At 43.0% G+C, this 131,004-nt stretch overlaps 3 protein-coding genes across 4 annotated transcripts; 1 reads left to right on the top strand and 2 right to left on the bottom strand.

The window, feature by feature from the left end:
- Nucleotides 1-42,861: 42,861 nt before the first annotated feature.
- kcnc2 (potassium voltage-gated channel, Shaw-related subfamily, member 2) lies at nt 42,862-118,334 on the bottom strand. Its single transcript, XM_048267632.1, is given in 5 exon segments — nt 42,862-45,632; nt 52,447-52,617; nt 54,708-54,828; nt 54,830-55,648; nt 117,244-118,334. Coding segments are annotated over 5 exon segments (1,707 nt in total). The 5' UTR covers nt 117,802-118,334; the 3' UTR covers nt 42,862-45,594.
- Nucleotides 69,968-74,323, top strand: LOC125310330. Of its 2 annotated transcripts, none has more exons than XM_048267633.1 (9): nt 69,968-69,987; nt 70,834-70,906; nt 70,983-71,168; nt 71,255-71,359; nt 71,441-71,614; nt 71,708-71,808; nt 71,891-71,946; nt 72,171-72,230; nt 72,319-73,380. In XM_048267633.1, the coding sequence occupies exons 4-9, from the start codon at nt 71,262-71,264 to the stop codon at nt 72,436-72,438; spliced, it is 609 nt and encodes a 202-aa protein (XP_048123590.1). In that variant the 5' UTR covers nt 69,968-69,987; nt 70,834-70,906; nt 70,983-71,168; nt 71,255-71,261; the 3' UTR covers nt 72,439-73,380. The 2 variants fall into 2 exon arrangements, 1 of the variants encoding a protein (XP_048123590.1); XR_007196283.1 differs by lacking the exon at nt 69,968-69,987 and adding an exon at nt 74,090-74,323 and having other exon boundaries at nt 72,319-72,976.
- Nucleotides 118,335-120,309: 1,975 nt separating the features above from the next.
- ccdc107 (coiled-coil domain containing 107) lies at nt 120,310-127,028 on the bottom strand. The gene is made up of 6 exons (XM_048268870.1): nt 126,748-127,028; nt 126,080-126,312; nt 125,834-125,906; nt 125,508-125,598; nt 124,903-125,012; nt 120,310-122,720 (listed from the first exon to the last, which is right to left on the bottom strand). Exons 1-6 carry the CDS (start codon nt 126,881-126,883, stop codon nt 122,356-122,358), a joined length of 1,008 nt encoding a protein of 335 aa, XP_048124827.1. The 5' UTR covers nt 126,884-127,028; the 3' UTR covers nt 120,310-122,355.
- Nucleotides 127,029-131,004: the final 3,976 nt, after the last annotated feature.

Raw genomic sequence — 131,004 nt, 5'->3', positions numbered from 1 at the left:
TTTCATTATTAGTCAGATGCATGTCAGATCACATCACCAAAAATGTAAATTTAAAAAAGCACAGGTAGAACCTGCCTCTTCCTCCTTTGTAGCCATTACAGTGAATTGTGTGTGTTTTGTGTGCCATGGAACTTTTGTGCTCTTGTGGTTGTGGTGTGAATGTGGATGGATGTTTGTATTGTATTTATCCTTAGGAGAATGTTCCCACACCTTTGATGAACCAACTCACTGGAGTGTGAAGGTCGCAGAGTATTGCATCGTATCGCTTTTCCCCCCTCCTCCGGTCGCCATGGCGACTCCTAGGGAATGAATAGACGCTGTGCTCATTTGAAGGGCACACTCAAATTGGATAGAAACCTGATAAGAATGACAGTGCTGCCCGGCATCAATGTGACCGACCCTATGGGCATTGAAGCCATTGAATAAGCAGACCATAGCTTTTCTGAATGCTTTTGTGCACCTGAATGATTGTGAGCTTCTAAAGCAGTCCCCTTACCAAACCCTGAAGACTTGAAGGTATTTAAATGATTGAGAACCCTAGTTATACAATGCTAGCCTTTTGCCAACTGTGGTTCACTAAATGCTTCTTTATAGACTTGTCAGGTGGTGAGTTAAAACACACTATGTTGCATTAGTACATCGTTTCCCAACCTTGGGGTCGGGACCCCATGTGGGGTCACTGGAAATCCAAATGGGGTCGGCTGACGTATCTTATAATTGACCAGTTCATTACATAAAATTATACATAAACTAAATAAAAAATATATTAAAAAACCCCATGATATCCAAGTTGAGTAACAGATACTTCATTACAATCTAGCTAAATAAAAATAAACTTAGGCAGACAATCTGTCACGCGTGTGGTGGGGGGCTTCAACCAAAATTAGCTTGGCCGCTCACAAGAGAAGGACATTTCAGCATTAGTCATTGAACTGTGTGTAAAGAAGAAGATTTACAAAAAACAATTATGTGTTCATCTCATATTTACACAGTTATGACAGATGAGTGTCTGATCTTTGGTAATGTACAGGATGTGATGACAAGCCATACTGTATAAGTCATACCACGTACAGTACAGTATTTCAACCTTCGCCCCAATATTGACATACTGTATTTGTAATCTAATAGCAAAGGAAGCCCTTGAACATAGAGAAAGACGGACGGACAGACGGACAGACGGTGATTGGTGTTGCTCTGGCAGCAGAAACAGGTGGTCTGTCGGAGGAGCATGATGCGAGATCTTTTCATTGCATGCCTGTGCCCCTCCCCTCTATAAAAAGATGGCATTGGTTGAGGCACAATGGACAGATAAATAAAAATAAACTTAGACAGCCCGCATGAGATGTTTGATTGATGGAATTAACTTGATCAATGTTCAAAACAAAGTGGTTAAACAACCAGACGTGCAAGGCCATTTGGGAAAAATCAAAGTACCGCTCTCGTCTGGATGTTATCAGACATGAGTTGCGTTCTCTCTCGCTACATGCGAATGATTGGGGTCGCCAACATTTTGTGACATCAAAATTGGGTCACCTGCCAAAAAAGGTTGGGGACCCCAGCGTTAGTAGCTAGGTTTTCCAGCACATTCTCTGTCTGTTGTTTATAGTCTGTTACATTCACAACAGTTTACATCATCCAGTCAGTCAGCTAGGATCACAGAACAGGCTGCCTGCCATACTGGCAGTTAAAATCTGCAGTGTCACCTTGTGTTTCTTCCTCACAAGATGACTTTACTTCTTTTTGGGGGATGTTACCTAAACGGGGAGACAGAGGGCTGGTGTAGATGAACAGGCTCCCTGCACTGTGGAGGAACATCAACAAAGGAGACCACACACACACACTCACACAGGCTAAGTCACAGACACACAGGATAGGAGTTGTTTTTGTCTTTTTTGAGGGACTTTATTCACATTAAGAAAATAAATAGGCACAATGTGTTTGTGTTAGGTAATACATGGTCTGTGTGTGTGTGTGTGTGGCAGTGACAGGTGTGTGCACAACAGCATAAACAGCTTGTTTACTCAACAATGAGCCTCCACCACCTGTTGCCAAACCTTCATATAATCTCTTAATCTTGATAACATCTCTATCTCCTCGACAGAAAAAAACAAAAAAGGCAATCTTACGTAAGACACACAGACGGACATCTTGCTTTTCAAAAGGGCATAGCAGGGGAGATATGGAGCAGAACCAAACAGTGTTCCACAGAAAAGTAAACAGTATGCAAGGTATGCTATCACACTTTTGAAAGTAGACATTTCATTAAATATTGCGCACACAGAAAACTAGACAAGTCTCACAAACATAACCTTTGGACATGAAAAAAGAAATACACACTAGACATTTGTATGCAAACATGCTATAGAAATACAACATTTCAGAGTCACTTATATGCACACGAATTTGAGACGATATGCTACATAGCTCTACTTGCACAGGGGCTTATATATCTCCTGATCACCCTGGACATGTCAAGTCACATTGTTGATAGGATGGCACTCTCTGAGTGACAGTGCCCTCATAGGGGTTCAGATGCACATGTTATTTTCCTATGCTATGCTGGAGTCTCAGTCAGTGCAGTCTGTAACAGTCCTTATCTTGAATATCTTGAGTCATTACTGGTATATAGAGCACACACACAAAAACACACACACACAGACACACAGACAGACAAATACACCATGCATTCTCACAGGCAATACTCAGTTATGCTATCTCATGCATAACACACTCCCATTGTCAGAACCTGTCTGAGCCCTAAGTGTCTAGTTTGACAGTTCATCCCTCTGTCTTTTTCTCCATTCCTTTCCCTCTCCCTATGTCTTCCCCTGCTTCCCTTCTTCCCTCTCTTTAACTCCACCCCTCAGGCCCACTCTCTTTCTTCCTCTTCTTCTCTCTTCCTCTCTTTTGCTCTCTCCTTCATCCACTCCAAGTTTTCTGTCTCCTTTCTTCATTCTTCTCCTACCTCTCCTTTCCTGTCGTGATCTTTGTTCCTTGTTCTCTCGCTCTCCCTGTCCTCTCCTAGTTCTCTGTTTTCCTTTTCATTCCTTTTCTCCCTCTCCCCCCTCTCTCTTTTTCTCTCTCTCTTTCTGTCTTTCTCTCTTCCAAAGAGCAGACGGGATCTCCCTCGGCCTGTTCTGCACTTCCACCCCCACCCCTCCCTCCCCATGGGACGCTCCAGGTTGCCCACCTGCTCTGGTTAAGGGGGATCCATGTCACTCTAATGCACCCTGACACCCCTGACACCCCATCCTGTTCCACAGCTCTGCTGCCACCATGCCAGGGCCCAGGCTTCCCTGAGCAGCAGCAGCATCAGCAGCAGGAGTATCCCCGCAATCCCAGCCCGCTTCATGAGGCAGGCGTCTGAGGAATTCAGCGTCGGGGGCAGGCAGCGCTGCAAGGGAGTAGTGTGATCTAAGTCTTCCCCATGTGGTGGTGCAACTGTTTCACATGGAGCTCAGGCCCAGGCTTGGAGAGTCATCACAGCTAGCGGAGAGCTGTGTCCTCTCTGGGTTGGTTTGTATTTTGGTAGGGTCCATGTGTCAGGCAATCTGTTCACGCGTGTGGTGGGGGGCTTCAACCAAAATTAGCTCGCCCGCTCACAAGAGAAGGACATTTCAGCATTAGTCATTGAACTGTGTGTAAAGAATAAGATTTACAAAAAAACAATTATGTGTTCATCTCATATTTACACAGTTATGACAGATGAGTTTCTGATCTTTGGTAATGTACAGGATGTGATGACAAGCCATACTGTATAAGTCATACCACATACGCCCCAAAATTGACATACTTTATTTGTAATCTAATAGCAAAGGTTAGAAAACAGAGAGAAAGACAGACAGATAGCTAGCTAGATAGCTAGATAGATAGCTAGATAGATAGATAAACTTGCTGATCTGTGGTGATTGGTGTTGCTCTGGCAGCAGAAACAGGTGGTCTGTCGGAGGAGCATGATGCGGGATCTTTTCATCGCATGCCTGTGCCCCTCCCCTCTATAAAAAGATGGCATTGGTTGAGGCACAATGGACAGAGCTCGCCAGGAAACACGATGGCAGATGGCACCTTCAGCAAGCATAGCCTCTCCATATGGCAATCAGGGCTAATGCCTCCCATTACGTTGGCCATTACATCTCGAGAGAAAAAAAAATAGCAGAATAAAGGGTTGCCACTTTCGCCGATGCGATCTCCACTCACTAACCTCCATGGCAATTAGCGGACTTTGGGGAGACCAGGGGGTGGAGGGACACAAGCAGGCACAAAACAAGGACAAAACAATTACACGACTAAAAGCCAAAAAAGTGTCACGGAAATGACGTCAGACAAAAAATCAGGAGCTGAAATGTATGTGAAGATATTTATATTAATAAAAGAGGTTAAAGATGAATTGATCGGTGATGCTTATTTAATCTCCAGGGAAGATCTATTGGTTGCTCTATCGATTTAGTATTGATTTCTCCTGTTCTTATGGTTATGGAGCCATATATTTTCATCACACGACACATATCAGCTTTTCCAGATGTTTCTGACCGGGCAATATCTGAGCTCTGGATGACAAATGAGAGCAATCACTGCAAGGGACTGCAGTGATAAAGCATAGCGGTCCAGTCCAACCTTTTGCCATCACCTGTTGATCTGCTCGGGTCAAACATTGGAACCTCAGATCCATCACCTTCAGTGACAAACGGATAGATGCCTTTCTCCCCAGAATTAAAAATATTTTCCCTGAAGCCCTTTTCCCTATTTTGATGTCAAGTTTTACTGCCAGGGTCATTTATTTCCCTGGCTCGCGTGTCCTTGAAGATGAGCGATTTGAGGGTAGTGAGTTGATATGTACTGTACCTGCTTGGCCAGTTGAAGAAGAGGGCTACTGCTGTTGCTGATACAACTCCTGAGGAAGTTATCTTTACCATATGGACTCCTGAAAGAAACTCTTAAAGAGAGAGAGAGAGAAAAAAAAGTTTTGTAAGGTTTTTGTACGTAGCCCCTTGACAGTTTGTTACTGAACTGCCTCAGACAGTTAACCACGTAATTGTGAAGAAAACTGCTGGAAAAAAAAAAAATCAGAAAGGGCAAGATGTCCAGGAATAAAAGGTCAGTAACATAGGCATGATTTTCTTTCCATATCCAAGCTCTACCTTGTTAGCTGGCCTGAAAGCTGTCGTGGTGAAGCTGAAATCAGGAGGGCCTCTTAGTGAGTCGAGTCCATCTTCAGTCATAGCTTGTCCAGAGGCATGTCTATGCAACATTTATTCTCAAGCCCACGCTCCATATGTGACCGACATCAGTTGTGCATTAAAAAGGTAAGCTGCAGATGTCATCTAAGTATGTTGCTCATATGCACTGATTTTGGAAGGAATTCATTTTATCAGTCAGGTTTGATTTGCTGGTTTAAGTGGGAAATGACATTTCTATTAAATACATTAATTGCTAGGTGAAATGACACATACACGCACACAAACACACAAACAACATTCTGTCATAAAAAACACATCATTAAATCCCATTTAAAATGCATTTCTAAGCACTCTTAAAACTAATGTTTTGTCCCTATCTGGACACAGAGATGTGTTAAAAAACAACGCAAGTTGTGTTGTTTTCAATGCAAGTTGTGTTATTTTCAACACATATTGTGTAACAAATAAAAAAAAGGAAACAACACAAACTGTGTTGTCCCTATCTGGACACAGAGATGTCTTAAAAACAACGCAAGTTGTGTTGTTTTCAATATCCATTTGTTTTAAGAGTACTTTTATCTCTTTGAATTCGCCTGCTTGATTTAAAAAAAATACTGTATACGTTTGGTACAATGTAAGAACAATGTAACCTTCACCGAATAAAACTTTACCCTCTACACAGCAGTCCCAATGACCAGCAAACAAACCAAGAATCATCTACACTATCCCTCGCCTCTGTTAACGGCTGTAAACTGCTTAGTGGCGGTGGCCATGGCTCTGGTAATTGCGTACGTCAAAAGGGTGCAAGCAGGAGACTAATAGGCTACGCACCTTGCCTCACTGAGGCTGCGGCTTCATTGAAAAAAAAGTCGCGGCATGCCGGACCACACCACACCACGCCGCAGCGCTCTCCGTCCCCGATACTGAGCCCGTTTGATCGCGGTTGCACAACCAGGCAATTATTCGGTGAGGGGGCTGGCAAGCACAACTGTGCATGCGTCTCAAAGTCGCGCCTCAGGGCGCCCGGAGCAGTGTTCGACCAGCGGACATCAATAACCCGCGCCGTGATTAACTCTGACAGGGGGGCAAGGTTAAGCTCAGAGGGAAGAGGTCTTGCATTTATCTTACACGACTCGGCGCACGCTGATAATGCTTTAGTGCCGGCCTCAGCGGCTGGTCCGCAGGCTGTCTTGTACAGCTGCATGTGTGAGAAATAAAATGTTGATTTGAGGACAAACTGTCTTTTTCTTTTTCAAAAGTGAAATAGGCCTATGTCTCAGAACATCACATGATTTCACTTCATGTCTCAGAAAGTCGCTTTGTGTTTTTGTCAATAAACAATTCAATACACATTCAAATAGGCAGAATTTGAGGCTGGAGGAATTACAAAAGAAAAATGGGAAACATGTTAACCCAATTCAACACACTGGTACACACATAATCACAGAAGTAGAAGAAAGATCAGCAGACCAAAAAAGCCTGTCTCTAAGATCTACAGTATCACACCAGACTTTGCCTCTTAATCTAAGCAAAAATGTGTGATTTTTGAACATTAAACATACAGTACTACTCAAACAAAAACAGGACATGCTAACTAACACTAACACCAGTAAACGTTATCAACATACATTAAGTGTACAATTTTATGTTGATGCTGACAATGTATTATGATAGATAATGTACATATTAATCCACCAGCACAGGTAACCAAAAGACACTAACTATAAACCGTGTCCTTTCTCCCCTCTCTTACATCATCCTCTATGGCCTTGTGGTGTTCCAGAGTGGGAGTCATGGCGCCTGTCAGTGGCTGTGTGGGCTACGCTACGCCCCATCACTGAAAGGACCCAAGGCTTTCAGAGCTCCTGCTCCTCTTCTCTGGTGGCTTACGTTTTCATTGCCAGCACGTGGCTGTAGTGAACTGAGCCTGTGAATGTGATGCGATGTGATAGTGAGGGAGTGAGAGTGTTCTGCCCTCCGTAGCTCTCTCTCTCTCTCTCTCTCTCTACTTGGGCACAATCGCGTCTGTATTTACCTCCTCTGTCAGCCTGATAGATGTAGCACCCGGCTAGGCCTGTGTAAATACGCCAAAGATGTCTGCTCGAGAATTCTGCCGGAAAGGATGAACAAAAATCTGCAGTCTGGAGAAGAGCAGGCACTAACGCGCACAGCTTATTTTTTTCGCTCTGTCACTATCTTCTCCTCTTTCTCTCCCCCTTCCCTATCCATATGCCATATGCACCTAACTCACTCAGTAACTTACTAACTTACTTACACACAGACACACACACTGAAAACACACACACACATGTACACACACACACACATGTACACACACATTCACATTACTTCACTTACTTACAAATTCACTCATGGAAAAATGTAGGCTACTCTCTTTCTCTCTGACAGAGAGAGAGACACTGTTACTCTTCGCAAAGATAGAGGCCAAATCATTTAAGCAGCTTTATGAAATTCTTATAGGAAGGCCTTCTCCTGAAGTGCTCTCAATATTAAACACAGTCAGAAGGCTTCTCACTCCTATAAAACTCCCCGGTGTATAAGAACAATCTTATTTGCATTATTTTGCATTTGGAACAATATCAGAAGGCTGAAGACTGATCTATTTGAGCAGAGAAAAGTCATCAGGTGAGATGATGACAAAGCAGGGGTAATTGGAAAAAAAAACCATTATATTCTATCAAATCTGGGGAGCTCTTCCTCTTCAGTGTGTCTCTAACATTGTTTCACTTTAATCGCTCTGACGTTCTGCATGTCTGCAGTTCCATGAAACTCATCTCCCATCTCTTCATCTTCATGAACAATTCCTGTAGATTTGTCTGTCCTCAATGAACGATGCATGATGATCGTGGAGATTAATAATTTGGGGGTGGGGGTGAGAGAAATATTGAACCGAACCAGAAAATGTGCTGAAACTTTCATTGAATTGCCTGTTCAAATTGAAGCTAATTACCATCAAGAGAGTGCAGACACTGGTCTCATCACCATCATTCATATTTCCTTTGTGGTTTCTTGTTTTTGTACAGTTTCTTTCTACCTTTTAAAGTTGTGTAGTCATAACGTAACTACCCTGACAAAAGTGAGATGTTATTTATTTACTGTAATCAGTGTTACACAGCAGGTGATGGTTTGAATAAGACAGCTTGAGGAATTGTTGGCACAATGTGACGCAGACTGCTAAAAATGTAACTGTGAGGTATTTGTTTTAATTATTTGTTTTAAACTTCTGTTCATTTGTTTATTTCATAACAGTTACTAATCATCATAGATCATTGATACAACAGATCAGTTGACACAGACGTCACATTTTATTTTCATTTGTAATCATCAATAAGGTCTGTAGAGAAATATCAAAGAAAAATATAATGAAACCAAATCATTTGTTTTTGAATCATGGCTTGGCAGCTTGGGGTATTTTTCACTCTGAAATTAACTAAATTATTATTGCATTTAGTTTTTATCTCTCGGGTATGAAATATTTATGGGTATGAAAATGTATCATATAGCAGCTGCTTCCAGACATTTGTCTTCCCTTCCAGCATTCTCTCCTCAGCGTGTTACTATTGATATGATGATTTTGTTTTAGCTAAGACTCCTTGCTCTGAGGCCATTTTTGACTCCTTGACCTATTTGTGCTGAAAGTGGAATCAACATTCTGAGTCGGAGAATGGCTTCCCCAATGTGGTTCAGACACAGCCATTGTATGTGTACGGCAGCAGACTTTGCTCATGGTAGAGGCGGAATTGGAAACACAGTGTTTTTGCATTGGCTCCAGGGCTTGGATGGGAGAGGGAGATCGCTTGGACCTGGACGCTAACTATTAAGTGATGCCAGTGGAATCGAGAGGTCTGGAGAGCCCAGGGCATTGGCTGTCTGTGATGAAATAAAAGCTGAAACCTATGAGGGGCAAACACACAAATACATATAAATAGGACTGCAGACACACTTTACACTAGCGTAGAAATCTAGAGGCACCCTAGCGGCAGCAAATGTAATTTGCTGCTTGGGCTAGTCTAGCAACTCTCCATTGGCTTGCGAGCTGGAAAAATTAAACTTTGATATGGCCAATCACATTGTGTATAGCGACGTTAGGCGCGCTTAACATAATGATTGATGGCAGAGTTGCAACGGTTCGGCTTGATCTCCCTGCTACTTGAAAAGAAGATGGATGTTGCTGTTGGTGAACAGCGTGACACGAGTTAAGCTTTTTTTAAGTTGGCAAAAGTTTGAACTAGCCAACTAGCTCCACTGGTGGGAAAACACATGGGACTCATGAGTTGTAGCGCTGTCCTATTGTGTGCAGAGGGAATTTGAAAGACAACCGATTATCCCGCCCCTCGGACTGAGCACTGCCTACGGTGAGTCCCCAGACCCTACATTTTAATGTGGGTCTGGCTCGTCAGGCTAACTTTATACAGTACAAGTGCAGTTATGATGTCACAAGGGCTATGTTATTATAATGCTTCTTTGTACATGTTGGATTAGCTTCTAAAAAGGATGATTTTACAGCTATATGAAATAGTTATCACCAGATACATGTTATAGCATTACATATCTTAAATATCAACTACAAAAAAATAACTTAAGACATCCATAACTATCAAAGTATTACATTCATATCACATTCTAATAAATTATTCACCTTCTATAGCATTAAATAAAAGCTTACAAACATTTAACTGGATGACAGGAAGGGGGATAAGGAAAGAAACGGTGAAAGATACTGTATATCTTTGGAGTATAAGGAATTTAAGATGGTTAGTGAGACCTGATGAATAAAAGATCCTTTTGTTTTTTCCCTGAATGAAACTAGCGTGCTGGAATCCTGTTGGGAATAGTGAAGGGTATGAGGCGAGAAAGCGTTCAAAAACACAGCATCAACTGCACAGTGTGCACATGCACATGCACATGGACAAGGCCAGCATGGGAAAGTTTGGCACAAGCTCAGTTTCAGAGGAGACGTTAAGAAGACAATCCCCTCAGAGTTTCCCCGGCATGCTTTAGCACTTACTGACTCCAGGTGTCAAATCCACTAAGAACTCTGTCGGAACGCGCTGGGAACTGGAGAAAGCAGGATTCATTGCGCCATCCATTAGAAAGTGTAGAGAGAGGGAGAGAGAGGGAAAGAGAGGGCACTTCATCCATCTGATCCTGCCGCATCATCGCAAATGGCCTTTGCATGAATCCCCGGCTCAGTCATATTAAGGCCAAATGAATACTATACTATGGGCGACAGATGGGTGATGTTGGACCATTGATCTCAAACAGCGAGTGGATTGGCAGTGGGTCTCAGTGTAATGTGTTTTGAAAATCATCTAAGCTTATCAAGCATTAAAACATTGTTTACCAGGACATGAGTGAAGAGAGGTGAGCCTTGGTTTCAATTGATTATGAAGAGAAAAAAAAAAAAAAAAAAAAAAATGACTACTGTGAGGTGAGCCAGACTCAGATGCGGAGAACAGACTCTTTGCTTAGACAGAATCAGAGGGCAAATCCAGTGGCCAAAATTCAGGTACACAATCCAGGTCATACACGGTTTTACAGGGTTAAGCAAACAATCCAAAATCAAGTCCAAAAGTCGTAGTCAGGTCATGAAACAAGGTCAATAACAATATAGTGTTGTTTATCAAGAATTTCTTCTAACAAGGCTTAGAACATTCAAGCAGAAACAATAGCTCAAGCTGTGGCAAGGGAAACAGAGTCTTTATAAAGCCTGTGGCTAATTAGTTGATAGGAGACCGGAGGTTAGAACTCCGGTGAAGCGAAGCAGGACTGGAGTGGGCATGGTTGACTCAGCCAACGGGACACAGGGTTGTGCTCACTGAATGGGTGTTACATCTACAAAGACATTCATGGTTGTAAGAGAAAATCTCTTGATTCCCTGGCCAGGTAAAAATCCGAGGGCATTCGAAGCCACAGTGTGGGAAAGAAAGCTTCGATTAACCTTTATTGCTTTTGTTTTTGTACTATTTTCAAGAAAGACCATGAAAATGGACAACTTGACATTCCTTCACTCATTTCTCACAAAGATCTCTGCCAGGTCAGTTTTTTGTGACATCCTGAAACCCTATCCCAAGCACACAGTAAGGCACAACAGCATTGATAGTGCTTGAAAAGGGCCCCAATGTATCTAATAAGCTGCTATGATCATCGTTGTCAAAGTGCGACATCAAAGGGGTCCGAAGGGTACCATCTGACAGCTGTGTCCTCTAATGATTGGCTCCAGTCACTGCTCGCAGGGCAAAGACTATAACTGACAGACCAAATGCTTCACTTGCAGTTTGTCTCGGAGCTATGGTGATGCTGTTTTTACACTAGCATTCAAACAAGATAATATGAACAAATGTGGCATGTGTGGATGTAGTATACTGATTTTAAGAGCGGCAACAGAAATGGCTTTGCTCTGTAGTTATATCAGTTATATCAAATTCAGGTCTATAATTAAGAAGAATAAGTTGTAATCGTGCAAACATATAAAGCTTAAGCCGCCAATAGTTGACAAGTTGTAGCATATGTGTCCCTCCTGTTAAATAAAGGGTAGTCTCTGTGACTTGATTGGAACCAGTAAAATTGAAAAATTAGCTCATGAGATGGAATGATAAACCAGATCTCATTATAGGTTCAAGTTCTCATTATGCTGAAATGGACTCAGTGGTTGGGAAGAGACAACAGATAAAATAGAAAATTGACATTTACAATAGGTGTAAGATTTATGGTAATAATATGGACTTGTTGGTAATTACTGCTCGTGAAGGCACATAATCAGTCTGTGATATTTGAAAGTATAACAAATTTGCCAAAAACATTCAACTCCAATAACCAAGACGTATTTGTGAAATACGCACTGTTTTTTCTGCTTCATTGATCTTGATGCACTAAATGAACCCATATAGAAAGTAACTGAATTCCAAAATTAATCTAATTGTTCTAGTTGACATTTAATGAACCAAGACCAGACTATTTTGAACAAACCATTGCCTTGCAGAATAATTCCTTAAAAACTGCCAACATCCTGAGAGATAGATACAGACTCCATCACTTAAGAGATAGATACAGACTCCATCACTTAAGAGATAGATACAGACTCCATCACTTCAGAGATAGATACAGACTCCAACACTTTCACTCCATCACTCCAGCCCAGCTGTTGATGGAGCAGGAGAGGCGACGTTCTTTTGTGTGGGGAGACACAGAGAGTCCAGCACGTTTAATTAGGTGTGGATTTATAAAGTGATAAGGGTAATGAATCCTGACTCTGAAAGAAGGTGAAAGTGTAATTGAAGTAATTACCCCACTACTTTCTGCTCTCAGAGAGAGCAAGGACTCCTGCAGACACTAAGGATGTTTTAATCCATATGACTAAATAGTGAGTGACTGGCCTTTATTCTCACATCACACAGTCTGTTAAAACATGTTTATGTAACATTTTCACTATAGATGAGTCAGAGAATATATAAACATTCAATGTGATTTAAAGATGCTGTAAGCGATTCTGGATGACATCACGTTTGATGATATTTGAACCAAATACCAGGCAAAACACCAGAGGTCGAACTCACCCCTCCCCAAACTCCTGTTCTCTTCTTTCAGTCAAGTCAAGTTTATTTATATAGCGCATTTCATACACAGAGGTCATTCAATGTGCTTTACATAAACAAAAGCAAACAGTAATAAGAAATAAAAGCACAGCAAAGAATAGTTTAAAAGGTAAAGATAATATTAATAATAATAATAATAATAATAATAAAAAAGAAAAAAAGTGATTGGCTGAAACAGTTTTGTTATGGTTTGGGGACAGACTTGCTAGACTTTGTTTGTTTTAGTACATGGAGTCAGGGCTGTGTACGGACACCAGGCTGTTTTTACAGTGTACTCACAGAATGGACAACTAGCAGAGATTGTGAGGAGATATTCACTGAATATGACAACAGTGTTATGGGTTAGAATTGGCCTAGAATCGCTTATAGAAAATATAGACATTTACAGAAAATACTGTGTATATGGCCTATTTTGCTTCAAGCTGTCAACACAGAACAGGGCCCACTTCCCCGAAAGCATCTTAAGCCTAAGAGCGTCGTAAAGTCCCTCTTACGAACGTCTTAAGATTTGCCGACTGTTTCCCGAAACCATCGTAGCTTAAGAGCATCGTGAAAACACTCGAAGATCTACGAGTGCTCCACAGTACTCGTTACCGGCTAAGAGCATCTTAACAGTACTTCTCACTTAGGTCACCAACAGGACATACGAGGAATTACAACTTAGAATACATAATCCAATTTACGTTCCCATTCTTTATTGTGTTTACCTGTGATGAATCAGATTTTAGCGTGCAAAATAGCCTACATTTAATGGTCATAATAATGTGATGAAAAGCGGACAAAAATGCAATCAAGTTATGAAACGAGACGTTGCCAGAATAGTTTGACATTATCTTTGCTAAGTGAATATTTTATTAGGCCTATGAGGTAAAAAGCAGAGAAAGCAACATGTGGTTTAGTCTGTAGCCTACTGCATCAAAATCTAAGCCTACACATTTCCTCTCTTTCTTACTCGACTTCTTTCTTATCTTCAAACGTGTTCTTAAGTGGCACCGCGAAAAATTATTGCATGGTGCAACAATCTAATCTCAAAATAATTACAATTATTTATGTCTCTGTGTGGTATATAACCTACTTGGGATGCTTACATGCAGATGTCAAAGTGTTTCTATTTTCGTATTGATGAATTAATGTGTAGATCCGAAGTTTAAATGGTAGGCCTATAGCTGTGACGTGCAGTCACCTGACATCACCGTCAAATCAGAGGATATTTCAGAACTATTAACGTGGACAGCTCCCCTTAAGAGCATATTAAGAGCAGTGCACGCGCGTTCACGCTACGAGCATGTTCGGGAAACAGTCGGAAAAACCAAACGAACGATCTTAAGATGAATCGTAGAAAACCCTCTTAAGAGCGTGTCTCCGTCGTTATCGGGGAAGTGGGCCCAGGACAATAAATAGTAAATCAGCATAATGTGCAGAAATTGACTTGGCACTTCAGTCACTCTCTTGATGCTGTATTATTTATATGATAATCAAGGCTCTCAGACAGACCTTAATGATTGAATGCTGATACACTTTTGCTAAATCTCACTCTTGTGAATGAAAAAATAGCTATGGTGTGATAAGGCTGTCTTTATTATGCCATGGCAACCATGTTTTTTTTTTTATAACTTGTTTCGTGCTCTGCGTCCAGGCACTGCAGATTTAAGAGCTGAGCTATTGAAATTAATAAGGTGCCAGTGTGGCTGATTTACTGGACCTATTCTCAGTAATGGGAAAGGGCAGCCCTCGAACACTAATTTCTGAAGGGAACATATCACACTGTTCCCTGTTATACGTATTAGCAGCCAAGACATATTAAAGGGCCGTCAAGGATGGAAAATGGTATATTAATCAAACTATATGTTGACAATGGTATGGTACTGTATAAGTTGACAAATCCCCTGGTCCTTCCAACACAGATATCAATAGAACCGGACCTCTCAATGGCACATAATAACATTCAATTCCCATGGGCCAATGTGCCCCTATGGGTAATTCTAGGATCTGTCTGTCAAAGTGAGCATATCCATAGGGGTTAGATGTGGAAATAACAAGGTGATGAAATGAGACCAAAGTCACCTTCATCAAAATCCCATTTCTCAAAACGGGAGACCTTTGACATGTGTCCAAACACAGGATTGCCATGACATCACCCCAGCAACAAAACATTTAGACAAGCTATTATTTATATTGAATGACATAAAGGTGTAACTATATTGTTATACTGTATTGCCCAATTAAAGGATTAATACAAATTAATATGTTAATATCTGTGGATATTAACTGCAGTCCCTCCCACCCAGAGAACATCATTGTCAAATTTGCTGATGGCACAATGGTGGTGGGACTGATTACAGGGGAAAATGAGGCGGCCTACAGAGATGAGGTCCTGAGACTTGGGGAGTGGTGTGTGCATCAAACAACTTGGCACTAAACATCACCAAGACCAAGGACCTCATTCTGGACTTCAGGCGGAACAGAGCCGACCCTGCCCCCCTGTACATCAACGGCGAATGTTTAGAGTGAGTGGAGGAGACTGCAGAGGATGGCAAACACCGCACAAAATGTCATCGGCTGCCCTCTGCTTTCCTTGACTGCCATCTATAACTCCCGTTGTCTCAGCAGGGCCAGAAACATCTTGAAGGACACCACCCACCAATTCCATCTCTTTAACCTGTTGCCCTCTGGCAGGTGCTTCAGGACCATACAGGCCAGAACAAACAGACTCAGGGATAACTTCTTCCCCAAAGCTGTCACCATACTTAACGCACATTTGCACTAATGTAAACTGCACCGACAATATTTGCACTGACCACTGCACCACCAGACATAAACTACCTCTATCGTCAATACTCATTCAGTCGATCTTTGGACTCAAGACTGTGCTCATTATATTCTGTTTCTCTGTGTTTTTTTACTGTGTATTTATATTTTTTATTGAATAGTCTTATATGCTTGTGCTAATTATGTGTGCACTTTTACGGAGATGCTCTTTAAATGTCATTGTACTGTGTATAATGACAATAAAGGCTTTCTGTTCTATTCTGTAAATATGCATGAATTTAAACATTTCACAGACAAATAAATAACAACAATAGCTGTTTATACGTAATCCTAAACTGTAAACATGACATGAGATTAACGTCCTTCAGACATGTCTTCAGCTGGTCTCTGTGGATCAATAGACCTCAATGTCGATGCCACATGTGTGCAGACACCTATCAAATAAAACCTGACGCGGGCGGATGTTCCGGATGGCAGATCATACGTGAACGGCAGGCCTAATGAGTCACCCCGGTCTAGTAAACACACACATTGATTGCCCTGCTCTGCGACCTTATTAAGGATTGCATGGAAGGCTATGGATGGATGCACGTTAATGGATGTGGAAAAAAGAAACAGAGCACATATTAAGGCAATGGCGAAGCAAGGCAATGTTAAAATCCATATAAGGAGACCGGTACACTACCGGTCAAAGTTTGGGGTCACTTATAAATTTCCATTCCACTCCATTATAGACAGAATACCAGCTGAGATCAATTGCATTGCTTTTTTAATCAGTGGAGCAGTTTTCAGATTGCATTATGTGCTTACATAATTGCAAAAGGGCTCTTGACTGTTGTAGAAAGAAATGGCTGATCTTCAATGCAATATCTACTGTACATTGCCCATTATCAGCAACCGTTCATTCAATGTTCCAAAGGCACATTCTGTTTATGAATCTGATATCATTTTAAAAGGCTAACTGAGAAAACATTGGATAACCCTTTTGCAATTACAGTGTATGTAAACACATAGCCTGGTAGAGTACATTTACTACTGTAGGATGTTTACATGAGTAGTGAATACAAATTGCATTATGCGGGAAACTGCAGTGGTTTACTGAGTATGTCATTACTTCAAAAGTTATTTTGTGGCTGGAAAGGTTGTACAGAGCTTTTAGGTTTTTTTTTAATGAATTCAATCCAGTGTTATATTTCTGCGGAGAGTCGTACAGTTTAGAGGCCAGTGGTGTGTTATTCTTCAGATTTATGTGATAGCATTATAGTCACTACTAATAGACCTTTCAAGACATTTGGAGATTGGAGATTTCAAACATTTCAGAAGGAGTTAGTAGTTAAAATAGCTTATGTGAGTTTATGTGAGCTTGGCCTACTGTTAGAATAATATGTAAGCCGGTACAAGTGTGCTGCTGGGCTATATTTACAGATAGGCTTTGCTGCAATCTTTCAAGAACATTCCTAGAATGTTCAAATGCACAAATCATCAGAGTTCTTACGAAATCAAGTGCATCAGTGAGCTATGTTACCGGCAGCTAATGAAATAATAACTGCATTAGATCCAGGTTACTTCATCTCAACCATGTCAAACAGAAAGCGAAGTGGGGGGTGATATGAATGAAATTCTTGAAATGACACAAAATGACAGGAAGAGAAGAGGAAAACCGTTCGGCAGGTGTCTGAAACGACATCACCAAAGACTTAAAGTAGAATGATGGGATCATCAGTGTGCTCTGCACCCCCAACAGCGCCATATTTATTTCTATTATTAGCATTTTTGTTTTCATCCCATTTTCTGTCCTGTCAAAATTGCTATATTGAGACTGCTGTGGTGGATGCACTCTAACACACATTTTATGCATGTTTCAAGGGCAGACTGTGACAACATGCCAGAATGTGTGCCTGAATGTTACTACAGTACTTCACTGAACACAGGGCTGTGCGGGGGGTGGAGGTGATGGGGGTGGAGGTGATGGTGGTGGTGGTGTGGTGGGGTTGGGGATGGGGGAGTTGCACAATTATCTTGTGGGTAACCTTCAGACTTGTTAAATTCACCAGAAGTGGCCATGCCTGAGCGATAAGACATTGATGAATGGCACCCATTAATTTGGCTGGAAGATATGATGCAGTTCATGTAACGCTCCCAAAACAGGAAAGTAGTATTACTATTAGTTTCAGGCAGGGATCATAAACCAAAATGGAAAACTAGACCTTCAAGTCTTAACTTGTGATGAATGAGGAAAGATATTGAGGATTGCGGCGCATGGAGCCTTGGAAACTCATGTGAAGCTGAAATTAAATTAATAATAAGAAGGTGAAACTCCATCTTTATTTATCTTAAGAGTCCCAACCCATATACTGCTCATCAAGCTTTTAAGACTCGGAGAGACGAGGAGAGGGGGTGGAGGGGGGATTGAGTGGAAAAACTGGTGGGGGTGTTGTAACTCGATTTTCACCCATCCTAGAACTCGAAAGAAAAGCAGCTATGAAGCCATCACCACACAACAATTCACCTGTTCACAACACTTTGTGGTAACAAACACAACCTAACAGAGCAGTAAATTGTCCAGTGATTGTTTCATTTTTTCACCACTTCTACCCTTCCATTCCCAAAGCGGTGGATAAATAGCCTATGACAGACTATTGCTACCCCCCCCAAGCTGTGGTCGCTTGTGTGAGGAGGACTCCCCACTGGACTCACACTGTTATTGTCATTACAAAAGAAGCTCAGCAGGTGCACAGTCCTCTGTTATTGTCACTTCCCATTGCTGATTTGTATACACTGTCACCTTCACAGAACGACACATGCATATACACTCCACTGTAATCTCTTCATACAATTGTCCTTTAGATTGCTCAGAAGAATAGTCCGACGCTGTCAGACTATTCTCTGCTCAGCTTGCTTGAGGAAGTAGTCTGCAGACTCTTAATTGGGAACAACTTGATCTGCCAGTTTTTCTGGCGGCCAATCAATAGGCTGCAGGCAGCGGTTTAGGCCATGGCAAAGGATGTGCTGTTTCTGTGCCTGACCTTTGCCTGTTCCACATTTGATTCTACCCGGGCCCTATTGGATTACTTCCCGAATATTCAGTCAGTACAGTAGTTTTTATACATGATGGCCCTTGAAGCCATTCTACTCTTCCTAAAAACAATCCAAGTGCCATAGTGGTCTCACATTACTGTTTTTATACCCCAGCAGTGCAGTAGTAATATCGTGTGTGACTATCTCTCTCTCTGTTTCATTCTCATCTTCTCTTTTTCTTCTCTCTCTCTCTCTCTCTCTCTCTCTCTCTCTGCCATTCACTTTTCCTGTCTCCATGCCATTTGGAGAAGCTCCAGGCTGGTGTCTAAGTGTGCAAGGTTATTGCTGAATTCAGATCATGTTTCATTTTCCAGGAGATGAGAGGCTGAAAGTGTGATCGATGCATCCTCCGAAACGAGCTCCGCTGTCAAAGGGCCGAGGCAAACATCTCTTTCAAATTCCCCATGTGCTTTTTGTCTATAAAGAAGGCTCATATTAGACTAATCTTTTATAATCTTTATACAGGTAAATAGAGATTACAATATACTGTACATATTTTTTAAACCTCTATAGTGTTCAATACAGTACATGTTTATTTTGTCATTTGCCTGTACGTTATTTGCCTGTATGTTGTGAATTTTCTACTGCTAAGTAGTCTGAATCAAATTGACGAAATACATATTTTTTAAGCATTTTTCATCAAGTCAAGTTTTTTCATCAAGTCAAGTTGCATCAAACAACCACACATGCAGGGTCACTTTAAACCCAGCAGCACTGAGTTGGCAACAGATGTGGTGGAAAGCACTCAAAGGTAGCCACATTCACAATCCCATGAAAAGACATTAAGCCCACTTAGTTATGCTCGCTTCCCGCTGACATGATTGCAAGCCTGAGCGATGGAGCGGTCTTAGTTGGTATTCCTGTGGTGGCACGTCCCTCTTGTGTGGTAGCTCTGCTGTAGTCTTGCTCCAATTAATCCTTGCTGGAACCCCCCCCCCACACACACACACACACACACACACACACACACACATATGCATATATATTTTGAACTCAGCTCTGTTTCTTGAAGATTGCTCTAATTGAAATCGCCTCTCATATGGTATATTGGTCACATCTTATTATAGATTGTGTTGCTTTTGTCCTACTCTTGTTTCTGTGTCGCATGGATGTGCACAAGATCAAGCTCTGCAGCTCAAACACTGTACATCAACTTATCAGCTCATTAGGGGCCTTTCTTTTCAAATTCTGTTGGGAGGATAATATTACACTGGTCAGACAATCAATTCTGAAATTTCAGTTGCATTTACCTTTGAGGGGCGATATGGAGGCCCAGCATGGAGCTCAATGTTGATTATTTTTGGTATATGAGGAACTCCACAACCCCCCAACTTTATTTGATCTCACCTTTTCTTTAACCATCAGCAGGTCGTCCATATAAACCATCAACAGGTCATCTATATAAACCATATATATGACATACTCATGACAGATTTCATATTTTGTCATGAGTCAGTAGGGTTGCCACCTATGTCTGATAAAAAACCTGGACATATCGATGACCCGACCAACCGCTTTGCTCACAAGACAAAATTGGCCTTTGTACAGTAAGATTGTGCATAGACCTGAAAATGTTAAACATCTCAAGTATTCTCATACAAGGATACAAGGAAGTTTATTGTCATATGCATATAGTTACTGGATGTAAGAAATGCAGTGAAATTATGTCTGGTGTCAGCCTATTTGTGCATTTATGGGGGGGGGGGGGGTAAAAAGTGCAGTAGAAGAGGGATTTAGTAGATTAAGTGGCAAGGGCTGCATAAGAAAGGAGGTGGGGGAGGATTGTGATTGGGGGCACCAACAAGGAGCACCCAAGAGCAACAGGGGCAAGGAAAAACTCCCTTACTAAGGAAGAAACCTTGGGCAGATCCACGGCTCAAGGGGCTAACCCAACTGCCAGGGGTCTTGATGTGTGTGTTGGGGGCATGACGAGAGATGGGATAGTGTGCGGTATATGTGGGGAGAGGACAGTGTGCAATATGTGTGTTGGAGAAGCTTCCTCATGAGACAATGTGCTGTGTATTGGGGGGCAGTGTGCTGCAAGTATGGTGAAGGGACTTACTATTGCAAGCAGAGTACTGTATGTATGATGTATGTGAGTGATGATAGTGAAAATGTGTGTCATAAGAGGAAACTTATCTTATTTAACTTATCTTAGCTGACCTGATTGCTTAGATACTGTACTTCCAAAGCTACACCAGCATGTTGATTTTCCAACAAGAGGAGATAACATCCTGGACCTGGTCTACACTACACACAAAGGAGCATACAAAGCCACCCCCCTCCCCCACATTGGACTTTCAGACCATATCACTGTTATGCTAATGCCCGCATACAGACAAAGGGTAAAAGCGAACAAACCGGTTCGTAAGCAGGTAAAAGTGTGGCCTGAGGGAGCCTCCGATGCTCTTCAAGACTGCTTTGACACAACAGACTGGGAAATGTTTAAGCAGGCAGCCACCTACAACAACCGGACAGACATAGAGGAGTATACAGACACTGTAACCTCTTACATCACCAAGTGCATCGATGATGTGACCCACACAAAAGACATCATCACTCGGGCTAACTGGAAGCCATGGCTGACAGGGGATGTCCTCAGGCTGCTGAGGGCCAGAGACAAAGCCTACAGAGCTGGGGATGAAGCTGGCATGAAAACAGCGAGAGCTAACCTGTCCCGTGGCATCAAGGAAGCAAAAAGGAATACACTCACAAGATAACCACCCACTTCAAAGACAGCAGGAACTCACAAAGCCTATGGCAGGGCATTCAGGCCCTCACGGACTACAAGCCAGCGCCACAGAGCTGTGAGAGCAACATCCCTCTGCTCAACAACCTGAACCGCTTCTTTGCTCGCTTTGAAGCACAAAACAGCACCTGCCCACAGAAGACCCATCCCCCTCTACATGAGCAGCCCCTGTGCCTCTCTGCCGACAGCGTGAAGAGGACACTTGCTGCTATCAACACCCGTGAAGGCAACAGGTCCAGACAACATCCCAGGTCGATGGCTGAAGGACTGCACTGGGGGAGCTTAAGGATGTCTTCACAGACATCTTTAACACTTCCCTGAAGCAAGCCATCGTCCCATCATGTTTCAAAGCTGCCACCATCATACCTGTGCCGAAGAAAACTGCTCCATCCTGCTTCAATGACTACCGCCCTGTGGCACTGACACCCATCATCATGAAGTGCTTTGAGCGGCTTGTCATGTCACATATCAAAGCCATTCTCCCCCCACCCTGGACCCCTTCCAGTTTGCATACCGAGCCAAGCGGTCTACAGAGGATGCAATCTGCTCTGCCCTCCACCCAGCCCTCACCCACCTGGAAAAAAGAGACTCATATGTGAGATTGCTGTTTATAGACTTCAGTTCTGCATTCAACACCATAATACCACAACAACTCATCTGCAAACTCGACAAACTGGGACTCAGTACCTACCTCTGCAACTGGCTACTGGACTTCCTCTGTCAGAGGCCCCAAGTAGTAATGCGTGTTGGCAACAATACCTCAAGCAGCATCACACTGAGCACAGGGGCCCCAAGGCTGCGTGCTCAGTCCGCTGCTCTTCACCCTGCTGACGCGATGACTGCACTGCAACCTACAGCAACAATCACATAGTGAAATTTGCTGGCGACACAACTCTGGTGGGTCTCATCACCAAGGGCTTATTTAGACTCAATACAGGTTGGAGGTCGACCATCTGACCACGTGGTGCAGGGACAACAACCTCCTGCTGAGCGTCAGCAAGACCAAAGAGATTGTTGTTGACTTCGGAGAGGTCACACCCAACACCTGCCACTGACCATCGACGGTGCTGTGGTGGAGAGAGCGAGCAGCACCAAATTCCTGGGGGTGCACATCAGTGAAGACCTCTCCTGGACCACCAACACTGCATCACTGGCTTAAGAGAGCTCAGCCGCCTGTACTTCCTCGCGGAAACTCAGGGCGAGCAAGTGCTCCACCAGCCATCATGACCACATTCTACCGAGGCACCATTGAGAGCATCCTCTCCAGCTGTATCGCTGTGTGGACATTGAAGCTGCACTGAATACAACAGGAAAGCCCTGCAGCATAGTGAACACAGCTGGAAGGATCATTGGTGCTTCACTCCCCTCCCTGAAGGACATTTACACCACCCACCTCACCCATAGAAGGCGACCAAAATTGTGAGTGATGCAAGTCACCCCGGCCACAATCTGTTTGATCTACTGCCCTCTGGGAAGAGGTACAGAAGCCTGCGCCCCGCACTACCAGACTCACCAACAGCTTCATACACCAAGCTGTAAGGATGCTGAACTCTCTCCCTCCCTCCCCCCTCCACCCTCAGCTACATAACATCCTGGACATTGGACCCACAATGGCGCCTGCACTACTCCACTTGCACACTTGAACACTTGCACACTTGTACACTTTACAACTTGGTGTTGTTGTCCTGAAAACACAACACTTCTGCTGCTCTTACATAACTTGCACCACTATGCCACTTTCTTTATTACTCAGGTCAAACAGAACTACCCAAGCCTCTTATTGGCCTGACTTTGCACTAGTTTTTTTTACTGACTGTCTATGCACAATTTCAACAAAATTTTGCTGCTCTTATTTTTTCATTATTATATGTGACCTCTTATTTACTTATTTACTTACTTTTTTGTTTACTTGAATGTTATGTTTGTCTGTGGACTTAAAATTGGTAAAATATGTCTTGTCTTCACCGTGGGATAGTGAGAAACGTAATTTCGATCTCTTTGTATGTCTGGAACATGTGAAGAAATTGACAATAAAGCTGACTTTGACTTTGACTTTGACTTTGAGATACTGGTGTTTGTGCTTGCTTTTGCTCCCTCTTTGCTAAAGAAATAAGTAGAGGGATGCCATTAGATTATTATGTTGAACGTTTCATTTTCTTTTTTACCTGCTTGTCAGTCTTGTGGACACACTGTCATCTTTGTCTTCCACCTCGCCACCCATATTTACGATATGCTGCTTCTGCCACCTGTAGTAGCTGCCAAGACAGACGCGCTAGATAGGCTACATCACGTCCCTACAGAGTCAGTGGCAGCGCATTCTACACACAAGAAACACCGACCACTCTGTGGACAAAGCATAGGCTATTTCTTTTTTTAGTATATTTTTTTGGGGCTTTTTATGCCTTTAATGATAGGACAGTGGAGAGTGATAGGAAACGAATTGGACAGAGAGTTGGAGTGGGATCCGGTAAGGACCACGGGGCGGGAATCGAACAGGGGTCGCCGGCGTACGGTGCAGGTGCCCCAGCCAGTTACACCACGGCTGGGGCCTGCATAGGCTATTTCAAGTGGACAGAAAATAGTAAATTGAACATACGCATTCACGTAGCCTTTCGAAAACCGGGACATTCTATGTCCCGGGAGAGTGGATACATTTTCCGGGACAGGCTATTAAAAAGATGGACAATCCCGGTAAAACCAAGACAAGTGGCAACCCTATGAGTCAGTCAACAGTCTTTCTTGCCAGGGCTGTCATCACAATTACTGACAATGGGAGGACGCATGACATTGGATACAGACTGTCATAATAACTATTGTTAGGATGTGACATGTTTATGATGAAGTTGTGTTCACTTTACAACAGTCGTTTGAAGTGTTTATACACTTCTATGACGCCACAGTTGCAAGTAAACTTTTGAGATGTTCAAAGACTAAACAAAACATTCACTGCCTGACAAAGCAAAGTTGGCCTGGTAGCCCGGGGTCTTTTTTTACTCCTTTCAGAGCTATCTAACCATCTTCTGAGGCAGCGCTCTTGGCCCTGGCATTGACACAGACAGATAAAATAACCACTGCATAAATTATTCAGGCCGAGGAGGAGGAGGAGGAGGAGGAGCAGGAGCAGGAGGAGGAAGAGCATTGGGAGCGGTGGAGCGACAGGAGTCTTGTGGGTGGAGATGGGGGAGTCTACAGCGATAATTACTGTGTGTTTCCTCAATGCTGTACAGCGTCCAATGGCCATTGAGCACACTGCAATTTTTAATCGGCAGAAGTTCTTGGCCATAATCCACTAAGTAATTAACTACAGTAAAAAAAAATGGATTCCAGAAATGATATATACCCGTTGCCTAATACTCATTTAGTGATTAATTTCATGGCAACTACACTTCTCTCATGTCTGAGTGGTGCATAATGGATTTTAAGTGATGTTGTGAGAATTTGTGAGCTTTATTTAGCAATAATTGGAGATGTCTTAACTGCTGTGTGTTCATATATGTGTGATTTTTATGGAGGTTAATGAGTGGACCACTTAGGGACCACTTTAACCACTTTAAACTTTGAGATCAAAGCACACTTAATATTTCGATGTATGAAATTTAAATTTCAAATATTATGGGATGCAGTGGGTGAGTTTAAGAACAACTAGAAGCAACTTATGTTTTTCATTTCACTGTATGTTCACACTATTATACCATCTTTACATGTTTTACATAATCTCAGCGGCAGGCACTTTGGCATGGCAAATTTGGTGTAACCTGATGTGTGACATTGAATGCAAAGCAGAATTGGTCTTAGGCAGGAAATATTGTATGCATGCATGTGTATGTGTATGTGTATGTGTATGTTGAGAGAAAGTGGAATAGAACATTATGTCCAATATTCCAATATATGGTTTAATGTTCTGCATTATGTCCATTATTCCAATATGTGGCTTAATGTTCTGCATTTCTCATTAGTGGGTCACTATCATACTAAAAGTATGATTCTATGTAATGACTGTATGATATCTGTACTGTCCCTGTGTATATCTGTGTGTGACTGTGTTTAGAGATAAGCAGGAATATTATGACTTTGCAGTGTTTCACTGTTCTGCATGGCTGCGTCAGTAGCTATCTGTTCCGGATTGCCAGGCTGCCACTAATCAGGGTCTGATTCAGTGTAGTCCACGTGACATGGGATGACCAACGCCATCTCCCGTCAGCCTGGAAGGATACTTAAACTCTAACTATTTCCTTGTCTAGTTAGAGCAGCTGATGGATCTTTAGGTGAAGTCATGCTGTCTCTTCTTTGATGCGCATCATTGTAAATAAACTCTTTTCCTGATTTTTCATACTATTGGTCTTACTGGGTCTCTATTAAATCTATGGTATCAAAATTACCATCAGTTTATGGAGGTTCTACCGAGATAGATAAGGATTATATTGATCTCTTGAATTAAGATTGTTCTTTTTACCAAACTTACTTTGTGTTATCCCTCAGCCCGCTGGAAAGACGCGCTCTCGGTAAGTAGTACGTTTTGTTCCTTTAAAGTGCTACAGTCCTTAGCTGGACAACAAGGGAGATTCAGTTGAGCAAGATTACTGTCCACATTGGGTGGTACGCTGCAGCAACGCTGGTCGGTCAGCTGTAAGCTATCAGGCCCTTGACAGAATTGGGCATTTTGGCCCCGAAACAAGGAACAGATTGTGTGTGCAGACGAAACCGGTCTAAGTCAACGAATCTCTTGAGAGTTACAGATGATTTGAGTACAGGTCTGGGCGAGAGATCACATTCACTGGGTTTGCTAAATTGGACAATCTGTCAAATTTTGAGACCAGTCACTTTACGGTAACCAATCAGGAACATGAGTCTATGAGTTTATGTCTCAACATGTATGTCTATCTATGTTTCTGACCTGTGGGTTATGTGTATGTGTGCTTTGCAATTGTCTGCTAAAGGTACTCTCTGATACTAACATGTCGACTGTCAACCTGTCCCTGCTTGAACTACTATTTGGCATAGTTTGTTCGGAGCTGCAAAGCTATTTGAATCTAAGAAAACATCCGCCTCATCTGCGTTGTTAAGGGAAAGTTAACTTACTTGGCAGCTTTGTCTGTCTGTGGCAGCCACACATAGTCAGCAGCATTAGTTGGGCCAACTAAGATAAAGGTGGGGACGCCTATTCAAAACATCCCAGTGCTGCTAACATTGTGTGTCAGCCAATAAAAAATACCACAAAATAATTAGAAGAAAGAATCTGTCTAAAAGTATAGGCTACATGTTATGTGTTGCAACTAAAGACTGAGTTTGTTTTGTCTTTGTCTTCCCTCCTGTCAAGTCGACATGAGGCCTGAGTAGGGCTGCAGCTATCTGTTGTGTTCTACTGTACATTCGCCAGTAGGTGGCGAGAACGTATTACGCGTTATTGATATGTACGTGTTCTGAATGATAAGAGAGAAGAAGAATACATGGAGAATGAATGAAACGTTACTGCTGTACTGCGTACTTATTTACTTACAAATTACTTACAGTTACTTTGCATACCTACTACCTTATTACTACTTTACAACCTAACAAATTGGCGACGAGTTTTTCTACCCACTACTTTCAATGATGGCTGTTTCACCTCCTTTTTCTACACCGTTTTTACAATGCCCTGGCGAACCTGCTCTGCCATTCCACACGTGGCTGAAAATGTTCCATAACTATTTGCAAGTGGTAGCTACAAATACAAATGGATGGCCAGATGCACGAAAACGTGCACTTCTTCTACACTGCCTGGGAACCGAAGGTCAGAGACTTTTCTACACACTGCCTGATCAAGGTGAGACCATGGAGGATGCTGTTAATACTTTAAAAGCTTACTTTACTCCACATCAGAACATAGTGGCTGAGCGTCATGTATTCAGAAAACGTGCACAAGCTTCCCACGAATCAGTGCTACAGTATGTTGCAGCGTTGCGGGACTTAGCAAGTACGTGTGAGTTTGAGTCCAACTTAGATGAAATGCTACGTGATCAGTTGGTGGAAAACGTAAACAATCCTCGCATACGCGAACGACTGCTTCTCGAACCTGACTTAACTTTTCAGAGAGCCATTACCCTTGCCACACAGATAGAAGCCGTTGGTGAGCAAGCTAAGCGAATTGCTGGCAATCGCTCAGCTCCTGTGCAAGCTGTGTCTGCAACCTCTACTGCACGCCGCCACCGCCGACCACCACCACCTCCTCCAAAGCCATCTAGTACGCCTTCTCGTTTTTCTGCCTCTGCTCCGTCTCGTCATGCATCCAGCCGAACCTGCTACCGCTGCGGATCGGACCGACATCTTGCAAATGACTCATCCTGCCCTGCTGCATCAGCTAAGTGTAAAAACTGCAATAAAACTGGACACTTTGCCAGAGTGTGTCGTTCATCACAAACACGTTCTGTGCGTGAAATTGACTTGCCAGAAGTTCAGATTCTTTACTTGCATGAGCACACAGCATCTGACAAGATACGATGCACAGTTGACATACAGACAGAGACTGTTTTAGTGCCTGTGGAGCTGACTGTGGATTCTGGCTCCTCCGTGTCGATTCTGCCTAAATGTCTGTATGAGAGACACTTCAAAAGAGCACAGCTACTGCCTCCTACAGTTAAGTTAGTGACCTACTCCCGTGCTCCAATTCCAGTTATTGGCTGCTTACATGTTACTGTGTCATGGAATGATGCTACATGTCAGACGTCCTTCTTCATTGTGGACTCTGGTACTGCTCTGCTGGGCATGGATTTTATAAATGGCCTGAGCCTGTGCTTCAAAGGCTCTACTGTCCAGCCCGCCACTTCAATGACCTCTGCTCCTGCTCTGCTCTGCTCTACTGCTCCGCTGTCTTCTCCGTCTGCTCCTGGCTGCGCTCCTGTGATGACCACTGCTCCACTGTCTCCGCCTGCTCTTGGCTGCGCGAAAGGGTTTGTGCATAAAGTAAAAGTGTCACAGACTGCTACGCCTGTCCGCCAGCCTCTCTCTGTCCGAAACGCTGTGAGTGCTGAAATCCAACGTCTTCTTCAAGCCGGTGTTATCGAGAGAAAAGATGCTTCCCCGTGGGTCTCCCCAATCGTGGTTGTGCAAAAGAAATCAGGTGCTATTCGCATGTGTGTGGACCTACGTGAGCCCAACAAGGCTGTGGTTGTGGACTCTTTTTCTCTCCCGCACATAGACGAAATGCTGGGTCTGCTGCACGGTGCTATGGTGTTCTCCACCACTGACTTGGAGAGTGCCTACTTCCAGTTGCCTCTCCATGAGGAAAGCCGTGACCTGACCGCCTTCATCACTCATGAAGGACTGTTTAGATTCTGCCGTGTCCCCTATGGCCTTGCCTCTGCTCCTTCTGCCTTCCAAAAGATGCTGGCCACAATTCTGAAAGGCCTGCCTAATGTTGCTAACTACCTTGATGATGCGATCTTATGGGGCCGTTACACAAGCCCGAACATGACTCCACACTGGAAGCTGTGCTGCAGCGTTTGAAAGATGCAGGGCTACAGCTGAATACATCAAAGTGCCACTTCAACAGGTCAAGTCTGCGTTTTCTTGGACATACAATGACCGCTCATGGAATTCAGCCTGATGAGGATCACATTGCTGCCGTTCTACATGCTCCAGCCCCTACTGACGCAGGCAAGCTAAGGTCATTTCTGGGACTTTTATCGTGGTACAATAAGTTCATTCCCAACATTGCTACTGTTGTGGAGCCACTGCGTAATTGCATTCGTCAGGACGCCGAGTTTACTTGGTCAGAAGATGCACAGCGTAGTTTTGATACAGTGAAAAAGCTACTAGTGCACAGTCCAGCCCTAGCACTGTTCGACCCTGATCTCCCTACCATTGTCTCCACTGATGCTTCAGACTACGGCCACCGGTGCCGTTTTTGTCTCAGATTCAGCCCAACCACACTGGCGCATTGTCGCATTTGCCTCCAGAACTCTGACTCCTGCTGAACGCAAATATTCAACAGTCGAGAAAGAAGCCCTTGGATGTGTGTGGGCTGTAGAGAAATGGAGAACGTACTTGTGGGGCCGAAGATTTAAATTGCGTACAGACCACCAAGCACTAACCACTCTCCTGACCACCAAAGGATCCGACCCGGCTGGCATCGTATTGCACGCTGGGCTCTTGGCTGCTGCTTTTACGTGCGATGTTGCCTACTTACCTGGTTCACAGAACAACACAGCTGACTGTCTCTCCCGTCTGCCTCTGCCTGCTGCCGCTGATGAAACTGACATTGAGCCCGAGTTTGTTGCCATGCTGTCTGCCGATCACCTGTCTGCTGTCTCTCCTGCGGAGTTTGCTGCTGCCTCTGCTTCCTGTCCTGAACTCTGTGTTCTGCGTTCACAGATTGCTGACGGTTGGCCTCCTTCTCCTGCTGCTTTGAGTTCAGTCCTTCGTCCATACTTCAAACTCCGTCATGAACTGTCTGTGCAAGACGACTTCATTTTCCGAGGTTTAAGGCTCATCGCTCCAATCACATTGCGTCACACCTTGGTTGGCCTGGCTCATGAAGGGCACCAAGGCATCGTGGAGGACCAAGCGCCTCCCATGAACTTTACTGGTGGCCAGGTGTGGATGCCTTTGTGAACACACAGATTAAAAGCTGCTGCCTCTGCCAGTCTTCAGACAAGACCGCTGTTCCCTCTGCTGCACCCTGCAACCTGTCCAGTTCCCATCAGAGCCCTGGGGAAGCTGGGAATCGATGTGGTTGGTCCATTTGAAAGTGCTTCCCCGGACTGCCGCTATGCATTCACACTGGTAGACTATCACAGTAAGTGGCCTGAGGTAGCTTTCACACCCTCCACTACAACAGCGAACATTATTGCTTTTCTCACATCAGTATTCAGCAGATTAGGTAATCCACGAACCATTGTGTCAGACAATGGGCCTCAATTTGTTTCTACAGAATTTGCTGCATTCCTAAACGATCTTGACATAAAGCACATACGTACTGCAGTTTACCACCCTGCAGCTTACGGAGTGGTTGAGCAGCTTTCACCAGCGTCCTCGCGAGCATCAGTACAGTCTGCTATTCTGCAACAGAAGCCCTGGAAAGCCACCGTTACAGAATCCCTCCAGGTGTACAGAGCAACTCCACATGCCACTACTGGACTTTCCCCATTCGAGTTACTACATGGGAGGAAAATGCGAACACGTCTTCACGTCCTTACCCCACCACAAGCAAGCATTGACACTGAATCGCCGTCAGAGAGTGTGTCCTCTAAGCAAGCGTACATGAAGTCATCACGCTGACTCCAGCCGTGGGCCGCGATACAAGTTTTCAAAGAAGGGGACAGGGTGCGCTTCCGGAAGCCTACTCATGTTCCTAAGGCTCATCCACGCTATTCCCCGCCACTGACAGTAAGAAAGCAAGTGGGCCCGACCACTTATCTGCTGGCTGATGGAAAGAAATGGCACGTGTCACGTTTGGCCAGATACCATGCACCTGCTTCACCTGCAACATCCGTGAGCTTGCCACAGGATCAACTGAGTGACATCCCAGTTCCTGAGCCTGACTGCCCTGACGCCATGAACACTCAGACAACCCCTGCTCGTGTCAGACGGCCTCCAAGCTGGCTTCAGGAATATGTGACTTAATCACATTTAGTTACACTCACATTACACACACACACACACACGCTGAAACTTAATTCTACCATAAATGATATAAAAAAAACTGAGTTAAGGTAGCCGGTTAAAAATGTTTATTATTGCTTGGCTATTGAATATTAATCGTTTTACATATTTCTACTGATACTTACGATTGTTGAGTTTTTGCTTTGTTATTACTATCCTCATTTCTACTTAAACATGATGACACATGAAACATGACATATTTCTATTACAAATAAGATTCTATAGTAGCCTACACATAGCTCTTGATATTTCCAGTACAGTACGGATTTCTACTTATATTTTAAGTGCTAAAGTAAGACATTTCTAATTACTGCTGTTCTGTCAAAATGCCTGTTCACTACATTTATATCTGTGGTATCATCCTTACGTAAAGGGGGAATGTTGTGTTCTACTGTACATTAAGCCAGTAGGTGGCGAAGAGAACGTATTACAGCGTTATTGATATAATGCGTGTTCTGAATGATAAGAGAGAAGAAGAATACATGGAGAATGAATGAAACGTTACTGCTGTACTGCGTACTTATTTACTTACAAATTACTTACAGTTACTTTGCATACCTACTACCCTATTACTACTTTACAACCTAACACTATCGATTCTTTTTGTAATCGATTAATCTAGCACTTTATCGATCGATTATTCGGATATTTTTTTTTTTGCATTTTTAAACGACCAAAACAAATAATGCATAACAAAAATGACATTGCTGTAAAATGATCAAGCAATTGGCACAGAGGTATTTATTCTAACTCCAACATTTGGCTCCAAAACTGAGCCCATTTATTGCAATTTACCCATTTAGTGTTTATAAGTGCCAGTGCCAACAATTAAATAATGTTCAAAATGCTCTCTGTAAAATTGCAACCTCTTGTGCATGACTTGTGAATTATATCAGATTACATATTCCAGTTTTGGTTTACATTTTCCAGTTATAAATTTAAGGCCCCATAGAAAGTATGACCATTTTGCTTAAATACAGGCTAATTGTTTCCCCAAGCTTCCTGCTCCCCATGCTAATAGAACCTGACCCAAGTTATCCTGTTCCACGTGTAGGCCGTAAACACTGGAAGCCATGTGGATGCTACGTTCCTGCTTCAAGGTAGACACAGATGTGTTTTGACTGTTGATTGGCTAGGTGTGTAGGCCTTGAGCCCTGCCAGGTCCTGCTTTGAGTGAGGCCACCATACACTATGGTGAGCGACTGGCTGAATGGGCAACAGTGGAAGACATACAAGTTCTGAGGGCAGAGAAGGTTCTGGATAAAAGGGGGGAGAGGGGCACAAGTGGCAGCACTTGGTAACACTTTCTATGAAGGTTCTATTTATAACGCCCTATGAATGCATTCATAATGTTTTATAAGGTGTCTATAAAGCATTGTAACGCTCATTATTACCATCTATATATATTCACAAGTCGTCATAACCAACTTCATGATACATTATGACAACTAATTATGAATGATTATAATTTTAATCTGAATAATGCATTATAAATATGTCAAGATCTGCCGACTCACTTGTCAGTTTTATGATGCATCATAACTACTTCTCTCTGCTAAATACGTATAGTGATGCATAAAGAGTTTTGACTTCTACTGTAGTCCTATATATCTATAGCTATAAGTATACAGTAATTACTGTATACAATTAATTACTGTATGTAATAAAGTTATAATAATTTATAATCTCCCTACAGCACACAATTATAAACAGCTATGCTGCAGATCCTTGCTGCAGATCATAAGGGGGATTCTGATTAAGAGTTGTCTGATAACATAGACAGCTAGCTCTTGCAGTGTATCAAGTTATGATTAACCCTCATAGGGCGTTTTTTTGTTACACAGGAGGTGCTGCTGGGTCTGGTGGACCCATTGCATTTTAGGCTATTTAATTCAACATAATCAAACTTTTTTTTGATTACTCACTAGATGGTTACTTCATCCCAATTGCAAGTAATATAAACAACACATATGTTAAATGTGCTGCCTTTACCTTTTGTTAAATCACAATTATGAATAGACAATAAATCGTTTTTGTTTATTTTTGTATTAAAATATAACAAAATAAGGAAATGCATCATAAAACAGGCATAACTGGAAAATAATTAACAATTGTACAAATGAAGCAAGTTTTTATTTATTTGAATTTCATTAGAAATTGAGCATACTCAATAACATCTGTCTGAACAACACATTGAAGCCATTGAACACGGAAATTTTATAGCTGACTATACCACACATGAGGGGCAGAGTCTCACTGTGTGTGTATTGCATATGTATTTTTTGATAGGGGATGGCATGAAAAGGTAAAAGAAGAATTGATGTCTTGTGCATGAGTGACTGCCAAGCATGTAGGTCCTGGTAGCATCCGAATCACATTGGCAGCCATGCAGGTGGGTTCATTTCTTGAGCAGGAAGACCATTCAATTCTACCATTTTTTGACATCCATATGTTGTCATCAAAGTCAAAGTCAAAGTCAGCTTTATTGTCAATTTCTTCACATGTTCCAGACATACTAAGAGATCGAAATTACGTTTCTCACTATCCCACGGTGAAGACAAGACATATTTTGCCAATTTAGGTCCACAGACAAACATAACATTCAAGTAAACAAAAAAGTAAGTAAATAAGTAAATAAGAGGGCACATATAATAATGAAAAAAAAATAAGAGCAGCAAAATTTGGTTTGAAATTGTGCATAGACAGTCAATAAAATACTAGTGCAAAGTCAGGCCAATAAAAGGCTTGGGTAGTTCTGTTTGACCTAAGTAAGAAAGAAAGTGGCATAGTGGTGCAAGTTATGTAAGAGCAGCAGAAGTGTTGTGTTTTCAGGACAACAACACCAAGTTGTAAAGTGTACAAGTGTGCAAGTGTGCAAGTGGAGTAGTGCAGGCGGCCATTTTGGGTCCAATGTCCAGGATGTTATGTAGCTGAGGGTGGAGGGGGGAGAGGGAGGAGAGTTCAGCATCCTTACAGCTTGGTGTATGAAGCTGTTGGTGAGTCTGGTAGTGCGGGGCGCAGGCTTCTGTACCTCTTCCCAGAGGGCAGTAGATCAAACAGATTGTGGCGGGGTGACTTGCATCACTCACAATTTTGGTAAGCCTACTTGGGTGAGGTGGGTGGTGTAAATGTCCTTCAGGGGAGGGAGTGAAGCACCAATAATCCTTCCAGCTGTGTTCACAATGCGCTGCAGGGCTTTCCTGTTGTATTCAGTGCAGCTTCCGCCCCACACAGCGATACAGCTGGAGAGGATGCTCTCAATGGTGCCTCGGTAGAATGTGGTCATGATGGCTGGTGGAGCACTTGCTCGCCTGAGTTTCCGCAGGAAGTACAGGCGGCGCTGAGCTCTCTTCGCCAGTGATGCAGTGTTGGTGGTCCAGGAGAGGTCTTCACTGATGTGCACCATTTGCAAGCTGCTGACAGTCTAGTCCAATGTCTGGCTGCTCAATGGCTGGTTCTATGGCTGGCTGCTCAACGGCTGGTCCTGTGGCTTGCTGCTCATTGGCTGGTCCTGGGGCTGGCTGCTGGCGGTCTGGTCCTGAGGTCTGTTTGCGTTTTGAAGCTGACTGACGAGCTGGTCCTGTGGCTTGCTGCTTATTGGCCGGTCCGTTGGCCGTTTTGAAGCTGACTGGCGGGCTGGTCCTGAGGTTTGCTTGCATTTCGATGTAGGCTGACGGACTAGTCCTAAGGCTAGCTGCTCACGGGTTGGTCCTGGGGCTGGCTGCTTGCGGGCTGATCCTGGGGCTGGCTGCTTGCGGGCTGGTCCCGGCTGCTCACAGGCTGGTCCTGGCTGCTTGCGGGCTGGTCCTGGCTGCTCACGGGATGGTCCTGGGACTGGCTGCTTGCGGGCTGGTCTTGGGGCTGGCTGCTTGTAGCAGGCCGGTCCTGGCTACTTACGGGATGGTCCTGGGGCTAGCTGATCACGGGATGGTCCTGGGACTGGCTGCTTGTGGGCTGGTCCTGGGGCTGGCTGCTTGCGGGCTGGTCCTGGCTGCTCACGGGATGGTTCTGGGGCTAGCTGATCACGGGATGGTCCTGGGACTGGCTGCTTGCGGGCTGGTCTTGGGGCTGGCTGCTTGCAGCAGGCTGGTCCTGGCTGCTTGCGGGCTGGTCCTGGCTGATCACGGGATGGTCCTGGGGCTGGCTGCTGAAGGGCTAGTCCTGAGGCTCTTTTACGTTTCGGAGCTGGCTGATCCTTATCCTCCTCTTCAAACTCAGTGTCGGACTCTAATTTTTCAAAAATGTTATCCTCACTTTCTGAAACTATTTGATCTGCATCACCATCAAAACCCTCTGACACACTGACACACACACACACACAGGACCTATGATTTCCACACTAACTAGTTCCGGGTCCAGTGGACCCGAACATCCTGTGTGTAATATAAATGTGAAGGGGGGGTATGCAGGGGGGGTTCACTGAAAATGTTTACTGATTTATGTTCCTCATAGAAAATGAGCCAAGGCCAATGAATCTTAGTTTAAAAAAATAATTATTTGTATCATTTTTATTAAGCTAAAAACTGAAAACGGGTCCCACAGACCCAAACACCTTAGCTTTTCTTTCATGGAGGATGAGAGGTTGTTGATGTTGACTTCACTACACTGAACTAATATTGAACTAATAGGTTCATATGTTTATTAACAACACACCCACTGCAGTTGTTATATTGGTATTATTATTTTCTATTCTCATCATTGACATGGAAAAGGTTTTTGCAACTACGCAAACCAGTATCAAGATGATAATGTGGTATGATGACATACATACTAGACCATATCATATACAATTATTTTGGATACAGCAATACAATAAAATAAAATAAAACACACCTTTCATTTGTTTCAAACGTTCAGAATATGTTCAGAATAAAGTGCTAACCAAGTTATTTAAAACATTCCTTTAGGCCTGCTTTAAACAATGTGGGAAAAGGTTAAGATAATTTAGCTTTGCTGTATGATAAACAATTCTTGATATGAGGCACACAAGAAAAAAGAGAATCCATGAAGATCATGATCATGTGAATTTATATTTCATTGCTAATTACTAGTTTGATGACAGACCATAGCAGTATTGCAATTGAAATCTTTTTAATAATGTTAGCTGAAACTTAAGAAGCGCTACTGGGGCCTTGGGCCCAGCTATGTACTGTATAGCTCTGTGTTTTGTTTCAGGTGCAATCAGTGGTCAAAAAGGGGGAGCCTTACAGACTCTATTTTTTTCCTTTTTCTTTTGTCTTTGTTTTTTTCTTCTTCCCCTTGAGCTGTTTTGTTATTGTACTCTGTGGTATGTAAACTTTTCTTCACACCCTGTCAGAAATCAAGACAGTCAGGGCCACTTTTATACGTGTAACCATGTTTCATTTGATTCATTTTCTTTATTGGGTTCTATTTGAGAATTGTTGAGCGACATTTCTTATGTGTTTTGGTTTTATATTCAGCTTTGCCTAAGTATTATACACATGGTAAAGAGACACAATTACTGCATTACTCTCAGTTATTTAGTAGGCTTATTCTGATTCAATCAGATTTGTGCTATTGTTTGGTGTCAAAGGCTTCAAGTCTTTTACAGGGGGACTTGAGAGTATTGGATTCAGAACTTATTATTTTTATACATGTGATTTATGTCCTGATGCCTCTAAATCGGTTGATAATCTGAAAAGGTGGTATACCAATGGGATTAACCCAACCTGATATATAAATTATATAGACGAGTTTCTGAATAGTTTAGGGGGATGGACCAAATATATTCTTTTTGATTTACTGTGGTTGTTATTATACACCAATCATGTGTAGCTATTTTTCATGACTTATGAAGAAATCAGTTAAATCATGTATCTAGTCATGTACCTGCTTATTTGGATCTGACTAACTTTAATGAAACAATTGTATAATCATTTATATTTTATATAGTGACACTATTTGATATAATGTTCCAGCCATGAAGGCTGAAAAAGGGGGACTGAGAGAAAGTGGAATAGAACATTATGTCCAATTTTCCAATATATGGTTTAATGTTCTGCATTATGTCCAATATTCCAATATGTGGTTTAATGTTCTGCATTTCTCATTAGTGGGTCACTTTGATACTAAAAGTATGATTCTATGTAATGACTGTATGATATCTGTACTGTCCCTGTGTATATCTGTGTGTGACTGTGTTTAGAGATAAGCAGGAATATTATGACTTTGCAGTGTTTCACTGTTCTGCATGGCTGCGTCAGTAGCTATCTGCTCCGGATTGCCAGGCTGCCACTAATCAGGGTCTGATTCAGTGTAGTCCACGTGACATGGGATGACCAATGTGTATGTGTATGTGTATGTGTATGTGTATGTGCACTGTGCAGTGAATACATGTGTATGTGTTTGTGTCTGTGTGTGTCTTTGTGTGGATGCTGCTTGTGAATGTGACAGCTAAATTGCCTGTTTCTTTAGCATTTCATGTCGTGAAAGACGTGAAGCTGTGAGGGCGGGTGCTGCTTTGAAATGCATTGCGTTATTTTTAATACTGTAAACACGTCTCGCATGTGACCCAAGCCGAGCAGCATGAAGTGCCAGGCCTCCTGTGGGAGAATTCATGTATATTTGAATAGATGCAAATTCATGTCTGGCTCAAGAGCATGTTTGTGGGGTTGTGCATAATTGACCCTTTAACTGTCTCCAAGACTGCAATGACATCCTTCCGGTTTGGAAGCACACTCACAGGGCTTCTGTGTTCTTCTGTGATAATTTTAACAGGATTGTTTGTTTATTTATTGCTCAGAAATGTCTAAAGTCTCCTTGAACTGGGACATCTTTTTACACGCACAGTTCATGGTGAAAAACAGAAGAAAAGCCAGCTGCTACATGTGGCATATGTCATATTGCGCTGACTTGTCTGAAGCCTCCTTGGATGACTTGATTAGTCGTATTTTTAACATTTAAGAATTGTGTATTGTCTAAAGATTAAACCTCTGTGTGGATAGTTTTAATAAATGTTTTTGAGTGGATGTGTTAGAAATAGCTTGGTGAATCCAAACATCTCTATGGCAACACAAGACTATAGCATTCTAAATAAAACCGTTTTAATGATCAATTTCCCTGTTAAGTTCCTGTGGATGTTACACCCTGTGTAGTGGATAGGGTGTAGGAAATTCAGCGTATAGGGACTCTTGCGATTGAAACACAACTCTACTGTGATGATGACAAACTAAGCTCAGTGTTGAGATTGTGACTGTTTGTTTTCACATAATCCAACACATTTGATGATTAGTCAATGTTATGCCTTGACCCTCAAGAATAAACACGCATAACTCCTGTTCGCCATAACAAAACAGTGTTTAACAAAGTGATCCGTCTCATAGCAACAGGTTCTGTGTGGGAGCGCCTGGGCTGCATACCTGGGGTTTCTCTCTACAGTAATTGCACAGAGAGGGAAAAGTCTGCTGCAGCGAGGACGTGCCAAGCAACATCTCTGTTCGTTATCAACATGGGAAAAACTAGACAAGTGGGGATCAGGAAAGTAGCAGAACACAGATAGTTTAAACAGTTTGATTAGAAGATACTGAAAATGTGATCTGGTGTGTGTGTGTGTGTGTGTGTGTGTGTGTGTGTGTGTGAGAGAGAGAGAGAGAGAGAGAGAGAGTTTATGGTAAAGAACAGAAAAATAGCTCTGGCATAACATCATCATATCATTCTCTCACATTGAGAGCGTATCACACTCTCAAACAATTCACAAGCAACAACATTTAAAAAACGTGCATTACCATGTATGTACAGTAATGCCATTGCAATCTCTATATAGGACTTGCTGGTTTCTCTAAAGGAAATTACTACCGTATAAAACCTTGGGTAGGTTTAGCTGAAAATCAGTAAATCCACAGGACAAAAACGGGAGGAAACCAGAATCCTGTGAATTGCCTGAGAGCAACAGAGATTTTATTCTGGTGAGTTTAAAAGTGTGTGTACTTAATGCTGACTATGCCATTGGTTAATCATGTAAGTAAGATTGCTTGTTGTTTGTGTGATTAATTGCATGCATGAGTGTACCTACCTTCCAGTCCCGTCCAGTTTGATCACTTTTATCCACAATCATATAGACACACACATCATCATCATCATCACACACACATACACACACACACACACACACACACACACACACACACACGACGTAACACCTCACTCACACGTAGTGACTGACTTGCTGAAGTAGAGACATTCCGAGCCTGTGTCAGCAGCAGCAGCATCAGACACACTCACCTCTAAGTTGCCAGCCCGTCACGCTTCCAAACCGTCTCTATGTCGACCTGGCTGGTAGAGGCCACGGAGACGTCAGGTGTGTATTTTAAATGTGTAATCTCAGATGTGCAGGTGCACTTTTTTTTCGGGCCTCGAGGAAGGACACCTGACTGACTTGCTGCTCGAGAGGGCTGATATTCAGCCCAGGGTAAACTGTGTGTGGAAGTGTGTGTGCGCAGTCCAAGCGGATTTATACGGCGGATTGGTGACCCTTAAAATCACCGGCAGTCTTGGGATGATGAGAGAGAGGGGGCTTACCTGGTGTATGCTTCATGTGCTGTCAAGCAGACACCTCAAGCTCTTTTTCCACTTTTTCACTTGATCCCTCTCTTTCTCTCTCGTTCTCTTCCTTTCTCTCCCCTCTCTATCTGTTGTGCTTTTAGTAGCAATTCCTGGGAAATTCACGATTGCCATGCCAGCTATTAGTGCCACGCAAAATCTATCTCAGACGCTGAAATTGTTGAAATGAGAGAAAAAAATCCAGCCAGTTGCTATCAGCCCAATTACAGCTGTTGATCTCTCGCGGATTTCTGAGGCACTTTTTGGCACCGAAACCCTCCGTTGGCCTTGGCTCCCTAGGGTATAGGATTTCTATATTTAAACGTCTGCCTGCCACAAACAATACGCTATGCTCCTGACATGATTTTTTTTACTGTGTTAATCCCGGCACCCAAGAGTGGCTTAGTGTGTGTGTAGATATGTGTGTATGTTTATGCATGTGTGTGTGTGTGTGTGCGTGTGCGTGTGCGTGTGCGTGTGCATGCGGGCGTGCATGCATCTGTGTGTGCATGGAAAGACTTCATAGTATGAGCCAGACAGGAAGTGAACCACCCTCAGACCGACTGCCAGCTGGCTAATTCAAAGGTGTCAGGACACTTTGCCGATGTAAAACAGATGTTCTGGAGAACAACGCCACGCTTGGTCACGTCCCGCCCCATCCTGTTCTGATTTGTTTCTGGTGTGGTCAAGCGCCATTAAAATCCAGTTAACCTTGGGCAGAGTGCCGGGACGTGGGAGGGGCACCAAACAGGCTGAGATCTAGAGCCTCATTGTCTTCCTTTTTATCTGTGCCTGGAGGGACATGCTTTCGTAAACAAACAGGATGAATGAAGATTATTGTGATTATGATTGGGAGATTATGTTTTGGGGCAGCCGTGGCCTACTGGTTAGGGCTTCGGACTTGTAACCGGTGGGTTGCCGGTTCAAACCCCGACCAGTAGGAACGGCTGAAGTGCCCTTGAGCAAGGCACCTAACCCCTCACTGCTCTCCGAGCGCCGCTGTAGCAGGCAGCTCACTGTGTCGGGATTAGTGTGTGCTTCACCTCACTGTGTGTTCACTGTGTGCTGAGTGTGTTTCACTAATTCACGGATTGGGATAAATGCAGAGACCAAATTTCCCTCACAGGATCAAAAGAGTGTATATACTTATTTACTATACTTATTTTTTTACTTAAACACCCCTGTACATCTGTAGCCTTAAATATTACATCTGTATGTTTTGTGTGTATGTCTAAACCTCTGTATGTTCCACTGTGTGAGGTGTGAGTCACTCACAATCACCGTAAGACCGATTTTAGAATAAATGAGATGTTATGTGTAACAGGATATCTTCAATACAGATCAAACATTGTAGAAGACCCCACAAACATTTATAAACAGTTACTATAAGACTGTTTAAAACCCCATATTTGAGCATGTGACTATTGTTTGACTTCCCTTGCTGATTGGTATATGGTGCTCCATACTGTTGATAATATTCTTCCTCTGTGTTTCAGTGTGGCATTGTGAAGTAGCTCCCAAGCACAGCATCACTGCACCTCCATAACATCAGACTCAGACCGTCTCCTATGTCTGATTATGCCTAGCGCGTCAGGTCAGATTCATCTTGTGATTTTTTCAATATGATCATAGGGATCTGTGTCATTATTAGTGATTATGCAGTAAATATATCTTACAGCCATGATGATACAGGAGCTCTGGGCATTGTCAACTGACTGACTGACTGACTGACAGACAGAAGAATTTATTAAAACATCATGAGCCTGTTGTTAGCTTAATTGATGTTAAATGTAAGTATTATTCTTTTTTGAACTCATGGAAGTTCATGGAAGGGTTCTCCATATCCTCTCAAAGGCTCATTGACTGGGTTGCCTCTGCACTGACATTCTGACACTCATATGGAATTCACAACACGTGTCAGGGATGCTGGGTGAGTCATGCAGATCTAGTCTGTGTTTTCACACTGTGACTACCACTACAAAGCAGCCCACCAGCACACACACTTCTCTGCCTTTCACATACACACTTCCATTGTAGTTGGATGTGTTGGTGTGTATGTGTGCAGTGTGTGTGCGTGTGTGTGTGTGTGTGTGTGAGAGACAGACAGAGAGAGAGAGAGAGAGAGAGAGAGAGAGAGAGAGAGAGAGATAGAACCTGTGTATGTCACTCCCGAGTAATTGAGGGCTTTCTCGGTGCTTGGTGAGAGTGGAGCTTAAACTGTGCTAGAACAATGAGAGGATCTCCATTTAAAAACGCTTCTCTCCAACTGGCAGAGTGTTTTTTTCCCCATATGTACAAGGTCTAGTCTGCTTGATGGAGGGAAAAGAGAACTCCCACTGATAGAGAAATTCACTGAATCGTGGGATCTGTAGCTCTCCCTCAGGTTGAACGCCCCTGTCAGTTGTTTTGCCCTGCATTTATGGTCTAATATCCACACTGTGTGTGTGTGTGTGTGTGTGTGTGTGTGTGTGTGTGTGTGTGTTGTGGCTGTTATAAAAATCTCACAACTGTCCCTAATAGGCAGCCCCCTTTTCTGTGTTTGTGTGGAGACGAGCATGGGAGTCAGGCTTGGGCAGGCTTCAATGAGCACGGTGGCCAGGGAATTGCTGGCTCCGATGCAATATTCATGTGCACGATTTTGGTATTTTGAAACCGTCTGCCCATGGCTTTCCCCTGGATAGCAATGGAGAGGAGCCAGTGTGTGTGTGTGTGTGTGTGTGTGTGTTGTGTGTGTGTGTGTGTGTGTGCGCATGTCTGTGTCTGTGCACTTGTATATATGCAAGTGTGTCTCTCTCCCTCTCTCTTTGTGTATTTTGTGTGTGTGTGTGTGTGTGTGTGTGTATCTGTGTCTTTGTGTCTAAGAGTGTGTGTAAATGTGTGTGACTCTGCAGCTTCTTCCCTGTAAAACACACTCCAGCTGTTTACATCTCATTGGCACGACTGCTGTTTCCATGGTGATGGGTGTAAAGATAGTCAGGAGGTGTCAGGGAGTGGGAACCATGAGAGCCTACTCTGACTGCAGGAGGAGATCAGGAAGTGCAAAGTGATAATAATGATAATTATTATAGGCTTTGTTTTCTTCTCTGACTAACCGTCTCACTATTGACCCGCATGTCATATATCAACATCACTCAAATGAATTCAAAGATAAGAGGGAGCTGGTGAGTGCTGGTGACCAAACAAAGTAAGTTATTACAATCTAGTCAATCCCAAATGTACATAATTATGTTAAACACAATTCAGAATTGTCTGGTTAAAAAAAGGGAAAACAAGGTTTTTACAAGATAAATATATTTATGTGATTCTGTCACATTGCATTTCACTCTATACACATTGGCTTCATGGGATGAATGTTTTTTACTTACAGTTTCTTACAATGTTTAGCCTTATCTACAGTAGTTTGCATGCACTTCCAACTGCCAAAAAATGAGTTCACAACACAAAACCAAAGCTAGATTTCTTCACCCCCCCCCCCACACACACACACACACACACATACACACACACACACACACACACACACACACACACACACACACACACACACACACACAGAGGAGACTGACATTTCATTGTACAGAACATGATCATCTGATCAAAGTCTTGAAAGTTTTGGACACACAAAAGTGAAAACATCACTGGACAATCATAAATATGACACATAACCAGTCTAATGTACTCAACAGGAGACACACACAAAATACACAGATCTGGCTCCAAAAATAAATGCCTTTACATTTTTTTTTGCCATAAATACCTTTTGTAGCTGTGCCCTGTATTCTGTTAGGAGTATAAGCAGCAGGTAATTTAATACAGAGAACGTTATACCCTCCAGTTTCATAAATTTAACAAATACACATAGAGAGAGACACACACACACAAACACAGACTGTTTTTTCTACTCTCTTCCTAATCAGATGCTCTCACTCTCAGAACACACACACACACACACACACACACACACACACACACACACACACACACACACACACACACACACACACACACACACACACACACTCACACACACACACCTTATGAACACAATGCAAGCCATTCTGATGTGACACGTATAATCTCTCTGAGGCTGAAATGACTGGGGGAATACCCAAAGCTAATATTTTGGGTCCAGCACTTGGATTGTGCTACAATCATTTTTTAAATGAACTTCTTCTCCCAGTGTTGAGACTGTGTCAGTTGAATGACGTTGACATCACAGTGTGAATCGGTGCAATTCATTTTGGAACGTTATTGCAAATAGGATCAGAATCCTTTTTGATGGGCTGTTTTCAAGAAAATCTTGAAGATGCCAGATTCAACTGTTACTGGAAGCTGGCAATCCTGCACTGAAATAGAATGGGATTCAGGACTGGGCTTCAATTTTGTTGGATCAAATCCAATGTTCAATCACACACACACACACACACACAGGAGCATTAAATCCACTGGAACTATTAAAAGGAACAGAAGCACTGATGGCTGTATATCATATTTATTCAACTTACCACATAATGTTCCTTCCTATGCTTAGTATATTTGTTTTAGTAAACTGGATTTAGTAATAATCTACTTGTTGTCAACACTCTGGGGGCTATTCATTAAGCTGTATGGTAGAGGCACATCATTTGGCAGTCACAAGTAATCCCAGCTCGTTCATAAATGGATCACTGCCTATTGAAACTTCAAAGAAGAGTACATATCGCACACTAGAGGATATCTTTTTGTCGATTTTATTTGCGTGAACGCGAATAAAATCGTCAAAAAGATATCCTCCAGTGTGCGATGTATACTCTTTTTTAAGTTTCAATGGTTCTACTGCACATCATCAGCACCTGGAAAAAAGAAGGGCTGTGCACAGGGATTTTGACCTTTGATGGATCACTGCCTATGTTGGCTCGCAAAGTCTTAAACAGTTTGACCAATAAAGAAATCGTTAAATTATAATTTTAGCAAAGACACTCTCTTTGCTTTGATAGTGTGCAAGAAGAGGTAACAATCAAACTGTGTCTTCCTCTACAGTACATAAGCTCAGTCTGCGTCGTTTTAAACTTTAGATGGCACTTTAGTGAGCTAAATGTCCTGATCCTAAATTATTGTTTTAATAAAAAACATCACAAACAAGTTGTGGTGTGTGTGTGTGTTTGTGTGCCTCTGTAAGATTAAGAGGGGGAAACTATAGAAAAAAGCCTCTCAGTTACTCCTACAAAGCCATGAGTTCTTTTTGTTTAGTTAGGTTTTGATTTTGTTTTCTGATAAAATAGCAGCAACACTACCATGTGATTCAACCCATCACAGATTGTCCATGTTTTGCTTTATTTGATGGTCATTTTGACATGAATCACATGGAAATAATGGTGGAGAAAACACTGTAATCCGTCGACACGGTTTAAGAAATCAAACGGCGATCGTCTTATGCGAGTCATGACGCTGTCTGTTGTGCTAAAAGCAGGCCCCTACCATCACTGACTCATTGCCAGTGACCTTCATGAATAACCCCTATAAGTGCCTCAAAGCCTACACATCTTAGTACACTTATTGCAAGGAAAGAAGCCATGGCTAGTAAGGGTGGCAAGATGTGAGTCTGATCACTGCACAAGATGGAGCTGCCCCACTAGTAAAAAGACATATAATGCACTGGACATGGTTGTACAGATGCACTCTAGGGTTTCCTGTAGTATGTACAGTTTTGTAGCATGTATGGAGGACCAGGGTATCGGCCTTTAGGTGAATAGTGTCTTTATTTTGTGTCCGTCTGTTGCCGCTGTTATATTTGTCAGTATCTGTGTGTTTACAATGTCCTTAGTTTGCAGATTCACTCCTTGTGGACAACAGCAATTGGACGTAGGAGCAAACACCAAAAAAATAAAAAATAAACTGTCCAGCCAATCTTTGTTTTTTCAAGGAATCTGAATGAAACATGAACAGTGCTCCACTTCCTGTTGACGCGCTGGCGTCCAATCCCCAGACAGTGTTCTTGCCCAAGAGCGGAGGATTACAGTCCTGGGTTTCAACACCATGGCAACGTGTCCGAATCCATGGGTTTCCCTAAGTAGCAATAGGATCCATAAACAGGCACCCACATAAGTAATTTCCACTTAAACTTTTTTTTTTGCTTCAGTTAACATGATAAAATAAAAATATATATCCATAAAAAAATCAAACTGCATATATCTCTAAATAGCATAGTGCATGTAGGCCTATATATCTATAATGTACAAAAACATGCAGATTCATGCTCGAATGTATCTACAAGTAATCAGTGATTTACATTTGATACATATCTAAACATTGATGACATAAGTCTAATGACACACCATCTTTTAATGTAAACAGACCATACTTAACATGTTGCCACAAAATGTCCCCAGCTTGGATGAACCACTGTGGTGTATCTTTCTCAGAATCAGACACACAAAAACATTGGGTGGAATGCATGAGTTTGAGTATACCAGTTGCTTAGCAACTGCACTGCTCCTAGAGGAGATGGCCATACCCTTTGAGACACCTGTGTGTGTGCATCCAACTATTCACGAGGGACTCCAAGGATGTATTCTGTATGCTGTATGCAATTCCATACGATACAATTTCCCATTTTAGCTCCAATAGCTCAAGGTGCTTTACTGGTAATGACACCAAGAGCTTAAGAGCTGGATCTTTACATCATCCAGCATACCAAGTCATACTAATGTGCTGTGTGTATACGTATGTATATGTAGGAATATGTAGGACTAGAGTGAATAGGAGGACAAGAATGTGAAGTATGTCTAAACTGTATTGTTATATATCAGTATTGCCCTATCTGTCCATGAACATGCTTTTAGCACATATATAGTATAGGCCAGAGTCGTATTGAGGCATATACGGCTCTGGTATAGGCGTTTGGAACTACAGCATGTGTAGCACACAATGTAGCTGGTACGTAAAAGGGTGCTGCTGGTGGATCAAAGTGTCTCATGTTTCTGATGGAGTGACACATTGCTTCAGTGTGACATGGCATGACATGAGATTGAAAAACAAAAAGCAGCGGCACTGTTAGTTTCAATGCCTTCAGTCACCTCATTTCCAAGTAAGCAAGTGTGATATTTATCAGTGGAGACCGTTTTCAACACGTTTCATCCAGTCCTTCTAATTGCAGAGTTTGCAGGTGCTAGGCTAAGCGCAAGTCAACGGTATGTGCTAGCCTGCCACTAAAAACAGTCTTACCCACTCAAAGTACACCCAAGGCAAATAAATTATAGCCAGACTATCGATGTAAATGTCTGTATTGATAGTTTTATTTCTAACATTATTCTATCCTTGCATTTCAACGATCGCATTACATTTTGAGGGACTAGTGTCTTAGCAGCGGCGGAATTATACTTGCTCCAGTTAGTAGTACTGCGCCAAAAAGTAAACAGTAAAGCGCACTCCAATGGGGATACCTAGTAGTAGCCTTGGTAATATCAGTCCGCGCTGAGATGCAAAATGATTACTACCAACTTCAGGGAACAAAGTATAACTATTGCAGCGATCTTGCGAGGGTAGTTGTATTTCTTACACTATCAACACTTCTATCAACACAGACATTTACATCGATTGTCTGGAATTTGCCTCGAGTGTCCTTTGGAGTAGTAGGTAAGACTGTTTTTAGTGGCAGGCTAGCACATACTGTTGACTTCGCTTAGCCTAGCACCTCGCTGAACTCTGCAATTAGAGCGACTGGAAAGCGCGGTTGAAAACGGTCTCCACTGATAAATATCACACTTGCTTACTTGGAAATGAGGTCCTATGTCCAAAATCCTGAACCACCCCTTTAAGATAGCATGCTGTTCTCTGCTTACGTGGACCCAGTATAGACAAGGTCTTTGCAGTTATTTGTGTGTAAACAATCGAAGATACTTCAGCTTGGCAACAGAGCCGAAGAGTTTTTTTTTTTTTTTTTAAACCATCAGACCAGACTAGTCGAGACCAGAAAATAAACCAAATGTGACAGAAGCAGCCAATGAGCATACACACATGCAAATAATAAAAAGTGAGAAAAAAACTGGGCATTCCATGTGTTTGGTTTTGTTGCTAATTTCTTCCAGATAGTGGCACAATGCAAACATACATTCAGTGCAAACACACACCTGAGCATACAGTACACACACATGAAAGTCCAGTGTCCCCCAAGAGCAAGCCCTAGAGTGTTGTTTAGTCTCTGTCCGGTTTTTAAAATGTCTCTCCCACTCCTGGCGTTGGTTTGGTATTTTGTGATTAGTCTTTGTTGGCGGCCGTAGTGCTTGTGGACGATGAAGAGGGATGATCCATGCAAACTAGGCCAGGCTCGAGAAGGAAAGATAGATAGAGAGAGAGAGAGAGAGAGAGAGAGAGAGAGAGAGAGAGAGAGCAGAGGCGAGTGCGGTGCAGAACGGAGTGGAGTGGTGACCGTGTCCGTGTGCGCCAGCGAGCCAAGACAAGGAGTCCAAGACAAACAGCGCGCCATCTCAAGAGAACCAGACAAACAGAAGCATGGATGAAAGGTCACACACACACACACACACTCACGCACACACACACACACACACACACACACACACACGTGAGGTCCAGCTGGAGCAACATCTACCATTTCGCATTCCTGGTTTTCCTTTACTTTTCGTGGAAGCACATTTCCTTTTCATGTCATGAAAAACATCGCTACATATACACCATTCTTCTCCCTGAATTTGGAGCTTTGTCCTTATACAACATCGAAGCTACAGTACTACATGTGGAGCTGTCAGATAAGAGTCCTTTTTTATTGCCAGAGATAATGGTCAGAACAAATGTGAATCAGGATAATTTACAATGACAGCAGCCACATCTAGTAGAAGCATTTCAAATAGAAGGGAACTCTAAATTCTTTTTTAGGCAAATGCCAATATAATGACCTTTCATATTTACAAATTACTAACATATACAATGTCCTTTATGCTACTCTACAGAGGTAAGTGTATGGGTGGAGGGGGGTCTTCCACTAAGAGGGATTTGAGATATTTTTGTACAGGCACAGGTATGGACACCTGTCACGCCAGGGTGGGGGACTTCACAGAATAGACGGGATGGGGGACCGCGAGCGCCGCAGTGGACAGGGTGAGCCGTAGGGCGAGGTCACCGGAGACAGCCTCAGCGTGTTACCAGCCAGGCCTGCTATGTTGTTTAAGCTCCGCGACTTCTCATAGCCTTCAAATGCGAGAAAATGCATATTAAGACACACAGCAGTGCAGTGATGCGCACGCTCCCATTCTGGCACAACCACACACACACAGACAGAGACACACAAAGACAGACACACACACACACACACAGACACAAAAACATATGTGCGTACACACACACACACACACACACACACACACACACACACACACACACACACACACACACATGCACAAACAGCCATATAAAAAAATTAAATAGTGACCCAGCCAGCCAGAGTTTATGGGAACGTGCCATGTACATGTAAGACATATTCTCAGACACACAGCATCATGCCCAGTGCAAATACAGTGAAAACAGCTTTATCTCAATAGTGTGCAGTCAAATGCCTGCTAGTGAGGATGAACATTGTACCAGTGCAATGGGATATGAGTACTTCTTACATTTCACACAGCGTTGATGAAAAAGATGTAAAAGATAGAAAAGATGTGTTAAACCAGGCTTGTCGTCACGGTGATGGTACTGCAAATAAAGATACTGAAAGGTGATTTGTGACAGCGATGTGATGAGGGTTGTGACTGGTGATGCTGTGCGATGCTGTGGATAGTGACCATTAAGAAGCAGAACCAAGGGCTAGCACTGTTGGGATATTTTATACAAAGAGTCACCGAAGACTGTGTTGGCCTTCACTGAAGCCACATTTTATGAGCAACTTCATAAAATGGCAACTTAGGCAACTTAAACTATGTTATAACAACTTAATTGCTTCACAGTGAAACAGGCAAAAACTGTCCTGACACAAAAAACCCAATCAAAACAGAAGAAGTAAGCAATGTCATTGTGTCCTCCATATGAGACAGCAAAGCAAGCAAGCCAAGATGTGTGTTCTTCCTCTTCAGCCTGGGCTTTCACAGACTGAATGAGGCCAGCTGACGGACATACTGTAGACAAAGGTAAACTCTAAGTCTTTGGCAGTTTGTGGTAATTTGTGGAATGTGTGTTTGTATATTTTTGGAATGTGTGTTTGTAGCATTTCCTATGACAGCAGTAGGTATTTAGTGCTCCATTTTCCAAAATATTTAAAACTTTCGATTAGCTTTCTTATGCTAGATGTGGTCTGTGGACTGCCAAATTGACTTACTAAATTCATCTTCTTTGCTTGATCTCAGATAGCAACTGCCCATCAACATGTCCTACCGTGAACCAATGGAAACCCAGCGTGTCCATCCCAAGAGGACAGCGTCTCCATGGTGCCTGTGTCTCAGAGGTTCAAAGTTACTGGTTCATGCACCACCACCCAGACGGGTAATTTTACTCAGATGCAATCTCTGTTCCCCCAATTAGCAAATCCACATGACGGACACAAAATATAGGGGGGAAGTGCTCTTGTTCCTAAACCTGGAGCCTCTATCTGCGCTAACTGTCAGAGTGTTACTGTCTTGTGGGTCAGGTTGTCCCCCTTTGCCCTGCACCCTAATCTGGAGTCCATCAGAACTCCAGGGAGCCATGAGGCCAACGCACCCCTGTGTGCTGGGCAAAGCAGGAGAGAATGTCTACAGCCTCCTCCTTGTGACCTCAGCTTGGTTCTTTGATGAAAGCTTTTCAAAGTTTCGAAGTTTCCAAAGGTTCAAAATGTACAAGCTATGATAATGAAGGTTATTTAACTGTTTAAAAGAGAGTGCTTTGGGGTTTTCTGGTTTTGAAGCCACAAGTCCACGTGTGTCCCAACGTCCCCAACCTACATCCATTCAGGCATGTAAAAAATAATAACCGTGGGCAGTCTGGACACAGCTATGGGCACCTGCCGGGTTCAGCAGCACCAGCAGCATATTAAACACTAGTGTGAAGTAACAACGTACACATGCTGTGTGCTCCGAGAATTACTGGCAGTGTTGCAGGCCAGCATTTGTGCACACTGTGTTTGAGAAACCCATGGGAAATCACAAGGCCCTTAGAGACTGTGTGTGTGAAGAGTGAAGTGGAGTCCTCAGGCATTCTGAATGGTTTAAACTGAGGTTACTGAAGAGTCAATCCACTGTCACTGTCAGTGTAAGGGTACATCATATTTTACAGATCTTTAATTTTCTGTTCAAGTCATTTCTCCATAAGCATGTTGACATTTACTACTGTATGTCAGAGATATTTAGAGTTTATTCTCTGGATCGCTTAGAGTTCATCTTCATATCGGTCATATCACTCTATTCGGTTTCCCTTTGCCATATTTGGGAGACAGAGTCCCATAATATTTCAGACATATTCTCTGTTCATAAAACATCAATTTAGCATTAACAGTGATAGCATATTATTTTATTAAGTTTGTATTTTATCAAGTAAATAAATTGTGATAAAAGTTCCTCAGTCTACAAAAAAGATTCTCTCACTGTCAACTTACCAATTTTTGTAAACATAAAAGCCTATCCACATAAAAGCAGGTTTCAGGCATTGAAGACCACAATTAGATACCACGTCCAGTTTTTCTCTGCTATCTACAACCCATCTCTGCCTTTGGGACTCCTATGTCTGTGCTTTGTCCTTCTCCTCAGTTCTTAGATCAACAGATGCTAACCTTAAGATGCCCTTTCAGCTCCCTGTCTCTGTGGACGAGCAGAGGGCAGGTTGTCTGGTCTCTGCCCTTAACTGGGCTGCCTTGCTGGTACGGTGAAGGGGTCATTTCCCAACATAGCCCTGGGGTAATGCTCTAATAACCCGGTGCGCTGCAGCTATGCTGTCCTCTTTAGGTGAAATCAAATGGGTTCCCTTCCTGTTGCCGATGACAACGGCATTATTATTACCGCCTGAGGCGATAATCAAAGGGGCATATTGCCATGCTGATGAAATCGTGTCAAATCACACACATCTTGAGCAGCATTTGAGCAAGTGTGGATGGATGCTTCCCTTAGCATAGTGTTGGCGTGTGTTTTGTTAGCGGCTTCTGACTGAATCACCATTGCCTTTCCTTAGAATGATTTTTAACAAAAATAAGAAAAGTCAGGGTGAGAAAAAGGTGTGAAACTGTGTTGCTATCAGTTGTGGCGCTCTAATTGCTCATCAATTGATGAGTAATTGAGGAGGATCTATATTCCATGACAGACAAAAGCATCACATGACATCACATCACACACAAGCCCATCATCAGAGTATGATGGATGAGAATGAAAGCTTGATGGATGACTGCGGTGTTCATTTCCCTGAGTGATTCAGATTAATTGTGTGAGGAAGTGTTTCCCCTTCTGCCTGGGTGTGTGCGTGTGTATGTGTGTGTGTGTGTGTGTGTGTGTGTGTGTACATGCATGCTTTGTATACCTGTGGGGGATGTCTGTGTCTGTGAGTATGTGCTATCTGTGTCTGTGTGTGTGTGAGAGGGATCGATTTAGTTTCTGGTTTGCACATTTACTTTTGTTGTGTCTCATGTGTTGTCATAATGGAATGTGTGTTTGTTTGTTTGTTTGTTTGTTTGTTTGTTTGTATGTGTGTGTGTGTGTGTGTGTGTGTGTGTGTGTGTGTGTGTGTGTGTGTTTATGTGAGTGTGTGTGTGTGTATGTACATGTATGTACAGGTATGTGTGCTTACATGTAAATATCTGAGGGGGCTTTGCTGTCATGTGTGAATGTGTGTGTATATCTGTGTGTGTGTGTATGTGTGTGTGTGTGTGTGTGTGTGTGTGTGTGTGTGTGTGTGTGTGTGTGTACGAGGCCTGTACCTGTCTTGCGGATGCCTCCGTCGGCCGGGCAGGTGTAGTCACTGGCGGCGAGCAGAAAGCAAGTGCCCCCGCTGCGCCGGTCCTGCTCCCTCGTACTTGAGCGCCGCATGGGCATGCGCTCCTCTGGTGATGTGGTGATGTCACTTCCTCCGCTGCAGTCAGCCGACAGCACTGAGTGAGGGAGAAACGGGGGATATGTGGTGTGTGTGTTTGTGTGTGTGTGTTGGGGGGGGGGGGTCAGCAGGGTAGAGGGGGTCAGGCAGGCATATAATAAAAAAACGGGCACATTTGGGGGGGGAGGGGTGGGGGGTGCACAGCGGGGAGTCGACAGAAAGTGCGGGGAGTCTGAGATAGACAGACCACAGGTGGACTCATTGTCGTGACTCATGCTAGCTGTGGTGTGTGGTGGGTGTTTGAGTGTGTGTGTGTGTGTGTGTCTGTCTGACAGACAGACACACACACACATACATGTACATACACACACACTCACACACACACACACACAGATATTAACATAGACTATACTAGAGACTACACTATGCAGACAGACACACATACACACAGAGAGACTATACAGACACACACACACACACAGAGAGAGAGAGAGAGAGAGAGAGAGAGACACACACCAAGACTGTCTTGGTGTCTCTCTCTCTCTCTCTTTGGTCTCTCTCTCTCTCTCTCTCTCTCTCTCTCTCTTTGGTCTCTCTCTCTCTGTGTGTGTGTGTGTGTGTACTCTGTATTCTACAGTCAGTACTCTGCTCACCTACCCTGTGTCCATTTTGATATATGTATCCAGTAGGCATACACAGTATATATTTGATTTAATTTAGATTAATTGAGCATCTGATCTTCTGATCTGACCCTTTCTGATCTTCTGATCTGACCCTCTGATCTTCTGATTTATTGAATCTCACCCTCTTTAGTTACTCTTACTTACTTCTACAGTGTCAACCAAGACTGATGGTAACAGTAACTGGTTGTGCTCTACATCAATCTTCTTTTTTTTTTACTAAGGGGCAGTTATTAGCTTGAGCATGGATGCACAAACATCAATACCTGTTTCAACCTTCACTCACAGGTAACACAAAGGACTTGACGAACACAGTGACCGATTGATCTCGCGGAAACAACATGGTCTGCAGCTGATGGAGCGATAATGCAGTTGTGTCAGCCGCGCGCTCTGCTTTCATCATCCGCTCATTTCCACCTCAAACATGGAGATTTGCATCATGCGAGCGGCACCATCCACCTCACGCCTCCTGGAGCCCAGCGCGAGATGCAAACGACATGTGACAACCCGAGGCTGACGAAAACGACATCTCGTGTTTCGTGATTCGCAAACTCACTGCCTACGTCTGTGCCTGACACATTCACACATCTTCACCTGACACTGTCAGAGACAATAACAGGGGCACGCCAAGAATCCCCCCAATCTGTCTCCTCCTCCTCTTCCACCATCACCACCACAATCAACAAGAACGGTAACCTTGAGATAAGGGTTAGGAACAATAACATGGTAGCTAGGGAAGGACTGACGTCTTCTTTTTTTCTTTTTCTTTTTCTGAGCGTAATCGGAGGATGAAATGCTTTCCTTGCAATCACCTCCCATCTCCAGTCTTGAATTATCCACAAATGCACCTCGGTCTTATCTCCGTGGCAACAGGCGGGCGGTTAGAGAGGAGAATAGGAGCTCAATATTATGCTGCCAGCCAGAGAGAGAGAGGGAAAGAGAGAATTAGAAAGAGAGAGGGAGAGTGAGGAGAAAGAGAGAAATTGTTCCCTGAGGAAAACCCCTCAAAATGACAACTCCTTTCCACATGAGAAGAGAATCTCCAACCACACTGCATGTGATCCACTCCCATCGATCACATCATAGACAACACAAGACATGTCAAGGTTCATTTACAAGCTAATGCAAGAAGAGTCATGAATGCTTGTACTGCAAACAAACCACACACACACACACACACACACACACACACTTACACACACATACACACCTCTTTCTTCAATGATTTTCCCAAATATGTGTACTCTTCATCTTTTTTCTACTTTCCTCTCCCTTCACCTCTCCTGTTCTACTCTTTTCTCTTCCCCCTCTCCTATCCTCTCTTCTCTTCGCTCCTTTCCTCCTGTCCCCGTTCCTCTCATCTCCAATTCTCTCCACTCCTCCACCTTTCCTCCTTCCTCCTCTCACCCCATCTCTTCCTCTCCTCTCCCTCCCTGTGTGTTCCTCCCCTCCTCCATGACCCTCTCACCTGATCGGTTGCGCTCCAGCATCCTGGGCCCTGTACCCAGGCACAGGTCTCCCTGCGTGCTGTTGCAGGTGGCGTGCAGCTCGGCCTTGCAGTAGGTGGGCGAGCCAGCGTGCTGCGCCGCCCTGCGGTATGTGCTTCTTCCTCTTCTTGGGCAGCTTCTGTTTGGCCATGGCCAGCGAGTAGTACATGCCAAAGTTGTTGACGATGACGGGCACGGGCATGGCGATGGTCAACACGCCGGCCAGGGCGCACAGGGCGCCCACCAGCATGCCCGACCACGTCTGCGGATACATGTCGCCGTAGCCCAGCGTGGTCATGGTGACCACGGCCCACCAGAAGCCGATGGGGATGTTCTTGAACATGGTGTGGTCGCTGGCGGTGGGGTCGGCGGGGTTGGCGCCGATGCGCTCGGCGTAGTAGATCATGGTGGCGAAGATGAGCACGCCCAGCGAGAGGAAGATGACCAGCAGGAGGAACTCGTTGAGGCTGGCGCGGAGCGTGTGGCCCAGCACGCGCAGTCCCACGAAGTGGCGGGTCAGCTTGAAGATACGCAGAATGCGCACAAAGCGCACCACGCGCAGGAAGCCCAGCACGTCCTTGGCCGCCTTCGAGGACAGCCCGCTCAGGCTGACCTCCAGGTAGAAGGGCAGGATGGCCACGAAGTCGATGATGTTGAGCAAACTCTTGACGAACTCCAGCTTGTCCGGGCAGAACATCACGCGCACCAGGAACTCGAGGGTGAACCACAAGACGCAAACGCCCTCCACGTAGGTGAGCGCCGGGTCGGTTTCGATCTCGAACTGCGGGCCCGCATCCAGCGTGCTGTCATTGCTGCGCGTCGCGTCCGTCTTGTTGATGATGGTGTTGAACGCCTCGTGTGTCTCCAGGCAGAACGTGGTGATGGAGACCATGATGAAAAACAAGGAGGCAAGGGCCACAAACTAAGAGAAGAGAGAGAGAGAGAGAGAGAGAGAGAGATAGAGAGAGAGAGAGAGAGAGAAGGGGGGGAAGAGTCAGCCAGGAAGCTTGAACAATATTAATTAACATGTCTTCCGTGTACCAAAGGCCAGCTCTCTGTGGGATTCAATAGACTTGAATCCATTAGCCAGGGAGATAAACAAATTCATTCACTCTGTGTGCTTGAGCATGTGTGTGTTTGTGTGTGTGTGTGTGTGTGTGTGTGTGGCACCACAGTTCCCGCCTGGCCACTCTGATGCCTTTATTCCAATGCTGACAGACTCATTTGCTCATGAACTGCTGCATTAGGAGAGGCACAAGAAGAGAGAGGCCAGCGCTGTGCGTCAGGCCTCACCTCATTGTTCTCACCGTTGCCAGCTCAGACGAGGGTACTGACGACCGTGCAGTGGCGAGATAGCCAGAGTGTTGCTCTAGTCTCGTAGTTTTTTTTCTCCCCATCTACCCCCCCCCCCCAAACACCCCAACCAACCCCCAGCACCACCACACCCCCTGGGCTGTTCCACTAATCCGATTAACATCTGAAACACACCCTCCCACCGACAGCAAATGGGTTGCACAGGTCGGGTCAATCAGGAACGATTCTTTTTGTTTGTTTGTGTGTGTGTGTGTGTGTGTGTGTGTGTGTGTGTGTGTGTTTAAGATGCCTCTGTGTTTCCAGGCCTAATCAAATGGTGATGAGACGATAGTGACTCAGAGGAGGTAGGGGAGGAAGTGGTGGTGGTGGGGGGTACAACTTACGCACTAGTGAATCACTCTAGAAAACATCAGCCATTAAATTGATCTTTGCTCCAAAAATTAGTTTCGTGAAAGGTAATTGCATTTTACAAAAATGATCATTTGCCAATGTGAAGGGTAAAATATAAAAAGATTTTGATCACGCAAAAGACTAAAAATGAACTCAACAACCATGAAACCTTAGACAGAGCCGGCGCAATATCCTCTGCTCATCACTTGATCCTAATATTTACAATCAGTCTTATAATTATCTTCAATCATTTCAAACCTTGGGGCAACAACATGAAATGTGTCACCTCGGTTCTAAATATAAATATAGTAGTGCTGTCAGTTAAACGCGTTATTAACGGCGTTAACGTAAACCTATTTTAACGGCGTCAATTTTTTTATCGCGAGATTAAAGTTCTTTTTGGTGTAACAAACTTTGTAGTTTTTTCACATGCTGTTGCAACAACTAGTAACGTTAGAACAACTACAACACCACACCAGATCTAGCTAGACCGGAAACTAAACAATACGCACTGACGAATGGAATGGAACGTTGTATGAGCTGCATGTACACACCCCCTTTTAGGGGAAAGATGACTGATATAATGGAAACCTATGCTGCTTCAAAGTGGGGAGCGAAAGGGGCTTATAGTAAACTCACTAAATCTTGAAACAAACGTGAATAAAAGGCACAAAATAAGGTTGGTGTAATAGTTATCTGTGTGTTTATGGGATTAATGTTTTGCTCTTTCCAGTTTACTAACAGGAGTGTCACGAATGTATCGATAGGCACAGTCAAACTGCCCGTGGCCAGGGGCGGAGCCAGAGGCTTGTCTCCACTTTGTACCGCTTGACAAATTCAGTTGTGACTTTTTGAGTGCATCTCTGATACAGTGTTTAGGCTATGAGATGTAACAGGTAGGTCAGCATAGTTGATCTGTTGACTGTTTGCAGGTTATGGCATGTCTCGTAGGCAGAGAAAAACTGAAAAACTCAAACACTGTCCACTTAATCAACAGAGTCAATGTACTGATGAAGGAATAGATTAGATAGATATGGAAGGTTTGCAAAGTGATATCATGCTCCTTTTAATATATTAGTATTTTTGGTACTTTCAAAATAGAAAAATACAGTTGGTTTTGATACATGGTGTGGCTATGTATTTTATAGTTTATTTTGATACATTTAAAATTAGGGTATATTTGATATTTTATTTTAAAATACATTGATGTATTTTTGCCCATCCCTGCCAACAGCTAGAGCAGCAAGGCAGCTACAGTGCTACACTCTGTTGGCTGCAGTGCTACCTAGGGCTGGCCCTGATGCAGGGTACTGTCAAGTAGTAAAGTGATATGCAGGTACAGGGTAGCCAATGTTTAAGTCACCTAGCTGAGTTAGACAGAAGGCCAGCCCTGCTTGCTCTGTTAAGTCATTGAATGCCGCACTGTTTTCGGAAGCTTTGGCCCAGAGTGCCAGCAATCTTGATCATTGATGATTTTTGTAGAGCCACAGCGTATTCTATGTTATAGCTATGGACATATACTATGGCTTGTTCGAAAGGTGAGACTTTAAGCTCTCAGTGGGTACAAACCGTTTATTTCTACATGCCTCTGTTCCTAAGAAATCCCAAGCTAAACAGTGGCTAGTTTTCATCACAATCGCTGTTTTATTTCTAGAAATGGAGATGTAGCATCTTTGATGAAAGATGAAGTCTTGCCTGTAAAGTTTCCGGGAAGTGACCTAGCGAGACCTGGTGAGACTGCCACCTAGTGATAAACCCACGAAAATGGCCTGGTTTTGACCTGACATGCATTTGTCACTGATTCAACCCAAAGCGGCAACCATCCAAAGCAGTTTTAAGATTAACAAGCATTTTGGAATTTTGGAAAACACTTTTCCATTTACATCGGGATTTTGCAAACATTCAGTGTCAGAGTCAATAAAATGAGCCCTTCAACGAAATTGACAAGCAGCTGTAAGTAAGCTAAGCATGCTCAATTCAATCCAAACAGTATTCTAACGTTAGCTTTGAGATACTGCTTGATTGCATAACTTAACTTAGTTTAGTCTCTTCAATGTAGCCTACTATGTTGTGATAAGATCTTAGCAGAGTTAACTTCAATGCAGCAGTTTTGAACAAATTTGCGCAGCATGGCCATGACGCTAAGCGAATTTAATAGCAATTTAGCCAGACGTCTTCTATGCAATGCTTCTATGTGGCAACAACAATCCTTCAACAATCGTGAATATTTTGTTAAATGCACATACAGAGGAGGGGCAGCGGCTAGAGAGAGAGCGGGGCGGGACAAGGAAAGGCTGCGTGCGTAAAAAGCGCAGCTAAATGGCAATGCAAGGATTTGATCTTAGATTTAATTTAATTTAAATTAAATTCAATTAAACATAGAATATTTATGTGTGGCGGCTGATTTTTATTTCGTGGCCCCCACAGATTAGTCAATGTATAGGAAACACTGGTGTTGCCTCAGGTCTGCTGCACATCTTTTGAAATTTGATTTAAATAATCAAATAGACCTATGTCTTAAAGTTCAGTTAATGAAGTAACTAGCTTTGCTTTCATTTGAATCCCAATCAAGATACACAATAATTGCTTTATTGTTAATATGGACTCCTGGAAAGTTCAGAAATGCAAAATAATAGAATTTTAATCATATGATAAAATATGTGATTAATCGTGATTAACTATAGGAATTCAGCGATTAATCGTGATTAAAAATTTTAATCATTTGACAGCACTAAAATATAGCCATTACCATTGGATTCAGGTTTCACATAGAATATTATTATTCACCAACCAGAAGACATCATGCATTATCCTCTCTGGTTTCCACTCCGTAACAGGATGCTTGCCTATTGTATTACACATAATGATAGTATCAGTCAATATGATTGCTTGAGTTTATGCAAAAAAGCAGGTCTACATCCTCATTGCTTTAATGGAGCGTGCATAATGGCTATAAAAAGGATGCTGAAGGAAATGACAAACAGGATCATTTTGAAGCGTCTGATCTCAACCTAGCCTATGACTGTCCTGGTGGGCTACACCACTTCCAACAGCCCATCTGTCTCGTGACCATCAACGGCTGAGACATGATCACAGTATGACTGCTGCTGTGAGGCTTATGTTCATGAAAGCATGGAGTTCTGTTTCTGTTTATGTCTGTTTAAAGTAGTATAATATAGTATGACACGAGAACATCTGAGCTGCGTTATTCTATGCAATGCCTGTCAGTAGCTTTGTTGTGAAATGTGATTGGCATTACAGAGAGCATATACTGACAATGCCTGTGTGTGATTCAAATAAATGTCTATTTAAGGATGCATGTTACTTGTTTTGTCTGTACAACTGTATTAGGATATGCTTTTTGGGGTTACACTTGTAATGTCCCAGATTTAAACCATATGCAGAAAATGTGACAACTTTCATACCCTAAACACTAGATATTTGACAGATCTGCTCGCGTAGTACGTTCACACACAGTATAGTAGCCCACATGCCATTAGCACATTAATGTTCCTGCATTAATGTGTGGTAGCTCAATAGTTACCGCTATGAGACAGAAAAGATTCCCTGGGAGGATCCTTTGATTGCAGCCTTGTCAACCTGCCCTCTGCAAAATGATGACGATCAAAGCTCATTCGAAATGTTCAAAGAGGGGATCGCCTCAGTGGATCGCACATGTTTATGTAGAGAGGTGAATTTAAGCCTGGCTGAAAATCCACCCCCTCATGTTTTATCGAACATTACAAAGTCAGAACACAACTTTAAAGTGCACACTCCGCACTCCTGATTGCAAAAGTCTTACGCAACATGCTGAGATCGCTGTGTGCAGTATTGACACCCACTAAAATATTAAGATGCTATAGCATACAACTTCAATAACAAGGCTAAGTATCTCTAGCTAACAGCTCCAAAGAAAAAGCTAAGAGGCTATGGCAAACACCTCCTGTGGCAAATGTACAGAGCTTTTGCTAACAATATCAATTAGAAACCTTCTTGGCTATGGCTAAAAAATAGGGAAGCTAAGTCCTATCGCTAATAGCACATCTGCTAGGTGCTAGCGTGCCTTGAGGGAAGTCGGAAGACGAGAAGTGTCCTCTGGAACGTTCCCCTGATAGGCTTACCTCCACCACACTTACAGCTAGAGGTGGGGGGTGCGCAGCGGTCACAGGAGGGACAGATTTGGGGCAGCCTGTGCCCTCCTGAGAGGTTGTCTGCGAGCAAGCGAGCGCCATGTTCACTTCGTTTCAACTTGACCTCAACTATCAGCCCAAGAGAGAGAGAAAGAGAGAGACTGAGAGGGAGAAATAAAGAGTGAAGGAGGGAGAGAGAGAGAGAGAGTGTGTGTGTGTGTATGTGTGAGAGAGAAAGAAAGAGAGAGAGAAAGGGACCTTAGGAGACTTTTGGGAAGAATTTTTGGGAAGGTTATTGGCAATAAATAGGTCTCTATGTCCCTACGGAAGAGAGAAACTAAGGAAACCTACTAAGAGAGGCACCAGCTAGGACAACCTGCTCTGTAAAAACACAAACTTAAAGGGTGTTCACAGAGTACAGGTTAGAATATGTGAATCTTAATTACCACTTACCACCACACAGAGAGAGGGAGAAGGTGATAAAAAGAATGTGAGAAAAAAAAAGAAAGAAAAGTAGCGAGAGCTAAGGAGAGAGGAAGAACGTGGAGTGAGAAAGGCAGTAAAAGAAGACGAGAGAAATCTGTGAGCGTAGGCCTAGCGCATGTGTGAGAAAAAGAGAAAGTTTTAGCAAACTGTAGATAGCACAGACTCTGTCTCCATGATAGGCAGAAGTGTTAATTAAAGTAACCTAAATGCATCTTCCCCAGCTGCTGGGAAACGGTTGACTCACCCACTGTTAAGGGCGCCATTACAAACACACTCTCACACTCCCATTACACACACACACACACACACACACACACAGATTGAGACATAAACACCCACACCCATATATTTGTATCAATACATAAATACGCATATATTTATACTGACACACACAAACACACAGACACACACACAATACACACTGCTGCATATGCCCGCCATCCTCTCCTTCACTACCCCTTCTTCAGCCAAACACACTCTCACTCTGTCAGTGTGCATGACTAACCGTGACTAAAGCTCGAGCAGCTTCCTCATGTAGGCACATAGGTGGCCCAGTGATAGAAGGGAGAAAAACAGCTGTCTCTATTAGTGTAATACCATATGGAGCAGAGGCCTCAGTTGGCGCACTGCAGTCATTATGGAGACGTGGGAGAGAAGTTGGACTAATGAAGCAAACGGAGAAAATGTTTTAGAAAATGTAGATGTTTTCAATCTACTCATTTACTATAAGACAACCGCTCAAAGTTAGAGTAGTGAAATGAAAGGCTGTAAAAGAGATAGGAGATTAGCACACACATGGATTCATGTCTTATTTACATTCTATACATATTATTTACATTACATGATTTAGCATTATTTGCCATTTAGCTGACACTCTTCTCCTAATAGTGAACTAACTACAGTGGACAGCCTCCCTGGAGCAATGCAAGTTAAGTGCCTTGCTCAGGGGCATAATGGCGGCAGCCCCTAGAATCAAGTTCAGAACCTTCTGGTGTTCCATTTGGAAGCCCAGATTCTTAACTACTAGACCACCATGGCTCTATGTTGAATCACTCAAGAAAAGAATGAAGCATAAAAAGAGAAGGTGATCTGCTATTAGACAACAGCATCAACCAGTGGCAGGCAGCAGGGCAGAATGTGGCAAACTGATCAGCAGACAGCCCTTCTCTGGTCACCATAGAGACCACTTAGCTACCCAGAGGCATTTGGGTAGACTATTTTAGCCCAATCATCTCACTATGGCTGAGAATGACCACTCGCCACCTGGCAAAGTCAAGCTCGTCAGACTCCTGCCATGGCCAGTCCAATGGGCCCCTTGGGTGCCATTCAGGCTAGGGAGGTGGGCACTGTCAACGCCGCCACCAGCTGGGCCTGGCGAGGGAGAGGAGTCAGGGGGTAGAACCAGAGAGAGGTGTGAGCAATGTGGAGATCAGTATAATGCAGGGCTATTCAATTGCCGACCCGCGGGCCACATGCGGCCCAGAAGCAACCTCTGAGTAGCCCAGCCCGTAGTTTTGCCAGAAACGTAAAGAAAGAAACATTTTGCAAGCCTTCAAAAATTCCTACAGAAATCCCTAGTCACCAACAGACGGCAACACTCGGCTTAGCGTAGCAATATGCAGTTACAGCTCTTTTATTGTTTCGTTTTTTGGGGTGTTTGTAAATTCAAAATGCCACTCTGAAAATGCTCGCAATGCTCTGCACTTTGAAAAAGACGAGCATGAATAAACGGTTTCTCATAGATCAAAATTTACATTATCACAAGCAGCAGATTGAAATAAGACTGTTTCATTCGAAAGTTGGACAACGGTGAGGATGATTAGCACTATGTAAGCATGTTTGTCTCTATAATTTGTAAATAAATCCATAATCTGACGTATTTCCTCAAAACAGTACTTCTGTAATTTCCCTTTGGAGAGGAATAAAGTATACAGTATCTATCTATCTATCTATCTATCTATTTATCTATCTATCTATCTATCTATCTATCTAAAACACAGTCTGCAAATGTTTCAGTTTGACTGACGTCATGTCTGTCCCTTCAGTGTCAGTCTGCGCTCTGAATAAACGAACAATAATTCCATCAACACGAATTCATGAACGGTTTCAAAGTGCCAGAGTGTGCTCATAGCATCAGAGTCACTGTTTACAAACACACATCTGACACAAGCACATCAAAATGTTTGATGCAGTTTTTGATGTGCTTGTGTCCAATGTGACAAAATTCAAAAGGAAAACAATAAATAAACATTAGGCTACTGTACTTGTTTTTCAATAGGCCTACATGAATTTGTGTTGGTTTAAAAATGTGTCGTTATATCTGCTGCTTATCCTACCAGCTGGTGAAAATGTCTGGCCCAGCTCAATTTCTTGGTTTGAAAATGTGGCCCAACTTAATTTTGAATTGAATAGCTCTGCTATAATGGCTTTCTAGAGGTGTGTGTGTGTGTGTGTGTGTGTGTGTGTGGGGGTAATGAAAGATAGGGATAAAAACTGTTAGAAAGAAAGAGCAAGTGGTAGAGAGAGAGAGAGAGAGAGAGAGAGAGGAATGAGTGTGGGCAGGGTCACTAGGGGATATATTGTATCCTCAGGGTGACCTGCCACTGTTTGCCGTTTATTGCGGATGAGTCGTATTCTTTATTTAAAAACATTGTCCTTTTCTTCCCATCTCATGTTCAAATGTCAAAGGAACAACTGACAGGCTGAAAGCCCCCAACCCCCCCCCCCCCCCCCCCCCCCCCCCCCCCCCGACATAAAAAATAGTGCCATTAAATCCAGCTGGTATTCTCAGCATTGTGTCTGTGTCAGATTAATATAAAACACTTTTATGGGTAACACGAGCCAGGGACGGGCACCCCTGCATGGTTCTCATTCACATCCTGATCCACCACTTAAAAAGTTCTTATATTAGCTCTTGCTGAATGGCTGTGGATAGCTGTCCTGTTGTTGAATTTGGGGAATGGCCAAATCCACTGCTGTTGTACTGTGTTTTTAGCATGGCTGCTATGATATATTACTGTATGGAAGTGAGTTTATTTCCCAATTCTTTATTAGACATTAGTTCACTGTGTGTGTGTGTGTGTGTGTGTGCATGTGTGTTATCCATATGAGTGTACAAGTTTGTGTAATTTAGCCTTTACTAGAACTCTACCTCTACCAACCACCCCACCTCTCTCTCTCTTTCTCTTTCACTGAAGAGGATGGTATGACCCATGCTCTCATAGTGTGTTTCTCACTTTGTAGGTCCTTGTAGCGTTCCCTTGGTCTTTCTCCCTATACATTCACAGTGGCACCCATTCATAAAGTCTCCCCATGCATTACGTATGTGCTTCATGTATGTAATTCCATGTGATTATTCCATATTTGGTAATTCCACGCATCATTTATTCATTTGCTGAGAGCTGACTGGGCTCCTTGCCATGCCATGAGTCAACGGTGAGTCATCAATGCATTAGATTAGCCGGCCTATTACAGATATCAAAGCATTTGGCAAGTAGAAGCACGGTACAAATAGGGACAGGCCTAAGGTTTGGAGAAGATTTAGGTTATTGTCACTTGGGTCACTTGTCACTAAGGTAGTTGCGTAGTCTGGTTAGCTGACAAGTGTGTTGAAAGCTTGTTAACTTGCTACTGACAGTTTGTTGACTATCGATTACAGGTACTTAAAATGAAGTAATACAAAGCCCTGTGTCCACATACTCACTTTAAAATGATGGTTCCATCTTCACAAGGACACCACCAAAATATCAAGATTAGCCCTGTGATGTGGTGCCAAGTAAATGTGGGTGCAATAGTGCATTAACGTTCATACTTTGAACCTCTACACTTTACTTGGTTACACTTTACTTGACAGTATCAACATAAGAGTGACATGACACTGTCATGAACATGTCATAAACAAGTAATAAATGTTTATGACATAACGCTTCTGTTTTTAAGTGACATTCTGTTTTTGTCAACAAGTTAGGGTTAGGGTTAGGATTAGGTTTAAGATTAGAGTTAGGATTAGGGTTAGGGGTTAGGATTAGGGTTCATGTGTCATGACAGTGTCATGTGACAGGAATATGACATACTCAGTGGTTAAAGTGGGATTTGGCAGGTGGGGGAACCCTAAAATCCAGTGTCTGTGCAACAGGGAAAAATGACTCACCGTTGGACAAGATATTGAGCATCGTGGTGTAGCAATACTTGAAGAATTGCTAGCTTCTTGGTCACCTCTGTACATGCACAATTAACTCACCGTTTATTTGAACAATATCATCTAGCGCTATATCGTTGGTATGAAAGAATATATTTATTATTCATTTATTTGAGGTGGCGGAACTACGTTCTTCCCCCCCCCACACACACAGACTTTAACCCCTGGACATACTGTCATGGGGATATCCTTTACCAACTCCACTCCCACTCCTGTCATATTGCTTAAATATAGTTCCTCTGGGTCCCTGGCCTTCTGTACTGGCAACACAGGCCTGTAGGAAGTTAATAGACAATCACACTGAGGATTGGCTCATATTGAGCTTCTGTTAATGCGCAGATGTTTTAACTTGGCAAGGAAGAATCTGTTTCAGATATCATGCATGCACACGCACACACACACACACACACACACACGCACACACTCACTCACGCACACACACATACACACAATTATGACATGACATCTATCCAGCCATCCACCCATAACTAAATAAAGCAACACATTACTCCACAAAACACATCTGTGTGAAATAAAACCAACAGTCAATCCACTGTGTGTTATATAATTGTCTCATATTCCAACATGGATGTATAAACCACCAAGTGAAGCTATTTATTCTGTTCCTGATGTATGCTTCTGAATTAAACAATGGCAGTTTTCCCCATAATGGTGTAAAACAACTAAATCAACTCAATGCCCCTCAAGGGAGATCTGTGGATGAACCACTGAGATGCAGGCAGTACATTTGAATGCCTCTCTCTCTTTACGGGCCCAAGTGATATGTTTATCAACCTATGATTACACACACATGTAGACAAACACACATGTAGACAAACACACATGGAAATACCAACACACAGAGATAAAAGTACCCTTCCCTGGACTTTAGCAGACTCAACGGTACTAACACACACACACACACACACACACACACACACACACACACACTCTCAAAAAACAAAGACGGGAACAACTTTTATGATTCCATTAGCTTGAGTTAATGAAAGAACTTGTAGTCCACACAGTGCCTCACAACCAATTATCTATGCACACTTATTTGTGTGCCTCAACAAAAGGCAGAGCATTCATATTTGTTGACAGAATAACAGAAAGGAATAGCACTCAAACCTAAGACTGTAACCCGCCTGAGGCAGGTAGCTAGTATAGCTGTGTATTTTCTTTGCCTTTAAGAATTAGGCTTATGACCTGTCTAAATACATTAGCTAAGGCAGTCAGAGATTAATGAGAAGAAGACAGTTTCCACTGCCAAAGCTTAGCGTTACTTGAAATATCCTGCCTGAGTATAAATCCACAACTAAAACGATACGGCTTGATTTCAGACATGTCAGATTTGGTGAGTTATATGATATGTTGTTTCCTCTTTGGGCTACCCCTACACACACAAACACAGATAGAGAGAGAGAGAGAGAGAGAGAGAGAGAGAGAGAGAGAGAGAAACACACACACCCACACAGACACAGACACAGACACACAAACAGTTATTCTGTCACGAAACACTGCTCTATTTTTAGACAGGAGGGGAAAACCTTGGCCTGCCTTCCTCGAAAATCCCCACCGATTTGGCACCCCCAAATGAAGGCACCCCCCTCCCCTGTCTCTTCTCCCTTTCTCTCCTCCTCCTCCTCCCTACCCACCTAGTGTCAGTTATGTGGCGCACCAGCGACAGCTCGCCAGGGCTGACCAATCATCTCGCTCCGTCTGCACCACCTCCTCTGGCCCACAACCCAGCCATCTGTTTGAGCAGCACAAGGCACTCGTCCCTACGTCTCCACCTCCATGCCACCGCCCTGCGCCACAGTCTCAGCTACAGCTACAGTGTGCCTCCACAGTAGGCCTGCTATAGACCCTTTCAACAATAAAAACAAAAACAATGCTTGAACGTTCTATTTGGGCCCCAATCTACTTCCTCTGCATTAAGATAACATATGGAATGTTAAAACGGAAGCCTTGTGGGGCCAACTATGATGCTGATAATGGAACTCTCTTGAAAGGGTCTGTCACAGTAAATTTGTTCCGGCCAGGGAAAAAGTTCCGGATGACGCAACAATACCGTTCTAATCAGCTGTTCGGCAGCGTTGCTACGCTGGTCGCTATGCAATATATCTGGTGAGGGCAGCTCGCGCATTAACGTGAAGTGCATCTTGTCACTGCGTCATATCACCTCAGACCAGCGAGAGCGCAACTCCAAATTTCCTTGGGATACCCACATCTACTGCCACAGGCCCTATTATTTATTTATTTATTTATTTTCAAAATCGTGATAATTTACATTCGTTTTAGTACGATTCATTAGCTATACAAGTTAGAGTTTCTTAGTTTCTTAACGTTTAGTGTTTGTAGCATTAGCCAGCCCTAATTAACTTTTGTGTTGACGTTAGCTGTCAGTGGCTGACAAAGCATAAGTTGTTAGCGCATAGTTATCTTTATTTAAAACATTTTGTGATTTTGATAGTGACAAACAGTTGTTAAGATGGTGTTGTTACACGACATTTTCTTTTATCTTTCCAGCAAAGAGAAGTACAAGCAAGGGGTCACTGAGTCTTCCAAGAGGGCAATCAGGAAAGCAGCCAACAACTTCTCTCTTCAAGGTACGTTACGGTTGTGTAAATGCTTTAGCTGCGAACTAATTTACTATCTGCTATGCAGATTATGTCAGAAATCTGTTATGTTAACTTAACTGAATTACTTCGCTAACCATTTGTGTTATATTATCAAATAACTAGCTGGACTGCTAACTTGCTTCAAAGTTCGCCAAGCTCAACACCTTAACGTTAGCACAATCACCTTAGCACAATCATAGCCTTCAAAATGTGTCATTCCCCAACAATTTGCCATTTCTAATCAAATGTTTCGCGTTTCTCGGGTTATGAAAGGTGTATATCTACTTTCACGGTTACATGCGTCATTATTATGACATTTTTTTTGTATATTTACCTCAGAATTCACCTGAGGGACTAAAGCTAGATTGACAACTTCATTAATAAAATCTAGCCCAGAGGTAATGGCGACTGTAACGCAAGTTATTTGGTGTACCCACACTTAGTGTTGCTAATGGCCAGGTCTTCCACCTAGACAATGTAGTTTCTTTTATAATTAATTTTTTATATATTTTTTTCTTTTTCAGGTGACATCATGTTCTACAGAGGGACTGATGGACATTCCATGAGGAGGGTTGTTTTCTCTGAGGAAGAGAAGGTTACCATCCTAGAGGAGGTCCATGCTGGTCATTTCGGCAGGGACAGGATGATGGAGAAGATCAGGCAGAGGTTTTATTGGCACAACATCACAGCTCATGTCGACAATTGGGTTGGTGAATTTATATTAGTTCGGTTCTGACAGTACAACTGTTTCATTTTCTATGTACAGATGAATTGCTATTAACAGTTTCTGTTCATTCTTCATTTGCTGTGAAGGTCAGCACCTGCGAACCATGCCAGACGTTCGAGAGGGTGAAGACAGAGCCACCAGAGATGAAGCCAATTAAACCTGTGGCACCTTGGCACATGATCGGTGAGATTGCACTTTCACATGGATTTGCTAGAGACGTGACAGATCACAGATTGAACTCTTCTTTTCTTCTGTCTAACATTTATATGAAGGTGTTGACCTCATCGGTCCATTGAAGAAGTCGCGGAAATCAGGTAACCGATACCTACTAACAGCCACTGATTTTTTTTTTTTTTTTTTACCAAATGGGTGGAGACTAGACCCATTAAGGCGAAAAAAGCAGTGCTGACATCTGAGGTATGTATATAAACTAGGGCTGTCAATCGATTAAAAATTTGAATCAAATGAATTACATTCTCTGTGTAATTAACCTAGATTAATCGCATGCATCCAGTTTTGCTATGAACATATCCTAAAAACAACTTTGGCAGATGAGTGAATCAATGAACAGCCAAACCAACATTATAGACTTTAGAGTTCAACGTGTCTCTCTTTTATTATAATTTTCCCTTTGGGTCAGCATAGTGCCTGGTTTCAGATGTTCAGAAGTAATGTGTGGAATAACACCTATGATTTATCCTTTTTTTGGCCATTCAAACATGTAGATTTTGATTCACATAATTACTAGGTTGTTGCCTTTTCTATCCAGTAGGTGGCAGTCCAGGATAAGAAATAGCAGTTCAAGAAAATAAACTAAATAGTAGGAACAAATATATTAAAGGAGCATATCCTACAAGTGCACACGGAAATGTAATGTGTGAAGTTATTGGAATGGAAATAAATGTAACCACCTTCCACATACTTTTGAAGACATTTTGTTCCAAGTGTGCAACAAATGTAGACAATTTATTAACGGAGTTTGTCGGTTAGTTAGTTATTCGGTCATAGGGTAGGCTCTGCAAAACGGAGTGTTTTGCACTGAGGTGCTACTTCAGACTTGACAAACTCCTATGGTAGGCAACAGAAATTTCTTACTGCAGAAATAGTACATTGATGCTCCTGTCAACAGTATTGGTCTGGGTGTTTTTAAACGTAGGCCTAGGCTAAATGTTTCATTCAAAGCAGTGCTTTCTCGTCTGCCTCCTTCAGTCACGATAGCCAGACTGCACTGGGTCAAATGTCACTATGAAATGCGATTAAGCACATGTTAATTACCACCAATGATCTAATCCTTTATAACATTATGTTGTAGGCAATGATGGACATCTTCCTCACACATGGCTCTCCTGAGGTCATCTTAACGGACCGAGGAGGTCGGAATTTTGGAACAGGGTAACGTTTTACTGTAGTCGTTACAGTTAACTGGTGTTATCTAAGTAATTGCTTACAGTTTTTCTGATTGCTTAAGCACATTTTTTTGTAGCTATTGGCTATTTTTGCAAAACTCGAATAGGAAAACCTTTCACCAAATCAGCAAAACATTGTAGTTGTCTTGCAAAAGCTTTTTTCTGAATGCTTAAACAAAATCGTGATTCTTATAGCACAATTTCAAAAACTATTAATACTTATAAAACCACTCACTGAGTTTGCAAAACTAAAAGCACTGCGTGAGGTGAAGCACACACTAATCCCAATGCAGTGAGCTGCCTGTAACAACAGCGGCACTCGGGGAGCAGTGAGGGATTAGTGCCTTGCTCAAGGGCACTTCAGCCATGCCTACTGGTTGGGGTTTGAACCGGCAACCCTCGGGTTACAAGTCCGAAGCGCTAACCAGTAGGCCACGACTGCCCCCTGAGGAAGAGGACGTGGATGTGAAGAAGCGAGAGGGAGAGGACGACAAGGAGGTGAAGTTAGAGGAAGAGGACAAGGAGGACTTCCCCCTCCTCGTCCTCCTTGTCCATGTCATCCTCTCCCCCTCACTTCTTCACCTCCACGTCCTCTTCCTAGGCCTCCTCTAATTCTCACTCTTCTTACTCTTCCTGCTCCCTCATTTTACTCCACACGGATGTATGTTTATGCTGCATTTTACAACGGCATTGAATGTGATTCAGCCAATCACAATCAAGGACCGGAACTATCAGTTTTAGAATTAGCAATCTCAAAGTGCTACAGAGCAACTTTTTTTTTTTTTTTTTTTAAATGTAATTTAATGTGTGTATGTATGTCTTTCTGCCTAAGGTTAATCAGAAGATGTTTGAAAAATGTGGGGTGAAACACCGAATGTCATCAGCATACCACCCACAGACAAATGGTATGCATAATTGTTGGTAGTGTTATTGTAATTGACTACTATGATTGTTACTCTAAATGTAATTTATTTCTTGTAGGTTTGGATGAACGCACAAATCAGACCCTAAAAAAAGCGATTGGGGAAAACCCTAAAGGGGTATCAAGAAAGTTGGGAGGACAAGCTGAAGGAGATTGTGTTTGCACATAACTCCTCTTTTCAGGCATCCTCCAAGTACTCTCCTTTTCGGCTAATGTATGGCCGAGAGCCACGACTCTTCTGTGAGGTATGTTGTAATGTATGTAATTCATTCATGTTTTGTTTGTTGCCATGTTTAACCTACTGAATCTGAAGTATCACTTTGTGAAATAGATTGTAGATGGTGACCCAGTTGGAGAAGTTTCAGCTGTTGCAGAGGAGGACATCGAGGCCTTTGTTCGAGAACGCACCGAGGCAGATGCGGATGTGTTCAACAAAGTAATGAATTTTATTACTGAAAACTGACAGAATGTCTAATTTCTTTCTGTGTAATCTTACAAAGTACATGAATCTGTCCAGGTGCTCGTCAACATCGAGAAGGCCCAAGAGAGGCAGAAGGCAGCCTATCGAGAAAAAAAAGACAAAGGCCAAGCACTTCACCATCATTCCTGGTATGGAGGTGCTGAAGAAAAATGAGAGGAAGTGTGGCAGACCTGGCATGGCTATGCTTCCTGACTGGCCAAACAAGTATAGGTATATTTAGCTTTTGAATGTTGTTGATTGCAAATGATCAATTGATGATTGGTGACATAGCATGTAATAACTTAAATTGTTTATGCTTGAAAGGGTCATCGAAGTGGAGGACAACCTTGTCCAGTTGGAGACAATGGAAGGCAAACCCCTGACTTCCAAAACACCCTATGCCTCAGTGAAGCCTTTGCTGAAAAGTATGTGTTTAAGTCAGTATATGTATTTATTTTATGATCGTGACTGTGACAACAAAGTAATACATTTAATTTTTTATCTTAGGGTCCCAGACTGACAGAGGTGCTGACTGCTCAGAGTTGGTGGAGGACACTCTCAAGGTAAGTTAGTTAAGCTTAGTCAACATTTAAAGAATGTTAGTGACTTAATGTTATGTCTGCAACCTTCATGATGTTGGTTATCTTACTACTTGGACAATGCTTTTACTGGAGTTGGGTTAGCGCAGAAGCCGGAAAAGTTGTAGGGGACAATGGCCCTTGTAATATAATTCACATATGTGTGTCACTTTGGATTTGTAAATACAAATGTACTTGTCTGTCTACAGGTGACATGCAGCAGAACCCCAAATGATACCAGCTCCAAGACTGAGCAAGACACACTAGAGGTAAAAAAAAAGGTAAAACTGCTATTATAGTTTATATTGGAAGCTATGTCCTTACATTGTGAATTAATCATTATTTCTAATGTTTTAGGAGGATGGCATTGTCATCACTGGTGTCCAGTCAGGGCGGACTTTGCCAGCAGTGCTGAGCAGAAGGGTGGAGGACTTCAGGGCCATGCTACTCAGTCCACATAGCTGGCTTGATGATTGAGCAATTGATCATGCCCAGGCTCTCCTAAAGTTGCAGTACCCCAACATCGGAGGCCTCCACGCCACCACCTCCGTGGCTCTACTATCTACTGTGCCGTCAAAAACCCAGGGGTTTGTGCAGATTTTAAATGTTTGTGCAAACCACTGGGTTACGGTAAGTGACATTGGGTGTAAGGTGGGTGCTGTGAATATTTTTGATTCCCTAAACAGAGCCCATACGCAGGAGTTCGAGGTTCAGGTGACAGGTTTGCTCTGTTTTCCTGGGAAGAGTGTGACCATGCAGTGGCCCGTTGTCCAGCAGCAGGAAGGTGGCACCGACTGTGGGCTGTTTGCTATTGCAAACAGTCTCACCATCTGCAGAGGTGAGGATCCATGCATTACCACTTATGATCAGAGACTCATGCGAGACCATCTTTTTGCATGTTTTCAGAAGGGCTTCCTGACACCATTCCCGGGTTATGTGGAGAGCCCCCCGATGACCTTAGGCCACGCCATGGAGGTGGACATCCATTGCCTCTGCCGCCGAGCAATCCGATCAGGTAAGGATCCTGTTGTTGTCTGCAGGAGGTGCAGGCAACTTTTCCACCAGTTTTGTCTGAGCCATGTTTTAGATTTTGCAGAGTATGTCTGCCCTAGATGTACTGTTGTTGTGTTGTGTTAATCTTTTCTTTGAGCTTTTTTTTTTCTCGCAGGTTTAATGCAGAACATTTAAATAAAATTTGTATGTATTGGCAGAATGTTATGAGCATAACTATACCATATTTAAGCTGTGTTCCATATTCTTAACTGTTGTTTGTCCTAGATGTACTGCTGTCGTGTTCCTGTTGTGTTAATCTTTTCTCTAAGTTGGTCACTTGCAGATTGTATCCAGACACTCAGTTACAATCAGTTTAAATAATTAATTAATTAATCAATCAGTTCTTTATTTAATCAGTTATTTATCTAATAAGTTAATTATTTAATCAGTTAATTATTGTTAATTATTTAATCAGTAAAAAAAAAAAAAAAAAAAACCCTCTCTAAGGCCTGTACCTTGACGCTGGTGAGGGGGCTTTTCACTAAACCAGGCCTTGTCAAGTGTAGTTAATTAATTTGTGTACTTTGTGTATGGTGTGCTTTCATTAATTCACTTGTGTGGTTTATACTTTAATTCATTACATTTTGTACAGTGTGATTGAGCATTGTGTGTTTGAGCACTGTGTGTCATGGATTTGCTGTGGACATTTCTATATCTGCCACTTTACAATTATGGCTACACGAGACACACCCCTCTTTGCCCAGATTTGGCGGTGTGCGAGATGTGTGGGGCTTGCGTTTGTTCTGTGTGATAAAAAGACAGGTTCAGTGGAGGTAGGGGGAGAAGGTGAAATGGACTGAGAGGGCATGGACGCAGGGGAGAGAGTAGCGGCAGAAACCGGGAGAAAGCAGATAGAGAAGAATCTGTGTGGACTGGTGTGGACAGAGTGCACACCAACGTGAGACACAGGTGGAACCGGAAGGACAGGCCAGCCAGACACGGAACTTGATTAAACGCCTATCTGAGCTAAGTGAAGGAAAGTTGTCCTGTCAGACAACTTTGTGTGTGCATGTGTGTGAGTGCGATCTGAAACTCTGTGTTCGCGACTGAGGGCTTTTTTTTTGTCTTTTAACAGTGGTGAAGCCATTTAAACGAGCCCGCAGAGTGGTGTAGAAGGCCACCAGGCGTCAGCGAGAGAGTACGATGACTTCACTTAATCCCTGTCTCTGGTGCTGTAACTAGGTGCACTTGCACTGTTGGACCCGGACTCTATCATTGTGGACTGTATTTATAACTCTACTCGTCACATTCCACACTGTTTTGAGATTCTCATCTACGGACTGGCTAATGAACTATGACTGAATGTTGATTAAGTGCACATTGTCTATTTTGTGATTGTGATTTTATACTATTGCTAATTTACACTACTGTTTTTTACTGCTTATTTATTATAGTGGTTGTGTACTTTATTAAACTTGTTAAACTGTAAATCAGTGGTCTGCCTTTTCCTAGCAGTGGAGAACTTTAATGCTGGTAGTTAAGGACCTCACACCAAGTGTGACAGAATTTGTAGTCTATTGCAGTCTTGGGCAAGTTACTTCAAAAGCGTAATGCATTATTTATTACTTGTTACTGTCATCTCAAAGTAATTTGTTACATTACAATATTATTGTCTTTGAATTGTCAGGCATTACACTACATTTACATTACTTTCACCAAAATAACAGGAAATATGGATTTGGTGTTCTCAATAGATCTTCATGTGTTCAATGCAGCTCATTACATGGCAGGAGGTGATGTGGTATGGCATAATGACTGAGCTAGGCTTAAGGCTAACAAAAGAACAATATAATGGTTGCAGTTATGGCTCATGGGACAATGTAGGCCCTAAAGGCCAAAGGTCACTCACAACTTAATATAGTAAAATATAGCCATAGTGAAATTGTATGTTGACTTTAAATGGTTCTCATCATTGCTGGTTGCCTTTCCTTCCACTTACAGTGGTGTAGACTTAATGCAAATAGTTTGAGAATAATGGCTACGATCTTTATAAAAGCAACATTTTAGTTATTCTCACTGCTTGAAATGAGAAGTATAGCCTAACCATGTTAGATCTGTTGCATGAATGGCAGAGATAACTCAAATTCCCTTTCTACAGTCATTTAAACAAGGCAATCAAATTCCAGGACCAGCATACAGTAGATTACTTTTTTTTTTTTATTCTTGGATAATCTTCTCTGGTGCCAATTGAGCATTTCTCAATTTTGGATTAAAAAAGCAAAGTAACTTCAGTTACTGAGAATTGTCCCGAGTAAAATATTACTGAAATTGTATTGGTAATGCCTTACATTACTGCATTACAGCAAAAAGCAATGCATTACTGTAATTACATTACTTTTTTAATGCATTACTCCCAACACTGGTGTATTGAGTCTCTTAACTTTCACACAACTTTTAATTTGCACACGCACACACAAACGCCAAAGGCCGGCTCTCTAGTCTTCTGGAACATATATGGAGAGGAATCCCTGAAGAGGTCCAGACAACCCAGTGCAGCTGTACAGCTCTGACAACCTCACACATTACACATTTACCATGCTCTTTCCTCTCTCCTCCACCACCTTCCTCTACACTTCCCTTTCTTCCCTCTACCTCCTCTTCCACCACTTCTCTTACCACACTTTGACTAGTACTTAAATTGTAGGCATTCCTATCTTCTAATACTGGTATTAACAGATGCAGTGGTAATTCCTTACTATGGTCTCATTTATTTAACATTTAGACACTGTAGCTTAAATGTTATTCTGTTGCTGTAAATCACCTTGGATAAAAGTGTCTGTTAGATTAATAAATGTAAAATGAAAAGAATACTAGGTGTGGGATGTTTTACTTCTCTGAAACCTAACATCTAATATTTTTTTTAGTCTACCAATATGTTGCATGAATTATTGGATGTGGGCTTTATTAACTCTTGTATCTTGTAACTCTATGTATGCTCTGTTATAGCCACACCAAATGGTATTTGTTAAAGCACTAGCAGTTCACATCGCCTACTTTTTAAAAAGATTAAATATGTATGTTAGCGAATTTCCAAATTCACAAGATTACGTAGGCGGATTTGGCTGTTATAATTTGCTATGAGACTTCTCACTTTTCTTAGGACTCAATTGTTCTTTTTTTTATTTCGTTATCCTCAAAAAGAAACAAGCATGTTTTTCTTTTGCCAGGTATAATGCTAGGCTGTTGCAATCACCATAACCAAAATAACACCGAAAAGGAACACGTCTTCAATGTTGGTTTGGCTACTTAGCCTATGCCAGACTGTTGCATACAGCTTCAGAGCTGGACATATCCAGAGCTACTGACCTTGACAGGTACAAGGTAAAGGTAGGCTATTTAAACGTTAGTCCGAGAAACAAACACGTTTATTTATTTTTTTTAGTTTATTTAGTTTAAACGGAGGACTTGACGGTCACATTGTACAATAGCCTAGGCTACTATAGACCTATGTTTGCGTTAATGTAGCCTACTATAGAAAACGCATAGGCCATCACTGCATTTGTTGTCCATCCGACTGCAATTCAATGTCTATTTCAGTATGTTTTCTCATTCAAATGTCTTAATCATAGACTGTAAAAAATAAGGTAGGCTATTGTTACGTCTTCCGGAACTGCTCCCCCTGCTTTATATTCACGAGAAAGGCTAGGCAATCAAGGACATGGGTAGATGGAGGAGAAATCAAAAATAATAAATAAAAAGTGTGCAAAAGTTGGAGAAAGTCAGATATGTGTGTGTGTGTGTGTGTGTGTGTGTGTGTGTTTTGACGTGTGATGAAATAAGAAAATAAATAAAAGGTCTGTAGCATAGGGAGAGGGATGTAAAAGTGCTAAAAGTCTTGTAGGTGTGTGTGTGTGTGTGTGTGTGTGTGTGTGTGTGTGTGGGGGGGTCATGAGTGCTGAGGAGGAGGAGTGAGTGCAAAGTCAGTATAGTGTGAGTTCAGAGTTGGGAAATGTTTGAGAGTGCTGAGGAGTGAATGTGTGCAAAGTCAGTATAGTGTGAGTTCAGAGTTCGGATGGCCTGGGGATAAAAACTTCTCCTGAGTCTCTCAGTTCTGGCTTTGTGACTACATAGGCGTCTTCTTGATTTCAGCGGTAGGAATAATCCATTGTTAGGATGAGAAGAGTCCTTCAGAATCTTTTGGGCTCTTAGGAGTACTCTTCTGGAATAGATATCTTGTAGAGCAGGGAGTTGAGTTCTTATAGTACGTTCAGCTGAGCGCACTACTCTCTGCAGAGTACTACAATCTCTAACTGTGGAGTTCCCATACCAGGTGATGATGCTACCAGTTAGAACACTCTCAACCGCTGAAGTGTAGAAGGCCTTCATGATGGATGTAGAAACTTTGAATTTCCTTAGCTGACGAAGGAAGTAGAGTCGTTGTCTAGACTTCTTCAGAACATATTGAGTGTTAACAGTCCATGTTAAGTCTTCAGTAATGTGGACACCAAGGTATTTAAAACTTGTGACTCTCTCTACAGGTTGCCCGCTGATCATTAGTGGGGTGTAACTGTAGTTCTGCTGCTGCCTTCTGTAATCCACTACCATTTCCTTGGTTTTATTGATATTCAGTGTCAAGCTGTTAGATTGACACCACTGTGCCACCTCATCAACCTGATCCAAGTAGAACTGTTCATTGTTGTTACTAATCAGGCCCAAGATCACTGTGTCATCTGCAAACTTGATGATGGAGGTATGACTACTGTTGGCTTTGCAGTCATGTGTGTAGATGTTGTACAGCAGTGGACTCAAAACACAGCCTTGGGGAGCACCAGTGCTGATGGTTAATGAGTCAGATGTCAGACCCCCCACTCTAACCACTTGTGAACGGTTGGTGAGGAAGTCAAATATCCAGTGACACAGGGTGGTGTTCAGTCCTAAGGCCTTCATCTTTGTGACCAAGGTGAGAGGTACTATCGTGTTGAATGCTGAACTAAAGTCATCCTCACATAATTCCCATTCCCCTCCTCCAGGTGAGTTAAGGTGGTGTGCATGAGGTTTGAGATGGCATCCTCTGTAGACCTGTTGGCTCTGTAAGCAAATTGGAGGGGGGTCGAAGGAGGCAGGGAGGGATGAGCAGATAATGTTTTTCACAAGCTTCTCAAAACACTTCATCACTGTAGACGTCAGGGCTACTGGGCGGTAGTCATTCAGACATGATGGACTTTTGTTTTTCGGTACTGGAACAATAACAGACTGCTTGAGGCAAGTAGGAACTGTCTCTTGAGCCAATGATGTGTTAAAGATATAAGTGAACACAGGAGCTAACTGAGCAGCGCAGGATTTCAAAACCCTGTTAGAATTATTTATTATTTTTTACCCTCCTAAAGGCATTGCTCACATCGACCTCAGAGACACAGAAAGGTGCATCCTCATTTGCTTCACATGCTGCAGCTAGTCCAATATAGTCTGTGTTTTTCATGTCAAAGCGAGCATAAAAAGCATTAAGTTCATCAGGGAGGGCTTTACTCACATTCATCATAGGAGGGGACTTTCTTTCAAAGCCAGTGATGGTTCGGAGTCCTTTCCACACTCGTGCTGGATCACCCTCCAAGAAATCAGCTTCAACTCTGTCTCTATAGCGCCACTTAGCATCTTTAATAGCACTACGTAAACTATAAGATGCTGCTTTGTAATCCGTCATATCCCCTGAAATAAGCCCAGCATTGCTCACATGCACAAACCCGCACATACACACGCACGCACGCACACAACCATACACACACACCTGTGTCATACAGTATATGTACGCCACAACATAGATAGATGTACAAAGACACACTCACAAACACACGCCCACTCACACAGACAACCACCTCCCCAGCCCATGCATACACAGATACACACACTCATATGTACATTCACCCACTCACCCACACACACACAAACATACTGTACACACACACACAGCAGCTTCTTGGCCGACTGCCTTGACTGGCATCCAGCTCTTAGATTTCACAGCATCCCTTACGTCAGCACACCCTGAGGGGGGGACCCTGGAGGTTCCTCCACACATCTCATCCTTCGTCTTACCCCCCCCAATTACGTGTGAGATTTGTTCAAATGAGAACATCCCAGTTAAGGACCCCCCCCCCCACTAACGTGCAATTACGGATCACGTAGACACGCACTCCATCTCTGGGGATGGGGGTGATTTCAGACAGTTCTGTCAGAATTCCATTCTGTGTGTGCATGTTCCATAATTAAGATTGTAATTGAAATGGCAAGCTTATAAGGCTCCTTGATTTAATGTCTCGCATTATCAGCAAACAATTATGCCGCTAACGAGATGAAAGTCATTTGCCCAGATTTCTCAGAGGAACCTATGTAATAAAAAGGACTCTGAGCGTGACCGAATGCTTCACAGTTGCCACATAACCACTGATGAGATGTGCCAGACTTGGGACGTTCACTGGAAACACATACAAGAAATGAGGAGAAAATGAACATGGAGGCATCGAGTGTGTGGGTACAATATTCCCAATCATGTCTCAAACAAAGCCTGCAATCGGGGGGAACAGAGCTTCTCCCTTGATCATGTGGTGCCATGGTAACGGTGCTGCTTTTTCCTTTTTTTTCTTCTTTTTCTTCTTCTTCTTCGCTATCTCTCTGTTTGAGACCCGTCAGACTGGGGATGGAGAGGAAAGGATGGAGAAATAGGGGGAGATGGAGGAGGAGGGAGAGAAAGAGGGAGAAAAGGAGGAGGAGGAGAAATGGGAGAACGAACAGCGGCAGAGAAAGTGAAAATAAATTACTGTGTTGCTGGCGCAAAAAGAAAAAAAATAAGCAGGAAGAGGAAGGGATTCCCCGCTCACACCCCAAAGAGAAACGCGGGACTCCACAAGAGTGGGGGGATTTCAGTGTCGCCGCCGACTGGGGGATGCTCAGCGCACCAGGGTGTCTGTCTACGGTTAAGAGCAGACACTCTGGCTCCAGAGTAAATGGAAGCTCCAGTGATGCCGCCTAACAAATGTAGAACAATATGGAGCTGAGGAAGGATTAGATTTCAAGTCTGGGAAAACGAACACAGCTGAGCTGTAAATAATAGACTAGGAGAAAGAAGCTGGAGAAAAAGGCTCTGAATACAGATGAGAGTCTCAAATGATTTAAAGATTTACTTTTCTCTCTCTCTCTCTCTCTCTCTCTCTCCCACTCTCTCTCTTTCTCTTCTTCTCCCTCACTCGTTATTATTCCTATTCTTACTGACACGCTGGCAGTCTGCTCCCTTTCACTGGGGGACCCCGTATTTTTGCTGTAAACACACAGCTTTTGGCAACCAACCAGATGCACACATAAAAAAACAGTGTATCAAACATTTCCAGGCTTGCTCATTTGAATAATTCATTGTTACTGTGGAGCTCGTAAAGAATGAATTAAGTGGTGTTGGGGTAAATGTGGAGTGGGTTTGGATGGAAGGGAGGGGAGGTGTTGAGTCTTTGCCAGATTCAATACAATCAGTATACAGCACTTCATTGCAGACACAAGGCAAACAGCTAATGAGACTCTCTCCATTCAGAACACTGTATAGTTATATGAGGCTCTCAGGTAATCAGACCAACTGGTATGAAATGATTGACAGGTGATGTGACAAATGGGAGAAAAGGGGGCGCAGCATTGATCCAATTCTGATAGGTCTCTGGTTCATTCCCAGTTCATCTGACCTAACGCAGCTATACAGCAAACCCATAGTCAGTGTCACAGAGGTTGTGGTCCTTTTAGGCAAGTCCCCCTACTCAGCGGTCATATTGCAACGCACTTTGGGCACTTACCTATATCGGGCAGAACTGCTTCACAACAACAACCTCGGCAAGCAAGATCAGCGTCGAGATCACAACAAGTGACTGGTACGATGTATTCGCGCAACACACCACATGACTGGCACGATGTATTCACATGTCAACTTTTGGCCACGAAAGGGGCGGGATATGTGTAGACAACTGCCATATTAGCATTACAAACTAACCCCATGCTTTTCTGTGGAGGATTTTTTGAGTGCTGTGTCTCCTCATAGAAAGTCTCTGTTGTGGTTGTTTCCACCCATATCAGTGCACACGTCGCTATAAATAGACCACGGGACACGTGCCTGGGCTGACAGGTATGGAGGCGCCAGCACACCTTTCTCAGCTCTAGGGTGTGATCACAGTCCCTCATGTCACGTTGTGTTAAACGCAGGGGGGTGGTCATGGTGTTTTTTCAACGGGGTGGGTGTCAAACAACATGCGCCACACTCCTCCATTTCCATATCAGCCGACAAGACAAGCTGTCAAGAGGCGAAGTCCCGCCAAAAAAATCTCCTCGACCGTCCCTGCCTACCCACCACAACACCCACCAACCACTATTTTGTTTATCTGAATCGAAATGGGCATGTCTTCATCAGACAGAAGCACAGTGAGGAATAACCACTTTAAGTGCTGCGACTGTGACCGACTATCAGCCACATCCATCAGCAGTGAATAGGCCTCCCCTGGCAAGACACAACAGCCGAACAGCACAAGTATGTTTTATGGCTTAGGAAACGTATACTCTGGGATGTTAAATGGACGTAAATAGCCGCATGTGTCCAGTCCATAGGGCATTAGCATGATTTGGTTGTATTTATGGGCTTGTAGCGAATCGAACATAACAAGCCTTGGTCTGTTCATGTTGCACTGCATTGTGTTATTTACGGTTCTGTGAAGGAAATTCCCGTAGCAGGGCCAGCCTCACAAATAGCATGTCGGGGAGATCTAAACATGTTGCTGGCTGAACTCTTCATATTCACACCCCAATGACAAGACCAGTTGACAGAGATGGAGTCAGATGTGTTATGCGATGCACTCTGCTTTCTTCAACTGGTGGCAACATGGATTCACACTTTAGCTCTGTTGTAGAGTGATGTCGGCAAAACATGCCTTTGGGAAAGTGTTCTGGGAATTATAACACACAAAATCATTTCACAAAATCACACACAAGGACAGCACAATTTATATGGACAGATATTATATGGGGAGGAAGGTTAGATTTTGAGACTCAGTATTGTATAATAAAACACTTATGAGATGGTCAAATAAAATAAACATGCCTGTTCAGATATTCAATCTCAACATAAAACAATGCTGGGGGATGGAAATATAAAATATCCATAAAATATCCACGCCAACTCCTCCACTACCCCTGTGTCCAACAGTGTCCATTGTGTCTTTAGTCAGATTGTTTGTGTTGCTGCTATTTTTATTGCTAAGTGTTGCTCTGGTGATTTAAAGCTAAAGTCACTATTTACCTATCTACCTTTCTTTTCTCTCTCTCTCTCTCTCTCTGTCTCTCTCCCTCTTTTCTTTTTGTTGTGGGTGGGTATTTATCAAAGCTCACAAAAACAAATGAAAGTTGACAGCATCATTTGAAAAAAGGTCCTGTGTATCTAAAAGAAGGGCTGGTGGTTAAACAACGCGACCAGTGGCATTTAGTGGCCAAAAGTCTGATGTAATTTATTTAACTTTGTATATATTTATTTATGGAAGTATAGCCTACCAAACGGAATAAATCTGGTTAGCTTAGTTGAATTCTTAACTCTATCTGTAACTGCTAATCTTCACAGCTGTGTCTTATGTGTGCTATGGGCCTTTTTTTTCTTTGACGTTCTGAACCCTCATCGGCATATCGTGAGTATGTCCTTTTGGTGAACGTTTGACTTGTAGACACCCCTGGCCCGCCCATCCCCTGTTATTTTCACTTCACTATTCATGTTACCCATCCTGATTAAATTTTGTCTGCAAGTATGGTAACACATGTCAGAATCAAGGCAGTCTTAGAAAAAAAGAGAAAAGAACCCTGCGACTGTCACTGTCTTCTTCGGCCTCCGCTGGGCTTTCTGAATACATGAATATATTATTGTCATATTTAAAGCACGCCAACACACGGCGCCGTGATGAAAGAATAACGCACATCCTGCTCGAGCCTTGTCATACTTTTATAGCCTCATCACATGCACTCTAAAAGCACACAGCATGTACACACATGCAAGCAACGTCAAAGTCACACATTCTTCTTCTTTCTTATAAACACCCACACACACACACACAAAGTTGCACTCACTCCCTCAGTTATCTGCTCTTAATCAGTCCTGTTCTTTAAAAAGTCCTGTGAGTATACCTCAGGTAATGGGCTTTTGATTTGTCTTCTTTTGAGAGCTGATGAAAAGATTAGCATGTAGTGGGTGTAGAGGAGGGGGGAAAAAGGGACTAGAAAATGAAGTGGGCCTGAGGGAGAGAGAAAGAGAGAGACAGACAGAGAGAGAGGGAGTGAGAGATAGCATCTTTCGCTCCCCACATCTCCTCCATTATGTGGAGAGCTGCTCAGAAGTACCTCAGAAGTACTGTGAGCTCTCCACACTAGCTCCATTGACTGCTGCTCAAACAGTCCTTTCATGATGATGATGCTAATCCAGATCTGCAAGTTTACAGTAGATGCTTAGCGGCTAAAGTGTGGAGTAGGACAGCATGTAACTGCTGATGAGAGGGATTTATTGTGCTGTAAGTCAATGTAGAAATGAAAAAGCAAATAGGAAGCTGATCTCCAAGCCAGATTTCTTGGTCAATTATTGACAAAGCTCCTCTTAGAACAGGAGTTCAGTGTATTTGCAGTTAGTCAATGAACTTTGCCTCTAAATCTGAGGTATATTTAAGCAATATGGCAGGACTACCATGGCCAATGACATGCCAATGAGCGAGAGTGGCGTTGGTAGGTATAAGTAGGCCTATATATAGTCTTTTGATCCCATGAGGGAAATTTGGTCTCTGGATTTAACCCAATCCGTGAATTAGTGAAACACACACAGCACACAGTGTACAGTAAGGTGAAGCACACACACCCAGAGCAGTGAGCTGCCTGCAACAGCGGTGCTCGGGGAGCAGTGAGGGGTTAGGTACCTTGCTGTTGGCATGGGAGAGCAGTGCTCAACCACTTCCCCCACCCACATTTTTCCTACTGGGTCGGGGATCGAACCAGCAACCCTTCGGTTACAAGCCCAAAGCCCTAACCAGTAGGCCACGGCTACCCCCAGTAGGAGATATCACCATGTGATTCGGCCGTAGGCACAAGGCTGGAGGCTATGTAACCTAGTGGGGAGAACACACATATCACACACACACATGCTGGAACAAAAGTAAGTTCTGGCCACTGGCCAAATTGTTTAATCTTTTGCAGAGGATACAATGGTGTGTGTAGGTGTGTGTTAGCCTTCTGTTATTAGCCTATGCTCACATGGTGAACTTGATGCAGAGGCTTATATGAGAAATAATATGACCATCCCACTGGCCTCTGTGTGAGACAGAGTTCCTGAACCTGAAGGACGAGATTGGGTCCACCACATCTACACAGTTCACCACACTTTGATGCCTGATGGTATTACAAGCAACTGGTGAATGAACAGTTAGCAAACACCTATACTTTGTCAATGATGCTAATTGTTTAATTGAGTGAGGCCCACTGTTTGTCTTACAGTGTGCTGTACTGGATAAAGCTGTCAGATCTCCGTGCCTAGTGGTTCGGTTGTGGACAGGAACACAAATGCTCTGTTTGCCTGAATGATTCTCTTGGGAACCGTCAAATGAAGCAGATGGATATTACAGCCAGATTGCCTTGCATTAGGAGAACTGTTAGGCATGGCGCGCCTGTCGGCAGAAATAGCACAACACAGATCTGTCATCACACACAGTCTCTCTCTCTCTCTCTCTCACACACACACACACACACGCTGAGAGAGGAGTAAGGTAAGTGGAAGGTAAAATAACAAAAAAAAAAACGTGGCTAGCAAGAGTGATTTTTCAAAAGAACTAGGTTACTCATTCATTTCTGATGCCTTTTTAAAATGACAAGCCTATCATAAAAAGGTTCCTAAAATAGAAGTCGAGGGTTCTGAGTACATCAATTCCCTGAACGGTGTTGGGAGTTGGGATCTTTACACTCCCTTCTCTCTGTCTCTCTCGCTCTCTCTTTCAAACACACACACACAGTCACACACACAGACACACACAGAAGCACAAAATACCAAATGACAGTGATGAAAACAATGACACAATCAGTTGTTAAAAATAGAAGTAATAATTATAAAGAGAAATAGATATAAATAACACCAACTCAATACATCTCTTTAATGGGAATAGATATTTGAATATTACATGTACACTACCGTTCAAGTTTTGGGTCAGAAATGTTCATCATTAAAGGAGAATTCCGGTGTGATATTGACCTAAAGTGTGTTGAAACATGATACCGAGTGTGAACGTATGTCTCATAGCTCATCTTAGTTTGTCCCCTGCACTCAGAAATCTGGCGCTAGTTAGCCAATGCTACCAACAGTATTTCGATGGGGGTGCCTCGGGCATCGGCCTAGCCATGCAAATAAATCACTGTTTTACACCATTTATGAGGCTCAAAGTAGCTCCATATTTCATTGGTAGACTTCCGAGGGCCTTGACATTTAAAACGAGACATTGAGAACTTTGAAAAAGCACTGGTAGTTTATTTACAAGACGATTTATACAGACAGTACCTTCATGAAGTTTACCGTTCGCCGCCATCTTGAATTTAGTCACGATAAGTCGAGCGACGAGTACGAATGAACAGGTATGATAAGGGACCAGATTCCAAAAATAATTCAGTGGAAATGCATGGATTCCAGTTGCTGCTACTGGAAGCAACCGGAATCCATGCATTTCCACAGAATTATTTTTGTTGTAAATGCCTGTTGTAGAAAGAAATGGTTGATCTTTAATGCGATATCTACATTGCCCATTATCAGCAACCATTAATCCAATGTTCCAAAGGCACTGTGAAAAAGGAGTCCTCTCTTTTTCCCCCACGACAAACAAAGTTGCAAGGTCGCCTCGGTCCCTCACAGGCACATTCTGTTCACTAATCTGATATCATTTTAAAAGGTTAACTGAGAAAACATTGGAGAACCCATTTGCAATTATGTAAGCACATAATGTAATCTGAAAACTGCTGCCCTGATTAAAAAAAAAAAACAATGCAACTGATATTCCGTCTACAATAGAGTGGAAAAGAAATTTCTAAGTGACCCCAAACTTGCAGTGTAAGTGAACAAAATTGCTCTCTCTCTCTCTCTCTCTCTCTCTCTCTCTCTCTCTGAATCAGACACTTCGAGGGATCGCTTTTCCTTTGATCACCCTTCCTCGCCTATTGTGACATCATTATGTGACACGGCTGTTGTCTGACATTCACCTGTCTGCCTCTTGAGAGAACACCAAGAATGTGTATCCTGACATTGCCACGGTGACAGAGTCGCCGCCATGGGAACACGACACAGAGACGAGAACAGGTGTGACAATGGCGGAACGCCGCTCCCCCGAGGGCGACATACTGAGTGTCGATGCTTCTGACAGTGGTCTTGCATCAGCCGGACACCGCAATGACCTTATCACAAACGATGTTCTTTCAGGCCAAACTATGGCATAGATAGATACAGTAGATAGATAGATAGATAGATAGATAGATAGATAGATACTTTTATTACCACACAACAATGTTGGTGGTATTTATGTTACAGTAGGATTTAGCTCAATTCAGTGAAGAAATAATAAAAAATAAATAATAAACAAAAAATAATAAAAAAAATAAAAGGCATAGACATAGATGTTGGTATATTCTTCAACATGGTGAAGAATTTGTTCTCTGTATATGTAAATGCAGAATCAACTTTCAAAATAGGTGATGACTCCAAACACACATCATTGGAATTAAACTCATACACAATCTTAAACACACATTTGTCAAAAGCCAAGACCTTACAAATAATCTGATACCTCTGTCTTCCTACACAACAAAACTTCTTATTCTTACTTGAAGGGCATCGATTTTAATCAATTGCCAACAACCTTTGCCAGGAGTATATGGCAAAGGGGAACAGTGGGGGCTTTCTATTCATCTGAAGTATCACTAAATTCTGATGAAAAGATACCGTTTTTATCTCGAGATAAGTCCAGGCGTCTACCAGATAACACTTTGCTTACAGACACTAAAGAAGCTCTCATCTCTCTTGTCTATTTCCTCTCTTTCACCAAACTATACTGTATTCTCCTTCGCTCTGCCCACCCTCCCCCTTTCTACCTCTTTACCTGCTCACCATGCCTGCAGGTATGGAGTGTGTTTGAAACCCATTCAAGCAGCATGTGTGGCCCTGAGGGAGCATGTGTGGCCCCCTCTGGCGTGTCGTGCATTGTGGCCATGGGGACCACTGGAAGTTGTTTGTTGCCTCCCCAGCAGGGAATACGGCTAGTGGGCTGCTGATCAACGTTAGCAGTCACGAGCGTACAACAAGCATATGGGTCTTTTTGGTTTACCTCAACCACTCCACAAAGAGATGGAGAGAGAGAGAGAGAGAGAGGCAGAGAAGTGAGATATAGATTAGGTCATTGTGACATGGGGATGGAGAGTGGGTGGGAGGAAGACACTTTAATTGTGATTCTGGAAGATTCTGGGTTGATTTGAGTTGTCTACCTGCCCAGAGAGCATCCCTTAGAGATCATCTCAATGTGAGAGTGTGTCACTTGAGCTGAGAAATACATGTCAGACCTCCAGATGAGAGGCCAACTGTAATTTATGATTGAGACACAATGAAAAAAAAAACCTTAAAAACATCATGATAACTGGACATCCACTCCATCCCATAATAGAATATGACAGGAGGGTATGTTTGACAGGTCTTTTTATTGATTATTTACAATGTGTCTATACCTTATTGTTTAAGCCTTGTGTACTGAACTAACTCACAGGATGCAATCTCCATCGTTCCATTTAGTGACTGTCCCCTCTTAGGCACTGATTAGTGGGCCAGTGATCAATGGCGTCCATCCAGCCTCATTTTAACGTCTATTTGTACTTTCACAATATCAAAGCAGGGTCAATCACAGCAAACTGATGTTTCACAGCTACTAATTTATTCATCATGTACTGCCTGCATAATTGATAATGATCCCTGTGCACAGCAGATGCCACTGCATGAAGCTCATGCACACAGTATACAATTTATACCTTTAAACCAAGACTTCCACTCAATTTTTGGGATTTGAATTTTTACCAACAGTGAAATTAGCCTGGCTAACGCTAGACCTCATCTCATTGAGATGGGGTCTGGGAACTACACATTCATTTTCTCGTATTTGATGCTCAGAGCCATTTATTGGGCACTACGAATGTCTATCAAATGCGTCTGTATGTAGCTCATAATCGCTTTGGTGTGTCGTCATCGTCTTGCTGTCCCCCCTCCGTTCTGTGATTGGTTCCTTCGTTGAGGTGAAAATCGGGTCAATGGAATCCAGGCTGCCTAGCAGCGCGAATAAAATAGAGCACATAAGGCAGCATGGGGAAACCCAGGCTACAGTGAAATTGGGGAAGAACCCAATGACACTTTGGCACGTGAGGGACAGAGAAGGGTAACAATTCATCAGCACACTATGGAAAGGATTTCTCCCTGACTGTGAATCAGAGAGCAACACATAGGCAGAAGAGGGCTACTGTGATTTGATTGAATGGGTTCATAATAGCACGTTGGTGAACTTTTGTTGCGGCTATTCTAAGTGTGTGAATAGAGATAAAAAACCAATACAGGCATGTTTACAGTTGTTCTGGAAGTTCATATGCACGTCCTCTGCTTGTTCACGTTTCACAGATGTGACCAGTTCAGTAGGCAGACAACAGACTTCACCTCCACCTTCAGGAAAAGAACAAACTGCCAAAAATACCAAACCAAATACCAAACCTATGCACAATGCTAAAAACGGCATGTTTATGACATTGTCATCATTGCCGTCTTGGGACTTCATAGTTCATATGCAAAGTAGACTTAATCTCCAGATCACAGTCTATTCTACATGACTCTGACTTAATCCATTAGTGTGACAGGATAGTAATCTGAAAGGTAAGGAGGAACACACTATGCTTACAATTACCTGGAGCTCGAGCTCATATCTCCCCATTAACGCCAGCCATTAGAACTCCATGGGGCTTTCAAAATGGCAGCGACAAGCTCCCCATTCATGAATCATGTATCATATTTTTTTTACCAGGAATTGAGGGTGATTTGGCTAAATGGATATAGATAATACGGGTGCTTCCCTTCACACTCTCCATTATTAAATAGGGTGAGTCTGAAGATGGATCTTCTGGTCGGATTAGCTGAATGAACCAGCCAGCCAGCTCATCTGTCATCTCCCACTCGCGCTTACCCCCACCCCTACCCCATCACCATCCACCTCCACTCTCACCCCCACCCCTACCCCATCACCATCCACCTCCACTCTCACCCCCACCCTTACACAGAAAACCCTCTGCTTTTCCCCTCTCTCATATATGGGAGGGTGGAATTACTGTCATCCTCTCACACACTGGGAGTCAACAGGATGTGGGAATCAGCTAGGATGCCTTCAAAAATACCAACACGAACAGGCTGCACGTCTCCCTGCCTGCATGTCTCCCTGCCTGCCTGCCTGCATGTCTCCCTGCCTGTCTCCCTCCCTGCCTGCATGTCTCCCTTCCTGCCTGCCTGCCTGTCTCCCTGCCTGCCTGCATGTCTCCCTGCCTGCCCATCTCTCTCCCTGCCTGTTTCCCTGCCTGCACTCGTAGGGCTGCTGCATCTGCTGGGTGGCATCGCTGACAGCAGCCATGTGTTCACCAGTCTGTCACGTCTCTCCCTGGTGGTGGGCAGCCGAGGCAGCACGCATCCACATGGCTACGCCTGAGGGAGACGAGCGAGATGAGCGAGTGCTGGCGGCGTGCGAGTGTTTAGCAGCTGATAACGGCCAATAACGTAATAACGGTCAATAATGTATTAACGGCCAATAACATAGTAATGGTCAATAACGTAATAATTTTAATGTATATTACATTAATATTACATTATTGGCTGGGAAAAAAAACTTTGAAAATGTAATAACTGCAACCAATTATGTAATAACATACTGATATCACTTTATTTAAGGTTTATTTACTTGATATAAAGTGTCATCATGGAAGTGTACTTAGCTCTTTCATATAGCTGCTTCAAAACATGACCATACAAACATCCCTACTCTTTCTCTCTTTTTTTTTCTTCCTGAATTTTTGGTAAGTGATTCCCGGGAAAAAGTTGCAGGTAGAGGATGATGATGTTGAAATGTACTTTCTACTGAGAAAAAATGCACGACTGTCACACATTCACACACAAACACACACACACACACACACACACACAAGCATGGATGCACACACACGCACACACGTACATGCACGTACACACGTAAACACATAAATACACACACACACGCACACACACACCCCAAAACACAAACAAACACCATTACACCATTACACACACACAGAAGCAAACATGTACACAAAAGCAAACTCACACATACACACATGCACACACTCATTTACATACACATGAGTTGCAAGAGTAGGGGATGGAGTAGGAGATGAAGCGTGATTTATTTTTGCTGAAAGAATGTGCAGGACTGAGCGATGGTCATATTTTGTACCACTTTGCGGTACATCTAGTTATATTTATGAACGTAAAAAAAAAATACAAATGTTGTAATTTCCAGGGATAGAGACAGAGATTAGGGGTGTTTGTGTGTGTGTGGTCAGCAGTGGTTTAGTCTAGTTAGTGGTAGTGGGTTTACTGTGATCAACACAGTATCGCGCTGCATCATCGTTCGGCAGCAGAACGGTGGCAACGCTGGCGTAACGCTAGCGTTGAACAAGCGAGCGTTGGATAAACATTCAAACCATTTGTGTTGCTTAGGAACGAGATAAAACTTATTATGGTCTGAGCGTTGCATTACGTTTGCCGCTGCCGCTTGCCACTCGCTGATGTTATCCTCGCCTTACTGTATTTTCTTTAGTTCACATCTTTCATGGCTCTCATGACAAGGGAGAATAAGTTTGTACATTGGTACAACAGAATATGTAGTAAGCATCCAGTACAGGGCCTATAGAGTTACTAGTACTAGAGTATAGAGCATAACGTATATGGACTATACGTTATGGTCCATATAACGTATATGGACTATAAATTGTTCATTCATACAGCTAACTGATCCAAGTCCAATCACCAGGCCAACTGCGAGGCAGCGGAATGACATTTAGATAGAGGGGAAACCCCGCGACTGCGTGCTCACACACTAAGCTGCAGTGGACAAACACACACAGTGGACACCCTACACTAAATCCAATTGGTGCCCGGCGCTGGACAACCTATCAGTCAGTCACAGAGAGAGCCGGAGCCAGAGCTAATCAGTTTCAGAGAGGTTGGGGGAGGAAAGGCATGATGAAGAGGAGGAGAGAAGAGGAGAGAAAAATAGGAGGGGGAGAGAAGAGAAGAGCTGAGAGAAAGAGAGAGGGAGAGAGAGAGAGAAGGAGAGGGAAGCATACCAGCGGCATTTTTTATCCCTCAAAGCACAGATTACCAGGAAGAGTCTTAAAAAATATCCCAAGCCTGTTAGCAATAAAATGAAACCTGCGGATGTGTAAACCTTCAGCACACTGCTTAAGTACATGAGAAAGAGGGAAGGGAGAAATAACAAAAAAACATCCAGTGCCTGAGGTGGAGAAGGCTGACTTTGTATCGAGCTGAGAAGAAAACGGCGTGATGGCAGATTTGAGAGAACACACACACACACAGAGAGATAGAGAGAGAGAGCTAACAAAACCCACCCACTCTCTCTTACACATACAATCACTCATCTTACCATACAGTACATACAAATACACACACACACACGCACGCACGCACGCACGCGCGCACACACACACACACACACACACACACACACACACACACACACACACACACACACACGGCTATGAGACAGCAGATTCAAGAATGAGCCCACGCCTCGATTATCCCTCACCTCTGCTGGCTGCCTGTAATGGGTGTCGGGCAACATTGATTTAGAGAGGCGCCCATCTGAGGGGATATAAATGGACAGGGCTGACACGAGGGGCTCCCTGGAACTGCTGCGAGGCTGCGTGGCGTGGGCAGTGTGCGTGTGCGTGGGCAGTGTGTGTGTGTGTGTGTGTGTGTGTGTGTGTGTATGTGTGTGTGTTTGTGCTTGTGTAGGAGAGCTCAGCACAGCAGTCTGCCATGACTGTGTGGATAGACGTCAGCTCAACGTAGCGTACAGCTATACTCCCTGAGCACTGATGTAGGAGACAGGTTAAATGCACTGGTTCACAATATAAAACAGTACGCATACACATGCGCACGCATATATGGATGCAAACAGAAACACACACACACACACACACACACAGACACACACATGCATATATTCGCACATGTATGGGCTGACAAGATGTCAAAACAGCAGAAAGTGTAAGTGAGTGATTGAGAGTGTATGTGTCACAGTTACATTTATACAAGCAGACATACTGTACGTGCACACACAAAAACACAATCACGCTAACATATGCAGCACAGATGAAACGCACAAGGTATGTGTGAGAAGAGGAGAAAGTACGTAGCGAGTGCAAAGTTTTTTTTTGTTTCCCAAGAGGATTGCTGTGAACAAAACATGTCGCCCTCCTCAAAAATCACGAAAGCTGTTGACACATCCAGTAGGGATGGTCTGTAAAAAAAAGACAAATTTGGGTTGCTCTTCCCACTTCCTGACAAGCCTACCACTGCACAGACGAAGGAGACGTCAGTTCAAAGCCAATGGCGCCTTCTCTGCTAACAAGGTCAGCCAATGATGCGTACAAGCTCCTAGTCTCTTTGCCACTTTCTTCAGATTCAACACACCAAGCCTGACGTGTGAGAGAGTTTCTATATCCAGAAGTGCACAGATGAGTGTGTGTGTGTGTGTGCGTGTGCGTGCACGTTGTGTGTGTGTGTGTGCCCATGTGTGTGTGTGTGTGTGTGCGCGCGCGTGTGTGTGTGTGTGTGTGTGCGCATGCGCCCATGTGTGTGTGTGTGTGTGTGTGTGTGTGTGTGTGTGTGTGTGTGTGTGTGTGTATGCACACAGATGCGTGTGTGCATGAACACACATTAGAGAGATACTACAGAGGGTAAGCAGGCGGAGAAGCTCCCAAACCATCAGTGTCTCTCAAATTACTTGCGTCCAGCCAGCACAGTGTCTTAACCTTGCGCTGCCCGTGTGAATATCTCCTTCCGTAACTGAAGCGCTGCCTACCCTCCCCGCCCTTCTCCTCCAAATCCCCACCGGAGCCTCTCTTGGATCCTCAAAATAAATAGCCGAAATGAATCCCTAAAATACCTCATCAATCCCTCGGCCTTCCAAAGCGGATAGTTCCTGCAATTCCCACCCGCTTCAAGGTCACTGCCTCCAAGATGAAGGAGGTGAGAAAAGGAAAGAAAGAAGAACGAAAGAAAAAAAGAAAGACATTTTAAAAAAAAAAAAACAGAGCAGAGCGATTTGGCATGTCTGCACTTACAACAACAAATCGGAACGAAAAGCAATGTTTTTGTAAAAACCAATTGAAAATACAAAGCAGGCTGTGACACAAAAGACACTGGCGGAAGATTTGAGAAAGAGAAGCCAACAGGCACACACACACATACACACACAAACACACACACACACACAATGAGTTAGCGTTAGAATGTGCAAGTGTGTCGGTCTTTGTCTTTGCCTCCCGCTGCCTCCACCCCACTGCTCTAATAAAGCCCATCGCTCAGGGCAACTGCCTCCAGCCCAGCCCAGCCCTCCCTGCCTTGCCTCTGATGGATGCTCACCTCGGCCAGTCGCCCGATACACTCCAGCGGCCATGGCCCCACAGAGCACACAGAGCACAAAAACAACATGCATCAGACTTACCTTCCCATTCACCATAACATACAGTACTATTCACCATAGCATGCCATTTACTGTACGTCCCATTCACCAAAACATAGCATTTTGTTTCACTTCCATTCACCATACCACACTATTTACCTAATCCAATCAATAAAATACTGTATGTGCTGGACTGTGGAGGCTCAGTGACTCGAAAGTCAGTGTCATGACAGTGCTAAAAAAGGGAGACATTTTGCTATTAGTAGTCTACAGTAGTTTCCTGTGTATTAGCCGCATTGTGTATAAGCCGCAGGACAGTGTTTTATGCAAGTTAAAAGAAACAAAACCATATTAATACCATATTAACTGCCCCTCGTGTATTAACCTCATAGCTGAACAAATGTTGCAAAATCAAGCTGTGGCTAATAGTTGGAAAATTACGGTATACAACATATCGATCCATACACCTATCTATAATCCATCTAAGATTCATCCACTCATTCATTCATCTATCTATCTATACTGTATCTATCTGTAATTCCTCCATTCTCTCTCTCTCTCTGTCTGTCTGTCTTTACATCTTCACAAAGCAGAACCAGATTCCAGCCCATTAGCTGTCCAAGCCCTTGGTGAGAGAGAGAGTGAGTGAACTGAAGCCTGCTGTATCATGGCGCTACAGGGCTCCCACCCTGGGCCTCTGGGATGGACATGCATGGCCACAGGCGATGAATCACCGCACAGCGCCGGTGTCTGGGGCCCACAGAGCGGGAGTGCATGACCGTGTAGAGCGAGAAGAACGCCGCAGGAGTATACAACATAGGCTTTTATTTTATAATGCTGTCATGGGGCCTCTGGTGTTGAAGCAGTAAATTAAATGTTGATACAAACTTTTACTACACACACATGCACACACATACGTGTGTGTGGGTTTGTGTGTGTATGTACAGTATGTGTGTATGTATGACATGTATGTCTGTATGTGTTTGTGTGTGTGTGTATGTGTATGTGTATGTGTATGTGAGTGTATCTACCTGCCTGTGTCTGCAATATGTGTCAAATGGTCCCTGGGCAGGGTGTTCATGACAAGACTGTGTGTATGTGTGAGTGTGAGTGTGAGTGTGTGTATGTGTGTGTGAGAGTGTGAGAGAGAAAGGTAAAGAGAGAGAAAGGGAGGGGGGGGGCAGAGACCCATGCGAGGAAGAACGGAGAGCCTGGTGGGTGACCTGGCAATTGCTGGTGTCCAGCCTGTCTTCCAGCACATTGGCTCGAGATGACACGTGAGCCACAGGGGCTATTTCAGTCTTCAAAGCACACCTACAGGCAGGGGCTGACGAATGGCCCATCGATGACCCTGTAGCCACCATTTCATCCCCGCCACTGGCACATCTGAGCACTGCTATTTATAACTTATAAGAGCAAAAATATATAAACAAATAAAGATAAAATCCCACCGAAAAAAACATAGCTTTCCTTTGGAGACTTATCAAAATGTTGTTTGCACTGTGCTGTTAAGCTGCTGACAACAGATCCATAAGTGTGTTGACACACACAAACAAACAAACACTCGCTTTCTCTCTTTCTCTCTCTCTCTCTCTCTCTCTCTCTCACACACACACACACACACACACACACACAAACACATACAACACAGATTCCACTGAGCTGTCCGAACTAAACATTATAACACATTCTGAAATGTTCATTTTAAGTTGCCTAAGTAGTGAAATTGAGAGGAGAACAAAATAGGCTGCTCAAAATAGCCAGTTCATTCACACACACAGAAGATGTATATTACAGTTTCCAGGAGAGCCTTTTATTATGCTGTAGTGCCAAATTAGCTAGACATAATCACAGTCTTAGTTAAAATTGAAAAATACTAATGCCAAGGGCAATTTCATTAACTTACTTATAGCATACCCCAAAAGGCTGCTAAAAGTGTCAGAAGTGGAAACTGCCACATTCTTCAGAAGAGGTTCACGTCAAATATATTACTGATAACAGGTTATTAAAGGTGAGGAATTCTTATAAGACCCTTTCAAACATATAAAAGTTTTGTGTTTTTTTTGGATATGGCATTATGTCAAAGTCCAGGAAATGGACAAAGAGAGCTTTCTGCCTTCAGCAATCAGACAATGAGACCCAGCCAGACACCACCTTTGTGTTTTGAAAGCTAAAAGAGATGAGACTGGGAACAGAGGCAATGCTTCACACTTCCTCTCATGACAATCAATCCATGTTGCTTTAGAACTGCCTCAGAGCCTCTCCAAAGTGCTGTTTCAACCTGCAAGGTGTGTGTCTCTGTGTGTGTGTGTGTGTGTCTCGTGTGTGTGTGTGTGTGTGTATGTGTGTGTGTTACTACTCTACCTACTCCTGATGGCACATAAGGGAAACCACTCCATTCTTATTACCCTAGCGAACGACAGGAATGATTACTGAAGTGACCAGGTGTCTAGTGGCTGCAAAGTATAGCATACACACACACACACACACACACACACACACACACACACACACACACACACACACACACACACACACACACACACACACAATACATACAGCTTCCAAGACGACACATATACACCTAACACTCCAGAGAGAGAGAAAGGGGTCGACAGATGAAGTGAAAAAGTGTGTGTGAGAAAGAGAGAGAGAGAGAGAGAGAGAGAAGAAAAACAAGTGTATGAGACAAAGCTTGAGGGAGAATGAGAAGGACAGCTTGTGTTTTCTCTCCTCACTTCAATAAGGTAGTCACTGAAGACACGTTATACTCCCCCACTGAAATGACAGTTTGAGTGTGGCATATACACCCTCGCTGTTTATATATCCACACACATGACCTCATGCATCTATTCAAAAACCGTGACATTTAACATCTGACATTCAAATCTGTGAATGAGAGACTTTAAATATGTCCTTCACTACTCATAAATGGAGGCAGACTGTGAGAGGGGTCATTCGAAAAAAAATCCTCTCCAAACCAGTCTCCAGTCAACCATGTTCCTGGTCAGAACAACAAAGCTACAATATTATATACTAGGCATACTATGCTAATAACAAAGCTACAATATAATATACTAGGCATACTATACTAATAATAAAGCTACAATATAATATACTAGGCATACTATACTAATAACAAAGCTACAACGCTACAATACTAGGCATTCCAGGTGTGCATCAGCATTGACAGAGATGCAATACTGCCCACTATAAGTCCAAAGATTTAAAATATATCCTCAAAATGAGTTTGAAGGCATTATTTTAAGGTAAAAAAGCTACATTGTGTGGCTTTAACGCCACCTCTAGAATCATCTTCCACAAACGTGCCATCACACTCACCAGACGAGAGCACCTGAGTCTGTGGGCAGGAAATTGATGCACAGAGTGGGTCATCATTCGCAGCCCCTGGCTTATTCTATCTGACACTCCACCCTGTTTTCTCTGATTTATGCCTGATATGGGCTCATTCATCTGAGTTTAGGTGGGTTATAGACTTCCCATGTTCTCTATGTGGGGATGTGGGGCATGTGGGGAACTCAATTCGGAAAAGCCAACTGTGGCGAGATTGAGAATCCTGCATTTATCACGGGGATAGCCCACGAGTTGAAATAATGTGGCCATTGCCTTTTATAGCTCATAGCCTCAGACAGACACAAAACAGGTTCCCATTCATTCCCTGATGAAGGTGATCTGTGCAAGCAAGAGAAAGAAAGTAAGAAAGTATACCGCTGTCTTTTCATATGTGCCATTAAGAAGGATGCACCTGGCATAAAAAAAGACTACAATTTCAATCTAACAATGCTAATATGCTTTCATATTTTGTTATAGTCCTCTAAATTTTGAATAGGCTGTTGGAATTAAATTCTTATAAGGGTTAAGTTCAGCTCAACAGGTATCAGCAGCTACCAGCTACACTGTGTACAGTAGCACACTACACCCTGCTTACTTCACTTGGATGCACAGTGCATGGCCATGCCATAGATCTGTCATGTGCAGAGGCAGGGGTTGGCATGAAAATCAGTAGCAAGTAATAAAGTCATTTCACCAATATCTGTTACAGATGTCTGACACTGAATGACATATTGGCTAATTACATGTTCATTGCAAGGCTATGCTACTCGTGGGAGTTAAAGTGAATGCAAGTCCTTCATTGCACATAAGTGCATGGTGAGATTGATCAGACACAGCAAGGATTGCAATGTAATGATGTGGCTAACTGAAAGGCTACATGTATTTATAATAAAGGGAATGATGCTATGCTGGAGCAATGATGCACAGCAATCCACTGGCTATTAGCAGTGCTGGGCTCAGTTTCATCCGTTAGCAGCACAAGGCGCGAGAGAGCAAATGATGGTGTGGCGTTGAATTCAGCCAGGCGGCTCAGGATTATAGTGGCCTCTGTTTAGAGGAGGCGACTGAGGCCAGGACACAGGGAGTCAGAGGGGGGGCTTTAATGAGAGCTAATATATCCTCGCGCGCCGTGGGGCCCCTGGGAAACGGCCCTCAATTTCCCACCCTGACAGATTTACACATCTGCCCTGGCCCCCAACACACGTCCGCATCGCCCCGGGGGGGGTGTTAGAGAAGGCACGGTGAGGGCACTGGAGGTGAGAAAGCACTTGTTTAGGACTCGGAAATGAAATGAGCCCAGAGCAGAGAGAAGGGGAGAGGGAAAAAAAGTGGGAGAGGAAAAGAGGGAGATTGAGAAATGTTGGAAGAAAGAAAGAGAGAAAGTCATGGAGAGGGGGAAAGAAAGACAAAAAGAGACAGAGAGGTAGAAATGTTGAAAGGCAGAAAGAGATCAAAAGACAGAGAAATATTGTAAGGAGATAGAGAGGGAAAAAAGTTGAAATGACGTGTGAATTTATGGGATGTGTTCTTTGTAGACGTGGTGAGCGTGCTCAGCAGATTTGCCTGTTTTTATTTACTGCTCTAAATATGGCTGGGTAGAACTGGAGCAGGCACGGGCTTGTCTTTGACCTTGTGATGAGATTTTTTTTCAATAGGCTAATACAGGGCAATATCTTCACCATGATTGACTGAGAGTCACCTTTTGAATATCCTTCCAAAACTTTAGCAGCACTTTTTTTAAACTAGGCCAGTTCAGGATGGAGTGGAGGGAGAATAGTGGAAAAACATGTTAACTCCTGGCTGACTGACCATAACAAGTGCAAATTGGTCTTAAATCAGACTGTCCTGCAGCAGTTAAAGAATGTTCTCTAATCTCAATTAATGTGACTAAAATCCTTACAACCAGCTGCTATAGTGTATTAGTGGCACACATCACTGTCGTGACTCACTTTTTAAAACATCTTTTTGTCTAAAATTGTTAGTAGAGAGGGCATCAGTCACAGAGCTTAAGGATGTAGCAACGCTCAACAACCAATTAGAGCCAAAGACAGATGGATTAAGGCAATGACCTGATGAAGACAAGTAGAGAACATTTTCTCAATTTGTATGCAAATTAAGAAAACATTAATTCAGAAGGCTACACACACGTACACAGATTTAACTATTTCCACCCTATAGATCTATGAATAAACCTTTTTATTAAATTTGAGAATTTATATATTCTGTCATAGAAGGGCAATAAAGCAATACAGACAAAGGAAACCATCATGAAAAGGTAACATTTCCAATCTCTCTCTCTCTCCATCTATCTATCTTGGTCTAGTCTAGTACTTCTGTGTTGATTTTAATGCATACACTGCAGACGACAGGGCCCCAGGGTGCCCAAACTGGCAGTCTGAGCGTGTGGGTGAATAAATCCCCACGGGGTTGGAAAGGACCAGGAGTAAGGAACATGGGGAGAGGCAGGTTTGTCCAGCCACAAGGTGTGTTCCCTCACACGTACAGCATGTACCAGGGGCCATTAGAGCCCTTACTGCCTGTACTGCCTTTCATCTGACGCCAGTGCCACCAGAGCAGGCTATTCCGCATGTGTAGCCACAGATATGTGTGTGTGTGTGTGTGTGTGTGTGTGTGTGTGTGTGTGTGTGTGTGTGCATGTGCGTGTGTGCCTTCGTCAGTGTGGCATACTGATGAGGTAATGTTCCCATGGAAATCTTGCACTCAAAGGGAGCATAAATAGAACGTGTTTGTCTTGAGAAAGGCTTGTTTGTTTATACAGTACCTGTGGAGGTAGTGTAGTGGATAAGGAACTGGGATAGCATGCAGTGTCTGATAATTTGCTGCGCAATTGATCAAGAAACAAACGTTTCTGCAATTAGTAGGAAATACTTGTTAATTTTGTGTCATCAAACATAGAGGCATAGAATTAAGTCGTGGTATGAACGTTTTTTCAATGCATGCGTGTGCACGTTGGTAGCAAAGCTAGCTTCAACCTATTGGAAGGCTATTTAATTATGAAACAACATTTAATAGAACGATGTGGATTTATGCAACTTTCATAAAAACAGAGCACAGACTATATAAAACACTGTCTAGAATTAAGTATTAAAGTCAGCCAAAAGCTATTAATTAGTCTTAGTTAAAGATAGTTAAAGATCTCCAGATCAGTGATTTACGATCTGATCCGCCATTTACCATTCACAAAAGCTAGTATTGTGTTTCCTGAATCCTCAAATTCAGGCATTCAAATGAAATGTAATTAAATAGCATATCAATATTCTATCAGTGTATGATGCTTGCATGAGGGAAACATCCCAAAACAACAGCACCCATATAATTGCTGTTGTTTTGAGAAGTATTTCTCATGCAAAGAGTATATATACTTATTATGCAACAATGCAAAAACAATGAAACTATTGTAGGCCTAATTATATTTTACATTAGTAAAGCAGGTACTCTGATGTGCATGTTTTCACAAACTTTTGTGAACAATCTTAGCACTTTAAACATTGACTGTTTTGAAGTGCATGTATAGCAATATAGTATAAAAATAATAATAATTGTGATATCATTATGATAATTTGATGGGGGTGGGAGGAGGGGTGGGTTCATGTAGGTGGGCCCTATGACCCCAAAGTATGCCTTGACTGGGCCTCAGGTCAAAGAAGTTTGAGAAAGGCTGATGTAGACGACAAAGCAGCAAGGAGGCGTCGTATGATCATTTAAACAAGTTTTATGACAAGGTCGGTGAGGATGGGACAAATCATACATTTCTGTGCAAACTTTGCCCGCACTTCAGTCACATCCACAGCAAACCTGAAACGGCACATTGAACTGAAGCACCTGGCTAGCCTTTCAGGGTATGTGCAAGCCAATAAAAAATCAAAAGACTGTCAAGACAGATCCTCAACCCAAATTAACTGCATTCTATATGGGCTGTGGCAATAATTTTGAAAAATAGCTTGCAGCAACATATAAACAAAAAAAATAACTATGAACTAGTTTATTTTTGGAAAGTGTGAACTTAGTTCAAAATTTTGAAATATGAACTATGAACTGAACTAGTTCATTTTAAAATTTGGGAACTGAACTTTGAACTAGTTCACGTAGAAAGTGAACTTTCCCAACACTGACTAGTGCACTCAGGGTGTTGCACTTCTCTGCACATGCAAATAGCAACACTCTTTTCAGCACCCCATTAATAACATGTAGTGGAGTAGTCAAGTATATTGGAGTAGGAAGTTATCCTCTGACGAAGCTTCCAGAAACACCTCTACCATCAACGTCGCCACACGTCGCCACAGTCTCGTCGACACTGTTGGGCCACCCCGGGACCTTGCCATTTCCGTTTACATTTGCGTCGTGCTATAGCGGACACAGCGTTGGACAGATCCAAACAGTAACTATGACAAGTTCAGCCAGCAAGGCCTCGGAGCTGACAGAGTTGATTAGGGTAGAAGTGGCCAGACAACAGACCCTTCCTCCAGACGTCTCCTGAACTCATCTCTTAGCATTCAGCGGAGTGTGACTTGTCTATGTTTATTTATATATCTATTAGCTATTTGTTTATATATTTAATCATTCCTCTTGGCAGTCAAACTATGACTATGCCTATCACTATTTGGCAGCTCTAAGTCTTATGATTAGCAATTCTAATCTCCTCTTGTCCTCATATGATTATGGCTAAGGTTTTTTTTTTGTTTGTTGTTGTTTTTTGTTTTTACTGTGTGCGAAGACGAAGCACTGACTGCACAGATGGTGTCAGAGCAGGACATCCACATAGCCATCAGTGTCCTGTGGTTTGTCAGAAGTCCGGCAATATGGGGGGCGCTGTGGCGCAGCAGGCTACAGCGTCCGTACCATACACGGGTCCGAGCGCCCACGGGGACCCAGGTTCGAGTCCGACCTGCGGTCTTGTCCCGATCCCACCCCATCTCTCTCTCCCATTCGCTTCCTGTCCTATCATAATAAAGGCAAAAGCCTAAAAAAAAAAGAAAAAGAAGTCCAGCAATATTCTGTTGAGGAAGCACAGCATAACATGTCAGCCTGCAATGTAGCCTACTCTACAGGCAGCAAAAACATTCACAATCAAGCAGGAAAAATAAATACATGTCACAACAACAAGTCATATAGACCATTTAGCCTATTATTTCACTTTGCCTAACCTTTTCATTTTACACAGTCTCCTTTTTCTGTACGCCACATCATTTGAGGTGTCTTTCCACAGTGGAAGAAAAAACTACCACAGTCAGAGAATGTAGAGGCTATCCTGGTCCGTCTTTTCATAATGCCCTCATAGTGCATTATAAGAAGAACATATTTGGTACCCGGGCAAACATGCAATTTTGTGTGCCAATGTGAGTAGAATGGATCAACGCAACAAGAGAGAGAAAGACAGAGAGAGAGAGAGAGAGAGAGAGAGAGAGAGAGAGAGAGAGAGACAGAGACAGACAGAGAGAGAGAGAGAGAGAGAGAGAGAGAGAGAGAGAGGCAAAGTGAGAAAGAGAGAGGACAATATAAAAACACAATGGGACTGAAACAGAAAGGCAGAAAAAAAGTACAGAGGAAAACGCAGAGAGACAGAAATATGAAGTAATTCAGACAGAGAAAAAAGAGTGGCTACTAGCAAGTGAATCAAAGTCCACAAGGTGGCTCATCATTGGTTCTGAACCCCTCCTTACACACAAAGACCCCCCACACACACACACACACAACTTCACACACACACACACACACAACGTCACACACTTTTCTCCAGCACTGTCGCTGAAGTGACTACTGATGGAGTCCAAGTCAAGAGGCAACCATCATACCTCACTCTCGCTGAACGGCATAATTACATGTGTGTGGAGAATTCAAGCACTCTCCAGCCATGGCGAGAGGTATTTACTCAAATAAGAGCCTGAGAAATGTCATCAGTCAAGTGATATGGCTTTTAAAAATATGAATATGAATTATAGGTTGTGAATCATAATGAATAGCTTGTCACTATGTTACTACTGTGTTATAATGGCCTGGCGGGTTAGAAATTATTTTGTGTTCTGTAATGAGATGAAACGTTGAATGAAACAGATCCATTCTTATTGTAATTGCTATCAGCAATTCTTTTTTTTTTTTTTAAGTATATTTTGTTTGGCCTTTTTGTGCCTTTAATGATAGTGACAGTGGAGAGTGACAGGAAGCGAATGGGAGCAGGGGTGGGATCTGGAAAGGACCACGGGGCGGGAATCGAACCCGGGTCGCCAGCGGGTCGCCAGCGTACGGTGCAGGTGCCCCAGCCAGTTGTGCCACAGCTGGGGCCAGCAATTCTTTTTTTAGCTGTGCTGAGATCTAAAGGGTCTCGAAATTTCACTTTTGTAATATGGTGATAGCAAGGTGAAACCAAAGACTCTGGGTAAAAAATACCTGATTGATCACTACAAAAGAACCCATCCAGTAACCTCCATTACATCCAAAACTGTGTTAGGTTGAAAGCCACAGTGTTAAGCGACATCCCAAACTGTATAAGTATATACTCTTTTGATCCCGGGAGGGAAAGTTGGTCTCTGCATTTATCCCAATCCGTGAATTAGTGAAACACACTCAGTGAACACACAGTGAGGTGAAGCACACACTAATCCCGGCGCAGTGAGCTGCCTGCTACAACAGCGGCGCTCGGGGAGCAGTTAGGTGCCTTTCTCAAGGGCACTTCAGCCGTGCCTACTGGTCGGGGTTCGAACCGGCAACCCTCTGGTTACAAGTAAGAAGCGCTAACCAGTAGGCCACGGCTGCCCCCTGCTGAAACTGTGTTAGGTTGAAAGCCACAGTGTTAAGTGACTTTGTGGACTTTGATTCACTCGCTAGTAGCCACTCTATTTTCTCTGTCTGAATTATTATTTCATATTTCCTCTCAGTGTTTTTGTAATATGGTGATAGCAAGGTGATAAGCCAAAGACTCTGGAGACATGAGCTTACAAGGCTACAAGAAAGTGGCAAAAGTTTTAGGGTGGAAAAGTGAGATCATTAGACCAAGGTTGATTCAGCATCTCAGAGAAAGTGATAGGCCTATGATGGGCCATCCAGATATGAGTCAGAGACTGTGACTTTGGCCAGACTTTTCGTTTCAGTTCCCTCTCTTTCTGTCTCTGTCTGTGTGTGTCTCTCTGTGTCTCTCTCTCTGTCTGTCTGTCTGCGTCTGTCTGTGTCTCTCTCTCTCTGTCTGTCTGTCTGTGTCTGTCTGTGTCTCCACTCTCTCTGTCTGTCTGTCTGTGTCTGTCTGTCTCTCTCTCTCTGTCTGTCTGTCTGTGTCTCTCTCTCTCTATCTGTCTGTCTGTGTCTGTCTGTCTCTCTCTCTCTCTGTCTCTTTCTCTCTTTCTGAGGGACAGGAGGAGAATGACTTGTGAAAGTTTCTTAGGCTATTTTTGGATCTGCTTGAAGGGAGTTCATGTAACTGAGAATATAAAGCATTTCTGCAGGAGCAATCATGACCTCTTACAAAACATACCTGATTGATCACTACAAAAGAACCCATCCAGTAACCTCCATTACATCCCAAACTGTGTTAGGTTGAAGCAGCTGCCTATCCAAGCATTTATTCACAAAACACAAACAATAAATAATTGTCATTTGCAAAAAGTAATTTACTGATCTGTAAATTTGGTCTTCAGATTGATACCAAACAAGAGTTTGTTCTAAACTGTGTTTCTAAAACTTTCCAAAAACTCTTTTATTTTCTCTGTTTACTTCAGTCAGTATAACATGACATGACACAAGTTTCATCTTGTGTGTCTGTTAATTTTACCCTTCTGAAACCCTAAAAAATGCTGACATGGCCCCTAGAATATGCTAATACATGCAATTGGGCGGAAGTCTTTCAACTGAATTGTCAAACCTACTGCAGATATTTCTTTTTCACTACTTTGAAATAGACTTCAGCAGTCTCTTTCTCTCTCTCGCTCTCTATCTCTCTCTCTTTCTCACACACATACACACACACAAACACACACACACATATATACACATGCATTCACACACACACACACATATATACCTGCATTCATCATGCACACGCCAAGCATGCCACACACACACACACACACACACACACACACACACACACACACACACACACACACACACACACACACAATGGAATGGAGACACAAAGACACACATTGCCTTCCACATATTTTTATCTCTGTGGCTGATTGATTGATACCTCTGTCAGTCAGTCAGAAATAATGCCATCTGTGAAAGCCTGAGTGAGCGAAAGAAATCTCCCCAATGTCTTGTATATTGTGACAGCTTTTTTATGTCCAACATCGCTCAATACCCTTCTATAAAAACAACCATGCCAGGGAAGCCTTCATGGACCCTGCCAAGGAAGGTGAGGGCTCCTGGCCTCCCTTCACAGGTCACATGGGTCCTAGAGAACAGCTGCCCTGGAGGTAACCTTGGATGAACTAATTACATGACAATACAGAATACATAACCCAGCCCAGTATCTGACATCTGCACGCACACTTCCCTCTTTGCTTCCAGACGTGCGTTTCTCTGAACTGGATGAATCCAAAACACTAAGAAAGGGTGGTGTTAATATATGACGCTTGGAACTGTTTTGATTTGAGGCATCATTCATGCGGACATTATCGGTTCCAGCATTTCTATCATGCTCAAGTGTTTTATCAGGCTGGCAGCAGGGAGAGCTTCAAGGAACAGCTTTGTCACCACAAGCTTTTTCACTGTTAAATCCCAGACAAGTCTAATGCTTTGTAACCTTGAGCTGGACAGGAAACAATTATTTTATCACCTCTCTGAGCTGAGACAAGAGTGATTGAAGATTTAAGTGAGAAGCTTGTTCCCTTTAAAAAGCGATCAAACTTGGGCAACGTAACTCTGTCTGAGCGCTAAGAGCTTTGGCCGACATATAAACAACTCTTCCCTGGGCCTTGTTTTTAATTTGAGTTGTTTAATGTTTTATTTTTGTAAAAAGAAAAATGGGATTGAAAGTGACCCTTCTCAGTCTCACCCTCCTGAAGGGCATTGCTTGACAGTTTGAATCATTTGTTTGTTTTTATAATTTTTAACTTGTTTATTGTTGTTAAATGGGACCGGCGATGTTGTTTGCGGGATCTAAAAGTGGTGCCTTGCCGGAACCTTCCGGGCATAACAAACCCTCCCCCTGCTGATGCTGAGAAGATGTCAGCATATTGAGACACGCTCCTAGGAGGATGAAAAGAGATGTCTCATCTCTTAGCGACATACAAAAACAACGACGACGAGAACATCGATGACAACAGTGACAGTGCCACCCAAACAAAACCAGACCGGGCCATGTGTGAGCATGGTGAGACAGGAATAACCTGAACAAAGCCGACATCACTACCAGCACAGAGACGGGGATGGATTTGCAAATCTTTGGTGAAATTCTAAGTTGTGTTAACCTTGGCCCTAGGGGCATTAAAAGGTGACAAAAAGGTCAGTAACAAAACTAAGTAATTAAGTAATAAGCTAAAAGTAAAACTAAACAAACTAACCAACACCTTCCAGATAAGGAGTATAATTGCCAACCCCGGCACAAGGTCATAAGGAATGCACGGTAAATACTGTTCTGTACTTCAACACAACACACAGCACCAGGGCGGAGTGGCAATCGGGACGATCGGGAGTTTTCCCGGTGGGCCGGCCGATGAATCTACGTGGTGCACGCCGGCCCATTGAGTTATTATGGCGGCCGTGAGTCGTCCGCGGCCATCGTCCTTGCAATTGCACTAAGAATTTTTCGCGAAAATCTCAGAGATTCACTCTTTAATGTTAGGAAGTCCAACCAATTTTTATACCACTTGCTCACTGTCTATATGTCATTCATGGTTACCCTGCACATTCATCTCTCCCATGCTGATTTGTGTGTGTGTGTGTGTGGGGGGTGTAGTGCCGTCAGAATTTTCCCGGGGGATTTTAGTGCCCCACTCTGCCCCTGCACAGCACATCCACAATTCCACAACCATGAATCTGCTGTCTGGCACAATGGCCCTGTCTTCATGCCATCTCTGGCCTTTTAAAGGCTGCCCAATCAGCTGAACCAGGAACTCCATTTCCTGGTCAGTCAAGGAGGACGCAGGACCTGAACACAGGAAAGGCAGAACACACTACAGCCTGAACAGATACACTCTTAAGACGAATGTGTTGTCCCTACTGTATCTGGACACTGAGATGAGTTAAAAAACAATGCAAGTTGTGTTGTTTTCTATGCAAGTTGTGTTGTTTTCTATGCAAGTTGTGTGACAAATACACATATTGTGTGACAAATAAAAAAAGGAAACAACACAAACTGTGCTGTCACTCACAGTTGTGTTGTTTTCAACATATTCATTTTAAGAGTGTACTATTGATCACTGTACAGCATGTCGGCTCACCTTCAAAGAAGGTGAGTTTTTTTCCTTTTGATGTTTACCCATAATCTTCCTCATTTGCTGTTTCATGTATGAGAGTGTGATTGCCCCCACCCCCTGTGATTCGTAGGCAACGGATCCTTTGGTTTTTTTATATGAAGGGTTTCATTTGACCACATGAAACACATTACGGCTGCAAGAAATATCGAAGACCAATTTCTTTGACTGACATTGCATCAAGGGCACGTGAATAATGAATCACGCTCCGTCAGGTTTGAAGGGCCTCTCAAGATCTGAGCTCCTTGCTCTCCAGGAAAAGAGATACCTGGGGCCACATCAGAGGGGGGAAGTTACATATCAAATGGCATCTTTTACCGGTGGGTGGGGAAGTGCCAGGGGCACGGTCTTGTCAATAAACTGGTTGGGCTTCCCAGTTATCCGGTGGGGTTGACACAAATTAGACAGGGAGATGGGAGAGTTGTCTCCTTGTCTCCTACACTGTGACCCTGAGGCAGGTGAGTCGTGTCTCTGTTAATGTGGATTTTTACCACAGCAGCAGCAGAGAAATGAGAACCTAAATTCAGAAAAGGACACTGAGAGAGCACTTGACCTGAGAGATAGTGCAGAGTGTCTCTCGGTTACGTCATTTATGTTCTCAAGCGTGGCCTTGCTTTGCCTTTCTCTTGCTTTTGTTCTTTTTTTCTTCCCTCCTTTCTTTCTTACTATCTCTATTTGTCTATACACACATCTTCCACACACACACACTCACACACACACACACACACACACACTCACTCACACACACACACACTCACACAAACACACCTTACGTCTGTCTCTCTCCAAGCTGTCCACAAACATAATGGCTTTTCAGTAAAGAGACAAATGGTAAAGAAGGGTCAGGGGAGATGAGAGGAGAGGAGAGAGAGTGGGGGGGGATTACAGTCCTGACACTGCTGTGATTGGCACTGAGCTGTCTTCACTCCAGCGGCTGTTATGTGTGTGAGCCGTGCGCGCGGCACTCCAAAGCCGGCCTGACCAGACAACCACAGCCCCTGGGAGCGAATCTCCATGGGGGACTCTGGAGCAATTCCAGGGGCTGGCCAATGGCTGAGGAACCAGTCTGAGGTGACACCGCCAGAGTGGACACAGCTTGTGCAGCGGCCAGGACACCTTAACTGATCTGCAGCATAAATCTATTCTAATCTCAAGTCAAATTCAAGACTATTTTCCTCAGTGGTTCCTTGTTGGTGGAATGAGTTGCCCAGTGCTCTCCGTTCCTGTGATAGTTTTGGGTCTTTCAAGAGGGGTCTAAAGGCATATCTGTTCAACATGCACTTGCGTTTCTGATGCGTTATGGTTTGTATATTATAGTGTATTATAGTATTTTCATTAGGCTATTGATTGAATTGACATTTTTGTTAATTATTGCTATTCTTACCAACTTTTGTTTACTGTTAAATTTAACTTTATATTGTTGTTATTTGAATGTCGCTTTGGACAAAAGCGTCTGCTAAATACCATAACCATAACCATAACATTAACCATAACCATCTATTCTACTTAGATCAGTGTAAACATGACACAGGAAAATAGGTCATAGCTTGGGGGAGAGAAGGGAGTCCTAGGTGAAAAGATGTCTGAATTTGAGTGTAGAATTTGACAGACCTAATATATAGTAGATTTACTTTGACAAACACCTTCATGCACAGAGAAAGCAGAGTTTTAAGTATACGCTAGTTCCAGGTGTAACTCTAACTGATTCTAAGCCAATCTACAGCACAGATCCACTTTGAAGAGTGTGAACACACACAAGACAAGCCGAACTCTGACCGAAAGTGACATCCAAGAGAAGAGCTGCCGGAATCACATCCTTTGCTATCCCAGCTATTTCCTGTTTCCTAAAAGGAGCAGTTCCTGTTAGTTGACACCGTTGACCTTTCTGCTAAGGGAGCCCCTGTGAAGTTTATTATGCAAAGTATGGTCAGGGCTAGTGAAGGTGACTGTTGACTTCCTGCATCGGATAAAGAAAGTGCAGGTAAACTAGCCAGGTAGACAAAATATAAAGTACTTTAAGAACAGTTTTGGGTTGCAACGTGAACAAGGTGACACTTAGGTATATGTGCTGAGAAGTAAAAATAATTTGTGTCTTTCAGAAAGGGTCAAAGCCAGGAACACAACGTAAAGACTCAGCATTAGATAATGAGGCCAGATTGTATTTGTGTTGTCCTCTCTTTATAAGACATGGGCTTTAGTTTTATGCTGTTGTCTTGTAGGTACCTTGTAGGAGACATTGCTGAATTGTGAGATGTTTTGTTCTCTGACGTGGATCTTTCTGTGTTGGAGTGGCCACTGAGTCTCCCTGGCAGGGCTGTGTGTGATATTCTGTGCCTGCCCCGGGGTTGAGGCTTAGGGTGCATTCACTAGACCGTTTGGTCCGGACCCGAGTTCGGACCGATGGTTCAGTGATTCCGTTAATGTGAACACAGTCTACCGAACCCGGGTGTGGACCAGGGTCTGCTAGAAAACGGGGGTCTGGGGTACGGTTCGTTAGAACTCCCGTGCAGTTCGAATGCTATCTGTTCCAAAACCAGGAAATAAATTGCCTTTTTGCGACGTTGCCAAGCAATATTGGTAAAAAGAAGCTAGTGTTTATGACATAAACGGACCCAGGTCCGCAAACAAAAATGTAATGTAAACAGAGACCAGCTGGGTCAGGGCTAGGGGGGAGTAATCACACTCAGGTACATCAGTTAAATGGACTCAGTGGGAATGCGCCCTTAGACTCCCCCCCAGTCCCCTTCAGTCACTCTGGCCACTGGCACAAAAACTCTCCAGTAGAAAGGGCCCCTATTTCAGCGCATGAAGTAACTGTAGTGTAATAAACGGTCCTGGTTTTAAACTCTCAGTTCTCAAGTCTTACTGAAAAGAACAAGTTCACAAAACACTAAAGAGGTTTCCATAATTGTTTCAGTTCAGTTGCTATACCATGGTGATACTGATAAATTAAACTAATGTCTGTGTTTTCGTATTCAAATATTACTGTAAATATCAACTGTAAATATCAGAGGAGTGTTTTGTAAATGAGTTCTTACTTAATTACTTGACGAAACTTCAAGAGAAGTAACGGTCATATATTTCATCCATTTATCTTCATGGATTTCTAAGAGAATGAGTCATGAGTCATAAATGAGATATTTAAGAGGGAAGACATGCCATATTACCTGCATCATTTATCCTGCACTGACATTAATGAACATAATTGATAAAGCCGCTGTCTTAGAGATGACCTCATTTCTTATATTTATTTAATGCATGTCACATTAAAAACTTCATTTCTTAAGACTCCGTCCTTTAGTTTGCTCACCAGCTTCTGTCCAATTTAGTTTAACAGGCAGTAATGTGACTGGGCTGTTTCCACATGTTACAGAGCACATTCCCCCCTGACACACACACACACACACACACACTTTAATTTCAGTTTGCTGGGTGGTGGTATCTAAGCTTTACCACACATAGCGGATCAGTCTTTCGAGCCTCCTGTTTGAACCCAAGGAAATGTGATGAGTGCAGAAGCTGAAAGCTCAGACTTCAAACACACTGGACTGGAATGCCCAGATGGTATTAGCATATAACAGGCAGGAACTCTGCATGGTAGGCCTGCATTGATACTCCGTGTGGGGATTGAAGGGAATTAATTCACCTCAGGAAGAGATTGGACACCTTCAGACTCGCCACTAAGTGGGACTGCCACAAGTCTCTCGGATCCCCCAGCTAGGCAATGACTATTCAATTTCACCTCTGTCAAAGGACCATGCGTTGTTTCATCACGATGGTGACATTTTCTGTCACACTCCCTACATTCACTCACACACACATTCACACAAACACACACAGATACATATTTGGATAATCAAATCGAAGCACTGTTTGAGGTGATCATGTGCCCAAATAGTGTCACCAAGCCTCATGAAAGGTCATACTCAATGTGAATGGTTTCATCTTATGATGTGAAGCTGCAGGCCCACAGCTCACTGGCGCGTTCTCACCCGAATAGCGTGTCCGAATAGCAGCCACTTTTTCATAGGTCGTTGACTGTTCGAAAATCATGAATGCTCAGATTATACTCCTGTTCTTATGTTATTGCATATTCTTCTTTACAATTGATCATGTTACCTGTTTAGTTGGCATGTACAAATGGGTGCACAGATAGTGTGGAAACCACATTAAACATTTCATCATCAATTATTCATTCATCAGTGCTGTAAAACTCTTTCATTATAAAATGTTTTGCCGTGGCCTACTGGTTAGGGCTGCGGGCTTGGAACCGGAGGGTTGCCGGTCCCCGACTAGTAGAAACGGCTGAAGTGCCCTTGAGCAAAGCACCTAACCCCTCACTGCTCCCCGAGCGCTGCTGTAGCAGGCTGCTCACTACGTCGGGAATGGTGTGTGCTTCACCTCACTGTGTGTTCACTGTGTGCTGAGTGTGTTTCACTAAATCACGGATTGGGATAAATGCAAAGACCAAGTTTCCCTCACGGGATCAAAAGAGTATATATACTTATACACACACACAAAGCTGAGTTGAGAGCGGTGTGTGAAGATAACATATGTTTGGTATTCTGTCATTATGTTTTCTTATCTAAGAACTTCTAAGAGTGTTTTGCTATTTTTTTTTTCTTTTCACACCTGGATACCTCAAACCCCCTGGTGGTGGATGGATGAATTCCAAGACATGCCATTTTAGCCACCTTGCTGCCTCTTTGTGTCTACCCTAAAAGACCCTTAATACACTACTTTTTAACTGCAAATTACAAAGGTCGACACAATATATAAATACTGACAAAGAAAAGTAAGCAATTGTGTCCCGAATGTGTAATAAATATGTGAACGACAGAAAAGAAAATTAAAAAGACAGATCCAGTGAAAGCTAGAAACAACAAAAGAAAAATAAATAAAAGAGGGATTTAAAAATTCAATTCTGGCAGAAAATCTGTTTTATTAATCGACTTTTAATGTGTGAGTGCACAAGCTTAGCAATCGGCCTGGAAATGGCATTTTTAATAAGGCCATTGTCCTCGGGAGGCAGGCGATCTTTTCGAGTGAATGGTGGAGTGCATCAATAATGCAACTATCCTCCCAGACAAATGGTATTTCTATTAAAGTTAATGGGACCCCCGTGCATACCGGCTTGCGCCTGGCGGCCCCTGAGTCGACACACCAGAGTGTAAGTGCATTCCAGGGCTCACCTTTTTTCACAAGCACCCCACCCCATTACCACATCCATAAATGCATGAGGAGCCCATGTTACAGTGGAGGGAAAAAACAGCGCCTGGAATTGTCTTTTTTTGGAGACTTTACACAAAGTGAGGTTACACTTGTTGGTGGTCTGTGGCAGGGAAGTGCTCAGAGTGCACTGCAGGTTTACTATATAGGGCACCCAGACAGGTCAAGCTGCAGCCAGGTGCGTATGTCACGCATAGTTTACAGTACATACTTTGTGAATGGAAATTCTGAATGTTTCGTAGTTATGTAATACATTTGGTGTGCCATACTATAAATGTGCCATCTGCGCTGTGGAATCAAACTATTTCCCATCCATCCATCCAACCCCCAGTGCATAGGCAGTGCGTGCTGACCGGCCGTGTGTCCACCCTTGGGCTAATCATCATGACAGCAGCACTCCACGGAAGCAGGCAGGCACCACATCTGTCACATGCGTTCATCTAATGCCACCACATGGGTATGTCCCGTACATAGACATCAGCACGCGAAGCGCTGCAGTCATTTTTAATAGCCAATTAAAAGACTAAGCTGTTATGTATCGACCCCTCCCGCACCCTTGGCATTCCAACTGCGTGCCGAGTCTCCCTGACACGGACCGCGTCTCCCAAGGACGAGAGGAGTTGCATGCCAAAGATTTCCCATCATCCATCACGTAACTGTCCTGCTGGGGCCATGGCGGCTCCTGTTATTTTCATCTTGGGCACGACCTAACACACTTACACTTGGCAATGTGTGTGTGTGTCTGTGTGTGTGTGTGTGTGTGTGTGTGTGTGTGTGTGTGTGTGTGTGTGTGTGTGCATGTCTGATTGTGTGCAAAAAAGAAAAGGTGGAGAAAGAAAGAATGTGTGTGAATATGTGTGTGTATGTGTGTGTGTGAGAGAGAGAAGAGATAGATAGATAGATAGATAGATAGATAGATAGAAAGAGATGGTGAGAGAGAGAGAGAGAGAGAGAGACCTTGCACAAGTGCGATAATGAGCATAGTTTGTTTTTATCAGTGAAGTGATATTTACAGCACATTTTGCCAAGGGCACAGATGGACTAACAACCCTTTAATCCCTCTTCCATCCCATCTTTCTCCCTGTCTCGCTCCTCACCCTCCAGTTTTATCTACTGTATGCTCTTTGCCCAACACAAACACAAACACAAACATATGACAATACACAGATACAGCAGCACATACACATGTATTGGACCTGTTTCATGCCCCAGTTTGGAATGCGTGGCTGGCTGTTAAGGAGAGCCAGACTGATTGACCCATGACTCAGACTGGCACTGGCTGCAAACACACCCTGCGGTGTGCCATCCTGGCCCTTACACATGCCACACCACTGCCCGGTTTGCTGGCTAGATGAGGGGTGGGTGAGTGGAGGTGGGGGGTATGGGGTGGCTGTCAGCTGTTTGTGCAGCAGCAGGCTTGACATGGTCAAAAGCAGACACTCTCATGATTCATAGTATGTACTGTCCTCACCGAGGAGCCGTATTACTGAAGAGTGTATCTCTGGGTTAGTGTGTGGACACTGTGGCGTATCATGCAGATCAAATCAAGAGATTGGGGTGGAGGGATGCCTGCCTGATTCATGCTCTGAATGCACCCGACCCCTTTCTACTACTTCCACCCACCCCCCAGCCCCAACACACACACACACACACACGCCTGTCATTACCCCCAACCCCCTCACTGATTACAATGCGTGGCACACAAACAGCTTCATGCACCGAAGTTCATGGTTGAGCAAATTGCTGAAATCAATCAGTCTCGTGGAAACGGGCAACCCTCAATGAAAACAGGAAGGCATAGGGATGAGGCGATGGTGTTGCCATAGCAACGGGCTCCGCAGCCAGCCAGCCAGTCGAGGGGAGTTGTGTGGGGTGGGGTGGGGGACCGTCTCTGGGAAGCAACCAGGCAACGGCGGTTCAAAACCCTCTTAAGTGGGGGGCATCAGCCAAATCGGTCTATCACAACAGCTCGACAGATTACACGAGCAACATGTCGACTCAGAGAGAAGAACGAGCAAGAGACAAAGCTGAGAAAGTGAATGGAAGAAAAAATTATGGAATGAAAGAGAGAAAGAAAGAAAGAAAATGGGAAGTTGTTTATCAGGCCCCATCGGTATGAACAATGGGAAGTGAAAATAAAGACAAGGACAGACACATGAACTTAATGAAGCACTTACGACAAAAACAGACACACTGAACCAATGATTACACAACCATTGCACTGAACCAATACTGATACAACCTTACACACCTGTTGGAGAAAAGAAAACACTCTGAACTCATTCATGGACATCAGGAAAGGGATCACAGTGATAAACACAATGTGTTTCTCCCCACATCATGTACTTGCTAAGCTGTGGACCAACTTACAATGAAGACAATTCATTCTATAGTCTCTGCCCACAAGGACAAGATGAACACTAGGTCTTTACCTCAAGAAAAAGAGGTAAGGCAATTAATTTGTGTCTCCTCAAAAACATCTCTACATTTGGAATATTCCTGGACTTAACAGCCTCACGTGACACAATTTATTCATTTCAGATGAATAATGAAATCCCTCAGACTTTACTCATGTCTGGGTTGCCGGGAATAGTGGAAGATGACACCTGAATGTCATCACACCAAGACATTGATGGAACCCTTTGTCATAGCTCTCTGATATCCGTTAGCTCTGACAATAGTGAATACACTAGTTGTTGACATTTCACCTACTGGACAGACTGTTAGATATTTCACCTGCTGGACAGATACCCTTAGGCTAGCAATAATGGTTGAGGTAGAGGTATGTTTGAGGTAAATAGGCATTGATAGCAGTGATATAACTGTGCAATCTAAAATAAGGGAACCTGAACCTGTGCGTGTGTGTGTGTGTGTGTGTGTGTGTGTGTGTGTGTGTGTGTGTGTGTGTGCCACTGCAATTCATTACTAGGAGCAATAGGGCCTGGCTCAACATGACGATCTGTTACCCCTGCCTAAGCCAAAGCCTTTTCGTAACCCCTGATCTGAAGGATAAAAAACTGCCTGTGCTTAGTGGGCTTCTCACCCTGTGGCAAAAGTAAGCAGGGAACACTTTCTCTCTCCCTCTCTCTCTGTCGAGGAGAAAAGGAAGCGCTAAAAGGGGAGCAGCCTCATTTCCATAGAGGGATCATTTGTTATTCCTCCTCTGTAACACCCTGTCACGGAGGGATTAGGTGGCCGCATTTTCCCGCGCCGCAGCTGTCCAGGGCAAGGTGAGACAGCATTCAGTAACTAAAGCTAAACATCCCAATAGACATGTGCGGAGCTGGCAGCATCAAAGCATGCCATATTACACTGGCTTACTTTATCCAGCCCTCTCAGACACACTCACACACACACACACACACACACACACAAACACACACACACACACACACACACACACACGCATATAGTCTACAAATCTCCTGGGTCTAAGTCGATCTGCCACTTCTGGCAATATTAGATTAGTAATACCCGGTGAAACTAAAATACTTCAAAGAACCACTTAACAGTGCAATTACCGAACACAGTATTGACTTCCTTGCAGTTCCATGCACTCCATGTGTGTGTGTGTGTGTGTGTGTGTGTGTGTGTGGCAAGGTCACACTGCTGAGTCTTACACATCTAACCTGTTGAGGGTATAGATCTTAGACACTGTTTAATTTAATAAAGATTGTACACAATATCCCAATCTAAATATCTGCCTACATTTTAAGCATGTTTTTCATATGCCATAATGGACAGGCAACCATAATCACAGCTTTGACATTTTCATGGACATGACATAGGTATAGGGGATTATTTATTTGTCAAGTAAATAGAACATTATTGCAAGGGCCCAAAGTCGTCTTTCAACACATAGGCTAGTGTAGTTAAATATGCGTTATAATATGCAGAAGATGTGAATTTATGTTATTAATATATCAGTAGATATTTGGATATGATGGTGTCAAAATGTTGCTGATATGATCTAAGATGATCTATGATCTAAGATGATCTTCAATTAGTTCCTCAAATAATCACATCTGTTCCCCAATCCTGCGTCCTACTATGTACATTTGCGTCTACCTTAGATGTCAGTTTGATGTTATTTCCATCTTTAGCTAAAGTTAATAGAGCATTGGATACCCCAATAAGTTACAACAAACAGGGTGCATGTCTATTTAACGTCACTGATAAATAATTGGGGCTGTTTCTACGCGCGTTTGGACTGTAAGCAGTATGTCTGTACCGCATATTTTGGGGAGCCGTTGCTCTCCAAGTACTGCGCTCAGGGCGCACAAATCAGTAAACCACCTATGCTATAATCAAGGACATAGAGGGACTTATATGTAGAATTACGGGAGAGGGAGAAGTGAAAGAGTATGGAGAAAGAAAGAACGGAAGAAAGAGGTGGGAAATTCCATGTGTTGGCAACTTGGCACATCAACCTTTCCAAGCGCACTTCTTACCCTTGCTGCCCTGGAAGAGTAGGGATCTTCGAATAGATTCCACATCACCGGTTGCCACTTTTTCCAAAAGCTGACATTGCCATGAGTGGGAGATACATCTTCGATACCTAGTCTTTTCCCAATCTCATCCTCATCGTCCCCGTTGTCCACGTTCATTTCAAAGACATCGAGAGCCTCCTCTGCGTCCCTGTGCTGGCGATAGGTCATCCAGCAGCAAGGCTCCACGTCCGTCTCATCGATGCCCCAAAATGACAACTCTTCCTCGAAGAGTGGACCGCAGACATCTGCCGGGCAGTGGAGTTTCCCGGTCCTGTAGTAGTTGAGGACATATGCGAAAACTCCCGGGTGGCGATCAAAAAAGTATTCGTTGTTACGCGCATTGTACTCAATAAAGCCAGGAACTTGTTGCAGGTGGTCCAGAACAGACTCGATGTCAGAATCGGAGGCGAGGAGAGCCAACCGTGTGCCTGGCAGAGTCCTTAATGTGGTTCGGTATGTTTCGTGCCTGGTTCCCCCAACATTGAGGATTATCCTCTCGTTGTCGTCGAACTTACCCATAGCTCTGGGTAAGACATGACTTGCTGGAAAAAGTATCGAGCGAGTCGATAGCAACAACGAACTACGGCGCGCGCACACCCTGTCCGTTTATGAGCACCAAATAGCTATCCGAATCCAAAAAGGTGCAGTCGCTCCGTTGGCCGAAAGGATCTCTGATTTCATATGGAGATGGAAATCACATCATTGGTGAAATCTTTTGAAAGTGTCTCTCAATCTCCCGCACTCACTTTCCTACACACGTCCTGCCTCTCACAGCCTCTCGCATGTCTTCCTCTCTATGTGGCCCTATGTGAAGTCACAACACATGCTGTGAGGGTTTTATTTGTCTCTGTGACCTCTTCACTCTTACCAGGCGCCGAGGTGAACTCGGATGCAGCCAAAGGTACACCCTGAATATTTATCCGTCACGTTCAACCGCATGCACTGAGAATATAGACAACGCAAGAGGCGTCTTTGGATTCTCTCCCATCTGTCTAAAAATGTGCGTGTTACTCCGGTAACAGCGTCAAGGGCAACACGGTTACTCTCCTCCCTTCTTCAAGGCGTGCTTTGTTTCTACAGCGCAGACAGTTGCTTTCATACACGCCCATTTCAGGTTGCATTTTCTAAGATCAACAAACTGTTGCCTGTAACTGAGAAAACCCATGCGAGTGTAATAGCATAACCAGTGTATCCAAGCATTCGTTTTCTCATTCGTATAGGTTAATACACTTCTCAAATATTTTAGGTGTGTTAACCAATGATTGTTTCTTGGAAAAACCTTTTTTTTTTGCTTTCACACGATTATACCATGTTAGGCTGTGGAGCTATCAGCACCAGCCACCTCTTCTGTTTTCAAGCAATGCTTTTGCTATTTTTACACGAGCCTGTACATATTTTGTCACGTAACAGTCAGTCTCAGGTCAGAACTCAAAATAATCCAAACCCCTTATTAAAAGCTCGCTTCGATATAGTAGCGTTAAAATCCCATTTAATTTGCCCGTTCATTTTGGCCGTGCTTATTTGAAGTTGGTTCTATACGTGTTGGATTCGCTCAGTATTAGGGTCTTAGCCAGTAATTGCCTTTATTTAGAATTAAACTGAGTGTCTCTTTAAGTTGAATTTGAGACCTATGGAACTTTCTATGTAAAGGAATGTTGCGTGCGCAAATAACCGGTCCGGTCTTAAATTTGGGACAAAGTATATCGGATTGCCCAGTGGTTATAGGGTTGTTCATTACGATACTTGAACTAGTTATTCCACCTGGACACGCAGGATTTAATTTGGCCAGTGTTTAGAGGCTTTCTCTCCTTCTCCGGCGTGGTGGCGACGAACTTCTAGTAGGTTCGCTTATCATGGAGTTGCATGCGTTTACGACACAAGCCCTTTCTCTAACACTCTTCCGGTTACTCACTCACTCGCTTCTTCTAAAAATAGAACAGCTAGACGCGCCGCACGTGATTGCTGATTCTTATCATAGAATGCAATGTTACGACCTACTTCAAATAGTATATTTCTTCATAACAATGAAAATTATGCGTTATTCGAAATAATAATATGATGCCTGAATGATGTCTAGAACATAAATGCAGACTGCACATCTGACGACTGCAGAAGAGATAAAGACGAAATAAAGTAAACGCGTGAATGCCTACTATTTAAAGAGACAGAACTTCAACTTGTTACTGACAGCTCGTAATTTATCCGTAGATAGGCGTCACCACTCTTTATCTAACTAATGTATTAAATCGCATTGTTGTGATAACATGCTCATGGTTCGAAAATAAAATAGCCTTGTGGCATTATTTGGAGACAGCATGTCATTTAATTCAATGAATATGAATGTTTCACTCTCTTGCTGATTCTTTGGCCCTGCTAAGAGAAAAAAGTAGCCACACAAACATGTTGAGGTCCTTCATCTTCTGAATAACTTCTGTACAGATCCCATGCCCGTGAAATAGCCTATCAGAAATAATTGCCAAAGGCAAAGCGCCCTCTGCTGTTCACCGAGTTTAGCACACCATCCAGGGAAAGAAGCGGCCTACTGCTGAACAGACGCTAATTGGTCTACACCAGTGGTTCTCAACCTTTTTTCAGTGGTGTACGCCCTGTGAAATATTTTTTCAGCCAAGTACCCCCTACCAGCGCAAAGCATTTTTAGTTGAGAAAAAAAGACTTAAAACAGAGCACTGTGCCATCAGTGTCTAATTTATTAAACTTTGGAACTGATAAACACAAACAAAATTCAAACATTTGAAAAAAAAAAAAAACTATTTTGAACATTTTAAATTTTAATAATCCTTTACTAAATGTATTGCAAATGATTGTATATTTTGCAAATGATATGTATATTTTAAAATCTCACGTACTCCCTGGAGTGCCTTCACGTACCCCCATTTGAGAACCACTGGTCTACACGGCTCGTTGTCTCTATGCACTATTTTGATTTGACACAAAACCATTTGAAAGTAAGGCATACAGCAAGAATACAGTGGTGCGGGCTCACAAAAAACAACAGTAACAACAATATTTTTCATTGTCATTTTGTATTAAAGTAAGGCATACAACATGTTGTTTCTCTTGTCTTAGATGCATTCTATCATTCTAACAGTACCACTTACAAACTTTAAATTACAAACAATGGAAATGAAAAAAGGGTACAAACTGCCAAACAGTGTAAACAAACACATGAGAATCTATGCTGGGGGGAAAAATCAGCATTGCTCAAAATATTTCTTATTAACCTCTGAATACAGTGAAGCAGACAAATATTTCTAATGGAAGATAAACATAGGCCTACCATTCCACAGCAGCTGAGAAATAGCTCTCCTCTAGTCTCAGGCCAAGTCCAATTTAAATTCAACTTAAGATATTCTCAATCTATTCTTATCTCACCTTATTTCTCCTGGGGGTCCCTTAGGAGAAACAGATGAGATCTCAGTAAGAGCTGATTAATTTGTCATGAGCCAAAGAAAAGACATTTTCGAGAGAAGAGATTTTCCTTTGGGATGCCAGTCTTGCCAAGTGGTAAAATGTCAGGTGTCAAGATGTACAAGTATCTTTGCAGATGCAGACAAGTTTCCTTGCAGAAAAGCAGGAGACAAAAAAAGAAAACTTACACTGTATGATAAAAACTAAAACAATGACACATATAATTTCACACAAGGCATACATATTATTAATAAGCACACTTTAGTTAACAATCGTACATATTAACTTCTGAAACGACAAGACAAGAAGACAGTAGACAAACAGTGGAACGACTAATTATCACCACTCAAATGAGCAGCCTAATCAGGGACATGTATTTATAGTCATAGCTCTTCACACAAACTTCAGTGTTTTCATGCAAACTTTAAACAGTGGGGCAGACCTCTCGCTATATCTACTTCAAACTGCTTAGAAGCACAATGAGGGGCTGCAAAACTCTGAAGAACTCAAGCACTAAAATATGTTTTTAAACTTGATTCTGTTTTATGTGTAACTAGATCAACTATGGCTAAAACAGGCTACTACATTAAATGTGATTATGGAGTTCAGTTGTTATTGTCATTTCGATTTTCACCATAGGTGATCGAACTGTGATGCTTCTGAAGAGATTCAGAGCACACTGAGGTATAAACGTATGCCTTCGACAGCCAACGAGAGCAAGCATGCCATTCATACGTTCTGTTTTTAAAGCAATGTCAAACGATTTCCAGCAAACGTTCCATCAAACCTTACTTATGCCCACTGTCCTTTGACCAACTGAAACAAGAAACAGCTGCTTTAAGTGTCATCTGGTTCTTAATGTAAAATGTAACTTGTGATTTAAAAAAAATAAAACAGCAATGATTGTCATCATGCATAAAAAACAAGAGAGGGTGAAGATTAATATTCTTCGTTATAACAAAAACATTGCATAATATATAGCATACCCAATAAATCAATAATGGATAAGAGGAAGACAGCATTGCACTGAAAAAAAGTGCTTGAGCCAACTGATTCATGCATTATGCAATAAGAAGAGAACATTTTAATTTAAATAAGAAAATTAATGATGGAAGCCTTCTTCCTTCAATACACTCTTTGCAAGAGGACATGGGGGCATACAGTATAGCCATACTGCATGTCCAGACTGCCCAGAAGTGTATGCCAAAAAATCATTTATATCAGTGCATCAGAGTGAAAAGCATATGGCTGGATTTATACTTTAAAGGAGAAATGCGGCCGATTTTAACGTCTAGCGGTCAAGATCCATGTAAAAATCGGCTGGATTTCTCCTTTAACATGAAGCTACACAGCAACTTTGAACAAACCGCAAGGCTCTAGAATGATCTAAAAAATGTGATTTAAAAAAAAACTTACAGTGATTAAGTGAGGAAACTATCAAAGTATCTTGTGAAATATAAAAAGTAACATCTTCATGATTATGATATGACAAGTCAGGTTTCAGATCTCTCTCTCTCACACACACACACACACACACACACACACAGTGTTTGTTGAAATCAATTAAAAGCAATGACTGCATTAAATAAATGGTAAATAAATATTTTTCATTACATCAAAAGTTTGCATGAAGGGCAAATCAATTCATTCAGGTCTGTTGCGCCTCCGCAAACCGATCAAAGAACTTTCTGTGACATTCTGAGAGGTGGCCCCGATATTTTCTATAGACATCTCACTGGGGTCCTCCAGGGAGGGCATGCTGTGGTCACTGTCTTCTCCTTCCTCGTCCTCTTCCTTTCGTTCACTTGTTTCCTTCTCTCCACCTCTCAGCACCTCCGTGGCAGCATCCGAGTCCATGTCATTTCCTGTCTTCACCGGCTCAGAGGCTGCACACTCCGGCTCCAAAGTTGTCTCCCCTTCCTGTTCTTGCACCGTTGTGGATTCTGGAACTTTCTGCCGTGCTGCCAGGGTCTCGATGAGCTCGTCCAGGTTCCTCTGGCAGGCCGGCTCTGTGAGGACACAAAGCAGGAAATTCTGAACAATGAGCAAACCATCAAAACGGATACATAACAGCTGCACATAGGTGAAAATCATTTAAGTTCCTTCCATTTAAATGACATAACACAACACTATATTTTATATTACACAAACATACGCCCAGGTCCTAGTTTCTAGTGAGTCTATCTTCAACATGTTGACAAAAAGTATGACATGGGTATACACATCGTTTATTATCGTTACTGATTACTAAGCAAAGCAATTATTTGCAGACAAACACAAATCAGTTTTACACATTTCCCCTCCCCCACCCTGTTATCCAGGTCACCACACTGATTTGCTTACTCAAACATAGTACCCACATTCACTAAATGTAAATGAACAAGATCACAACACAAACAAATAATAAGCAAAACACCTGAATCCGACCTGATGTCAAAATACAACATTGTCATCATGGTCACTGAGACATTCATAAGTGTCAACTTTAAAGTAGCATTGATGAACAAGCCTACTGATTCCCCCTACCGATATGTTGACTACTGCTGAAGTTCAGATATAAACATTCACAAATCAATCATTGAAAATTAGGCATGTGACAATTATTACATAATCGCTTGATCACCATCATTTGAGAATAACAATTCTCAACAAGACACACAATTACATTGTTAACCCTTAGAACCCTAAGCTGTTTTTAGGGCATTTTCACTACCTTTATTCATAAGGATTTATTCTGGTCATTGTGCCACACACACATATTATATATTGTTTGAGTCTAGGCTATCCAGATCTAATACATCATTTCATGTATTAGTACTAGCATTGATTTTATTTTGATTTTTAAAGAATTAAAAATTCTTATATTTCGACATGTATCTCACCACAGCAAGCTCATAGCTCTACATGCATTTCATGTGTGTGTAGGGCAGACTGTCCTGAATCGGGCAATACAATTGCCATGTTGGAGGGATACTCTGGGGCTGAGCAATTTACAGAAATATGTGGTGTGTGATTTACGGAAATAAATGCCATTTTTTTTATTTAGTGATGAAAAATGACCTTTCTGCGCTCCATATCTTTGACACGAACTGATCTGACCCGACTTGACCCGAGATTGCATATGGTGTATGCACTCATAATGATTCTCAACTTTTTACTGCATTGCCATGAACAAAGTAAAGGCAAAAAAGGTGTTTCTTTGGTGAACAAATTGGGATGCAATGTGAGCCTTGAATTGGATGCCATGCAGGAATTTGCTAGGATCTCAAAACCGGATTATGAACATGCTTTGACATAGAGAAACACACAATAGCGTTGGATTATAAACATGCTTTGCCACAAAAACAGAAAAAAACGTGGGGTAAGTCCAGCTATATAAAGTTATTATTTTGCTGTCACTTCGTCTGTTTTATAACCCAGAAGGATGTACTTAGTATCAAATGATAGCTCTGAGTCTCCTCTTTCATCTGACATGCGTGGCATATCTATCAGATCATGGGTCCGAGAGTAATTCAAACGAGAGTAATGGGTGTGCAGCGTTGGTTTGTGTCCATGACGTTATTATATTACTTTGTCTGTTTTTATAAGCCAGAAGGATCAATATACATGGTACCAATGGATAGCCCTGTGTCTCCTCTTTCATCTGATATGCTTGCCATATCTACGCGATCACGGGTTCGCGAATAATTCAAACGAGAGTAATGGGTGCGCAGGTGAACGCAGAGAAGTATAGACTGTAAATATGATGCAATTTGATTTAATTTCATGATTTTTTTTACAGACTCGTTGGAAAGCCCCACTTCTGCTCGGTCCTTAAAGGTTTCATCTCGCTGCGATGAACAGTTCTGGAGCAATGTAACAGAGAAGAAAGGGTGTGTTTTTTGACGCACTTTGCGTCAATCGGGTTCTAAGGGTTAAAGTAGCCAGACTTTAACAATGTAATTAGTTAAAGTAGTGCAAATATGCTTATGACAATTAAAAACATGTAACTGTCTAACTCGCACCCGAAATTGTTGTGAGATTTGAAGTTGAAGTGCGCCTGTTCTCACTACCAATTAAAAACATGTACAATGTACAAGTAAAATGTCATGATCGTGACAGCGCTAATGACAATATAGTGGTTTTCTGCACCAATGCAAATATTCACATGCAAACAGAACAGAATGTTAATTTCCGAACAGAATGAAATACCTTCTATATTGAGGGGAGGGCATTCCATGCCCCTTTTTTTCATCAGTTGGCGAATACTCTGGAGTTGGGACATGATCTCATTCTTCTGGTCCATGGCCACGGACTTCACACTGTTAATGTGAGTGAGAGGAGATAGATGGCCTTGCATTTGACTAGATTGATTCACACAGTGGCAGTAACAATGAACATTAAACAAAAATGGTCTATAAATTAAAATATAATTAAATATAAAGTTAAAGGACAATTATGCACCAATTTAATAAATCAAATTCATTAATCTATTCAAAAATGTTATTCCACATTGTGGTGATGCTTGTGCACCTCACAGTCCTACATGTAACAGAGGTCGTAATTCGTCCACCGCTCACGGCCCTCGAACCCGCCACTTCAACACACACCGCCATGGGAGTCGAACGCTCTAACCCACTGAGCTAAAAGCCCAGGCTTCCAATTCAGCGGTTAGAAGCGTTCTTAAGGTTAGGGGTGTGAGGATTTACACGGCCAACTAGCATGCTAGCTCAGTTTGCCTCCGTTACATACACCCTGCAGAGGAGTGCATACTGGACTGCTGGACTGTAGATGAACCCTCGACTGTACACACTCACCAGTTTGTTAAAGGGTCCAGCTGGGTAAGAATGGAATTGAGCATTCTCTCCGTCTGCGCTAGCCGCTGCTCCAACTCGTTCAACTGGCTTTCTGTGAGCGACGAACAAACAAAACAGCGGTCATCTTGGCAACATCCACATGCACGTGTACACATACACAGACCTGGCTTCATTTGCCTTCACAAAACCACACATTCATGCGGTTCACATGCTCAATGAAATAGGCAAACACAAGGGAGTAGCTCTGCCACTAAGCAAATATAGACACACAGACACATCCACACACAGAGACACAGACACAGACACAGACACACACACACACACACCTGTTTGTTCAGATTTTTTGGCCCCTTTTGTAAGCTTGTCCTTCTGGGCTTGCATGTCGTCTGCCGATTTAATCTGCATAAAAACACAGTGTTTATGTTTTGATGTAAGAGATTAACAATAAAGGAGAGAATGTAGTGTGTGTGTGTGTGTGTGTGTGTGTGTGTGTGTGAGAGAGAAATAAACATGTGATTTAAAGTTCAAGTTCATGTCTAACAACCACGGTCAGTCTCATGAAATCCCCTCACCTTCAAGAACTTGTACACAGCAAACAGCCCCACACCGATGGCATACATAGGCATGAGGGTGAAGACGTAGCCTTTGTTGTTGTTACTGTTGGATTTATATTTATCACTCTTCATCTCCTGCTCCACCATCTTCCTCATCTGCTTTATGCTCTCTGCACTCTGGCCCTGGTGGCCAGGCTGGGAGGTGGGGTTCATGCTGAACGGCTGCCCCTTTAATGCCCCTGGGCCTGGACCTGATACAACACAACCATGAAGACAGACAGGGGAGCACGATCAACATTATTTACATGTAATACTTTCATGGTAGGAGAGATTGGGCCAACATAATCGGAGATTATTCAACAACAGCCATGGTCTTTGGACAAAGACACATTTAAACAAATGTTTGGGCTATAACATACAGCAAAATATGGCACCAAAAATACATGTCATATATATCATTAAATACATGTCATATATATCATTAAATACAATACATTAATAAATAAAATACATAGGCTATTGTAACGTTAGTGACGCAGACATTGCATGCGAAGCTAATGTTATCTTCGCATCATGTGGAAGCTTGCAAGTAAGACGTGAGGACAGCATGTCAACACAAAAACTTAATTCGCAAAAATAATGGAATAGCCTAGCTAGGGAAGGCTAGGGAAGGCCGTAGGCCGTACCTTTCTTGTATCGCTGTTCATAAGACTTGGGTTCCCTCGACCCTGTCCCACCTCCGAACATTCTGGGGAACACCACAAATGCGAACAGAACAGCAGTGAAGGCAACAACAACTTGCTGTGAGGACGACAGGACCATTCTTGTACCAACGATTTCAAAAATAAAAATCTTAGACAGTGCACCACCCGAAAATAGCGAAAGAACAAATAAAGTAGATACACCTAGTTTTCTTGGAACGGAAAGTGCCAAATTGCTTTTGCGTTTATTTCTCACTGGGTCTTCTTCTCTGATTATGAGGACTTCCCATAGTGCTTTATCAACCTTTTATTTCCCTCTACTGGACTGGAGTGTCATAGCATGAATAACGTAGGCTACACATGAGAAGATACAAATTGCGCCTCAACACAAAATCCAGAAGGACTAAATCCAGCTGTCTACAAGAGATTGCGCTCAAGTTTTCTTTTTTTTATTTTTATTTTTTTTTTTTTATTGAATGCTGTTTCTAATATCAGGCCGGACACAACTGTAACATAAAGCCCCATGATTTAAATAGTACAGCGGCTAAGGCCAGATTTTTACCTGAATTGTTCAGTTTTTGCAGAAAGCACGAAACTTGGTACAGGTATAGTACTTGACTTCAAATATGGCCACCAAAATATGCCCTTTTTTCTACATTTATAATGCTATGCTGCTTTTAACACATAATATGACATGTCTACAGCCATCTTTCAGCATTATGAAATATATGAGACATGAGACAATCATGCATAATTAAAATGGCAGACATGTTAGATTTTAAGGAAGTAGCCATACATTCTGACACTCTGACACCAGTCAAAAACTGGGGTGCGTTTGGGCTATGTGTGAAGTTTTGTCTGTGTGACTAAACCAGTGGTTCTCAACCTTTTTTGAGCAAACGCCCCCTGACCTTACTTTGATCCTCTGGCGCCCCCCCACACACACACACAATAAAAAGTAAAAAATAAAAACTACACCCCCGGGTAGGCTATAGGCCACTCACTCTCATGCTATATTGCTTAAATAAAAAAACGAGCCCATTTCTGCGCTGTTTTGGTTTCTTCTGGAATTATAAGAAAATGTCCCTATGAGCCTATTTTATTATTAAGCAGATTTAGCCCACTGTTAGAAGCAATAGGAGACTGGTTGGGTAAAAAAAAAAAACACTACCACATCAGCATTGGTTGTAATGATTTTTTTTTTTAAATCAATAGGAACATTAAATCTAGGCAACAAGACGTGTCATATTATCATGGACAAAAATCAAGTGCACATCACGTGAACAACATATGCACATCGCAACAATCCAACCAATCACAAAACAGTATCCGCGCGTGAGGCCTGTGTAGGCCTATACATATTTCGTATTTGATTAGCAATGGTCTTTTCGTGGAGACTACGCTCAGAGTAGCTGCAGAACAACAGCGAGCGGGGCTGGGGGACGTGACTCCGGGCGTGTGCAGGCCCAAACTGCACTGTATGACCACTGAGCATAGATAAACAGTAAAATGTAGCTGGGACGGTAGAGGGGTTAGAAACCCATGAATAAAAATAGCCTATTTATTTCAGGTAGCCTATTTTTGTACCAAAAATATGTGAAAACCATGAAAGTTTAAAATGTAAACAAAAAAACACAAAAAAAAAACTCTCACGTTCCCAGCGCCCCCCTAGGTTGTACGAACGCCCCCCAGGGGGCGGTAACGCCCCCGTTGAGAAACCCTAGACTAAACCCTGCACTTGCCTGGACTCAATCCTTCTAATTTGCCCCCTAGAGGCTGGCATGCTAGCAAGGAGGCTAAAACCCTTGGTGTCAAGTCTCTTAAAAACATATGCTGCCTTTTGGGAAATTAGCTATTTTGTCTTCTATCCTAGAGTTAGATAAATTAGTACATACTGTACACCCAGTCATAGTTAGATAAATTAGTACATAACCCAGTCCAACACATCCTACTGTTAGCCTAATTCAATTGAGGTGGGTGGGGCCAATTAGCATATGATAAAGGTTCTTTTAAGGCTTATAGTGATTGTTTGAAAAGGTCTATTTTGTTTTATTGTAGTTTAATATTTTGCATCCCATAAAATGATTATGCCTGTCAATGAAGCTAATTTAAATATGTAATACCTTATGAGTTTAGCTCCCTCCTGACACATTAGGGCTCATGCTAGTCAGTGATCCAGCACTTTTAGGACACTTGCTAGTGCGTTCAGCGCCAAGTCTGGTGGAAACACCAGATGCTTAAGACAGGTAAAGTTGAGTATCGTCCGCATAGCAGTGATAATCAAATTCATGGGAGCGAATGGTCTCACCCAAGGAAGTGTGAAAATAGAGAAAAGTAGGGGCCCTAATACTGATCCCTGATGCACACCTGTGGTGAGGTCATGTGCCCTTTAAGGTAGGATTTAAACCAGTCAAGGGCTTTCCTAGACATTCCAGTTCAGATAGTGTAGAAAGGAGAATGTCATGGTTAACAGTATCTAAGGCTGCAGATAAGTCTAGTAGAATGAATACTAATGACTTAGCAACTTAGATGAGGACTTAGCTACTGTCAATGCTTCGGTCACAGACAGAAAAGCAGTTTCAGTAGAATGACTCTTGAAAACAGACTGCATAGGGTCTAGCAGGTTGTTCTGATATAGTAAGACTTGCTTGAAGACCATTTTCTCCAAAAACTTTGACAAGAAAGGAAGAAGGGAGATAGGTCTGTAAAAACAGGAATGTTAGAGGTGGGCAAATTATACATTTTCCATCTTTATCCTCCTTGACTGATTTTTCACTAGTTTCACATTTGGCTAGGGTCAGTGTCACTACTGGTAGCATAAGCCAGTACCTTGAGCCTACAAACGTTGCACAGGTAGTCCAACTCCTCCAGAATGGCACACCAATACGTTCCATTGCCAGAAGGATTGCTGTGTCTCCCAGCGCAGTCTCAAGAGCATGTAGGAGATTCCAGTAGACAGTTGCTCAAGGAGAGCTGGGCAGGATGGTAGAGGGTCCTTAACCCAGCAGCAGGACCAGTATCCACCTTTAACCCAGCAGCAGGACCAGTATCCTCCTTTGTGCTCCTTTATGCAACAACAAACAGTAGGAGCCCTGCCAGAGCCCTACAAAATGACCTCCTCCAAGCCGCTGGTGTGAATGTCTCTGACCACACTGTCAGACTTCATGAAGGTGGCATGAGGGCCCGATGACCTCTGGAAGGACCTATGATCACTGCCCAGCACTGTGCAGCTCAATTGGCATTTGCCATAGATTACAAAATTGGCAGGTTCGCCATTGACACCCTGTGCTTTTCACAAATGAGACCAGGTTCACCCTGAGCACATGTGACGTTTAAAGATGTCTTGGAGAATGTAATGCTGCCTGCAACATCATTCAGCATGACTGGTTTGGTGGTGGGCCAGTGATGGTCTGGGGGAGGGATATCCTTGGAAGGACGCACACACCTCTACGGGCAAGAGAACTGCACCCTCACTACTCTTAGGCATCAGGATGAAAACTTCAGACCCATTGTCTGACCCTGTATTGGTGCAGGGGGCCCTGGGTTCCTCCTGGTGCACAACAATGGCTGGACACATGTAGCGATAATGTGCAGGCAGTTCCTTGAGGATGAAGGCATTGATACCATTGACTGTCCCCCCCACACTCCCCTGACTTAAATCCGATTGAACACCTCTGGGACATTATATTTTGGTCTATCCAACACCGCCAGGTTGCACCACCGACTGTCAAGGAGCTAAGTAATTCCCCAGGACACCATCCGCCATTTCATTAGGAGCATGCCCCGATGCCATCAAGCATGTCGGGGCTATACAAACTACTGAGTACCATCATGAGTTGCTGCGCTGAAATTCAAGCAAAATGGACTAGCTTGTCATGTCATTTTTTCCACTTAGATTTTTGGGGGGTCTTTGAATTCAGTCCTCTGTGGATTGATCATTTTCATTCCCAAATAACGAAGACATATTTTCATGGATGAAGGCACACCACCTCCAGCTAAACCTCTCAAAAAACAAACTGCTGGTCCTCCCAGCTAAACCTACTGCTCCCACCTACTCGAATGCCCTCATACAGGCATTATATGCTACCCCCCAACCGTTGCGCTCTTCAGACAAACATTGTCTAGCTCTTCCACCCGGTGCAGCTCAGGTCAATCCAAACTTTTTTTCATCTGTTGTTCCTCGTTGGTAGAACGCGCTACCAGTTCCTACTAGAGCAGGGACATCCCTCTCCATCTTCAAAA

This window comes from Alosa alosa, chromosome 17, assembly GCF_017589495.1.
Source record: "Alosa alosa isolate M-15738 ecotype Scorff River chromosome 17, AALO_Geno_1.1, whole genome shotgun sequence".
Classification (NCBI taxonomy): Eukaryota; Metazoa; Chordata; class Actinopteri; order Clupeiformes; family Clupeidae; genus Alosa; species Alosa alosa.
This window is presented reverse-complemented; position numbering and strand designations above follow the sequence as displayed.

Bases quoted from the DNA above. Each gene is read 5' to 3' on its own strand.
- LOC125310330 (XM_048267633.1), top strand. From the start codon at position 71,262: ATGGTGACCCAGTTGGAGAAGTTTCAGCTGTTGCAGAGGAGGACATCG. The intron at 71,360-71,440 runs GTAATGAATTTT...GAATCTGTCCAG, and splicing joins ATGCGGATGTGTTCAACAAA to GTGCTCGTCAACATCGAGAA. The intron at 71,615-71,707 runs GTATATTTAGCT...TATGCTTGAAAG, and splicing joins GACTGGCCAAACAAGTATAG to GGTCATCGAAGTGGAGGACA.
- ccdc107 (XM_048268870.1), bottom strand. From the start codon at position 126,883: ATGGTCCTGTCGTCCTCACAGCAAGTTGTTGTTGCCTTCACTGCTGTT. The intron at 125,599-125,833 runs GTGTGTGTGTGT...CGTCGCTCACAG, and splicing joins CAAAAAATCTGAACAAACAG to AAAGCCAGTTGAACGAGTTG. The intron at 125,013-125,507 runs GTGAGTGTGTAC...TCACATTAACAG, and splicing joins CTGGACCCTTTAACAAACTG to TGTGAAGTCCGTGGCCATGG.